This window comes from Phacochoerus africanus, chromosome 8, assembly GCF_016906955.1.
Source record: "Phacochoerus africanus isolate WHEZ1 chromosome 8, ROS_Pafr_v1, whole genome shotgun sequence".
Classification (NCBI taxonomy): domain Eukaryota; kingdom Metazoa; phylum Chordata; class Mammalia; order Artiodactyla; family Suidae; genus Phacochoerus; species Phacochoerus africanus.
Genome location: NC_062551.1, coordinates 153,404,027 through 153,548,205, shown reverse-complemented (window position 1 = coordinate 153,548,205; position 144,179 = coordinate 153,404,027). Strand labels below are relative to the sequence as shown.

Sequence of the window (144,179 nt, the reverse complement as noted above, 5' to 3'; positions counted from 1 at the left end):
CATAATTATAGAAGGTGGCAAATTAAGAGGACTTTTAGCCCTTCTGTTCATTTTAGAGATGAAAAAAGAGCACCGAAGAAGTGAAAAATCTTATCAAAGGTCACACAGCAAGGATATGGCAAGTCTAGGAAAGAAAAGAGGCTTTTCCATTTCAAGTGTAGCACTATTCCATAGCAAAGTATTTGCCCATATATAGCCAAAAATCTAGGCTAAGGAAAAATCTGAGGAAAGAGTATCTGAAAAAAATAAAAAGTGTTAATAACAGAAAATATTCAGGTAAAAAATTTATTACCAGTTTGTGTGGGTTGTAATACCTGGCATCACAACCTTTATGATTTTCTTTATCTAGGTTTCAGCAAAAGAAAAGAAATCAATTTTCCACTTAGATGTGGGCTCCACTGGGCTTTCTCACAGTCTCTGGCTGCCCTTGGGGTATATGCATGTGCTAGAGAGAAGACAAAAACAAATGAAGCAGATGCAGAAATCCTATCTCTACTTCATCGGAAAAGATAAATGCATTCAGGAATTTGTTTATTTAGAATACCAAATACCTACTTGCACTTGTGAAACGCCCCAGAGACCAAAACATTCAAGAACTAAATTTGCACAACATCGGGCTCCTTCTTCTTCCCCATCTATTCATGCGTTTATTCTTTCGACAATTATTTATTGAGTGCCAACTTGTGCCAGGCACCAGGATCACAGCAATGAACAAAACAGAACCCCTGCCCTCAATGAGTCTACATTTCAGGGCCTGTGTTGCCTTCCAACAAGGCACTTGCACTGCAGCCAGGCAGCCAGGGATCTCATCTCACTTCTGCCACCAACTGGCTATTGAATTTGGGCAAGTTGCTTGGCTTCAGTTTCTTACCCTATTAAATGGGGGCACAATTAGGCCCCTCCTCAGAGTGCTATTGTGAGGACCAAATGAGACATTCAACTGAAATGCTTATAGCAGTATGTAGCTTGGGGTAAGCCTCAATGAACGCCAGCTTCTAGTACATTCTTTTTTCCACCCCATATACCCTCAGACGTAGATGCTAAAGCAGCCAGCAGCCTCAGTGAGGGTGCAATCCACTCTCCTATTTTACCTTTTTTTTTTTTGCAAAGCCTGCAGCAAGCAGAAGGATCAAACCCACACCACAGCAGCAACCCCAGCCACAGCAATGTCAGTGCCGGATCCTTAACCCACCCAGTACATCACAAGAGAACTGTACACCCTCCTATTATACAGACAGGGAAATGATAGCTCAGAGGAGACAAGCAGTGTGTCTCAGGTCACGGAGCCTCAGCTTTACTCAGACCCAAGGCCACTAATACGTGGATGACTCCAAAGACCCTGGCCTGGCATAGCTAGTCACACAGTCCTGGCTTTAGGCTCTGAATCTAGCTCTTTGCAGTCTTCTTCTAAGAAATTTATTTGAACCTCCATTTTCCCATCTGGAGAATGGGTATGACATTGCTACTGATGATGACAGTATGAATAATAGTAATAATTCTTCCCTCACAGTTAGGAGGCTCTAATGAGACATTAGCTGTGATAATGGTAGAGGAACTGTGAAACTCTACACTGTCTACACTAACTACGGGTGGCTCTGAGCACTTAAAGTGTGGCTGGCATGACTGAGATACTGAATCTTTAATTTCAGTTGAATTAAATTTAAATATAAAAACTAATACTCCGTTCAGTTACTGAAAAACTTCCAAGTATTCACAATTTGGGTATATGAATCTACTTTTTCAACTATCCATCTAATGAAATCATAATATAGATCGAGTGCTGCTGATGCAAATTTAGCATCCAAACAGAAATGTAAAAGTGTAAAATACATAGAGGATTTCAAATACTTAGTATTTTTAAAATCATTTTATACTGGCTACATTTTGAAATCATAATCTTGGAGACATATTGAGTTAAAATGTATTTAATAACAGAATTTCATCTTTTTCTTTGTACTTTTTTGATGTGGCTACAGGACAGTTTTAATGTCCTATTTTGTCACTTGATAGGTCTATTGAAGAGCCCTAGTAAAGGGCCATACACACGAGGGGAGGTTATCCTCCTTCCTCTTCTTGCCTTCTGGCTGTTCTTAAGTGCTAAATGGGAAGATGGATCATTTAGGATCCTTTGGTCACAGCCGGTAAAAATAAGCTCTGGTATCTTAAGCAGGTAAGGAAGGATGAGAATACTCATGGGCCCTAAGAAAAAGCTGAAGCAGCAGGCCTGGGAAAAGATTCAGCACAGGAGTTCAGAAGCAGGATGCAAAAGTCGTCCCTGCCTCATGGATGCAGGTGTCTGTTTTCTATCTCTATGATAAAACACTAAAAATTCCAGGGAAAGAGGCTCTAATTGCCTAAGTATGACTCATTTGCTAGCCCCCTGGCTGGGGATGATAGGGGGAGGGGAAGTCACTTTGATTGACAGACCAACTAATATCGTATCTAGTGGAGAAGAGAATTCCCCAAAGGAGAATCAGGGTGCTAGAGGAAAGAAAATGATCCTGGGAGGCAAGAGCCACAGATGTTACTTAGCATAGTGGCCTGGGTACTGGGAAAATGCTTAAGAGCTGTAATGAGGAGTCAGTGAGCCTCTGCTCTGACACTGAGTCACTGTCTCTTTATACCTCTATTTCCTCAGCTAGAAAATGGGAGAAAGATATGTGTGTTGGATTCCCTCTTACTGTGAAACTGTCACAATCTCCTCAACTCTTATTCTTGTTCTTCTCTGGGCTGGACCCCACCTGGAGAAACTAGGTGGGCTCTGTACCCTTTTGGAAAAGGAAGAAGACTCAGTTCTGGCTACAGCCCATTCCCACCCCATCTCCCACTATGGCACTACAATTCTACCACTCTCTTATGTGTGCCTGCGGCCCTCTGCCACATGCTCTCTTACCCTCTCTCATAGCTTTGCTGAAAAAAAAAAAAAATCAAGGGCTGACATGTTTAGAGAAAAATTCTTTAGTCTAATTGATCAGGAATTGCTAATTCAGCAAAACTTAAGTCTCAGGAAGAGAACTTAATTCCTGGCATGACCTCTCTTGTTAAAAGGGAAAGAAAAAATGGTTTAGAGCTTTATAAAAAGCCATCCTACCAGGCTCAGTTATACTCCTTAGTCAAGAGCTTCCTCATTTGCTTGCGAAACTGCTGCTTTGAAAAAGAGACAGGCAGCAAGAAGATCCATGAGAACAGGCTTTATGTCTCAGTTATGCATGCATCCATTCACTCATTCATTTAGCACGTTCGAGGGACATGATTAAGACCAAGTGTTCACAGTCTCTAGCATCTACTACAGACCGACAAGTAAGCAAATAACACACAGCACTACAACAGAAGCAAGGGCAAATCGTTATAGGAGGAACCAACGAACTCGACCTGGAAAAGTTCTTTGAGGGAGAAGATCAGCCTAGGCAGAGGAGGGAAAAGCAAATGCAAAGCTGGGAGATGTTATTTGTTTGGAGAGTGGAAGTAAGTTTGCGAAGCATAAGTTGCATGAGGGGGTGATAAATTATGGGCTCCAAGTCACGATTCTCTTCTATGATTTCTCTGATTCTCTTCCACCTTTTGTCCTCAACCTCCCTACCTCTAGGGGTAGTCGGGAAAATGAAATGTAATTCTTTGTGAACATCTTTGGAAAACTGCGGTGTACTGTGGAGACAGGGGTTAGAGGGAGAGTTCCTAAGAGCACCCTAGTGGCCCTAGGTAAATGCCAAGAGTGTGTCAGCCTTGCGCTTCCTTTGGCAAAATGGCAGCCTACATTTGTCTTTGCTAGCTCTGCTTCCAGCCTTCTGCTTATGCAGATTCAGGGACCCCTGGATTTTGGCATCTCCTCCTTCCTTTCCATGAGTTCCTGGGGTTTGGAGTAAAATATTTCTAAGGGTAAATTCTGGTCTGAAACTATACCTGGTGTGAAGCTATAAGATTCTTCTAGCTTCTATTTCCTCATCTATAAAATAGAATGAATATTGTCTATCATAAGACTCATAAGGATTCAATGAAATATTTTATGAGAAAGTTCTTGGCAAATGCTCTCATAAAATATTATGGGAAATATTCAAGCATTTCTAAGATCATCATTTTTACCACCATTATTTCCCTCTTACTTCTTAGTAAGAATCACTCATGATAAATAAAGCCGCACTCATCTCAATGTGAAACATACTGTATTGGAATTGAGAAAACCTGAATTCCAGTCCCAGTTCTGTCCTTTTCCTTTCAGATCCCTTCCCTAGCCCTTTCTCTGCTCTTTTCTCTATGTAAGGAACTATAATTTCCAGGCTCCTATAACGTCTGGCTTTCCAGCAGGTGCAGCCATTGAGATGCTCTTGCAAAAGACTGGAGGCAGGAGAAGGGGAAAAGCCAAGGCATCTCCTCTCTTGCTCTGCCTCAAGTGCTCTGTCTTGCAGCTGTTGTATATCCAACATAGCTCCAGATCTTGCCACCTTCCAAGAGTTCTAAGTTTCCAAAGTCCTGAAGTTCTGGCTCCTCCCAGATGGTCCTGGCTTCTGGCTTCTGTTAACGCTGCCTTCTCTGAGGGCCTTTAGCCCTCAGGAAGGTAGCAGCTATCCGCTTTAGAGAGTCTCTCATTTGCCTCTCCATCCCAATTGGCTTCTAGTTTCTTCTATGTCTAGAATAGTTTTACTATCTGAACCCTAACTAATAACTCAGGTAAGCTATTTCATTAGTAAAAGGAAGCCAGTGAATGATCTTAATCTCTAAGACATTTTCCACTCTTAACATTCTATGAGTCTGTCCCAAGGAATTTCACAGTTGGCCACATCTACCTCTCCTGCTAAATTCTTTCTCTTTCTAGCCACAGCTATCTCGCTGGTTCCATGAATTTGCTCCAAATCAGATACTCAAAACTTGACTATGTAACATCAACCTTCTCCCAACCCAGCCCCGAATCATAAGTAAACAATTTTACTGTATCTTTCTCTTTGTTCTGCATACTCACCGATACTCAAAACTTGACCAATACTCAAAACTTGACTATGTAACATCACCGATACTCCACCGATACTCAAAACTTGACTATGTAACATCAACTTTCTCCCAATACTGTCCACCGGTACTCAAAACTTGACTATGTAACATCAACCTTCTCCCAACCCAGCCCCGAATCATAAGTAAACAATTTTACTGTATCTTTCTCTTTGTTCTGCATCAGCCCAGATGATCTTTCTCTCATCCTTTTAGAGGCAGACGGTAAGCACTTTGGCTAGGTGTGTTTGCAGAATCTTTTGAAGTCATCTATCCCAGAGCAAGGGTTCACAGAAAGTACTTGCTAAGAGTTTGGTAAATAAATATTTGGCACATCATAGGTCTGTTTGAACCTTTTTAGAGTGTCCTACCTTGAACTTTTTATGAATTATTTCCAGACAAACTGAGTTCAAATCCTGTTACTTTTTGACCTGGGACAACTCTAATATCTTTGAGATGCTGCCTACTCTGCATATTTGGGGAACTGGCACCTACCTCACAGGGTTATTATAAGGATAGATGGAGCTGGAGTTCCCGTCATGGTTCAGTGTTTAACAAATCCGACTAGGAACCATGAGGTTGCGGGTTCTATCCCTGGCCTTGCTCAGCAGGTTAAGGATCCGGCATTGCCATGAGCTGTGGTGTAGGTTACAGACGCGGCTCAGATCCCATATTGCTGTGGCTCTGGCATAGGCCGCTGGCTACAGCTCCGATTGGACCCCTAGCCTGGGAACCTCCATATGCCGTGGAAACAGCCCAAAGAAATAGCAAAAAGACAAAAAAAAAAGTGTAGATGAAGCTGAGGGATATTTTATTGCCCTCTCCTTGAACCCTGGCCTCCTTGAAGATTTGTACCTGGCCTCATCATCATTCCCTCTCCTGTTTTATGTCCAGATCTGGCTCCTCTCCCCTACTGTGACTTGGAATGATAAACCCACCACCCTATTATACCAAACACCTTCCTGGTTGTTCCCCACTTCATACCCCAGTTATATGATTTACCCTAATCCACCAAAGTAAAACCAGAAACCACTCTCTTTCAAGGGCTCCAAGCTAAGATGGCAAGATGTTAAAGCTTGTTTCCAGACCACACAGTCCCCAGGGCACACCTCACATAACCAGTCAGGCCAGTCATTCAGATTCCAAAGACAATGACATTTCCCTCCGCAATTTGCAAGCAAAGCAATAATGCTCTAATTATGTGTCTATTATCGTCATCATCATAATGCACCCACATGGATGGTGGCAGCAAGGCTGGGTTAGTGTATTCATTAGGAACATGCACGAGCAACATGACATTAATACCACTAATAATACCTAATTGAGCTTAATTACAATGTGATGCCTAATATATTGTGATGAATTTATTCTCAAAGTATTTACATATTTGGAGTTAAGTAATTAGCATTCTGCCCATAAATAACTCTTCAAAAGTCCACTCCATCTCTGGAGCAGAAGGGAGAATGAACACAACTGCCTGCTTGGAATGGCCCAGCAAAAAAAAAAAAAAAAAAAAAAACTCTTAATTTGTGTGGAAATAGATATGTCACGTCTTCCTCAAAGGCAAAGTGAAGGGGTCCCACTGGAAAGGCTTTTGAGGGAAGACGGCGGCGGCAGGAGAGATACTGGCTCCTCTCAACTTCAAAAGTCCAGCCGAGATTAAGAGCCTTCATGCTGGGGGCTTTGCTGTGCTTGTCAGACCACTCAGAGAGCTCTGTGATCTGTCCTGGGTGACAGACTTGAAGAGGGACATTCACCAACTGAGGAGGGTGACCCAGATGGAGAGGGAGCTCACAGAGGTACAGCTGAAAGTACCTAGCACGTTTAATTTGCAGACAAGAGTCACTGACATAGGAGAGCTGTCTTAAAGGGCTATTATGGGGCGGCAGGTGCAGACTCTGAAGTGGACAATAGCAGAGACTTTCAAGTCAAGGGGATGTGCTGGAATCCCAGGTTGGCCACTTATGATCCACCTGACCTTAGGCCAAATACACTGTGTCTCTCAGCCTCCATTTCCTGTTTGGATTGGATTAATGTTATCTTCCAAACAGGAGACGATGCCTGAGATCTGGAATCCCAGAATCCTCATCCTTCTTGCCTCATGAAACCAAGGTTTGACAACCCAGGCATGAGATGTAGACTCCATTGCATACCTATTCTCACCACTTAAAATCTGGTGAGGTGGGGCAAGTTATTGGATCCCTGTGGAGCTCAGATTTCTCACCTATAAAATGAAGATTAATACACACCTAACACAGGGTTCTCATGAGAACCGCATGAATAAAATAATTCATGTCAGGTGCTTGGAGCAATCAGCACATAGTACTTCATGTTAGCTAGTATTCTTAGTACCATGGCCGCCTCTTTTGTTCAAGGTTCAACCTCAGAGGAAAATAACCAGCCTAGCAAGTTGAGGCAGAAATGGAGCCTATTACAGGGATTAACTGTCCCAGGAGGATTATTGAGTGCTCAAGGTTGAACTTTCAGGAATAAATACCCGACGCCATGCTACAGGTCCCAAAAGACCTGCTACCTCTTCTACCATCTGGAAGCCACCCAGCAATAAATCCATCTTCATGGCCATAGAGGAAGCCACTGTGATCAGGAAACTGCCACGATGAGGAGGCTCTTATTACTGCTGCCAGCTGCAGAGACACATGGTATCTATTGCAATCTCTAACCACTGCACTGCCACAGACACCCTGCAACTCAGCATCCATGAAGCTGGTTGATAGACAGTGGAGCCTCTGCTACTGCTGCTGCAGAAAAAAGTCAAGACTCTACAATCACAGTTTCCAGCAGAAGTAGCAGAAGCAAGCCCTCCTTCACTTCTAAATCTCCCACATCTGGCCAAACTCCAAAGACGTTTAGAACCCCACTTGCAGGGGAGTCTGGGGCAGGAGTCTTGAAATTGACCTTCCAAAATACTGCAGTGCAGAAAAGCACACTAGGAGGAGGGTAGAATGAATGCTGCGTTCTAATTCACCTTACCTGTCATGCCTCCTCTGCGCTGTTCCAAGGTCAAGAGACCACCTGCTAGGAAAACATACTGTCTACTACTGGCCAGGACATTAGCCCCAGAGGCCCCCCCACCTCCCGCCAAAGCCTGAAAAATCTTCTTCAACTTAAGAACCTGACAGGAACTCAGACAAATAACAGCTTTCTGGGCCTTTTCCTTGATCATATCCCAATCATAGACCTCTAGATCTTGTCATTCTCACAGGAGGAGAAACCTTGCCAAGTCCAATCCCCAAAAAGAGAATATTTATAAAGCACAGAGCTGATCTCCTGAATGTCATGTCAATTTCCCCTTTTGTGATCCTGTTTGTGCTCCAAGCAAGGGGAAGAGCGAAGGGACGCTCCCAATTAGACGCCAAATTAGGCTTGTCCTATGGCCCCAGCCCCCTGCTGGTCACCCTCCATTTGTCAGTTACAACCTTTCTGATCCACTCTCTGCCTTTCTTCTACCAGGAGGCTGACCTGCAAGATGAACATCACCAGAGCTCCTTACCTTGACTCTTCCAGTTGAGCTTGTTCAGTGGGAGGTAGTGGCAGAAAACCAAAGGCAACAGGAGAGAGAGGGTGTTTCTTCCTTGCCTCCTCCAGCTCTCAGCATTGAAGTTCTGACAGTGTCTGTGTCCCTCTGAGGCTATGGCTCCTGCCAGGTGACCCTACTTCCTGGGGCTCTCTAACCCTTCTTCCCTTCCATCCTAAAGCCTCAGGGAAGTAATGACTTTCCATGGTTTCTAGTCCCTGCCTACATCAGCATCACCTGCTGGTTCATTTAGCCCCACCCCTAGTTCTATTCAATTCTATTATTAAATTCTCTTCAGTTAAATACTATTCTCTACAGGGTTTCTCACTAATACAGGCTGCAAGGAAAGGCCATTTAAGACAGGTTATTTCCCCTTTTCTCAAAACTTAATTTATATTCCTTCTACTCCTCCCACTAAAGTCTTGATTCCTTTCCAAAGGAGCTCCCTCATGTGCCTTGGCTGTATCAGAGGTCTTCTCTGCTAGCAGAAAAGTGAAAGGTCACGAGGATTTCTTAGGTTCCCTTAGCGTGTTCAGGCAACATGTGTTTAGAAGAATAAAGTGGGATGACATATAGGTCATCTCTGGGTGCAGAGAGCTGGCAGCTGGTCAGTGCCCAACAGTATGGTCAGGCCACCAAGCTGGCTGTTCTCTTGCTCTCTGTACCTCCCCTGCTCGAGCAGGCCCTGATTCACTCACATGACTATCTAATCCTCTTAATTACAGGACTAACTGATGAGCCCACTTGATGTCAATTCCCCCTAGAAGTAGTAGCCTCCTTCTCCCCCCAGGAGCAAGGACTGCTGCTATGTCCTGCCCGCCACAAAGCACCTCATCTGAAGAAAGGGCTGCTACTGCAGTAAGAGTTTATAAATGCCTGATTTAAGCCGTATTTCCCCTTTTAACCATTGTTATGTATGTAAAATGTACTAAAAGGATAGCATTTCTTTAATCTTGTTAGTGATAACCATAAAGGTACAAAAACTCTTCATTTAAAAAATGATTTTTAGGAGTTTATGGCTCAGTGGGTTAAGAATCCAACTAGTATCCATGAGGATGTGGGTTCAATCCCTGGCCTCACTCAGTGGGTTAAGGATCCAGCATTGCTGTGAGCTGCAGTGTAGGTCACAGATGTGGCTTTGATTCGACCACAAGCCTAGGAACTTCCATATGCCACAGGTGCAGCCCTAAAAATTAAAAAGAGAATCTGGGGTTAATAGATGCAAACTATTGCATTTGGAATGGATGAGCAATGAGATCCTGCTGTATAGCACTGGGAACTATTTCTAGTTACATGTGATGGAACATGATGGAGGACAATGTGAGAAAAAGATTGTATATATGTATGTGTGACTGGGTCACTTTGCTGTACAGTAGAAAATTGACAGAATACTGTAAACCAACTGTAATGGAAAAAATAAAGATAATTTAAAAAAGAAAAAGGAAAAAAAATTACATTTAAAGGGTTTTGTGGCCACAAGCTTCATGTCCTAACTGCCCTGAAAAAAAAAAAAAAAAAAGCAATGGTGGGGGCTGTCGCTCCAAGAACTTGTGCTTAAGATCCATCCAATAAACCATTGATGTCTCTATCGCCATCTCTGGGCTTTCTCTTCAGTCTCAAGGCTGGACCACTGCAAGGCTTGCAGGCCTCCAGGGTTTAGCCCAGCACCAGTGCATGATGGTTCCCTGCCCTCTTTCCTTCCCTCCTTTGTCCCTTAATCCAGAAGTCAAACAATGACAGGCAGGATGACATATGATTAAGTACTGAACTCCGTAAACAGATGATCTGAGTCCAAATCCAAGTCCCGGAGTCTGTGATGCTGGGCAAACAAGTCAATCATTCTGTGCCTCAATTTTCCCCCCTGAAATAATGGTGATGATAATAATACCTATCTTTTAAGATTGTTAATAAGGTTTAAAAGAATAGTTTCTATAAAGAATTCAGTACGTGCTTATCACATAGTAAGTAAGCTCAATACAGTCTTTTTTAATGTGAACATAGTGTATGGCAAGACAGAAAATATTTAGAAGGCACATTCTGGGGAAGGGGAGGGGACTCATCAGGCTTTGGTGCCCCGGGCACAATTTTGTCTTTAATAGAAAAGTAAGGGAGTTCCCATCGTGGCACAGTGGAAATGAATCCGACTAGGAACCATGAGGTTTCAGATTCGATCCCTGGCCTCGCTCAGTGGGTTAAGGATCCAGCATTGCCGTGGGCTATGGTGTAGATGGCAGACCCAGCTCGGATCCTGCGTTGTTGTGGCTGTGGCGTAGGTCAGCAGCTATAGCTCTGATTTGACCCCTAGACTGGGAACTTCCATATGTAGCAGGTACGGCCCTGAAAAGACAAAAAGACCAAAAAAAAAAAAAATGAAAAGAAAAGGAAGAAAGAGAAAGAAAGAAAAGTAGGATCTATTTAGTCCAGCAAATAACTGTAGAGCAATTCCTGAAAGGGGTTTTGAATCCAGAACTTTTGAAAGATGATCAAAGGATGAGAAATAGTAAATCTCCAGCCTGTAGAGAGAATTGTATACCTATGTATGTAAAGAGAAACGGTGGCACCTGCATCACTCTCCACACCCTCCTCAGTAAGAAAAAGGTCAAGAATGACCTAGACTTAAACCTCGCTCTGCCACTGGGGAGCCACTGACCCTGGGCAAGTTTCAGAACTACTCTGAACCCTCAGGTTTCCCATCATTAAAAATCATGACTCCTACAGTATTTTGCTCACAGACTGTTGTGAAGACCAAGCTAGAGAATAATGGTAAAGTCCATGAAGACTCTCTGGCCCATCACTGCCTGAACACCTCTCCCTGAACACCCCTCCCTGAGACTAGGCTTCGCTTATGGACTCACTCCAAGTATAGTCCTAAGTTAGAAGATCTGTTCCATCTCGACTGCCAACACACAGCAGAAGTCCATGACTTTGGGTTCTGTGTCTTCATTTCCTGATTTTGCTGTTGTCAGTCTCAGTGGAAGGGGTCAATCTGTCTCCCCTTTGAGGTCCATAGATTCTTCTTGACATCATGCAGAATCTATGCACAGTAGCCACCTGGCCCCTTCCTTGTGCATCATTATCAAACAAACACCCAGAAGCATTAATAAGCATTGCTACTAAACCATCATAGTCCAGCATCATGGAGGTTTCACCAGGCTTATGGCAGGAAGTTAAAAGGAGTTCCTGCAGTCCAACATGGAAGAGCCACCTATTATTGGGAATCGTTGTGCCTGCACCCTGCCTAGCTTCCTCCCATCCAGTGAGAGCCTCTAGAAAAATTGGAAAAAGAATACTTGAAGGCAACCATGCAATACTTGCCACTGAATTTATTCCCTAGATCACATTGCCTCTGTTTATTTTTTTACTTTTTTTAAAAAAATTGTTATAGTTGATTTACCATGTTCTGTCAGTTGCTGCCATACAACAAAGTGACCCAGTTATACATACATATATATATATATATATATATATATGTATATGTATATATACACACACACACACATTCTTTTTCTCACATTATCCTCCATCATGTTCCATCACAAGTGATCAGACTGTACAGCAGGATCTCATTGCTTATCCACTCCAAATGCAATAGTTTGCATCTACTAACCCCAAACTCTGTTTAAATAACACAGAAAAAAACCTAGAGTAGTTTCTATTTTGTAGCTGGATCCTGACTGTTATAGGGAGCAAGACAGAAGACAGGGAGGCCAGTTGGGAGCTGCGGCAAATGTCCTGAGATGAAAGGATGGCAGTTCTAAATTATGATAGTAGCAGTGGGGATGAAGGAGAGAGAAAGGGGATCAAGAAGGACTTTAGAAGGAGAACAATAGGACTTGGTGACCAGTCTAATAAATACAAGGGAGAAATGGGCATCCAGGATACGTCCTAAGCCACTTGGTTTGAGAAGGGCTGTAAAAATGAGGATGTCACTCAGTTGGGAGGTGTTTTTCGTCAGATATCTAGTAGATAATGAAGCATATGGCTCTGTAATGACCATTCGTCATTTCGTATCCAAAGCCCCCTTCTGATGAGAAGAGAAGTCCATTCTGGTTTCAGATATTGTTCTAAGTAATCGATCTGGATGGAAGCTGATATCTTTGAGATTCTGCTGACCTGAATCCATTCATTCAGGAAGAGGTAGGTCCTTGAATCAGAGTGAACCAGTCTGAATTCTTCACTAGGATTTTCCAGCCAGGGCAAGCAAAGAAGCATCTTTTCTCCCTTTTTATGGTGATTGTGAGCTAGAGATATGGGCAGCCAGAAAATCATGGAGAAGCCAGTCTGAGAAAATGGAGCCAACATGAGAGACAATGCATAACAAAGGGTGGTAACGACCATCACGTAGGTGGCTGAGGGAAGAACGAGGTAAGCCATGCGAAAAGTCTAGCTCTGGGCATGGCACCTGGTCATTGCTCAATTAGCTGTCTTGACTGAGGGTACCAACTGTTTGGGCAAAAAAGGTCCAACGGTTTCAACCAGAGAGGAGATGGAGTTTGAAGGATGGGTGGGATTCCAACTGGGAGGGCTGGATTTTAGGGACTCTGTTCCAGGACTGCTGGGGCCATGGGGAGTCAAGAGTAAGGGCCACTTGGCATGCCCTTGTCTATCTGTGAAGTCCTCTTCCCCAGAAGAAGGTTTGTAGAAGAAGCCTGCCTGCCACACAGGCAGCAGCCGTGACCTTGCTGGGCTCTGAGAGTGACAAGCACGGAGCCCGTAATTATTAACTTTGCCACTTGTTTCCGTAGTTTGTTCTGACAAGACAATGCAATAAGGAGGGAGGTAATCAAAAAGCAATTTTGTAACAGTAAGCTTAAAGTGACAAATCTTGCTTTTCCTAAATAAATCACCATTATTCCCATATGGCTCAGGAATGACAACTTGGGTTTCCTTAGTAAATGAGTACTTAGCTAAACCTGTAGCCCAGTGTGAGCGAGAACGAGCAGCATCTGGAGAGAAGAACTAGTTGCCAAGCCTTTCCCAGAGGGCCCCTCCCCCTTGCAGGTGAGTTCAGTGGCCATTAGCATCCGGCTTTCACATCCTCCATGTGCACTGTTCTCTGGGGATCCCTGAGGTCCATGACACATAGTAATTTGTCATTTTGCAGCATCATTAATTTGGTTTTTGAGAGCCATTTGCTTTGCGAGTGAATGGGTTTGAGAATCCCAGCATTCATATCTTGGCATGACTTTTGAGGTTTACAAGGTAATGCTCATGAATTGAATTCTAAAAATGTTGAAAAAAAATGGTTTCTCTGAATCGTACATCTAAAAAGGAAAGCCAAGAGCCAATGCTGGAGGGGAAGGAAAAGCAATGAGAATTAGGGAAGCAATGGCTCTTAGGAAGGAAAAGGTTTCTGGCAAAAATAGTATGTTCTGGATTGACATGTGCAAGTAGTATCTAGCTTTACAAGGGTTTCTGAATATATCCTTTGTGAGGGTTAAACATCTACATTGCTTTTTAAAAGCTAGCTCTTAGAGTTCCCGTCATGGCTCAGCAAAAACAAATCTGCTAGTATCTATGAGGACACAGGTTCAATACCTGGCCTCGCTCAGTGGGTTAAGGATCCGGCATTGTCGTGAGCCGTGGCGTAGGTCACAGACATGGCTTGGATCTGGCATTGCTGTGGCTGTGGTGTAGGCTGGCAGCTACAGCTCTGATTGGACCCCTAGCCTGGGAACCTCCATATGCAGCAGGTACGGCCCTAAAAAAAAAAAAAAAAAAAAAAAGAGAGAAAAATAAAACTCTCTTCTCCCTTCTTCCTTCTTGTTTTCTTCCCTTCTACGTGTACACATTTATTGAGCACCTACCACAGGTTAAGCCATGGGTTCCACACACAGAGGCTGCACAGCCCAGGTGTTTGAGACCTGACAGCCTGACTGGGGAGACAGGTAGACAGATGAACTACACCTCCACACTGGGAATTCGGAGTTGAGTGTGGCCATGCCGGCCTGTGGGCTCTCTGGAAGAGCCATGGAGGGGCTGCTATTTGAGCCAGCCCAGAAGGACAAGTGGCATTTGACCTAAGGTACTATGAGCCAGTGCTGTGAGGGGGGGATCTGAACTTGTGGGCTTTGAGCCTCCGGTCCTTTGAGACTCATGTCCTGAGTGGGTGAGTTTGGGACAGATGTGGAAAGGCCTACACTCCACACTCAAAACCCTGCCATGCCAGGACACCTCTTCCCTTCCCCCTGCAGACTGCCCCTACTTAACACTGATTCCCTGGGACTTCTTGCCTCAGGGTCTCTGTTGGAACAGCTCCCCCTCCATCCTCCCCCCCCCCCATTCCCTGCCTCATCAGCATCCTACAGCTCTTGATGTAAATTTCCCTTCCTTGGAAATGATAGAGAGACACACATAAACACTCCATCTAATGTTTCTGCTATTTTTCTTTATGGCCTTTAACAAAAACAACAAAAATGATTTAACTTACATTTTTAAATTTATTATAACTGCCTTTTCTCTTACACTCTGAGTTCCTAGAAATCAGAGGAAAAAAAAATTTTTTTTGATTCACGGCTGCACCCTCCATCCCTGACCAAGTGCCTCTTTGTGCATGGCTGATCCTCAACCAATGCTGGCTGGTTCAGCGAATGAGTGAGTGAATGAATGAGTGAGTTAAGATTCAGTTTAGAGGTCACCTCTTCCACCAGCCTTCCACGTGTTCAGTCTGGAACAGGTGTCCCTTTCCTCTGTGTGAATCCTTAATGCCTGTTCTTACCTGATCTAGCACTTACTGCAAACATAAAATCGCATTATTTGCTTGCTCTCTCTTCCCCAACCAAGAGCTCCCCTAAAGGCAGAGGCCATCAGTCTTGCCAGTCCAGTGACACTCTGCCCTCATAACAGGAGTGTTTTCCCAGGTGGTGTGAGGAGGGTGGACACGTTCTGTGAGCTCAAAATCACACCACCGTCTGCATCCTGTGGGAGGAGAGACTGGATGAAAATGGCTTCCTTTGGGGCTCCATGGCTAGGGTTCCTGCGCTGTGGTCCCAGCTCCCTTGCTGTTGATGACATAAGAAAAGCAGGGCTGGTCCCTTCTGCTGATTGTCAGCTCTGCCTCTGCATCCTGTCTGCCTCACAGACTCTCCTCTTTGCAAATGGAATTGTACCCAGAGGCCATTGCCTGTGCTCCTTCAAGCTGTGGATAATGAGGTTGTAGGCTGTGTGAGAAAGCAGTGTTTGAGCAGCCAAGAGAAGCACCCCCACACTCCCCACCCTCCCCCATCTTGTTCATTTGCTCCCCAGGCACCAGCCAGACTGGGGGGCTTCTCTCAGTGCAGGATTGCCCATTCGAGGTACATCACATAGATGATCTCAACCAACCTTAGGAGTTTAAAGGGTGGAGCTTAAGGCAGGTTGGCAGCGTGGGAAGGGGATGTGTGGATAGGTTGTGACTGTAAAGAGGGTGGCAGGGTACTCGCTGAGATGGTGACACAGGAGAAGGAATGTCAAGGAAGTGAGGGCGTTAACCACAGGAACACCTGTCGGAAGAACATTTCAGGCAGATGCAATGGTGCCAACACCCAAGGTGGGCACTTCCTAGAGTGTATGACCAGCGGGGAGGTCAGCGAGGTGGCAGCGGAGTAAATGCAGGCAAGAGTCATAGGCAGTGATGGCAGAGGAGAGGTTGAGGGAACAGATCATGCGAGACACTGAAGGATTCTGGCTTTGATTGAGTGAAGTGGTGTCCGCGGAGAGGTTCAGAGCAGAGGGAAGACACAATCTGAGCTGCATTTCCAAAGGATCGCGATTGCTGCTGGGTGGAGAACAGACTATAGGGGGACAACGAAAGGCAGAACGAACGTAAAAGGGCCATAGGATGATCTAAGCAAGGGCAGCATGGATGGTGGCTTGGACAGGGTGATGGCAGCAGAGAAAGGGACAAGTAGCAGCATTCTGCATATGGAAGGTAGTGCCGACAGGATTTCCTGAGGTACTGAAACTGGGGTAGGAAAGGAAGATTTAAAAAAAAAAATGGATGATCCCATGATTTTGCAAGAGAAAAAAAGAAAAAAATGAAGATGCTGTGCATTGAGACAGAGGAAGCAGTGAATGGAAGAGAGTGAAGAGGAGGGAAAATTAAGTTCCAATTTCACTTGTTCAATCTGGGAGGCTTATGAATCTGGGGTTTAGGATAGAGACCTGAGTGGAAGATACAAATTTGGGATTCATCCCCAATATAGGTGGCATTTAATGCCATATGAATATGGTGAGTGTAGGTGGAGAAAAGAAAGAAAGCCTAGCCTGGTACTATCTAGCATTAGGAGGTTGCATGGACATCCAAGAGAAATTAGACACACTGGGAAAATTGAACAAAGTGTATTTTCTGCATGTTCTACCTCACCCGCTCCTTTCTCAATCTTCTTGAAAAATAATCTAATTCCACAGTGCCCACTTTCTCCCCGTTTTGAAATCTAGCTTTGGCTCTAAATCTGTCTCTGAACCTTCTTTCTCCAAAGCATCAAAGACTTCCAGTGAAGGATCCTCAGTGTCATTCAACACTTCTATAAGCACTCCTACCTTTCCGAAACTCTCATCTCCCTAATAGAGGAAATAAAATGTGACCACAAGCCTTCATATCTTTGAGAGTCTAACGCTGTGGATTACATCACTTGGGACCCCTGGTTGGTTGACTTCAGATTGGGTCCATCAAAGGGGAGACTGGTGGGCAGAAGGAGAGGGAAGTCAGGGTTCATTTTTTTCTCTGCTTTCTCCCTGTTTTCTTTCCCCATAGCTGGCAATGGCTGCATCCACCTCCTTCAGGACTGCAGTCCTCACTGAGCAATGGCAGAACTTTTTCTTTTACTGGTTTTAGCTTTTTTGTCTCAGTTTCTATGACTGGATCATCCTTTCCCTGTGGCCTAAATGCTGGGATTCCATCGTCACCAATTTTCTTTTCTTTCCTCACACCACCAGCTGTTGATAACCTTGTTTTACCCCATGGCTTTAGCTACTACGCACCTTATACATTATTAAATACAACTATAGGAGTTCCCACAGTGGCTCAGCAGTAACGAATCTGACTAGTATCCATGAGGATGTGGGTTTGAGGAGAAGCTTTTGTCTTTTTGCCACTTCTTGGGCCGCTCCCACAGCATATGGAGGTTCCCAGGCTAGGGGTCTAATCGGAGCTGTAGCCACCGGCCTATGCCAGAGCCACAGCAACGTGGGATCCGAGCCACGTCTGCAACCTACACCACAGCTCACGGCAACGCTGGATCGTTAACCCACTGAGCAAGGGCAGGGACCGAACCCGCAACCTCATGGTTCCTAGTCGGATTCATTAACCACTGCGCCACAACGGGAACTCCGAGTACCTATATTTTTAACAAATATCTTGTTCCTACCATACAGTCAAGAGACTTCAGTTTAAGAAAAGATGGAGGTGTTCCCTTGTGGCATAGTGGGTTAAAGATCCAGTGTTGTCACTGTAGTGGCTTGGGTGGCTGCTGTGGCATGGGTCCAATCTCTGGCCCAGGAACTTCCTCATGCCATAGGTTCAGACAAAAAAAAAAAAAAAAGAAAGAAAGAAAAGAAAAGTGGAAAGGAAGGAAGGAAGGCAAGCAACCAGACCTGGCCTGAGGCTTTAATTCACAGTCCCATAGTAGAGATTCCTATCATATTGTACCTGCCAGCACCATCCTTAAAGTTCCTGTCTCTGACCACCCTGTAGAACATGGTGTCCCCTCAGCATGCCCTCTCTTCTGTACCCTGCTTTGTTTTTCTCCAGAACACATTTCATATGAGACATTTATAATTATTAATGTGCTTGAAGTTCCCTCCTGGCTCAGCAGATTCAGGATCTAGCATTGTCACTGCTGTGGTTCTGCTTTCAGCTGTGGCACAGGTTTGGTCCCTGGCCCAGAAACTTCTGCATGCTGCAGGTGCAGCCAAAAAATAAATCAATAACTAGAAAACTCTGCCTTATAAATTATACCTCACTCCAGAGATAGAACCTACCTCCAGTGATTCCTGTGAGATCAGGAACAGTCTGCAACACCTGAAATCGCACTTTCTTGGCTTCTTCCTATTCCCTATCTTGCTTCTCCTGTTTCCATAAAGGTTCCTCCCAAGGATACTTGGAGAAGAAATCACCTGCATCATATCTTTGGTTCAAAATCCACTTGAGGAGAACCTCCTATAGGAGGCTAGGTTCTCCTAGCCATTGTGGCTGAAGCAGAGAGAGGCAGGGCAGGGGCAGGGTTAAGAATTGGTGGGCCGGGGCTTCGACTTTTTTTTTTGGCTATAGAATCCTGGTCTATATCCCAAGAGCAGTGGGTTAACACTAGGGATTTCAAGCAGCAGAAATCCCTGGGTTTCTAACCATCTGTTACCAATCCCCAGGTTTCCCCACTCCCCCATTTGGTGCTGTAGGCTCCAAACTTCAGCATTTCTCAGATGGCCCTTTCACAACCTACTTGTCGGCTTTGGCCTCGTTCTTCCCTTTACTTGAAAAGCCCTCTCCTACCTCTCTACTCGGGTAACTTTATGTGTCCCTTGAGACTCATTTCAAGTATTGCCTCCTCCAGGAAGCCTTCCCTGACCTACATCAGTCACAATCACTGCCCCACCCAGCACTGGACTAGACGCTGCTTCTCTGCGTTTCCCCAGCATCCTCTTCTTACTTTCATCATTCACTCCCTTCAGCAAATGGGCCCTTGTTGGGGGAACTTGCTCAAACATTTCATTACAGATGGGGCAAGTGATCAAAAAAGTTTAGTGACCTCAACCCAAGATCCTGAGCTTCTTGAGAGCTCAAACTTCTCATCCTTTATTCCTTAATGTCTTATTCAGGGCCTAGTAAAAACTAACAATTGCCTACCTGCTTACGATGTGTCAGGCCACTGTCCCAAGCGTTTCACATGCTTTTTAAAAAATTTATGACGATCCTGTGAGGAAGGTACACGTTACACCTATTTTATAAATAAAACAAGTGAGGCTCGGAGAGACTAAATAATTCACCTAAGACCACAGAGCTAGTAAGAAAGATTCAGGTCGAGGCAACATCGACTCTAGAACTCAGCCTCTGAAACAACATTGAGGAGTTCCCACTGTGGCTCAGCAGGTTAAGAACCCAACATAGTGTCCATTAGGATGCAGGTTCTATCCCTGGCCTTGCTCAGTGGGTTCAGGATCCATGGCATAGAATCCGGGAAAATCTCCTGAAACAGGGGTTTGGAGTGGCAGGAACTTCAAAGATGGATTTGTTTTAGGATCTTGACATTATTCCTTATTAAGCTGCATGACTTTGGGGAAATTACTTAACCTATATGTGCTTGAATGATCTTACTTATATAATGGGGGTAATTGTGTGTACAGCACAGAATTGATGAGATAATTAATGAACTAAGTATTTACCAGCCACATAGCTATCCGTAGAATTTTCACCGAGAGTCAGGCACTGTTCTTTGTATTTGCAACCCACTTAATTCTAACAACACTTTGGTATAGAAACTATCATTCACACCATTTTATAGATGAGAAAGCTGAGGCATTGTCTTAGCTTGAATGCATAAACTTGATGCAGATCTTGAGACATAGATTTGATTGCCAATAATTTGTGGAGAGGTGCAATAAACATGAGAGCAGTGGGGAAAAGAAGGCAGCCATACCAGGTGCATTATTAAGCTTGCTCCGATAGTGGGTGAATAGAACTTAATCCTGCAGGGAACTCTGGAAAATGGTTCAAAGCAGATCTGGGACAAGAGGGAAGGGAGCTGGGGCATTTATACCCCCATATCTCTCAGTTGTTGGTCAAAGGCTGCCCCCAGGAAATTCTGGGCATGCGATGAATATTGAAAAACTGGCTTCTGGAGGCCCAAGGATAGTCCTCCAACAAAGGTGCAGATGCCGGCCATGGAAAGTTGGGCTGGAGTGAATGAGAATACAAGGGACATATGGAGGGATTGGCACCAAGAACTCACAATATCTGCTGTAGGTTCCAGAGGTTAAGTAACAGAATGGAGATTTGAACCCAGGCAACCTGGCTCTAGAGCCCATTTTGTTAACTCCACACTAAACTGCTGCTTCTAAATTGCTGGTCACATAAAGTGTGGCTCTTGTAGCTGTTGCCATTGCCATCATGATTATCGCTCTTTGGTCCCACATTTAGAGATTAACCCCAAGAGCAAATAGTCAAGTCATTCCTTCTACCATTGTTGTCTTGAAAAGACTGAGTTTGGAATGGGGGTTCCTTAGCTCAAGCCCCTAATTTATAAAAGGAGATGTCAGATTGGATGACATCTATGGAAGTTTCCTGTCTGAAAGTCTTTGCTCCTTTCATGTGGCTTCTTCAGCAAAGTTCAGGGTGCCCTCCTGGTAAGGCCAGGTCAGTAGGTGTCCCTGGCTTGACTATCTCCGCCCCTTCAGAAAGCAAGCTCCTGATTAACCAGGACTGATGGTAATTTATGTTCTTACAAAATCCTCCTCGTTGGGAACAAGCGAAAATTAAACTGCTCACTGGAGTTGGTAACAGATGGTTGGCTCCATCTCTTTTCTGATGGAGACCCCCCCAGAGAGAGTAATTGAGGGCATCCTGTCATAGGAAAGGGACTGAGGGGGTGAGGGGGGCTGAGGGATGGCTGGGAGTCGTCTCCTTGGCACATAAGTCATTCTGATGTCTCCCCATTTCTCAGTGAAGGAGAAAATCAAATACAACCCAGAAGGAACTAAAGCAGTTTGTAAATAGGGCACGCTGGGATGCCTCCAGCTTTTTTATTCCACTTTATTTATTTTGTTTTGCTGTGTGTGCGTGCACATGTGTGTGTACCCCCAAAGCCAAGTTGGAAGTTTCCCAAGCATCTGGCCCAGGAAAACCAACTTGGCCAGTCCCAGGGGAACCCCTGGCAGGATCTGGAGGCTGCCCGGGGCCCTGCTCCTTCCTGCCAGTACTGGTCTTCTGCCAAAAACTCCATAATGCTAGTTTGAACCAAGAGCTGACACAAGATTCCTTATTATTACTCAACTGAGGAAGAGGAAGGAGAGGGTGAAATGTACTGCAGCACATTGCTGACAGCATTCACACACACAACCTCACTGCACCTCCTAAAGCTTCTGTCTCCCTTCTCTAGGCATCACTTCAGGGTCCTTTGCCAAATGCCCATCCGAAGAGAAGGGTCCTTTTTTTGATGCCAAACCGCAAAGGAGCTTTTTTGAGAGGATGTCAAACAAGTACAATTTGGGGCATAAAAGACCGCAGTGCCATAAAGACCTAGTTCTAATCCTTCCTCTGCCACTGACAAGCTGTGTGTCCTTGGGCAAGTCACTTAGCCTCTCTGACCTCACTCTTTTAATCTGTAAGAAGATCTTATTTTGAGGATTACAGGAAATAGCATAAATAAAGCAGCCAGAAAAGGGCCCAGCACATTATACTTAATGCATATTTGTTCAAAGATTCACAGAATCTCAGTCTGAAAAGAAACAAATAAACAAACAAAAACCCCCTTGGAGTCATTCTCCTAGATTTACCAGTGGCTGGTTATGAACTCGCAAGGGAAAATTTAAATGCATCCAGGCCCTCTTTCTTCCTGTCCTCTCCAGGAGACAATGATGGCTCAGGTACCTATCCCCTGCTTCTCCTGGAACACACACATAAACCCTTCTCCCTTACCCCATGGGGCCAGTAGATAATTTAAGGACTTCTAAATCCATAACCTGGTTTGTCCTCAACAATGCCAAATGCCCACAAGTCCAGGAGCCTTCTTTTAATAATATTTCCCATATAGTTAATGCAGCACGAGTGTTAAAGTTTTGAACCCAGGAAAAAAAATCATCTATAATTCTATTGCCCTAATATAAAATCCTTATTCCATTGGCAAACAAACTTTTCCACCATTTCCAAGGCTTTTTTTCACCTAAAATTCAGTAAGCCCTGGACTGGATCCTCGACAAATAACATTAGTGGGAAAACTGATGAAATCTGAAAAAAAAAAAAAAAAAGTCTGGCGTTCCGTTAACAACAATGTATCGATACTTTTGACAAATATATTAGAGCAAAGCAGGATGTTAAAATGAGGAAAAGCTAGGAGATAGGTATGTGGGAGCTCCCTATACTGTCTTTGCAAGTGCTCTTTAAAGTTATTTAAAACAAAGAATTCATTTTTTAAAAGACAAGCTACAGAGTAGGAGATATCATGTGTAACATTGTGTAAATAAATGAACAAACGTGTTTGTTCTTCCTTAAAAACTCTTAAGTAACCAATACCTTTCATAGTTTAAACGTAGTAATCAGTTATAATTTTTGTTGCCAAAAAAAGTTCACCTCAAAATGTCTCATTCTATTTTCTTCTGACTCTGCTACTTTTTTTTTTTGAATCTTCAAGTTTTATTGAAGTTGACTTACATAGTTGACTTACAATGAGGTGTTAATTTCTGCCATACAACAATGTGATTCAGTTATACATATACACATATCCATTCTTTTTCAGATTCTCTTCCCATATAAGTTATCCCAGAATATTGAGGAGAGTTTTCTGTGCTATACGGTGGGTCTCCATGACCATCTATCTGTTCCATATACAGTGGTGTGCATATGCCACCTCTTTCTAGCTGTGAAACTTCATTTCACCTCTCCTGCCTCTATTGCTGCCTCCACACCTGTAAAATTGGGATTATAATAATTTCCAAACATTATAGTGAAGATTGAATGGGATTATGAAGTGCCTAGCCAATCCCAAGTACTGATTAGTGTTATTATCATTCCCCTATATTGGTTCTTTTTTTTTTTTCCATTTCTTGGGCCGCTCCCGTGGCATATGGAGGTTCCCAGGCTAGGCGTCGAATCAGAGCTGTAGCCGCCAGCCTATACCACAGCCACAGCAACGTGGGATCCGAGCCACATCTGCAACCTACACCACAGCTCACCGCAACGCTGGATCCTTAACCCACTGAGCAAGGCCAGGGATTGAACCCACAACCTCATAGTTCCTAGTCGGAATCGTTAACCACTGAGCCACAACGGAAACTCCACCTATATTGGTTCTTAATCCAACTCCAACACTAAAGTCCCATGTGACACTAATAAAATGATTAAATATCTCTGGACTTTTGTTTCTTATCTGTTACTCAAAACCATCTTCTATGACAGCATTAGCTCCATGGGTATATGTTGTCATGTTTCTCTAGAGATAGAGTAAAGCAGGAGAAATAAAAATAGCCAGAGTGCTTTATTATCTGCCAAACTGTCATAAGAGCCTTACATACATTACTTGTTTAATCCTCACATCAGCATATGAGGTAAGGAGTCCCTTTTAAAGATGAGGAAACTAAGGTTCAGAGACGATAAGTACCCATGGTGATTCCTGATTGAGTTGGGCTTGAACCAGCTGGTCTGGCTTCAGATCTGGTCCTCAGCCCTGCTGAGCAAGGAAGGGCAGCTGTGAGCTGTTGGTGCTTCAACTCTCACAGTACCTGGAGGTTAAGCATACCAGCCAGCAAGAGGGGTCTGGGAGAGGCACCCACCACGAGGGAGACAGAGAATTGCACGCTGATTCTTACATGTTTCTGCCCCGAAGCGATGCATATCACTGCCAATCATATGCCATCGGCCAAAACAAGTCTTTTGGTCAAATCTAACATCAAATGCTCTGGGCCCTGAAGGAAGAAAACTACAGTTACTGGTGAGTAGCACAAATGTCTCGTGAGTGCTATTAAAATAGAGGGGTTTTCTTAAAAGGATAGAAGCACTTGGTTTATATGGGAATGGAAGTTGATTTAATAATGATTATTACCATATTATTATAGAATGTATAATTATATCAAATAGCTTTTGTTGTTATAATTTTTGTTAGCAATTTAACAAATAATCCTCTTCCTCAGATTTTTACAAGCTCTGCCACTTACTAATTGTGTGACCATCTAACAGGACAACTGTTACCGGCTGCCTGGGACTGAAGGTTCCCAAAAAACACGGGACTTTTAGTGCTAAAATCAAAACAGTCTCAGGAAACCAGAACAGTTGGTCACCCTACTTTGACAAGTCTCTTAACCTCCCTCAGCCCATTTTCTACATTTTCAATGTGGAAGGTGGAAGATCATAAAAAAAAAAAAAAAAATCTTTTTAATGCTTTTTTTTTTTTTTTTTAGGGCCACACCTGAAGCATATGGAAGTTCCCAGGCTAGAGGTCAAATTGGAGCTACAGCTGCCAACCTACACCACAGCCACAACAATGAGGGATCTGAGAAGTGCCTAAGACCTACATCATAGCTCATAGCTCAATGCTGGATCCTTTAACCCACTGAGTGAGGCGAGGGATCGAACCTGCATCTTCATGGGTACTAGTGGAATTCATTTGTGCTACACTGCAACAGGAACTCCTAAAATCTACTTTTACATGGGGATTAAATATATGTGTAAACACAGCACAGTTCCTTGGGCATGGAAAATTCCTCACATTCTGAGGATATCATAAAACACCATCATTTCCACTTTATAGATGACAACCTTGAAACCCCAGCAGGTGATGAGACTCACCTGAGGTGCACAAGTCCACATATGTGCAAGTCTGTTCACTGGGCTGCAGAGATCTGACACTGTCCTGGGCATGGCCATGCCCAATGCAATTGTAATAAATACTTACATGCAATAAAAGTGTTTCCCTGCAACATTCAGATTTTTTTTTTTTTTTTGCCTCTCTGTGATTTATACTTCCTGCACCTAGCTTGCATGTGCTCCTGTTCTTATATCTGTGGAAAATGCCTCTTGCTGTTGGATTTAGAAACCTAGCTGCACCACTCGTGATACTTTCATAAAAACCTTTCCTGGAGGGATGGGGACTTCCCTTCAGGGAGTGATGAATTACAGTTCCCCTGAAGGAATAGTAATCTCTTGCACTTAAGATGCCCATTATACCTGGCAAAGGTCTTCCATAGCAATCACCCCACTTGCCAGTCCCAATAACTCGTGAAGAGGCAGAAGCCATCACCCTCTTTATTCTTCAGATAAGTAAAGTCAGGCCCATGCTGGTGAAGCAGCCCCAGACAGGTCTCCATTCTACCAGAGTTCTTTCTGCCATAGTTAATGCCACAGATGTCTCCTCAGAAGTCATGTTCTGCTAAGGTGACCAATCATCCTGGTTTGCCTGACCAATCATCGTGGTTTGCCAATTTTAGCTGTTAAAGTCACCTATCACAGGACACTCCTAGCACTGCACAAACCAGGATGGTTAGTCCATGGCTTTCCTGACTGCCTCCCAAACCACCTCCCTTCTCCTGTTACATACATTTATATGCATCCTATGCTTCTCTGTTGTAGCATTCATTACAGCTGTAATTAAGCAGTCCATGGTGGAATGTGTTATTTAACTTTGTCTTGTCCACTAGACTATAGCTGGAAGCAAGCAATAACCAAATCTGAATCCCTTTCTCCTAGCGCATTACATTATGCAGAGGAGTCTCTCAATAGATCTTCCTCAAATAAATAATTACATACATGAATGAATGAATGAATGAACTCAGTACATATTTGTTATAAGAGGATACCTTAGTAACCCACCTTTGCTCAGACTGGCATTCCCCAAAATGTCTTCCTTCCAGGAGTTGTTAATATTAGTTACAAAAAATTTGTTTCCTTGGTGAAATAGGTACCAGAACTCTAGGTTAAATGGAATCTATCAGATTTCTTTATTTTGCAGGGACTTTGGTGTTTACTGAGTCAAGTGTATGCTGTGTTTTCCAAACAGTTTAACTATGAGCTCTTTTATCAAAGAGCATTTGGGAAACTTAAGCTCTGAAAAAATATCTTTTGAGAAATATTGGAATAGATAATTAAACATCTATAACTAAACTAAACTTAATAGTTAAGCAAACATGTGTGCTTGCTGCCAACTCCATTTCCAGTCTCCCCTGAGGCTGCAGTCATTACTGCTATTGTTGGTACCCTCATTGTTGTTCCTTGTCAATGGACAAGAGAAAGAAGAAGATAAGCTTGGCCTCTTTCCCAACGAGCCCTGACTCTCCAATCTCCTTCACCTTCCAAAGCAAGCTAATGCTCCCTAAAAATAAATCACCATGATATGCTGGCTTGTTTCCCCAAAATACTCCTATGGGATGACAAGGCTATTCCAGCTGTTCTTCCTAAAGACCCCATATTCCCCTGCAATCATGGGCCCCATGACCACTCTTGGAAAGTGAAAGGCAGCTCTTTGGACATCTCATCAGATTGGAATTTGTGACCAAACTTCATTTCACTAGCTAAGAGCTGAGTGCTCAGTGGTGAGGTAGCTAGACGCCTATATGGCTTAGCAACCTCCCAGGTCATTATTCACATGTAATGAATGATCAGTCACCTAGAGTCTGTAGAAGAAGAGAAATCAAAGAATGGGTTTGCTTAGCTGTCATGAATGCTAAAAGAACTGTAGTGAGAGGAGGTGGGGAGGAATAAATAGCACCTGTTCCTGAGGGGATGAAATAATGCTGCATTTCAAAGTAAATTTAAAACTGTTTTGAAATATATCAGCCAATGATAGGGTACAAACTCATTTGTCGAGATGAAAAGTAAGGAGAGAGTTGATCAACTTCATTCTCAGAAAGGGCAGGAAAGTAGGAGGTAGACTTTCCTGCTATGCCAGCTCTATTCTACATACGTTCATGTGTTAATTCTTTCATTCAACAAAGATTCATTGAGGGTCGATTATATGTTGGGCACTAGGCAAGTTCCCATGGGAAATACAGTGGTCAGCCAACAAAACACCACTTCTGCCTTTACAGGGCCTACACATCAGTGAGGGAGAGCATAAATAATTGGGTAGTCGTACTGTGACAAGTGCAATAAAGGAAAAGATAGAAAGATACCTGGTGCTGGTGACTAATATATAAGAAGATACGAGCTAATATGAGCAATCAGAGGAGGCTTCCTTGAAGAGGTGACATTCCGGGCTGAGCTCCAAAAAGTGAGCCGAAAGTCCGTCGTTGAACTTTGTGAGATAAGCGTTACAATGCCACATACCAGGAAGTCTTTTTGGCTGTGAGAAGAAACAAATGCAACTAAAAATGCTGTAAGCCTAAGGAAATTTATGTTATAGAAGACTGGAAGAAGCAGAGTTCCTGGGTTGCTCAATTAAGTAGCTTGAAAATGTCATCCAGAATGAGGTTTGTCCATCTTTGCACCCTGCTGTCTTCCCCAGCAGGTCTTGTCCTTTGGTTTGCATCACTTAGCCTCATGCAATGGCTGTTACAGCTCTAAGCATCACATGAGGGACGGCATTCTGAGGCAGAAGGGTGAGGGTTTCCTCCCCTGAGGCTTTTTCCATTGAAGAAATCCTTTTCCAAAGCCCCCAGCAGACATCCTTCTCATGCCTCATTGACCAGAATTTCATCCCATGTCCTTTCCTAAACTTATCACTGGTGAAATGAAAGGAATTGCCAACACAATCCTCTTACATCAAGACTTTAACTCCCACTCCCCAGAAGTTTGTGGTTGCTTTGTATTTAAACAAAGACAGGATTTTATTAGTATGATAGAAGATAAGAATTTTGCTCACAATCAATTTTACTGTGATAAAACTGATATTATAGAGTCAAACAACTTGGCTTATATGACTTTATTTTTATATATGTATTTTTATTAGAGTTGATTTTCAGTGCTGTGACCATTTCTGCTATACAGCATAGTGACCCAATCATACATACACATACATTTTTTTCTCATACTCTCTTCTAACACGGTCTGTCCCAAGAGATAGGATATAGTTCCCTGTGCTTTACAGAAGGGCTTCATTGTTCATCCATTCTAAATGTAATAGTTTGCATTTACTAACCCCAAACTCCCAGTCAATCCCACTACCTCCCCCTCTCCCTTGACTACCACAAGTCTGTTCTCTATGTCTGTGAGTCTGTTTCTGTTTTGTAGATAGGTTCATTTGTGCCACATTTTAGATTTCACATATAAGTGATATCATATGGTATTTTTCTTTTTCTGACTTATTTCACTTAGTATGATAATCTCTAGTTGCATCCATATTGCTGCAAATGGCATTATTTTGTCCTTTAATGGCTGAGTAGATTCTACTGTGTATATGTATCACATCTTCTTAATCCATTCATCTGTTGATGGACATTTAGGTTGTTTCCATGTCTTGACTATTGTGAATAGTGCTGCTGTGAACATAGGGGTGCATGTATCTTTCCTTCGCATGACTTTAAATTGGAGCATGGATGAATCTGACTCTGATTTCATGAATTCTCCTCCATCCAAACATGCAATGAAGAATAGACTAGATCCAGGGAGGTTTCATGCTATTCCCCAGGGTATGGGGCTGCTCCTGCTATTGAGCCAGCAGGTGGAGGAGCCCCAGTTGTGGGTGGAGAAAAGATGCTGAGAGCAGAGAGGCCCAACACACTTTCAAGGGAGTAAGAAACTGCTGTAATGAGACCTCTCTTAGGGTTTCAGAAATGAAGCAAAAGTCAAAGCTATTAGAATTGAAGGTCTAGCTGCTGGGCTCAGTGACTGAGTAAAACCCTTTTGTGCTTCCACAATTTCAGCACTAGATTGCACAGCTGCCTCAGCTGTGAGGACAGGAGGACCAGAGGAGGACGGGTCAGAGCAGATCATAAGAATGGTTCAAAGGCGAGCCATCCACACTTGTCAAGTGGAAAAAGAAAAAGAACCCATCAAAAGAGACAGGAAAGAATGGTCAGGAAAATAGAAAAAGAATGGGAGTAGACTAGAAGGAAGAACAAGATTTTATAGGAAAAAAGATAGTCAAACCAAGATATGGCATAGCATATGAGTGGAATACATTTGGATGCATCTATACATGTGTGAATGAATACATGACTCAATGAATAAATGAGCAAATATAAGGAAAATGCCACATAGGATGCAGGTACTGTATATATCAGGGGATGAATAAGGGGGGCTCTGAGCTCCTGGGAGTTAGGATCCAGGAGAGAAAGGGGAAATGGAAGATAATTGAAGATGACTGAGAAATTTCAGAACTTGGCACCTCTTGAATCTGAACATCAGTAGGAGACAGGCTACCATCCCCCCACCCAAGCCCAAAACACATTATCTAAATGCAGCGGCAGAGGCAGGCTCTACTGCTTCCCTGCTCTTTACCAATGAGAGTATGCCCTCAGACAAACTGGGCAGGTTCCTTGGAGCAAAGCATATATTTTTTGCAAATATAGAATACCAAGCAGATAGAACCGCCAGGATGAGTAAAAATAAGAGGAGAGATCACCAAACACCAATTTTCTAAACTCAAGGATTATCTTGGAGGAGTCCCTATGTTTTACTCTAGGATTATTTTCAGTCACATCCATGTTCTGAAATCCTAGGAGTGTCAAGGTCAAAGGCCAGAGATATCACCTCTTCAAACATGCCCCCCTTGATTTTCCAACCCCTTGCTTTATACACATGCTGGCCTTTTAAAGTGAAGGGCCTGCTTATCTCAAATGTACCTGTCTCTAAGAGACAACTTCCTGAAGTCAGGCTGCCTTCTTATGGGTCCTTTCACCTAAGGCAGTTTATTGGGCTCCCACATTATCACAGCACTCATTCCACTATATATTTATCTGCTAATTAATTTCCTTTCTCTCTAGGCCAAGATTATTTTTATTTTTTTTTTCTTTTTAGGACTGTACCTGCAACATATGGAAGTTCCCAGGTTAGGGGTTGAATTGGAACTGCAGCTGCCAGCCTATACCTTAGCTCATTGCAACACCAGATCCTTAACACACTGAGCAAAGCCAGGGGTTGAACCAGCATCCTCCTGGATACTAATCAGGTTTTTAACTCATTGAACCACGATGGGAACTCTGAAGATTATTTTTAGACTGGAGCCATATCTATTTCATGTCTGTATTTGCAGTGACTAACATAGCACCTGATTAATAGTAAGTGCTCAAAGCAGGTATGTTGATTAAAATATACATAATTTTTTCTGAGCAAATAAGTAATAATAAATAAAAGAATTCACAAGTGAAGGATAAGGAAATGAGTGAATATTAGTGGGTGAGTGAAAGAATTAGTGAATAAAAAAGTGAATGAGTGTTTTCTGGTTCCAGTCAAGATGGAGTCAAGGCACTTTCCACTCTGTCTTACTCCCACTGAAAGCAACCAAAAACTCCAGAAAAAAAGCAGGAGATAGCTCTCTGAGGACTCTGAAAAACACGTGGTAGCAAAAGGAATAGAGATTCAACTGACATCAAACTAGTGGTGAGTTTCCTGTCGATTTTTTCTTCAGTATTTCCCAGCCTAAACTTGACAGCAGCCTGAAATCTAGACCACGCATTGGAAGAATGTGAATCTCCTTCTAATTCTGGTTTGAGAAGATACAAAGACTCCAATTTTCCACATAGCAAATAAGCAACATGGGGTCTCTTTTATTAGGCAATTACTGTCATTCAGAAGAGCCCTGCCCTCACAACCTAATCACTCATGACTTAATCACCTCCCAAAGTTCCTAGCAGTACTATCATATTCCTTAGGATTACATCACAATCATTAGGGTTTCGACAGATGGATTTTGCAGAAAGTCTGGGAGGACACAAATACTCAGACAACAGTAAATGCCTAAAATTTGCGGGGAGTTGTTTATTTCTTTTGTTTGTTTTTGGCTACACCCACAGCATGCTGAAGTTCCCAGGCCAGATATCAAACCCATGCCACAGCAGTGACCTGTGCCACTGCAGTGACAATGCCAGGTCCTTAACCCGCTGATCCACCAAGGGTTTTTTATTTATTCATTTATTTGTTAGGGCTGCAGGTGCAGCATATGGAAGTTCCCAGGCTAGGGGTCGAATCAGAGCTGCAGCTGCATACCTGTGCCACAGCTTGCAGCCACACTGGATCCTTAACCCACTGAGTGGGTCCAGGGATCAAACCCACACCCTCATGGATACTAGTTGGGTTTGTTTCTGCTGAGCCACAACAGGAACTCCCACCGCCAAGGATTATTTAAATGAATGACAAAACAAAGTGTTGATGAGGATGTGGATCAACTGGAACTTTCGTTCATTGCTAGTGGAAATGCAAAATGGTACAGCCACCCCACAAAATGGTCTGCACTTTCTCACAAAGATAAACCTATAATTATCACATGACCCAGCAGCCCCACTCCTAGGTATTTACTATGGAGAAATAAAAAATCTTCACACAAAGCCCTGTTCATAAATGTTATGGCAGCTCTATTCATAGTTACCCAAAATAGGAACCCATGGAGATCAGATAAACAAAGTATGGTACTCCCATTAAATACTATTTAGCAATCAATAACAACAAATAATAACAGGGATGAATGTCAAAGGCATTATGCTGAGTGAAAGAAGTTGGTCTCAAAAAAGCTTACATACTGTATAATCCCATTTAGATGACATTTTGGGAAAAGTAAAAGTACCGTGATGGGGAATAGTCAGTGGTTACCAGGGGTTAGAGGTGGGAGCAAGGTTTGACCACAAAGGAGCACAAAGGAATGTTTGAGATGATGAGCTGTTCTGTATTCTGGTTGTGATGGTGAGTATATAAACCTGTACATGTATTAAAACCCCTAGAGCTGGGCACCGAGAAAAAGGAAATCCGTTCGACTGTACGTAGATTTATAATAATAATGGCAATAATAATTGAATGTATGTATTCATATTCTCATGTCTTTGCTCATGCCGCCCCAACTCAGAAAGGATTTTCTTCCTTCCTCTCAGCCTATATGAATCTCTGGCCATCTCCACTAATTACCTGGAATCCCACCTCTCAGGATGCCTCGCTTTGTGCATCTCAGCAGTTCCTTATAGCCTGGGGGGTGCTGCCAAGATGTGGGAAAGACCTGGTGCAATAAGCCACTCTGGGGTCAGCTTCTCTGGTGTGCTGGTGGGAGTCCAGCCTCACCTCCCTCAGGGTGCCCTCCAGGGATGCTGCATGTCAGTGTGAAGCTACCCTGGGGCTTTGTTTCCATCAAGATTCTTGACTGCAAGAAATAGAAACCCACTCAAGCCAGCCTGGGGGAAAGGCATTAACCACAGGGCTTCTCAGAGGCCTTGGAGAACCTATGAGAGAGAATTAAACAGAGCCAGTCCCAGGAGACTGAGACCTGACATCTCTCCCACAGCCTGAGGCCCTCTGTTCCTCTCCACGGGTCTGCTCCTCCTCCAGACTCACCCTGCTTTTTTACAGTTGAGCACGAGCTTGCATGTGCCTCCCCCAGTTCTTCCAACTCCTGGTCGACACAAACTTCCAGGTCCAGGACCCATCACACACTGGCAACACTCTCTTATGTTTCCAATTCCAAACTCTGGGGACAGAAATCCACCGGCTCAGCCCAACTGTTTAACTTTGCCACACGATTCTGGACTTAGGTTATGTGTCCACCTCTGACCCAGTGAGCATGTGGGTAAAGGACATGACCAAATGCCCTGTGAGCTGCTCCTTCCAGGAGCTGTGACAAGGACAGGCACTACTCAAAGTGTTGCCATATACCATAATGGAAAAGAACATGAAAGAGAATGATATATATGTATAGCTGACTCACTTTGCTGTATAGCAAAAATTAATACAACGTTGCAATAAATTATACTTCAATAAAATAATTTTTTTAAAAAATTGTGCTGCTGTAGTAATATGTGTCAGGCTATAGACACACAACTCCCCCTCCAGCCCAACGTCAGAGCTATGTATGCGTCTAGCTATAGGGGCAGCTGCAGTTTGGGAGCAGCCAGCGGAGCCTCAGCATCAAGATGCATGGTCCAGCTGCCTGCCTGGTGACCAGAATTCCTTTCAGACAAGCCAGGGCATGAGGACACGGAGACAGCAAGGTCAGGAGGCCTGCTGGTGCAGAAGGCCTGGAGCAGTCGCTGACCTAGACTCAGAGTTCACCTTGAGCAGAGGCCACTCAGAATAGCTCTGTCGACAGATGAAGGGGCTGGACAGGGGAGGGTGTGGGAGGCGTGTCTGTGAAGGGCAGGCAGATGCCAGGGCTCTGGAGGACCAGGGGAGAGGCAAAGGGCGTCCTAGGGCCAACCTCCTGCAGTGTCAGCCTCCTCCTTCCTTGACCTCAGGACCTTCCCTCCACTCACCTCTTGATGGGGAGCCTACCTCCCTGTCACCTCTGTTCCAGACCTTTCTGAGATTGCTCCCCAGACACAATCCTCCAGACCCAGTTGGTGATAGTACAGTGCTTTCCTCCTTTCTGAGGAAAGGGAATATTTTGTCACACTCTCTTCCCACCTCTCGAGAGCTATGTATTCTGTAAAACTCCAATCCTTCTCCTTCCCTGCTGCCTCAAAAGCAGAGCTGAGCCAGCCTGCCCCTGGTGACCAGGCTGCACCTCAAGTGACCTGTAGTATCCTGAGTTGTGTTTGTCTTTTTTTTTTTTGTCTTTTTGCCTTTTCTAAGGCTGCTCCCGCAGCACATGGAGGTTCCCAGGCTAGGGGTCTAACCAGAGCTGCAGCCGCTGGCCTTCACCACAGCCACAGCAACGCCAGATCTGAGCCACATCTGCGACCTATACCACAGCTCACGGCAACGCCGGATCCTTAACCCACTGAGCAAGGCCAGCAACCTCATGGTTCCTACTCAGATTCGTTAACCACTGAGCCACGACGGGAACTCCCTGAGTTGTGTTTGTGTGCGTTCCTCTCCCTTTCTGCTTCCTGAGCCCCTCAGACATCATGCATCTGTTTCATGTGTTTCCCCATCACCTAGCACAATTCTGAGTAGCATCTGCATTTGGGTTCCTGCAGAAGGGATTCTGAGATGTAGATTTGAGGGCAAGTAATTCTTTGTGAGGGAATCCCAGGAGACATCTGCAGGGTTGGGGGATTAAGAGAGGAAAGGAAGGGGAATCTGCCAGTGGAAGGGTCCATTAAACCAGCCACCCCTGTGGACAACTGGAGCTTAATCCTGGGGGAAGCTTTAGAAGGGTAGCATTTACTCTCAGAGTTACTGCACCAGAGGGAGCAAGGAGCTGTCATTATACTCCAACGCTATCAGTCATAGAGCCAGGGCTGCTTCTAGGGGTCCTAATTCCTGGGATTACAGCCCACCACCAGGACAGGCAAGGCAGGCTTTGGCAGTCAGAGAAAGCCCCTGGCAGAGACAGGCAGGCGCTGCCCGGTGGAACATGGTACAACTGAAAAGGAAGTCTTGGGGGGGGGGGTGCTGTGGGTGAGACCTTACAGCTTCACAAACATCAACCGCATTATGGTCGATTAAGTTTGCTCAGAGCTCCTCAGGAATCAGCTTTTTTATCACCACACAGTGGTATCGAAAAGCAAGCAATGCTATTATACTTAATTCTTTTTTTTTAACTTTTTTTTAATTTTTTTTTTTTTTTTGTCTTTTTGCTATTTCTTTGGGCCGCTTCCCACGGCATATGGAGATTCCCAGGCTAGGGGTTGAATCGGAGCTGTAGCCGCCGGCCTACGCCAGAGCCACAGCAACACGGGATCCGAGCCGCGTCTGCAACCTACACCACAGCTCACGGCAACGCCGGATCATTAACCCACTGAGCAAGGGCAGGGACCGAACCCGCAACCTCATGGTTCCTAGTCGGATTCGTTAACCACTGCGCCACGACGGGAACTCCTATACTTAATTCTTCATATTTAATTATTGCCAAGAGATCATGGTATGGTTACTTGAGTGTTCTATTTCCTCCTGTCCTTCCGCTGTATACTTGAAACTGACACAACATTGTAAAACAACTATATTTCAATAAAAATTTTAAAAATAGGAATTTCTGTTGTGGCTCAACGGTAACAAACCCTACAAGTATCCATGAAGACGTGGGTTTGATCCCCGGCCCCGCTCAGTGGGTTAAGGATCCGGCATTGCTGTGTGCTGTGGTGTAGGTCTCAGATGCGGCTCAGATCTGTGTGGCTGTGGCTCTGGTATAGGCTGGAAGCTACAGCTCCGAATCAACCCCTAGCCTGGGAATTTCCATAGGCTGCGGATGTGGCCCTAAAAAGAAAAAAATGTTAAAAATTTAAAAAGATTTCTTTTAAAAAGCCACAAATATATCCTCTAATTTGATATATGTCACCCAGTAGGCAGTAGTACAGAAATTGTGCACCTATGGGTGGGAAACTATGGGTGAGCATCTGTGGGTGGGTGTCCCCTTCCTCCCCCTCTCTGTGCCCCCAGCATCCCTCCCATGCTGTGAGGTCAATCAATGCAGAGAAATGTCCCCAAAGGGAGGGCCCTTCTTCGATCAGAGGCACACAACAGACTCTGGAGTCAGAGAGTCTTGGGCAGGACAACGGCTCTGCCTCTACTCACTGCCTAATTTTGGTTAAACAACTTTCTGTGGCTTGCTTTTGTTGCCTATAAAATGGGTGTGTGTACCTCCTTACTCTGTAGAGATGAAATGACATAAGGTAGGGAAATCATTCAACATTGTGCTCAACACTTTCTCAGTTTTCTGTCCTTCCCCCAATATGAGTAATGCTGTAAGTGGGTCAAGTGAGGGAGAAGAACTGATTTCAAACAAAGATTGGGATCTTTGGAATCCCCAGTGAGCAGTAATGAGGATACAGAGCACAGAGAGGTTAAGAAGAATATCCAAGGTCACACAGCTAATAAATGGCTCAGCTGGGATTAGAGGCCAGATACTGTGGCTCCAGAGTCTATGCTTGTAATCAGGATGTTTTACTGATTCATCTGAGAATGAATACTGGAAGCAGAAAGATAATCTAATAGGCTACTGAAAGCATCCAGAAGTGCAATAATGATGGGTGGTCCAGAGCAGCGCAGGCACGGGTGGAATTGGAATGGAGGCATGGCTAGGGGAGCCACGGCGTTGGAGGAGGATGAGGTTTAGGAAAAGGGGAAGAAAGGGGGAATCAATGAGTATTTTTTTGGCACATGTAACTTGGGGCTGGAGAGCTAGGTTTAGGGAAAAAGGATGACACAAATGATCTTAAAATTATCCACTGAATCACCAAATACTCATTAAGCTTCTGCTAAATATGAGAACCCCCACCAAGCCTTAAGTATGATTTAGAAGAACTTGAGAAGTTTATTTTTAAAATCCCAGCACGTAGACCTCAACACAGGTAATAAGTATGTCTGGGGCTGATGCTGTGAGCATCCATATTTTTAAGAAGCATCCCAGGTGATTCTGTTATGCGGCCAGGACTGAGCCCACTGGAATTCGCCATCTCATTTAACGTTCACAGCATCCCTATGAGGTTCTACCATCATTGTCACAGAGAAGCTGAGAAGTAATAGCCAGGAAAGAGCAGAGCCAGGGTTCAAACTTTAGTTTACATCCACTGCAAAGTCTGCAAGTTTAGAGGCTGAAAGAGGTCTTCAGGATTGCCATGTGCGCTCTCATTTCACAGAGCAGAAAACGGAGGTCCAGGGAGGGGGAAGTGAATTGCCAGAAGTCACCCACACCAGCCATGTCAGAGTCCAGACTCCTACCTGGATCTCTGGACCCCCAGCCCAGAACTCACTCCTCCTCGCCAGGCTGAGTTCTGCTTAGATTCGAATATTGATGCAGAGAAGCAGCAGCCAGGAAAATCACCCGAGTGCTGGGGCAGAGTTCAGAGGATCCTCCGTCAATCTCGAGTCTGGGAAGGCAGACTCTGTATTACAGGGAAGCAGAGAGAAAGGGAGCCCCAGCCGGCCACCCTCACCCTGCCACCTCCCCGGGTCTACACAATAGCTCCTGCTCAGTGACAGCCCAACCCTTATTAAGTGGCCTGTGCCATCTCCTTGCCTGCCCCTGCTGAACTTACATGGCTCGTGTCGGAGGGATTAGGGGGAAAAGAAATCCCTCCACCCTGAGGCAGAACAATAACAACACGGTCGCTGACTGGGAAGGCCGACCGTTGTGTGGGCTTGAAAAATAACGAAGGTGACATTTAGGGGGCCGCGCTGGCCTTCCTGTCATGGAGCCTCATCATTAATTTAACCATCTCTGTTACAGACAAACTTCCTAGTCAGCCTTGGAGGGATGAGGAGGGGGCGTCTTGTCCTCTGTGGCCCATTAGAGATGCAGGGGGCTTCTCTCCCTCCTCCCTCAGTCACCTGAAGTCTCGTCTCTGTCCAATTCTTGGCTCAAATGACATTTCTTCAGGAGAGCATAATTGGCTGCTGTGGATGAGGTGAGAAAAGGCAAGAAGCACACCGTTGGGAGGGGTCCACTGAACATCAGGGCTCTGCCCGGCTGATAGATGCTATTCATCGAATGCCCACAATGGGCCACTCATTTTTGTATACATTTGTCTGTTGAAAAATTAATTGCAGGAGCCTCTTTGGTGCCAGGCTCTGTACTAAGTGCTTGATAATATCCTGGTGATGTACACAGAAACCTGGCGCTTCTGGTCCCGTCCTGTGCCATCCAAGACGGTGGCCACTGGCCACAGGTGGCTCTTTCAATTTAAGTGGATTTAAATTAAATGCAACCCAAAATTTGGTCCTCCTGTGTACTAGCCACCTTTCAGGCGCTTAGTAGCTACACACGGCTAGGGTCTACCAATACCGGGTAGACAGGAAACATTTCCATCTTCATAGAAAGTTCAGTTGGACAGCACAGGTCTAGTGGGACAAGCAGACACTTTCTGTATATTCTTTTATATATCCCTCACAGAATCTTTGCAGTAAGTGCACTTACCCCTGTTTTAGAGAAGAGGAACAGTGATCAGATGGTCAGCCGTGAAGACAGGGTTTGAACCCAGGCTTCGCCTACACCAAAACCTATAAGTAACCTATAAGGAAACAAGTTCCAAGCTACAGGTAGAATGGCAAAGTGGTTTACAGCATGTGGCTTGCAGTGTGACCTATTAAACTGTAAGTATCAATTTGGGCCAGGTTTTTTTTTAACTGTTCGGCGCCTCAATTTATTTACTAGATGGGGATAATCATAGGGTCACTTCACATTCTTGTAGAGATGAGTGGTAAGATAATGTACGTGTGTACATCCCTGGAAGGGGATAAACGCTCAGTATATGGCAGTTAACGTCGTTTTGGATGAGGAAGCTGGGCTATAAATAATAGAAGTAGCATTAACCACCATATACCGAGCATTTATCCCCTTCCAGGGATATATGGAGCTTGGGGTTAACAGATGCAGACTGCTGCCTTTGGAATGGATTAACAATGAGATCCTGCTGTGTAGCCCTGGGAACTATGTCTAGTCACTTATGATGGAGCATGATAATGTGAGAAAAAAGAATGTATACATGGTATAAATGTATACTGGGTCACTGTGCCATATATATATATATATATATATATATATATATATATATATATATACATATATATATATATCAATAGTGATTTAAAATAAGAAATAAAAAAGACTCTGAGAAATCATTTGTAGAGTTCCCATCGTGGCTCAGCAGAAACAAATCTGACTAATACCCATGAGGGCGCAGGTTCAATCCCTGGCCTCGCTCAGTGGGTTAAGGATTCAGAGTTGCCATGAGCTGTGGTGTAGGTGGCAGACACAGCCTGGATCTGTTATTGCTGTGGCTGTGGTGTAGGCTGCTGACTATAGCTCTGATTAAACCTCTAGCCTGGGAACCTCCATATGCCATGGGTGTGACCCTAATAAGACAAAAAAAGAGAGAGAGAGAGAAAAGAAAATCATTTGTTTTGGAAAACCTAAAGAAGGGAAAAAAATAAAACCAGGGAAGAACAAGGAAGATGAGCCTAGGATTTTGAGCAGTATATTATTTGTCTATTGCTGTGTAATGAATTACCCAAATGCTTAATGCCTTAAAACAATAAGCATTAATTATCTCATAGTTTCTGAGGGTTGTGAATCTAGAAGCAGTTTAGCTGCGTGGCTCTGGCTCAAGATCTCTTACCAGGATGCTGTCAAGTTATTTGGCTGGGGCTATAATATCTGAAGGTTTGACTGGAGAAGGAGAATCAATCTGAAAGAGGGTTTAGTCACATTTATGTCTCTAAATGAAGCAAGAGACCTGGCTATCTCTCTGGCTGCTATTTGGTCATCTCAAATCTTCACCACATGGGCCTCTACACAAGGCCCCCTGAAAAGCTGGCTTTTCCCAGAGCAATCAACTCAAGGTGGGGGGTGGGGTGCAAGTGAAAGAGAGGATCCATGGTCTTTTTACAATCTAATCTCATAATAACATAACACCACTTTTGCCGTATTCTATTCATTAGGCGCAAGTCACTGAATCCAGGCCACATTAGACTGAGAGAGGAGTTAATCTCCACATCTTCTAAGAAGGAGCAGCAAAGACTACCACTAGCATAAACTAGGCTGAGTGTCCAGGGTTCCCTTTGAACAGAGGGCAAGGATGGATCACAAGAGTCAAGGAGAAAAAGTCTAAGCTTATAAACACCAATTTACCATCCAGGAGCTTGAGTCAGATCTGGGAGAATAGCAAAGGCCTTATCAGATGAAGATATTGGCACCCGTGGAAATATATATGCATACATATATATACACACACACACACACACATATATATATATTCCATATGTTATGTATATATGCTATCAGTAATATACATGCATACGTTTGAGGCAGGGAAGGGAGGGCGTATCTTCTGTACTATAATGGGATATGAACTTACTGTATTCCTTTCTATTTCCTTTCTTCTAATGGGGGCATTGTGTTGGGGAGCGAGGCACCAGAAACCTTTCCAAAATTGCATTGTTTTATTTTTGGTCAGAGTATCTTCCCTTAGTCCATCTCCTTTCCTTCACTTGGCCTCAGGTTGAACAGCAGAAAAGGGGACAGAAGGAAAGAACATTTACTTGTTTATTTCCTACAAAGATCCTATCAGATAGGTGTCAAAGACAGATTAAAATACCTCATCCTCCCTCTTGTGTATGTGGATATCTGTAGTCCTGAGTCTCATTGTTCTCTGAGTGGTCTCCAAAAGGAAGTTGACCTCCCCATAATGCTTTAAAGAAGTTGTGGGGGGGGGGGACATATTAGCCCTCTACTTATATGTTTAAACTTAAATAAAATATTAATGTTTATTAAGATGTAATGTACAGATGGACCATGATGCCCTTACTTGGTCTAGTTGTCACCTGCACTCTGTGAGAGATCCGGAGGAAAGTGTTAAGTGTCTCACAGTGCAGAAAGGTTACCCACAGGGTCCTCATTCAATTTTTGGTTTTCAACATTTCAACAAGGTTTGCTATAGCTGACATGTGCATAGCTAAGTGGCTTTATAGATTATATTATCTGAAATACTAGAGTTGGGTGAAGACGGTGAATATCTTCTATACCAAAAAGAGGTTCACGAGTTATCCCAGAGCTGAGAACTTTAAAGAGTTGTCTAGAATAAAGGTGAGATGTGAATTCAAAAAAAAAAAAAGACAAAGGTTTGCAATTCATTAACATTTTCTATGATGAAACTGGCTGTGGTCAGTCCGTTACAGCTAAGACAATGCTTAAATTCAACCTTGCATATAAATTAAACTTTGGACCAAACTTTTAAATAAATATTTCAAAAACTGTTAAAGCAAGATGTTCAAAATTGTAATATTTTAGTGTGAGCAAGTATTTCTGTCTCATTAATAAATTGTTAAAATTATTTTTATCTTATACTTTAAAAAATCCCCATCTTAAAAATCTCCGTGTATGTCTTACATAAAATATTAGTACATATGCAACAATAAACTTTGTAAACAAGGAAATATGCATACATTGACACTGGATGCTCAAAATTTCCAATGCCGATAGAGGCTGATGATCAAAAAAGGATTGATCTAGAGCCCAGTTGTTTCTCTTAATGTGGCTGAGACTTGTGCTCATTCTCTTGAAACATTTCTAAGTCAGGAGATGGCAGAAAGGGTGAGAAAGAAGAGAGAAAAGATAGAGACACACAAGACATGGAAGTTTTTGAGAGGCAGAGCTTCTCAGGGACTGCCAAGGAGAAAGCAAGATTTGTTCTGAAGTTGATTTCATATTAGCACAGTAACCAGGGACAAAAATCACAATTGACCCCAGCTAAACTACTAAGGAGCTTAAAAGAGAAAGTCATCAAGGGATACAGAGGCAGGCAAGCATCAAGATGAACAATGGTAGTCCTATGGGTGCCCCAACAGAGCACCCATGAAGAAAATGAGCTTTCTCTGTGGCTGAGTTATTCCAAAGGGCTTCTGATTTTTCTCTGTTTTTATTTTCGATCTTGATGAGAAATGTGCTGATTTTCACCCTGTCTCAGGACAAATAGAACTTTGACATATAGTTCAGTTTCCATAACTGATTCATATACCCCTGCCAGCTGCATCGTATTTCTGACGATTACAAATACCCCCTTCCTCACTCTACAGTGTTGTGGGGCATGACCCCCCTGCTGTGCCCTGGATGCTACAGCTATGGGTGCTATTTTTTCCCATCTGACACTGCAGGGAATTGAACCTAGGCTCAGACAGGTATGTTACTGGTCCCAAAACACATCAGGGGTAAATGGCAGGCCCACGTCAATAAGAGGAAGACCCTTAATGAAACTCTCCCCCACATCTAGAGGATCTCCAGCCGGGATTTCCTCAATCCCAAGGCATTTCTGTCAGTAGCAATGTTTCAGAGGTTCAGGTTACCCCATAGATAATCTTAAAACTTCAAAAAGTCTCATAAAATAGCATATGACAGGTTATTGCTTAAAACATACAGGGCTTGTACTGGGTAAAATCTTTCAAGGGTGGAGTCTACACATGGAAATAATATATGTGGTTATTGGTGGTCAGAATAGGCATTAAATAAAACTCATTTCACAGCTCTTAAAAAAATAGAAGGGGGGAAGTTATTGCTTTAGATTTTTACCAAAAAGACAAATATTCTGTGTCAAGTCCCTTTAACTTCATATAGCATCTGGTGAACTCAGACTGGTTGTTAAGTAAGTGACCTCAGGCTGTTAATAAGACTTCCTTGTGTTCAGTTTCCTTAACTGTAAAACAGGTGTGAAGACAGACCTACCTCTAAGTGTTATTGTAGGGACTTTTTAAAAAATCAAAATATGTAAAAGGAACCTTCATACACTGCTGGTGGGAATGTATATTGGTGCAGCCACTATAGAGAAGAGTGTGGAGATTCCTTAAAAATCTAAAAATAGAGTTACCACATGATTTCTACAATCCTCCTTCTGGGTATATATCCAGAGAAAACTCTAATTCAAAAAAATACATGTACCCCAATATTTATTGCAACACCATTTACAATAGCCAAGACATGGAAGCAACTTTAATGTCTATCAACAGAGGAAAGGATAAAGAAGATGTGGTATATATATATATATATATATATATATATATATATATATATACACACACACACACACACACACACACACACACACACACACACACAATGGACTATTACTCAGCCATAAAAAAGAATGAAATAATACCATTTGCAGCAACATGGGTGGACCTAGAGATTGTCCTACTAAGTGAAGTAAGCTAGACAGAGAAAGGCATATGATATCATTTATAGGTGGAAGCTGAAAAGAAAATACACAAATGAAATCATTTGTAGAATAGAAATAGACCCACAGACATAGAAAACAAACTTATGGTCACCAAAGGGGAAAGGCGGGAGTAAATTAGGAGGCCGAGATTAACATATACACACTCCTATATATAAAATAGATACCCACCAAGGACCTACTGTCTAGCACAGGGAACTGTACTCAGTTACGTAATAACCTATAAGGGGAAAGAATCTGATTCACTGTGTTATAACCTGAAACTAACACATTGTAAGTCAACTATACTTCACTTTCAGAAAATCAAAACATGCAAAGTACTTAGAACAGTGCCTGACACATAGTAGAACATCAGTGACAGCTGTGGTGGTTTCACCTCAGTTTCCTCGTCAGTAAAAGGGGTGATTTCATATACTACCTACCCCCACAGGCTTATTATAAGGCTCAAACGAAATGGTACAAAAGTGCCTTACAAGCTACAGCGTGCTCTGAAGATGAGAGAGTGTGTTGTACTTTTCACTCTTCTGACTTACACATGAAACGAGTCAAAGAACAGCCCATTCCAGTCGGGAAATGAAAAGCTTTGTTCCTCTGGAATCAGAGTGTGTCCCCGTATAGATCAATGTTGGTGAAGTGAAAAGAGATATTTAATTACTTCAGCCTTAGCGCCTTCCCTCCTGGGAGCAGTGAGCTCCTGGTGGGAGGGGTGGCTGAGTGTGGAGGTGACAGGCCGTGGTGTGTGCACCTGGGGGACCGCAGACAAGCAGCCCCAGCTCTGTTCCCAGGGCCAGACAGCTTCACATGGGCAAAGCTGACCCCAAGGAGGTGAATCTGAGTCTTTGGAAAGGCCATGAGCTGTGCTGGCATCCTCCCAGGGGAAGAAACTGGGAGGAAAGGGCTGCCTTCCATGCCCTTGCGTGTGTCTGTCTGTCTGTCTGTCTGTCTGTCTCCATGGGAGGGCACATGGCACTAAGTTTGCACACCCTGCTATCCACATACTGAGGAGTGTGAGCACCACAGACTCGGCCTTACAAGGGAACACATTCTAGAGAGTCAGTGGTTACGTGTACCTGCACATCTGGGTAGGTATGCACACGAGCCCCGTGTCAGTCCCCATGGGCACAAACACAGGCCTGTGTCTCTGCTCTTAGCCCAGTGGACACAGATCTGTGTTGCCAGGTGGACCCATCTGTGTATGTTTCTGGCATCACAGGCATCTTGAGTCGGTACAGACGCTTGCCATGCATCTCGGTGGTGCTGGGCAGGCTATGGAGCTTCCACCCATAGGATATCTGTGGAGCTGCATCAGGGAGACTCTGGGCAAATGCCCTGAAGCTAGGAAAAGGCGGGAAGGTGTGGCTGGGAGAAACTGAGCTCATAGCCAGAGGGGTCAAGGAAGAACAGATCTAAATGAGGGAAAACGTATAGGCTGGGCTGCAGGGAGGAGAGAACAGAGAAGAACACAGGGCAGAAATGGGGAAGCAGGGCATCGGGTAGACAAACGCCCTGCCGCTGAGCAGGCACAGGCAGGAGAGGATCTTGTTTTTTAACCAGAGTTGTCTCCTTAAAGGGGCCATACCAGCTGCCCTGAGTGTGCACAGAGTATCAGTTTGAGGGCTGTGGTGCACACATGGGGTCTGTACTTACACAGGGCTTCTCTAGGAGTGGACATACGATGTGATTGCATCTCAAGAATCTTGGCTTTTACTCAGGTGCACTTAGATAGCGCCTACTGTATACATGAAGTATTTGGGAAGGACTAAAATGAAGTGGAAGCATGTCCCCTGAGCTTAAGGTTCTAAACAGAAGAATGAAACACACCATGCAGAGAAAAATGATAAGCAATGTAAAGAAAGTGGGTAGGGATTCTACTTTTCAGATTTGTGTTCAAGTCTGAACTCTGCCTTTTCCTAGCTCTGTGGTCTTGGGCAAGTGATTCAACCTCTGAGTTTCCTTTCCTTCATCGATAAGATGAGGTCATAATATAAATACGAGTAGGCTATTGTGAGGATTAAAGGAAGTAAGGAATTTGAAGTCGCCTAACAAAGTATAAAGTATAAAGCAAATGTGGCGGATGGGGGCTTGGTCAGGCAGGCTCCTTGGAAGAAGAGGAGGGACCTGGCCAGGTGATAGGCTGAGGAGAGGATGTGGGGGCTCCAGACCAAGATGAGTCAGCTCTTGTCTTCAAGACCTTAACAAGATCCAAACCCCTGCTCCCTTGAAGCCTTGAATGTCAGGGCAGCAAAGGACCTTAGAGGAACACTAATCCAACTTCTCATGTTACAGAGGCAGACACAGACTCAGAAGGGCTCAGGAAAGACTTTCCAGAAGTTTCTGGAAGGAGGAGCTAACACCATGTGAGGCACTGTGCCATGTTTTGGACATATTCTAAGCCCTACTGATTGGCAGATCTGCTCTTAGCTGACAGCACCTTTTTCAAATAAGAAAAGGACCTTCCTCTGGGTAGGGTGCCCAGCTTGGGGAGCTGGAGTGAAGGTGGGTTAGAACACCATGCCTCTTCTGGGCAAAATCATCACCTGTCAGTGCACAGCTCAGCATCCAGACACAGGCAAGGATGCAGCCCCTCTCCCCTCTCAAGCAGATGCCCTGCATGATGGTGCAGAGAGGCACTGTGTCTGAGCTTTGCTAGCATAGTGACCAGCCAGCAGGCCAGGCTCTGAAGGCACAGCAGGAGCTCTCAGTTTAGTGGAAGAAACAACAAGGACAAAATTACAACCAATCATTGTGGAAAGTTCCAGGGGAGAGAAAGACTGCAGGATCAGAGGAGGACCCCACACTGAGCCTTGGGGTCAGGAGGAGCTTTGCAGACAGATGGGCTGAGTGAGGCCAGGTCTATCTGACACAGCAGTGGTAGGACACAATGTTTTGACGTTTGGATGCAGCCCGTCAAACGATGCATTGAAATAGCCTCCGAATCAAAATGGCTCCATTAAAGTCATAATAGATAACATTTATTGAGCACTTGCCATGTGTTTAAATTCACTTAATCCTACAACAACCCTATGACATCACGTTGGTATCCACATTCTCAGATGAGAAAATGGGGGGTGGGGGGGTGGTGTAAGTAGCTTGACTAAAGTGCTTAGCTGGTGTATGTCCTGTCCTGGCTGGAAGGATGGCTCCACCTGTGCCCCCTTACCACCTCTGATCAGATGCTTTCCCCCATCAGCACTCAGGACCAGAGGCCAAGGGAGAAGCTGGACTCTGGGGATGAGCAGACCAAGGGCAGTGAAGTAGCTACTAGAATGTGCTTCTCAGGTGTCCAACCTCAGGGTGCATAACTGACCAGAGGTCCCACCAACTGCTCTCTGAAGCCTGGAACTGCCTGTGCACCACGCTGGTCCCTGGCTGCTCCCAGCCGGTGGCAGAGCCCAGCAGGGCAATTTGGACTCAAGGACCCCTGGGCAGCCCTGCCAAACTTGGGATTGTCCAGGGCATTTCCACCCCACCCTCCTGCCTTCCTTCTGTCCTTCTCTCAGGGCCACATCAGCTCCACACGCTACACGCCACCTTCTCCTGGCTTCCCCCTCATTTTCTCTCTTGTTCCAGACTTCCTGCATGTTCAGTCCTGTCTCAATTTCTTCTTTCTGCTTCCTCCGAGGGCCTGGACTAACAAAGACTGAATAAGTGTGAGGAGAAGCAATGCAGGTGTTCAGCCGAAGTCCCTGGAGACTTAGAATCTGAACCTGGAAGGCAGAGGCAAGGGGGGATCTCCAAGTGGTTGTCACTTGAAGCCCTGTCACTTTCACTTCCTCAGGACTTGGAAAGGCTCTTTCTTTCAGTTTTTGAAATTGAATTATAATCCATTTACAATACTGTGTTAATTTTAGGAATATAGCACAGAGATTCAGTTTTATCTATCTGTCTGTCTGTCTGTCTATCTATGTCTGTCTATCTATCTATCTATATATATATATATATATATTTATCTTCTTTTTCAGAATCTTTTCCCCTATAGGTTATTACAAAATATTGAGTAGAGTTCCCTGTGCTATACAGTAGGTCCTTGTTGATTATCCATTTTATATATAATAGTGCGCATATGTTAGTCCCAAATCCTAAAGTATACCTCCCTCCACCCAAGGCTTGCTCTTTCTTTTTCTTTCTTTCTTTCTTTCCTTCCTTCCTTCTTTGCTTTCTTGCTTGTCTTTTTAGGGCCACACTCATAGCATATGGAGGTTCCCAGGCTAGGAGTCCAATTGGAGCTGTACCACCAACCCACACCACAGCCACAGCAATGCTAGATCCTTAACCCACTGAGCAAGGTCAGGTATTGAACCTGCATCCTCATGGATACTAGTCAGATTTGTTTCCACTGAGCCACGACGGGGACTCCAAGGCTCTTCTTTCTTGAAGGAACAATCTCCCTCCCCTGCCACACACCCTCCTCTCTTCCCTTCACCTGCTCTACCTGGGTCTCATCTGGAGGTCATTACCTCCAGGAAGACTTGACACCTTGACCCTGGGTGATGTGCCACTTTTTGCGCTGCCTCTGCCCCCTGACCTTCACCTATCATGGAACTCATGCCACTACACAGACACCTGTTCATGCCTCTGTGCCCCCTGCTAGACAGTGGGCCTGAGTCTATGCTGTCTGTCTTGATTCTGGTGCCTGTATCATTGGACTGGTGAATAAATGCCTGAACACATTAATAGAGGGATGAGTAGACTCACAGCAGAAAAACACATCACTTGCTTTGTGTAAAACAAGACACAGCACCTGGAGACAGAGCCCCACAGGGGACCACTGGAACTGGAAAGAATTTTGGGTGAACCTGGCTCTGCTAGTTAGCAGATGGGTGGCTCTGGCACTTCTCAACTTTGCTGAGCCTCAGTTTTCTGATCTTTAAAAACAGGTTTCAATGCCCAACACTCCCAGCTGTAAAGACTGAAAATAAAAGACGTGAAGCATTTAACACAGTGGCTGGCACAGTAGTAGGAACTCAAGCCTCAGACCCTCTGACCTGAACCCCAGGCCCCCACTGCACACCCATCACCCACATGCAGACAAGGGCAGAAGCTCTGCCTTCCCAGATTTTGAAATATTATTAGAACATTCTCTACCATCTGCTCTATCTGCCTTCTCTCTTCCCAGTCCCTGGTTTTCTCACCTCCTGATGACTAAAAACATAATGAATACGTATTGCTCCCCCACTATGGTTATAACCACTGGGGATTTAGAAATAAGGAGGTGAGAATCTTCTTTCTTAGATCTCATGGTCCATTGAGGGCCAGGAAAAGAAAGGGACTAGAAAAGAGCAGAAAAAGTAAGAAATGGCTACTCAGTGCAGGAAAAGCCACAAGAGACTAAGACCCAACTGCTGGTATGTGACATCATAGATCCAAGATTTTCCAAAGCAAAACCAATTTCAAATTGTTTTAATATATTTTGAAAAGAGGCAATTTGTTGGGTATGATTTAATATGTAGTAATTTTTTATCATGGAATACTTTAGGCAAATAAAAACTCAAGCGCAATGAGCAATGATGTAAAAACCACCCAACTTAAAACAGAAAAGCTGACTGGGTTCTGCTTTCTTTCTCTCCCTTCTTTCTCACTCCTGAAGTTGGTGCTTATCACTCCCTAGTGTGTTTTTATGTTTTTATTATACATGTACACATCTACAAATGATGTATTTCTTTGTTGTGTGTGTTTTAAAACTTTATACAAATGTTACATCCAGAATGTATCCCTCTGTATCCCTTTTTATTTTGTTTTTGCACAATATTGCATTTTTAAGATGTATCTGTGTTGATGCCTTTATCTCTAATTCATTCATTTTCACTGCACTATAGTGGTCCATTGCATGACAATGTTACAGTGTTGATTCGTTTTCCGAGTGATAGACATTTGGGTGGGGGACACAGAAACACTGTGTCTACTAGAGTCTTCCAAGAAGCAGACACCAAGATGGGATTAGATGTGAAGGAGATGCACTGGAGAAATGCAGGTGAATGATGTGCAGGTGCAGGTGGGGTCTTCCGACCATGATGCTGGTTGGACACAGAGGAGAGAAGAGTGAGAAGGAAGGAGAGGACTTCTAACTAGTGAAGTTCGAAGAAAGTTCCAGCTAGGCTAACAGGGGGTCCCCAAGCAAAGACTGTCCACTAGATTTGCCTCCTGTGAGGTGGGAATGGTCAAGCCCAGCGCTAACACCCCTGCCCTGTCTGGTCACCTGTTGGGAGCCATCCAGGTGAAATGTGACAGTGAGTCTGAAGGTGTGGCAGCTGGAGCATTAGTCAGCCCCGCTCCCCACAGCAGGTTCTTTTGAAGGAGGGGGTACTGGGTCGGGGGCTGAGTGGGTCCACACCCTCCATGGCTGCCACATTGTGCATGAACAGGGAGGAGGTATATCCCTACTCATTATTCATTCATTCATTCATTCTCTATCTTATGAAAAAAAAAAAGAGGAAGATGTTTGAGAAAGTCATTGCAGAACTGTGCCACGAGAGCTGGGTCCTGGAGGACTGTCTCAGACATCATTCATTGCTGGGGCCAGCAGTCTCAGGAAGACACTTCCATTTTTGTCTGGGTGACTGCATGGAGCTCTGCTGCCAGGGATCTATTGCAGAGGTCCCGAGAGGCTCCAGGATAAGATTTTGGACTCATACAGACCTACATCTCATTCTCATCATTGCCACATGGTCATTTGTATAAGCATTTCTCTGCAGTAGGTCTCAAAAATAACCTAGGATAACCCACTGATCTCATGGAGTTATTATGGAGATTAAAAGAGATTATGTAAATGGTGTCTGGTGCACATTGTAGGTGCTTTAAAAAAAAACAAAAACCATTCGTTCCTTCCCATGTCCCTCTAGGCCATGGTTAGGAGTATAGAAACTTATTCTTGGATGCAACAATTTTTCTCAAACAGAAATGTTAAAAAACTTAGAGCCCTTGTTCTGCTGACTCCAGTCACCTGCCGCAATTGGGGTGAATTGGAATGATCTCCCCTGACCCTTCTTATTCACACCCATCACTCTTTCTAAAGCAGCATTTGTGATTAATCTCACTCAAGGGCTAAATCAGTCCCCAGCGCTTCCAGGGAACTTGATAAAGAAGCTCTCTGATTTATAGCAAACACCATTATTGAGCGGTGGCAGAGAGAGGCCATTGGGGGATTTGTCTTGCTGGAAACTCTGTCTGTTGGAGCCATTTCTTCTATTTTCCAGGATAAGAGCTCAATTTATTTCAAAATAGATAAATGGGGTCCTTTTTTATTCCCTTGGTGGGGTGTGAAGGAGAGAAGAATTGGACAGTTTTAAAAATAATAATAATAACAATAAAGAATAATACTTAACACTTTAAATTTGGGGAGTTCTTTCCAGCTGGCACAGATATCAGGGCCAGGCACATAGTAGGTCCTCAATAAATATTTGTGGAGATGCACAATCACTTCATTTAATCCTTGCAGTGGCCCTGTGAAGTACATCGAGTTCATTTGTCCCATTTGACAAAGGGGGAAGCTGAGGTTCACAGGTAAGAAATGGCAGAGCTAGAACCCTGATAGACCTGACCTGACCTTGACCAGTCACCACACCATTGCCCTTGGTGGTCCAGGAGCAGAGCCACCACACCTATTCCTTGAGCACAGAAGCCTGAGATGTTGTCTCAGAGTGAAAACCTGGTTAGCCAAGGCTGCAGCATCTTTTAACTTAGTCTTTGAATCCACTTAGTTCCACTCCAGAACACATTCAAAGAACATCTGCCTCTCACACACTGTCCCTCCTCCTCATCTCTGCCTGCCCAGAGCCAGATTCTCCTCTCCAACAAACCCTATGGATGATAGTCTTTTTTTAAATAAATTTAATTTTATTGGAGTATAACCAGTTGATTTACAATTAGTTTTAGTGTTAGTTTCAGGTGTACAGCAAAGTGAATCAGTCATATATATAAATATACCCATTCCTTTTCCCCATATAGGTTATTACAAACTATTGAGTAGATTTTCCTGGGCTATACAGTAGGTTCTCATTAATCATCTATTTTATACAGTAGTGTGTATATGTTATTCTCACCCTCCCAGTTCTTCCTTCTCATCAACGGTTTCACCTATGGTAACCATAAGATTAGTTTTGAAATCTATGAGTTGTTTTCTGTTTTTAAAAAATTCTTTTGTTATCACTTTTTAATAGATTCCACATGTAAGTGATATTCGTTTTCTCTGTCTGGCTTACTTACTCAGTAATGAAGCAACTGACAAGGGATTAATCTCTAAAATGTACAAACGTCTTATGAAGCTTTATATCAAAAAACAATAAACCCAATCCAAAAATGAGCAGAAGATCTAAACAGACATTTCTCTAAAGAAGACAAAAATATATGAAACGATACTCAATGTTACTGATGGTTGGAGATGTAGTCTTGTCTCCGCTTGAGCATTTCCAGGAACCAAGAGTTCCCCCTCCCAGCAGAGCTCTCCCCTGTTGAGAGCTCTTCTGATTTGATAGGGTCAGCATAGTACCCTTGGAATGTAATTCCCCTGGACATTACAGACGTGCCCCTAGGCAGAAGAGCAGCAGTGAAAACCTCAGGTCTAGGCAGACCTGGCTTGAAGTGTGGCCTTTCCACTTACTAGCTGGAAAGTTAACTAATTTGCAAAATGGAACCAATAATATTTTATCAGTAGGAATTCTTTCGGGTGCAGGTAAGAGAATATTCAATTAACAGGGACATAAACAGTCTGGATGTCTAATTATCTCACCTCACTGCCAGAGGCAGTGCCAGTATTGTCTCAACAATACAGTGATGGTGGGATTCTGGTTGGTATCTTCACGATTCTCTTGGCCTTCCCTTATGTTCATACAAGGTCATAAAATCAACAAGCATTCCATCTTAACACCATACTTGCAAAACAGGGATAGAAGACATAGGTTTAAAAAAATAAAATAAGCAAACCACCAATAACAAAGAGTCAGTCTTTTCTATGGCCTCTCTCCTATCAGGAAGAAAAATATTTGCCATCCCAGGAAAATATTAGACTTTTCTCTATTTCTCATGGACCAGATCTGGTCACATCCAGACCAATCACTGGCTTAGGGGGTAGCATTGCCATATCAGCTTAGAGGATCCTGATTTATTCCATTAAGCCGGGCACACTGCCACCTAAGCAAAATGAAGCTTTGCTGTAAAGGAAGAGGAAGAATAACTGTAGGCTGGACAGCAACGATATTATACTTGGGAGTAAAATAGGATGATATATGCAAAGTGTTTAGTAGAGTTTCTGACATGTTTTACTTCTTAAGTGTTAACTATTTCTATTGCCCACTGTTACTATAAACAATAATAAAAGTATTCAGGTTTTCTCTGACCATCTCTTCTTCCACCTAGAACTTCCTTTCACCCTTATTTATGCCCTATCTTGATGACAATGTCCTTGACAGAAAGGATAAAGGCATCATAGGTAGGGCTTCCCTGTCACATAATTCTACCGGGTGTTGTTCATATAGTACTCCAGGTGGATGGCACCCTCTGGAGGTGTGCAATGTATAACTTGTGTGACTATAAGCCTCAGTCCCATTCTGAGTGAAATAGTTCTTTCTATGTCATCCATCTTCACCATAACATCTTCTCCCAGAAGTGGGCCCCTCCTGTTCTTGGTATTTGGGGCCCTAACAAAACTTTGGTTGTAATTTTTTGTTTTGTTTTTATCATTATTACTTTTCGTAAGTCTCACCTAGAAATTTAGCCTAGGGAGTTCCCATTGTGGTTCGGCGGAAACAAATCCAACTACTGTCCACGAGGATGCAGGTTGTATCCCTGGCCTTGCTCAGTGGGTTAAGGATCTGGCATTGCCGTGAGCTGTGGTATAGGTAGCAGATGCAGCTCAGATCCTGTATTGTTGAGGCTGTGGTATAGGCCAGTGGCTACAGCTTGATTTGACCCACTAGCCTGGGAACCTTCATATGCCGTGAGTATGGACCTAAAAAGACAAATAAATAATAAAATAAAATAAAATAAGAAATTTAATCTAGATCAACATCTTATCAACATCTTGAGTAAAAACAGGGTGAGGCAGTTCTCTTTAAGGGAGAGAGTCAGTGCCTAGTTGTGGTCATTGAACTTGACCACGGGATTCTATCTGCCCTTCACATTGTCAGTGGGGCTGGGGCTAAGAACAGCTCTCCAGCTCTGCTGCAACATTTGAAATAGTTCAATGGGAGAGACCTCCCCAGCAAAGAGCAGAGAAATCAGGGCAGGAACTGCCCGAAAGCTACTTAATGCTATCTTGAGAAGAAAACAGAGGCCCTCGTTGAACAATCCTTCTTGTAATTGTCTCTTGATAGTCTCTGCCTTTACAAAAGAATCTCTTAAATCACTTGAGGCCTGGCACAAGTGTCAGATTTTGACCCCAAACTTTTCTTTGCAAATCTTCATTGGAAGTAAGAGGACTATAAGCCATTAGTTTGAAAGGAGAAGAGAAAGAGCAAGTTGTGATCCGTTACCATGTGCCAGGCACCTACATGCATAAACCTACTTCCTTTTCATAGCTGCTCTGTGAAGCCGGTTTTACCAATTACTGGTAGGGGTGAAGAGAAAAGTGGAAAGTGAAGGAATTTGTCTAAGATCTATCTTATTCAATATACATATCACAATGTATTTTTGTGCATTATAAACCATCCCACCCAAACGAACCTATCTACGGAAAAGAAAAAAAACTCATGGACACAGAGAACAGACTTATGGTTGCTGACGGGGAGAGGGAGGCAGTGGGATGGACTGGGGCTTTGGGGTTAGTAGGTGTTAACTACTACATATGGAGTGGATAAGCAATGAGAACCTGCTGTGTAGCCCAAGGACCTATACCCAATCACTTTGGATGGAACCTAATGAAAGATAATATGAGAAAAAGAATATATACATGCTGTAGAAATTGACAGAACATTATAAATTAACTCTAACAAAAAATGTAAAAAACCAAAACAAAAAACAACCAACCAGCCAGTCAACCTACCCACAACTAATGCCTCTAGATGGTATTAAATGTGGGGCCCACAAGCTTGGAAGAGGGGGTAGTCCAAACTGTGAGGTCTGAGTCAAGTCACTCAAGCTCTCCAGGCTCTGATTTCTGCATTCATATATAAAGCACTACGATCATTCCACCCCCTGTAATGATTGCAGGAATCAAACCATCTCCTGCATGTTAAGAGCTTCCGGGGCCTGGCTTGTGAGAGGTGATTCATTATCCATTCACTAACGAATGGTGGCTCTTATAATCGCACTGGTTACTGGTCTTCTTGTCACTGACTGGACCTTGATAAGCTCTAGTGACCATATTTCCAGAACAATCCAAGCTGAATGCCCCTGCAATGTTAGAGTGCTTCTGAGCAGGCTTCCCCAGCACTGGTTTGTCTCCCCAGCCTGTGCATTTCTGTGTTCTGGATGGGGCCGCTGAGTGTTGCTCTGCAGTCTGCTCTGGCTGCTGAGCAGACTTCTGCTCCCAGATGGACTGTCACGTATGCATAAAACCCACTTTACGCCTGGACTGTGACATCCAAGTCAAAACCCCCACTGCACAGGCAGCTATTAGGGTCACTCCAGATCCAGAGCCTGTGAATCACAGATAATAGATTCAAACTCCAAGGCTGCTCTGGGGGACTGATTATGGGATCTGAACAAGGAATGATTAGCTATTGTTCTCGGGCATGTTTATGGCAACTGTGGGCATCAGAGGATCACTTAGAAGAGGTGTCATTATGAAGAGACGATAAGCAAGCAACTTGTGCCTAACATTACAGTTTACAAAGCCTGTTTACATCTGAGAGTTGACTCGTTCGTTCCTTTCTTTAAAAATGATTTTTATTTTTTCCATTGTAGTTGATTTACAGTGTTCTATCAATTTCTACTGTATGGCAAAATGACCCAGTCATACATATATATGTCTATATATATATACATATATATATATATATACATATTCTTTTTCTTACATTATCCTCCATCATGCTCCATCACAAGTGACTAGATATAGTTCCCTATGCTATACAGCAGGATCTCATTGCTTATCCACTCCAAATGCAACAGTTTGCATCTGTTAACCCCAGACTCCCAGTCCATCTCACTCCCTCCACCTCCGCAACCACAAGTCTGTTCTCCAAGTCCATGAGTTTCTTTTCTTTGGAAAGTTTCGTTTGTGCCATATATTAGATTCCAAATGTAAGTGATAACGTGGTATTTGTCTTTCTCTTTCTGACTTACTTCACTTAGTATGAGAGTCTCTAGTTCCATCCATGTTGCTGCAAATGGCATTATTTTGTTGTTTTTTATGGCAGAGTAGTATTCCATTGTGTATACATACCACCTCTTCTTCATCCAATCATTTGTTGATGGACAATTAGGTTGTTTCCATGTCTTGTCTTGACTATTGTGAATAGTGCTGCAATGAACATGCAGGTGCATGTGTCTTTTTTAAGGAAAGTATTGTCTGGATATATGCCCAAGAGTGGGATTTCTGGGTCATATGGTAGTTCTATATTTAGTTTTGTGATGTTACCTCCATACTGTTTTCCATCGTGGTTGTACCAATTTACATTCCCACCAGCAGTGTAGGAGGGTTCCCTCTTCTCCACACCCTCTCCAGCATTTGTTATTTGTGGACTTGTTAAATGATGGCCATTCTGACTGGTGTGAGGTGGTATCTCACAGCAGTTTTGATTTACATTTCTCTAATAATTAGTGATGTTGAGCATTTTTTCATGTGCTTGTTGGCCATCTGTATATCTTCTTTGGAGAAATGTCTATTCAGGTCTTTTGCCCATTTTTCAATTGGGTTGTTGGGTTGTTTTTATTTTTTTTATTTTTTATTTTTTATTTTTTTGCTGTTGAGCTGTATAAGTTGTTTGTTCTTTAAAACAACCCCAAGAGGTAAGGATTATAGAGCTATGTGCTGTGTAACCATAGGCCAGTTACCACCTCTCTGAACTTCAGTTTTATCATCTGTTAAGCGGGGTTGTCATGGGAATTCAACAACAACGGCAATAACAATAATGATAATGATGACATTTGATAGCTAACTTCCCAATGTGGGTCCCCACCAAAGCCAGCCCTAAGATTGGCACCAGGGTAGAGTAGATAGGCCCTAGGTGTTTATTTGGCAATGCTCTCAGGACGTTCACATAAGGAAGTGGACAAAGAGAGCAGGGAAGGGAGAGAGCCAATAGAGTACGCATTGATGAGTGGGTTAGAGCTGTGGACAGCTGGGGCTCAGTCCCACAGGGATCCTCTCACTAATGAAGAGTCACAACCCAGAATCATCCAAGAGGATGAGATACTTATTCACTGACTCCGAGTCCCCACCAGTTGTAGGCTACCCTGGGGAGTACCCCAACCCCTGCTTGTGGCTGAGCAAAACCCTGCAGTGCCAGAGAAATCCCCCAGGATAGAAGGAGGCAGGAGGTGGGGAGAGCAGTGGGAACTCGTCTCTGCTGCTGCAGGCCAGCTCAGGGGGCTGAGGGCTTGTGGGTGTGGCCGCACCAGTGACCCGCCACTCACTCCTGACACTTACTCCCTCTATGCCGGTAAATGGCCCAGTACTGGACACACATCTGGTCCTCACATCAACCCCCCAGAAGCATCAACTGTTGCTGTCCCCATTTTCCGGAGGAGGCAAATTGAGCCTCACAGAGTAAAGTAACTCACTCCAGAATGAGCCAGCCTCAGATCCAGGTCTGTCTGGCTGCAGAGGCTAAGCTGTTAAGGGCAAACTTTAGAGCAAACAAACCTAAGAAGAAAATAAGCCTGTTTCACAGAAGATGGAGACTCCCACTGTGAGGAATTTGCCAGACAACATTAAAGGTAATACTAGTATATATGAAATAAACAAGGACCTACTGTGTGGCATAGGAAAATATACTCAATATCTTGGAATAACCTATAAAGGAAAAGAATATACACTTTTCTGTATACTTGAAACTAACACAACACTGTAAATTAACTATAATTTTTAAAAAGGTAATTCTAGCTACTATTCTTTATACTGACTTAGGAAACACATATTGAGCAGCACTTTGGCTCCAGGATGGAAGCCAGAAGGCTGTGACAGAATCCCTGCCCTGGAGGAGGCCCTGAGCAGAGGGTGGCTTGACATGCAATGTGGCAAGGGCAGTGGCAAGGCTCCTTCCAGCCTCACAATGTACAGTCAGGATGCACTGAGGCCCAGAGAGGCAGAGTGACCTGATCCATTACAAAGCTGCTGAGGAAGGAAGGATCTGAACCCACATCCTTAGCCCCTGAATCCTCAGTGTTTCCTAAACTCATTCCCTTGAGAGGAGTAGTTGGCTCATTGCGATCAGCTCAGATCAAAGCTGGTGACCCCTATGACCTTGGGTAGCCATAGGGTCCAAGAGGTCTATCATTTTTCATGGAGAAAAGTCCTATGAAGAAACATAAAGCAGAGCACAGGGAAAGACAGTGGTTAGAGGGTGCAAAACTGGTGGGATTTGTCTATACCCTGCCAAGGAGTGTTTGTGGTAGACCGAAGGCTTAGATAAGCCCGGGACTGGGAGGAGGTGATGGAGAAATACCCCTGGGTGCATGGGTGCTACTTTCCCTTCACTACATCATAGAAAAAACCTCACCCCAAAGCTGTTCCAAGCATCCAAATGACTCCTATTACTTGCTTGTTTGGACTCATCTATATATCCCTTCATTCACTTATTCTTTCTTTCAATACTTAGACTTGAATTCTCTGAGCTCTATGTGCCAGTTTGTGTTCCCAAGGGCTGCTGGGCATTTGTCGTGAACATCTTGCAGTCATTAGCTGGTTGGCTTATGGCAAGAGATGAGTGTTGAGAGGCAAGATCAGGGGACGTTTCAGGGATTACGGAGCTGGAGAAAAGCCCTGGGTGCTAGAACAAAGTTAGGGCCCCAAATACATGTTTCCCATGATGCCCTGACAACGGCTTTCATTTTTTGCATGTGAGGGAAAGGATGTGAAAGGCAGTAAAATCATGTGAGTCTCACAAACCCAGTTAAATCCCTGGACTCCCTGTGTGAGCTTGACCACGATACTCAGTCCTGGGAACCTCCGTATCCTTATCTGTAAGAGGGAGAATACCCCATGCTTCGAGAGCTTGGCCAAGATTAAAAGGAGAAGAAGGTAGGAACATCTTGTCCTTAGTGGGGCAAACATAGCTCCCATTCTCCCGCTCCATCATCTGGGGAATGGGCTGCTCCTTCTAGGAAAGGTTGACCTTACATCTCTAGATTTAGTCATCAGAACGTAGAAGTTGATGGAAATCAGGGACACTGTCTAGACCAGAGCTATAATAGGATTAACAGGATAACTAGGTTAAACACACACACATACACACTCATAAATCAGACTAAAACAAAATACGCTGCAAATAATTTTCCCTTTTTATCACGCTTGGGTAAGAAAAGACCACCAACAATTCTGAGTTGTATCCCATCAACAGATCATTCTTTTGGAAATGACTTCTTCTAAATAATAATCTTATTACCCAGACTAAGACAATGCTAAAATATGAAAATCAGCCCGGGTGCAGCATTTTGGATGTTGTACAAAGCAGATCTTCATTACTGTATTTAAAACCCACAATACACCTGGGAAGTAGGCAGAGCAAATGTTACCATCCCATTTTCCCAAATAAAAAGTAAAACTACTCATGTTGCCCTTGATTTTTCTCAAGGTATTCCCACATCAGAGGAGAAGAGTTTTGGGAAAAATTAAATTCTACTTGTTTCTCTGCAAAAATAACACTTAAAATATATTTCCTTAAATATAGAACAGCAGAAGATTTGAGCTGGCCATCCATCATCTCTAACCTACAAAAATACGGGCATAATTTGATATATTGGTCAAAATTAACACACGTTAATTTTTCTTTTATATTCTGGTGAGAGAAAAGCAAAGCTGCTTATAAACCCGTGCTGCCCAGGAAGAGGTCCCAGGCCCCTTGTGGCCTCTGAAGATGACACTGAAACCTGCCAGTGATGCTTAATATTTCAAAGAACCTAACTAAAAATTTTATATTTTCTCATATAATTAGGCCACTCAGGCTAATTAAAATCACAAATCTTTCTTTTGGCTGGAATTTGGTAACACTAGAGATCACATGATGACTGGTGGTGGTCCTGATTGGTCTTTGATGATGTCATGAAAATTCTGAGACCTGGAAGCAGGACCGCAATGTGACTTGTGCTGCATGCCCAACTCCTAAACAGCAGGAGACCCTGGTCATGCATCTAGACCTCCAACCCTTCAGGGCAGACACAACTCGGTGGTGTAATGGTCCACACCCACAGAGCCAGGTGGTATAAAGGAGTTCTTAGTGATTAAAAGGCTGGGAGCTGCTGACCTGCCTTTGAGGGCTATTGGTTTTCTGATGGAAATTAGGGGGTGTGGTGTAAAGGGGGAGTAAACTGATAGGGTTTCCTTTCCACAATGAAATGAGGGGTATTTCCTACCATAGATTAAGGAACTCTCTAGATCTCAAAAAAACAAAAAGACAATTATCAGTAATTTTATCTTTAATGTATATGAATATACCTGAAGTAGATGTTTTTACCACCTGCCACAGCATATTAAAATGAGTGCTTTTAAGTGAGGGAAGAGAGGTTATTGGCCCTGCTGTTTACAAGTGAAGGGGGATGGGAAAGGAATCCTTTTCATTCCTGCTTCCTTTATGAGACTAGCCAACTGAATCCGCAAACAGATGAGGAGCACAGACTCTGGGTCAGAAAATGAGGGTTGGAGTCTCAGTTCTGCCTTTACTTGCTGAGCAGTTCTGGGTGCACAGTTGGTTAATACCTTTGAGCTTGGGTTTCCAGATAAAAAGATACAAGTACTAACTCTCTCTCCCAAGAATGTGGTATTACACGATCTCTACACACGTGGAGTACACGATTACAAATCAAGGAATCCTTTTCTTCCAACACCAGTTCAGCCATTACTTGAAGTGCCTGCTTGGATAACTTCCTGATTCCCCCAATGTGAGCATTCTCCCCTACGAGTAAACACCACTTGTCCTTCCAATCTCATAGCTTGGTTCTGAGGACATGAGAAAGTTCAAGTCAAAAAACAAATAAAAAAAGATCTTGTAAATGGTAAAGCAAATAATATCAATGCAAACTCACTTTGATATTAATGTAAAATTTATGCAACATTGTTTTTGTTCACATGAAATACCATTTCAGACCAATCTTTAAAGAATGGTCTTGTTTCTTTGCCTGCTCAAAGAGGATAAAGTAACAGGTTTTCAATGCTTAACAAAGCCTGCGGTTGCATGTCCCCCACCACAGCGTAGTGCTCTATTTGGGTGCTGTCGTCTGTATGCATCCTCAGCCAGTCAGGATAATCCCATCCCCTGCCACAGTGACTGCTTCTGAGATGCTCTGAGCCCTAGAAGCAGGACCACAGTGTGACTGTTTGTGTTGAAGGCTTTGTTTCGAGAGTTTCAAGATGAGTCACTCTTCCCACCTGAATGTGACCCTGATACCATCTGGGGAAGAGTGAAGCCAGAACTGAGAAAAATCACAGAGAAAAAGAGCCATTGCTCTAATGATATCGTGACCCTCTGGACTACACTGTGTCCAAAGCTGTGTGGGCTTTTCTGTTAGGTAAGGCAATAAATTTTCTTGACTGAGTTTGAGTTGGTTTTTCTGTTCTTGCAAGTAAAATAATCTTAAGAAATACACCATGTAACCTTCAGTCAGTTTCATTAACCCCCTAAACGTCAGTTTCTTGATCTATAATGGGGAATAATATAATATCTATCATATATAGGGTTGCAGTGAGATTCAACAGTGCTTGAAAAATGCTTAGCACAGTGCTTAGTACGAAGTAAGAACTCAATAAATTGTAGCTATTTTTATTATGTCTGGAGCTCTACACATTGTGCTGAATGCTTTCAGGACATGATTTCCCTTAATCATCATGTTAACCTACGAGGTAAGAATGTATTATTCCCATTTTACAAATGAAGAAATGAGGGTTAGAAAGTCTAAGTGACTCGCCCAGGGACCCATGGCTATCAAAAGGCAGAAATTTCACCATGTGCTATTATTTCTCCTTTTTTTTTCTTTTGATCCTTTGACCAGATGATGTTGAGTGTATCTAATCAGTAAAATGCTAATATGCCAAAAATTGATTAGGTATTAGGGACACAGCACTAAACATACTTACTTTCTTTGAGCTTAGTTTTAGAGGATATAGTCTTACAACTATCTGGATCATAAAAACGATTAGACTGAATCTGTGCCTTGAATTTATCAGTAGCACGCTCCTTACAGCTAAGCTAACCAACCAACATCATCTAAATTCCACGAGCACGTAAAAAAGCACTAAAACGAAGTTACACTACTAAACTCGGAATATACACAAGTCATTTCCATATACAGCTTACAGCATATATACCCATATTGCATACCAATTGCTATGTAATTTCCCCTAAAACCCTGAGCTGAAATGTGACACTTCTTTCATATTTATTGATTCCATGGGTTTAAAAATCATCTTTTCCCTCTGCACAATAAAGGAATCATCTCTAGGCTTTCTCTTCACTGACACCAGGTCCACTTTCATATGTTTTCTAGGAAGTCCAAACAATACAATTAGATGTGAAAAGGGAATGGAAGAAAAAGATAGACCAGGGTCTCCACAACATAAGTTTCTTAGGACATCTACAGGGAAATCTAATGGTGTGTTTTACTGTTTACCTCTAGGTGACATTCTCCACAAGACTTTACATGTACAGAGTGCCTGTGACAGAACTCTCATCACGAGGGGAGGAAAGAATGACTGCATGGTGAACAATTAATCTGAATCTCTGTCTTACACGTGTGGTCTTGTGTGCAGATCAAGAAATTCCTTTCCAGCAATGTCTATCAAGCCCTGGAAAAGAGAAAGAGGTTCTGAACTTGTCTTCCTAACAGCAAGGTAAATATTTTATCTAAGAAAATGTAGTCGTGTCAGGATACATCCCCAGTGAAAGTCACAGGCTTTCGCAGGCACGGCAAGAGGTTCCACTCCCATCCTGCCTCACCCCAGGCTTTTCATGTAAAGTCTGATGAAAGGGTCTGAGAGGAGTACCTGGAAGATTGTCCTACGGATAATATACATGATCCTTGATTTTATACTAAGGAAATTTTTACCTGTCTCAAAGTCATGAGGAACATGAGGAAGCTAACTAGCCACTGAGAATAGAGCTTGTTCCTTTTCTTTTGCTAGATTAGCTTTTAGCTATCTTAGCGTGTATAAGTGGACAGATTTGTAGTCAGATAGACACGGCTGTGAACTTTCTGGGTAAGAGATACTGGATATATCATATAACCTTCCCAAGCCTGTTTTTCATTTTAAAATGAAAATATAGGCATACCTCATTTTATTGTGCTTCACTTTATCACACTTCGCAGATACCCTGTTTTTACAAAGTGTAGGTTTGTGGCAACCCTCCACTGAGCAAGCCTATTGGTACCATTTTCCCAATAACATTATTTCTTAGATAATGCTATAGACTACAATACAGTATAAACATCACTTTTATATATGCAATGGGAAGCAAAAAAGTTCATGACTTGCTTTATTGTGATATTTACTTTACTGTGACAGTCTGGAACCAAATCTACACTATCTCTGAGGTCTGCCTAAATAAAACCTACTTCATAAGGTTGTTGAATTAAATGAGAGCAGCTCATAGAAGAAACTCAACAAGAGGTGGGTTCTTAACCCTTTAATTCTCTAAGAAACTATTTATTTGATATAACGTGTTTCAAGAAAAATGTTCCTCTAGGAATATAATCTCAACATTACTAGAATTCACCAGTTTGGGAGTACAAATAATATATAAATAATAATACATTTTTAAAACCTATTTCCGCATTCAGATAATACAGTAATTTCTGGGTCTCACCAGCGACGTATCTTGTACTTCTCTCATCTTCATCCAGCCCTTTGCCAGTGTCTGATGCTTAGGAAGATCAGCTTGGGGGCCCTGCCCACCTCTCCTGGTGATAGCTCAGAGAGAACAAACAGGGGGTCTGCCTTCCCTGAGAACCCCAGAGATCCCCAAACTGTAATATCTTCAAGGAGCCAAGATGACTCGACTTCCTCTGAAGACTTCAGTGCACCAGGAGTACACGCCCCTTGTTTCTCACTTTGCCGCTTGGACCACTAGCAGGCACTATCTGTGCCTCCCTACGGATGAAGCTTCTTCAACTTTATCTTAATCCCTCAAAGGCCATTAAGTGAGGACCAGGAAAGTCTGCAGCCCAAGGTCCTCCTTCTTTTTCACATAATCCCACCCTTATGCAAGCCAGTTTCTGCATATTTCAGACTGTCAGTTTCCCAGTTCACCACAGCCATCCAGACTCTGAAACCCAGTTTAGGCTCAGCTGGAACTCTCTCGACAACAACAATTACTGCACATTCTGATTTTTCATCCACGAGAAGTCTGCCTTTCAAATCAAAGGTATAAGACAGCATAAAATGTGTAATATAAATTTATTCTCTGACATTTTCCTCACTGAAGATATTTTAAAACAGATTAAAATGTTATCAATATTTCATGAAAAATACATAGTATAAGAATTTAGATAATACTTATAATATACATGATTTGACCCTGAGTATCTTTTTTATTTCAAACATCATTTTAAAAATAACATAAAAATGATAAGGATTGCCGCATTCTTCATATATCCTGTACCTCATAAATTTTAATTCATTTGGCAGTTCATTTCTCAACTATACATGTTAATGGTATTTGCTTCTGGTTTTGAATGGGAAGAGTATCCATTTTCTGTTTAACAGTGATATTCAGGTCTTCTTTCTCTGCTTCTTCAAGAAAATGCTTCATGCTGAGCTTGAATAGTAATCGAGGGTCTGGCCCAGAAAGTGGTGGGCAATTACAGATCTCTCTAATTTTGAGAGCCTACAAGGAAAGAATACAATACAAATTATACACAAATAAATAAATTTATCAAGATTATTCCAGTAATTCCTAGCATGCTCTATGCAAAATAATTAAATATAAAAAAATATTCTGTATTTCTGGAAAAAAAGGTATCTTATTAAAACACCTGAAAGAGAGCCATATATAAATTCATAGTAAATAGTAACATTTTCATGATTTGTTCATATAATGAGAAATTTGCAAAAACAACTATATTTGCAAGGACTGTCCACTGTCCTGCTGGGGATAAACAAGCCTTCTTGGAGGTTGAAGAATCAGACTTTTTTCAAGAAAAAGAAAACAAAAGTAAATACATATGAACATACAGAAAGAAGACACATAATTGGAACAGTCCAGGGTGGAACTGATGCTAATAACCTAGAAAAGTAAGCAAATGGAAATCATGACAATTTGCAACTCCAGGAAAAATAACATGCTGCAGGGAAAAGAAATGTAATCACAGTATACTATATGGCTCAGCTGTGACTAATGTTTACAGTTTTTAACCAAAATCACAACTTAACTCTATTGGGAAGGAGGAGAGCTGGGTATGCGTGTGTGCAAGCAGAGGCTGTGACATTGGTTAAAGGACCGTTTAGTTCTCATTCTCTATGGGGGACAATAAATAGACAATACCTAAACCCGAAAAGTTAGGAAATAGCAATATAAGGACATTATCTAAATTTTAAAGGGAAAAAAGTCTTAACACCTAAGGTTTTTTTTTTTTTAAAAAAGATATTTAGGAGAAAAAGTTTTTTACTACTTCTAAATTTAAGTGAAACAGGGAAGGGGGCAGTCGGCATTTGGGTGAGTAGTAAAATTCTAGAAATACAAGGTCTCCTTGATAGGGAGAGGAGAAGACTTCAGGACAAGAACTCGAGAAGTCCCATGGGCACTAGGAGAAAGTTCCAAGCAGCAGCAGTGAGTGCAAGGGCCTGAGATGGGAGTGTGACTGGGTGTTTTAGAAGCCAGCACAGCCGCAGCAGAGCAGGGAAGGAGGCAGGAGCAGACTGTGGGATCTCACAACTCATAATATAGATTCTAAGTTTTACTCTGAGTGGGCTATTCCTAATATTTGTGGGGTCCATGGCAAGAATGCAAATGGAAGCTCAGAAACCATATGTTTAAACATCTAAAATGACTACATGGAAAACATTCTATTCTACTTTGAGGAACAGACATTTGAAATGACCCCAACTGCCAGGAACGGAACTCAAATTCCTGGATTTTGGAATGTGTGAGGTTGCAGGGGGTCTACCCCAGCTGCCACCACTGGCCTGCTGCTCCTCCCTTTTCCTCCCATCCCTGCTTACCTGGCACTGTGACGGGTCCTGTTTGCATGTATCCAAGGGGAGAGGTCCACGCGGGCCCTGGAAGCAGCCTCAAAAGTGCTTGGGTGAGGATTCCATTATTCCAAATATTAGCGTGCCATGTGGTGAAGGCGCAGGTTCTTAAGTGGGTATAGTTCCTTGGGTCCCACAGGAGAGAGGGGGGTATGCAACCAGAGGCAAGCCAGAAGAGTGTATTTCATATTCAATGGTTGAGGCCAGGGCAAGAGCTTGGCTCTAGGAGAACTCTGACTCTGAGTGAGGCTAAGGAGTTACCATAATAAACTAGAGAGGAAAAAGCATTAAAGTGAAATTCTTTGGTGATGGTGACAGGGGCCTTGTCTTATTTTTCTTTTTATCTCGAAATAGATGTAATGTGTATCTTACATCTACGGAGTGTTCAGTAAATATCTGTTAAAGTAAACTGAACTGAAAATACAAGAAAATGTTGCCCAACTATATAGCACTGAAGTAGCAGAAAGTCAGACCCTCAGCCAAATGGTGACCCACCGTCCAAACCAGGATAGCTCTGAGAGTGAAAGGAAATGCTATGAAAGGAAGATTTACACTGAGACATCAGGCAGAAACTGAGACGGTCCTGGCAAAACTGGGACACATGGCCTACTCTTGGTTAACTCCTTTACACCCTTGTTGAGGTTCCTTCCCCCCATGAGAAGCCAGTCTGTCACGGCCGCTATATCACAGGCTCAAGGCCTGCACTGCTATCAGTGTGGAGTTCAGCAGGTAACAGCTGGCACAGCAGTTTAGCAAGGAGAGGTGCAAAGCAGCAAGCACAAGAAGACGAGAAGGCCCTCACCTACAGTCTATGTTCCGTAAAGCTCTATTTCCCTTAAGTTATTTTCTTCAGAATTTTTACACTCAACACATACTTAGGCCACACTAGAAGATGCTGGGTACACACTGATCAGAACAAAGAGTCATGATCCCTGCCCTCACAGAATTTACTTTGCATTTCTCTATTACTGGGCATCTGAATTGTTTCCATAGTTTTGTTTTGCTATATTTGGCTTATATCAACCATCACGCTAGGAAAACTTTTGTTTAAAAAAAGATTTTTTTTTTTAACCTCTATTTACTTGAAGGACAACCCCACCCCCACCCCCCACCCCAACAGACTGATCTGATCAAAGAGTAAGAAAGAAAGAATGATTTTTATTACATAGGACCAGACTGTTTTCACCAGAAAGGCTCTATCAACTTATAAATTCATCAGCATAAGGCACACCTGACATCTGAGTTATTCGTAATCAGTATAGTGTAAGATTTCATGATTGTTATCTAGATAACCACATAATTTTTAATCTTAGGATCCTCAGAAATCATCTGTTAAATTTTACAGAGAAGGAAATTGAGCCCTAAACAGGTTAAGTGACTGGCAGGAAACAAGAAACTGCTCAGTGCTTGTTTATTTACTTGTACTTGCCCAAACTAAGAAGCAACCAGGATGTCATTTAGTAGGTGAATGGATAAATAAACTGTGTGACAAGCTGACAATGGAATATTACTCGGTGCTAAGAAGAAGCAGTCATCATGCCATAAAAAGACATGGAGGAACCTTAAATGCATGTTCCTGAGTGGAGGAAGCCCATCTGAAAAGACTATATGGTTTATGATTCCACTTACAATATCTAGCGTTAGTATGGAGATACTAAAAAGGTCCACGGTTGTCAGACGTTAGGGGGAAAAGAGGGATGAACATGCAGAGCAGAGTATTCACAGGACAATGAAAATACTCTCTGTGGTACTATAATGATAAGCACATGTCATTGTGCATTTATCAAAACTCAGAATGTTCAACACTAAGAGTGAACTGTAAAGTAAGCTATGGACTTTGGGTCACAACGATGGGACAGTGTAGGTTCATCTGCTCTAACAAATGTAACCTTTGTGCTAGACTGTGATAGCAGGGGAGGCTGTGTCAAATGCAAGCCAGAGGTATACGGAAAATCTCTGCACCTTCCACTTAAGGTATGAATGCTGTGGTACCTTCCATTTGCTATGAATCCAAAATTGCTCTTAAAAGTCAGAGTTTGCTTTTTAAAAAGCTGGCATGGAAGTAAAAAGTCCTTCTAGGAAAAAAGAGATTAGAACCCATTTTTGTTGTTGTTGTTGTTGTTAATATTTTTGCATTACATGTGTTTGTCCTAATTTTTTTGGCACCAGAAAAATGTTTCCTGAGTAAATCTTTTCTGGATAAAACATACTTTGGAGATGTCTGAGCTACATTCCTTAATTTCTAAAAAAACTAAACTTCATAAAGGCTTTCTACTACTATTTCTTCATGTGTGATTTTTTTTCCTCCTCTACCTATCAAGCAGAATTCTGTTATATATCTATTCCCAACAAATCTTCACCCATTTTGCATAGTAAGATTTTATCACATGTTGGTAAAATATTCTTTGTTCACCTTCCCTTTCACATTTATTTTATATTTCATGGTGTCAACATCTTTTATTTTTATAAATTCAAATCTACCTTGCCTTCTTCCCTTTAAAAGTAAGAAACATCTTCTCACTGTACAGCTAGAATACGCCTTTCCATTTCCTTTACTTTTTCTTTGTTTAACTTCATGCACTGCACATAATAGGTACTTAATAAATGCATGCTGAATTTTAAACAAACATTATAGAGCACAAGCTATGAATAAATCATTATGATAAATGTCACAGGAAAAACACTTGTAAGAGTTTACAATCTACAAGAAAGCAGGAACATACTCTAATAGCAAGAATATACAGTTCTAAGAGTCCCATGGAAGATCTGGGTTAAATACAGAATTAGCCAGCCTAAAGATTCCAGCTGGGAGTGGAAGGAATTAACGTTTACTGTTCACTTTCTATGTGCCCTGCACTGTGCAGGTATTTTACATGTTATCTAAATTGGTTATGCTTTGAGCCACTTTTGAAATCTTGAGCTCAGTGTAGAACACTTATCATTCAAGTGTCTTATAAGGGAGAGAGGGTAGGAGGTAGGACCTCACCCACACAAATATACAAGTACATACTTAAAACATCCAGGAGGTACTGCTATCCCGGAACACTGAATGTTAGATTAGGTAGTTCCCTCAAAGTTAGGTAGGTGGGTCGAATTAAAACCCCAAACTTCTTAGACTACTGCTATTTTTTTCACTACTTTCTATAAGCATCCTTTCCCCATTATGAATTATTAATTTGTTTTATGCTAAACTTCTATGAGAGAATATAACTGTTACTCAATTGCACTGCCCAATTTTTCTATTTTTAATCCAGTATTCTATTACTTATCTTTCCTATTATTACCCATCACACAATAACTTAACAAATATTCGCTAAGCATTTCGGAAACAATCCTGTGCACTATGGATACAGCAGAGAAGAAGGGCCTGACATTCTAAAGGAGGGGACAGAATAGACAAGTACACAAGGGAACTTAAGTGCAAGAAGATATTACCCAGTAAGTTGTGCTAGACAATGACTGCATGCAAGAGAAGACATTTGAGACTGAAGGATCAGGAAAAGCCTCCCCAAGGAGGGGACATTTGTGTAAAGAGCTGAGGGAAGAATGTTCCAGGTAGAGAAATCAGCCAACAGCAGAGTTGTAAGGAGAAAATAAGCTCCACGTAAAATAGCTGGAATCATGGAAAACCTGAGGAGAGCAACATGTGAAAAAAGCTGGAGAAGCAGGCAGGGAGTGGTCAAATTACATGATTTTAAGATTGAATAAGGAGTTTGGATTTTTATTCAAAGCTAAATGAGAAGTCATTGAAAGATTTTAACCATGGAAATGACATTAAAAAGAGCATTCTAACTACTGTATTGAAAATATGGAGTTCCCATCATGGCTCAGTGGTTAACGAACCCGACTGTATCCATGAGGACGCAGGTTCGATTCTTGGCCTCCATCAGTGGGTTAAGGATCTGGCATTGCCATGAGCTGTGGTGTGGGTGGCAGAGGCAGCTCAGATCCCACGCTGCTGTGGCTCTGGCGTAGGCGGGCAGCTACAGTTCTGATTCGACCGCTAGCCTGGGACCCTCCATATGCCACAGGTGTGGTCCTGAAAAGACAAAATATGGATTAAAAAAAAAAAAAAAAAAAGGTTGTTAGGGATTGAGTTGAAACATTGAACAAGAAAATTAAAATAGGAGATCTGACTCCAGTGAACCTAGGGGAGAGATGATGGTGGCTTTGACTAGGGCAGCAGCAGTGTTAACAGAGATCGCTGCCTGGTGGAAGAGGTCAACAAAATTTTCTAGTCAGAGGGGAAAGGAAGAGAGGAATTAAAGGTGAGTCCTAAATGTCTTCCTCTGTGTTTACAGCTTTTATTATGCTACCCGTGCATCTAAGGATAACTGACGTGCTCACAGTAATTAATTACTATTAAGCAGTACTGTCTTGTTTGCTGGTAATGACACCGGTCCATAAACCCTTTTAAAGGTGTTGTTCTTTTCAAATTGTCAAAACAAAATCATTTTTGCTTAGAAAATGATTAACATTTTGCTCACCGAATAATCAACAATGTTCCTTTCTATAGTCTGATGTTAGAATTAATTATTCACTGAACTTTGAATTATTCACTAACTCTTTGAACTTTTGAAAAAATTCTCCAGAGTTAATCTCCATTGGGACTAGTTGTCCTTTTCTTTGCCAATTTGTTATGACTCTTTGGGTTTCTAATATGCTTTTTATTTATTTAATTACACCTTACCTCCTTCCTTAAAAATTAATCTGAGGAGGTTCAGTCTTGTTATAATTTCTACTTCCCGCTGCATCCACTTTGGCAATTCTCACACACCCACACTTACACATGCACACACTTTAATTATTTCTGATTTCGACCTGGCCCAGTAATTAATATCTAACATTCTCCTAAATAGTTTGGTTTTCCTGTGTGTTAATTATTGTAGCTTCTCTCCTGATCATATTTATATTTTATTGTCTAATGATTTTCACATTGACTAAATTTCCCAAAGAACTAACTATCATTTTGCTTATTTTTGGTTTTTATTAATGGAATTTTCCCTGTCCAAGGCACATTACTTCTTTTCTCTTTTTCTATATTACTCATGCAGAGATACTTCTTTTCTCTTTTCCTATATTACTCATGCAGAGATTTAAATGGATAAAACTTTCTTTATATATAGGTTTGACAGCAACCCATGAAAATATAACTACATCACTATTCTGACTATTTATGGATTTCTCTCTTGCCTTATACATACACATTTGTAATTTTCATATGGTCAAACATCTTTTAATTTTTACTGTGTTCTGACAATTTGAACCGTAAATTGTTTATATTACATACACAAGTTTTTGTCCAAGAAAGTTATTTGACCAATATTGTTATAAAAGATTTATGCACATTTGAAAAGAAAATACACATCTAATTCCAAGCATTTAATGTCAGTTAAATCTTACTTTTTGTACATTCAACTCAATTCTTTGTTAGTTCCTTAAGTGATCTGTGATTTTCTAAGAATAGCAGGGTGTGAGCTATAATCACAATCCTACGTAAACTAAACTATATATTTTGCATAATTCTTGCATGCCAGTGAATTTTGGAAAGAAGCACTAGTAGTGCACTTTACTGACATTTTTTTACATGTTTTGTTTATTAAGGGATCTTCTGTTTTAAAGAAAAGTTGGTTTGGCTAGATACCATAGCAAAGTGTATTAGTTCAATTGTTTTTTGTTTGTTTTGTTTCTTTCTCACTTAAACTCTTACACTTCTCCGAAGTCTGAAAAGTCAGATCCAAAGTCATTCTTATTCTTAAGCATTTGAAATTTTTTTCTTTATGCTTTGGCATCCTGTAAGAGCCTTCCTTTGTAATAAAGATTAAACACTTGATAACTTTAGGAATGTTCACATCTGGCCTTTCACGCATGATGCTCTGAGATTCTTCTAGAAACCTATCTTGAGAAATCAAAAAATGTGATATAGTAACCATACTCAAGGAAACGAAGACATGAATGAATGAACTGATCCTTACCACTGTTACATGGCAGCCTGGATTTCCTCTTGCCTTCAATATTCTTCCATTTTTTCAGACATTACTTTTTAGCTTTGAATGTTTTAATTTGGTTGTGTTATGTTCCTCTATCTTCAAGCATCAATAAGTCTTCGCTCTGGGGCATCAATTTTGCTCTTTACAGCCTCTAGTGGCAGTTTTACAGCTTTCCTGCCGTATTCACGAGTTTAGCAATATTCTGAAATGGATGTATCTTACACTTGAGAAGTGGTTCTTTCATCTTCTGCCACTCTCCATGTAGGGAAATCAGCCTTCCCATGGCAGCTTCAGGTGGTGTCACCTCTGAAGTTCTCCTCATCACTCAGGCCATCCCTCCAAAGCAGTACAAATTTAAAAACCTGAGACTTAAGATTTGGCTTTGTTTTTTAGATTTTTTTACCCCTTGAAGCTTATCTTACTGGGGAAAATGGACAGTTCAGGGTACTTATTCTCGTTGTTATTACTGTTGGATTTAGTTTAGATGAGGGTCCTTGTGGTGTTTATAGTTAAGGATACTCAGAAACTACATAGTCTTTTAAAGACAATTACCTATGATCACCTCTCCTTTCTTTTCAACTCTTATGCACTCATCATCATTTAGATTTTTATAAAATCCCTCTTACATACATCTTAAATCTATTCTTGAATAGAAGAAAGATGTGGCTGCAACATCTTTTACCCCATTAGAGTTGACTTGGCTGGTCTGAGTTTCTTCTTCACTGCTCATAGACTCCTCCTGAAGACACACATTCAGCTTAGCCTTTGAGACAGAGGAGGATGATATTTCCTCAATCAAAAACATTCCTCAGGTTGCTGAAGAACTCCCTCTTTCGCAGAGAGCCAAATCACTATCCCACAACCACTTGTTGGCCATAAGGGGGAAAACCACGTTTCCAAAGCAAGTAACCAGTTAGGTCATCACCTTCCAAACTCCTGATCAAATGCGGCATCACTAAATGTGGAGCAGCCAGATTAAAAAAATCCTAATGTGAAGCAATATGAAGCAAAGTTGTACCACCTATAAAATATTCTTGCTAAAATTTAACTTCCATTTATAGGTATACAGGGAAAGAAGTTAGTCAATATCACAAAGAAGCAACCAGATAAGTCTAGAATGTGGGACTAGATTTATTCAACAGGTCAATGGCATGTTTAAAAACAAGCAAAACAAAGGGGAGGGGTACTATTCTAAAGTCAGAAACTGAAGGGATATAGCAACCAAATGCAATGTATGAGTCTTAACAGACTGTGATTTGAAAAAAACCAATCGTAGAACTATATTGTAAGACAGAGAAATCTGAATATGCACAGGATATTTAATTTTATTAAGGAATTACTTAATTTTCCTAGCTATGATAATGATATGATTATGGAAGAAAATGATACTACTTTCTAAAATGCAATAGTAATTAGGAAGGAAAGCCCTCATGTCTAGAATTTGCATTAAAATACCTCTGGGGAAAGAAATAAGAGAAAGGTCAGATGAAGCAAGTGTATAAAAAAGCTGATACTTCTGAATTGAGTAAGTAAAAATGGGGGCTCATTAAATTATTAAAATTATTCTCTATCTTTACATTTGTTTTTATAATTTTGTAATCAAAAGTAGGAGTTCCCTTGTGGCACAGCAGGTTAAGGATCTGACATTGTCACTGCAGCGGCTTGGGTCGCTATTGCAGTTCAGGTTCTTTCCCTGGCCTGGAAACTTCCACATGCCACAGGTTAAGGCCCAAACAGAAAACAAAACAAGCAAAAGAAAATTTTTGTAATCAAAAATAAAACTAAAAAAAGTTCTTAAAAAAAAAAAAACCTTTCTCCTCTAACATTTTGGCATTTCTGTAACTTCATTCTTGATTTTACATCTATTTCTTTAGTTCTAAAATGCTCACGAGAAGCTTAAATATTTCTCCTGAAAAATGAAACCAGTCCCTTTATACACTCTCAATTTCCAAATGTCTCCCGTAATTTCTGAAGGCAGACATGTACTTTTCAAAAGATCTAGAATATTAGTATCAAATCAATAACCTCAATGCAAAAAACTCACCAGAAATAAATTTAACAGAAACTAATGAGACTAGTAGGTTACCACTTAAGGAGAGAGAAAACAGAAGAATACCTATATAGCTACTTAAAAATAACAAAACAAGAATTTATGTTTATGTGTTAGTCTGACAGGATGATTTGATTGGTATCTACTTGGAAGGCAATAATAAACAAAAACAAAGAAAACTGTGAAAAAGAATTTGAAACGGGCATAAAATATAATGTGGTGTCCCGTCAAGTGCATCTTTGGATCATCTGCATTTCAAGGCCTTAGAGCTATTTTATCACTCTGTATGTTACAGAAAACTTGAAGCAATGCAAATGAAACTTGTCCACAGAAAAAGAAACGAACTATGTCTGGTGGAATGCAACCAATTATTACCTTCTGTCAGTTTTGCTCATATTTGTATATTTTACACCATCTGAGATAGTTGTAAGCTATTACTGGCTCCCTCATTAATAATAACCAAATTAAATTTCAGATAGAGTTCATTTTATATTTGTATAGGTCATGATTTTACCTTAAAAATACTTTTTTCCCCCTCTAACTCATTTCTTTTCTAAAACTGCAATGGGGAGTGTAATTTTTTTTTATTTATTTATTTATTTTTACAGCTGCACCTGCAGCATATGGAAATATGGAAGTTCCCAAGGTTGAATTGGAGCTGCAGCTGAGGCCTATGCCACAGCCACAACAATATCAGATCCAAACTGCACCCGCGACCTATGCAGCCTGTGGCAACACCAGATCCCTAATCCACTGAGTAAAGCCAGGGATCGAACCCACATCCTCACAGAGACAACGTCAGGTCCTTACCCTGCAGAGCCACAACAGGAAATCTGAGTCTGACTAATTTTTGAGGTGGTCTAAGGTAAGTATAAGTAACTGATAATTTTAAGTAAATAAACATAAAAAATTAAAAATTAAAGCCATCTTGACACAGAAAAAATTATCCCCTGAAATGATAAAATAAGAAAATGTTTTCAAATAAAATTTTATAATCAACCATTCCTAACATATGAGAATCGTGTATTAAGAAATGGCTGTATTTATTCCCAGTGACAACTGAAGTAATTATAAAACTGCTGATATGTATCAGAATTCTTCTAGGTACCACATTATCAAGTAAAATAGCAATTCTTATTCATAAGAAATAAACTATAATAATTAAATTTTAAAAAGAAAACAAAAATAATGCCAAAGAAGCCTGTGATTAGATGAAAAGCTTCCTTTGAAAATAGAACCCAAGACACTTCAAGGGAAAAAAGTCACCTCCATTTTTTAAACATGTTTTTCTAAAAATATCATTACTTTTCTCCCCTTTCCCTCAAAAGTGATTTTTTTTCCAACAACCCATTTATTTCAGCCTCAAGTAGATACACATCATATGCACCATAATATTTTTTTAAGATTTTAGACAATGTTACTGTCAGGCTTCCTGGCTTTATAGGATTCAGAGGCCAATTCAATTACGGTAGCTGCTATGATATTTGCCTTTTCCTCAACACTCCTCATGACAGACAAAATGAAATTCTGCAAGGTGAACAGTGAATGTTTGTGTGCATTGGCAACGACGACATTTCACGTCATGTTAAACACTCTCATATTTTCTACTCATGAGATGTATAATATTAATGATTTATGCATTTACTTTGTCCAATTATAAATGCTTAAGAATGATTTACACATGAGTGAAAACCTCCAGCCTCCTCAAAGTTCAAAGAATTTGAAATAAAATGAAATTAAAAGGAACACATTTATAGTCTGCCATGGAGTGATTCTCATATCTAAAAATTAAATGCAGTAAATTTGAAACTCAAGAATTAAAAAACAGTTTACAAATAAAGCTGATATTAAAAATTCTAAGAACATCAAAAAATAAATCCTATTAAAAATCACAATTACAATGACATAACAGCAGATAACTAGTTAAGTCCAAATTAAATTTTTTTTCTACATATTCCATTATCCTCCATCCCCTTCCCTTTTGCCAAGGAAAGGATGGCACAGAGTTGGTGAGAGAAAAAATAATAAAAAAAATTCAGCATAAATGCTTTCAGTTGTAAAATAAATCTTTCAAGTAAATTTCGACCCTGGGTTATCATACAATTTCTCTTATTCAGATCTATTCGTATTGTGTAACAATACTTACAGAAAGAAAATTCAATGAGGTATCTCTTTCAAGGACAATGTATGGTACATATAATTTGAAATCTGAAATTACCACTATAATCTCAAAACTGTCATACTATTAAACATCAACAGGTTGACATAACATCTGTTCTTCAATTTATCACCCAAGTTGTTATGGTAACCAAGTATGTGGGCTATGTGTTTCCTAAATTTAACTGATTTTTTCAAGTAAATAAAATTATAACGTATCATATTATTAACTACAAATAATAGTATTATTATAACCCTATATTTATCCTTTTTAAATGCTAGTGGATCACAGGATTATATTTGGGCATTTATACACACTTTATCTCAGAATTCACATTTAGAAAAGCATATACTTTTTTCTAATTTGGGGGTGTTTTCTTGATTTAGAAGCAAAACAAAACAAAAAGGAACCAATCTATTTTCAAAACAATACACTATACTAAAACACTCCAAAATTACATGATTGCACTGCCTTGTAGGAGCCGTGGATCACATTCTTTTCAAACATAATTCAGACCCCGTTCTCTTCTAGTTCTCTGCTTAAAACCCTCCACTGGTGTTCCCTATCTAAGCAAAAGCCAAAATCCTTTCTTTCTGCAGGGCAACAAACCCACCCCCTCCATTTACTGCATCCAGATACACCGGTTTCCTGCTGGTCCTTGACTACACCAGGCTCACTCCTGCCTCAGGGACTTGGACTCACTCCGCCCTCTGCCTGGAAGGCTCTTCCTCGTAGACAGCCATGTGACTCACTCTCTCACTCATTTCAAGTCTTATTCAAATACCATCCTCTCAGTGAAACGTTCTTGGACCAACCCCATTTCAAACAGCTATTCCAGCGCATGACCACCCCTGCTCACACACTACCTATCAGCTATGGAATGAACTGTGACCTCCCCGAATTCATATGCTAAGCTCTAATTTCCAGTGTGATAGTACTTAAAGATGGGGCTTTGGGGAGGTAATTATGTTTAGACGAGGTCATGAGGATGGGGCCCTCATGATGTCATAGTGTCCTTAACAGAAGAGGAAGAGACACTAGTGCAATCACTCTCTACCACATGGGACACAGCAAGAAGGCAGCTGTCTGCAGCCATGAAGAGACACCCCAGAAACTGAATCAGCCAGGACCTTATTATTGGACTTCCAGCCCTCAGAACTGAGAAAAGGGAATTTCTGTTGCTTAAGACAGAACCTTGATCTTGTACTTCTAGCCTTCAAACCTATGAAGAAATGAGTTGCTGTTGTTTAAGCTTACCCAGTTAATGGTATTATGTTATGGCAGCCCAAGCTAACACACAATACCTCTTCCTTTATTTTCCTCCCTCTCATTACTAACATACAATATATTGGTGATTTATTCTGTACGCTTCTAATTTATTTTACTCATTGTCTGTTATCCTTTACTGCAGAAGACGTGGGCAGACTTTTTTGTCTCTTTTGTTCACAGCACCTACAATATCTACAATCTGGCACATAAGAGGTAATAAATATTTGTTGAATGCATAAAGTATACATTTAAAACATCTTAAATGTTGATATGCTACAGTAAGAAATAATATACTTCTGTGATAATATTCAAGGAATCAAATATATATCTTTAATATATAAAAGATTAAAAAATGTGTCTTCAATAAGTTAAATTTTAAAAAATCAAAATTAGTAAGATTCATATTCTCATAGAACCAAAGAATCTTATTTTCCTGATTTTCTTGGTCTTTTCTCCTCCTACAAACCTGATCTGCTTCAATAACTGTCCTCCTCCTACCAATTAAATGTGGAGTCCACCTAATGATCCTGTTAGCTGTCCGGGGTCATTTTCTCTGCTTACTTTCTAGGGGAGCTCACCTAATCCTCCTCCTGAAATGATCACCTTTTTTGGGTGACTCTGAAATCCTCTTCTCTGAGTAGACACCTCTGTGTTCTGGTGCTATGTTCCCACCTACCTTTGAGATGGACATCGCCTCATGCACACTGTCAGAATATCAAACGACAGGAGCTTTAAGTAGAATACAACATTGTCCTCACTAAAGTGCGAAAAAACCTTAAATAAAATCTAACCCCCAAAACCTAGTCTTTAGTAGTACAGACTCACATAACTCTATATATCGCCTGAGGAATTGCTTCTTTCATTACAGAAATTAGACCTATGATAGTAGGGAATTCCAATCTCTGAATTATGACTATGTATTCTAATTAACAATATACTCCTGCACTAACTATCAGTTTCACTTCAACCCACTGAATTATTCCCAATATTGTAGTAGAGTTTTATTACTTTCAAATTGAATTTAATCACTTGGGGGGAAAATACAAGAAATTATATGAGGCTTCAAATTAAGTTTCTGAACTAGGATAGTTTATTTTTAGAAGAAAAATATCTCTCTTTTTTGTCATTGGTTTCCAAATAACATATCTGTTTCTCCAACCATTTTCCTTCATACGCACTAATCAACTCATTAATATTAATACTATCATTATTATTAGTCTTTTCTAGGGCCACACCCACAGCGTATGGAAGTTACCAGGCTAGGGGTTGAATCAGAGCTGCAGTTGCTGGCCTATACCACAGCCATAGCAATGCAGGATCCGAGCCACGTCTGTGACCTACACTGCAGCTCACAGGAACACAACGCTGCATCCTTAACACACTGAGCAAGGCCAGGGATTGAACCTGCGTCCTCATGGATACTACTCAGGTTCATTTCCGCCGAGCCACAACGGGATCTCCATTATTATTTTAAAGACTTCTCTAAAGCATATTTATTACTTCTCTCAAGATCCTCAGTTATCTGATGATGAAACAAAAACTCAGAATTTAGGACAGGCTTCAGATAAAAGTTGGGTAGAATTCATTATCCAGTTTAAGCAAATCATATATATTTGGAATTTCACTGGAAACAATTACAAAGAAAGGAAATGCCAAGAGAAATCCATGTGGCTACTGTGGCTTTGGAGAAAGGTGAAGGCTCCCTGGGTGGTATGCAGTCCCTGGGCTTAGGAGCACTAAGAAAATACTGACCGGAGTCAGCGCTCTTCAACACAAGTCAAGTACTAACCAAACACATACTGTCCCAGTCTTGTGCTGCCTTTTAGGATAAATAATTACTGCAGGCTATATCAAGTAAATTTCACTGCTGTTTCTTTCTGACATGTTTTTTCTTCAAATTAAGAGTATAAATGGAATATACTTATGATAGTCTCAAGAACCCCTGTCTGGCTGTCCCCACTACTCATAAAAGGCACAAAACATGCCCAAATTATCAACAAATCCTATCATCATTCCTTTCAGAACATATTCAAAATCTAACCAGTTCTCTCCTTCTGCTCTGCCTCCAGAATCTCTTATCTCAGGATTATTGCAAGACGCTTAAATAGTCTCCCTGAGTCCATTTCTGCTCCGCTACAGTCTACTCTCCACACAGGAGCCCCAGTGATCACTGCAAGATGCGTGAGTCAGATCAAGTCCCTCTTCTGCTCAAAACCCTCTCTCAGCTTCCCAAATCACTTGAAATAAAAGTCAAGTCTTTATGATTGTACAAAAGACCCTTCATGGTTCAACTCCCGCTCCATCTCAACCATGCTCCCCTCTCTTACTCCATTCAGTCTCAAAGTCCTCCTTGCTATTCTTTGAACACACTGAGCATACTCTCACTTCAAGTCCAGGGCATCTGTTGCTTCCTCAGCCTAAAAGACTCTTCTCCCAGATATCCACAAGACTTGCTCCCTGGCTTCATTCCAGATCCTGTTCAGTGTGGCCTTCCTTGACAAATCAACACAGACTAGCACAGCTGGCCAGCCCTCCCTACTGACTTTAGCCTGCTTTGTTTTCCCCCAACGTGGTTATCACTGCTTGACAGACTATATGTATGTTTGGTTTTGTTGTTTATTTGGCCATACCTGCATCATGCCTAAGTTCCAGGGCCAGGAATTGAACTCACCACAGCAGTGACCCAAGCTGCTGCAGTGACAAAGCTGGATCCTTAATACATGAGGCCACCAGGGAACTCCTGTATGGATCTTTGTTTTTGTTTATTATTTGCATTACCTAACTAGAATATTAGCTCCAAGAAAACAGAGACTGCTTTGTTCTTTGCTCACTCCCTAGCAACAGAATGCAGAATAGTAGATTAACAAATGAATATTAATAAGTTTTGACCATTTAAATGAATAAATGAATCTTACCCCAAACAAGAAGCAGGCTATTCCTCCCTCAAAATGTATACCTCAATATTTCTTATGTTTCATATGATAAATCATATTTCCTGTTATACTAAAAATCATTTTGTACTTATCTTAGTATCCTGAAAGTATCAAGACCATGTATTACTTCTTTTATATCTCCATATTTAACATCATTCCTTTCTTATAATACGTACTCAATGTTTATTAACCTGAATTTGAAGCCATATGTAAAGATACTTTTATAATATACTTTTATCTATTGTGTTATCCTTTAGCAAATAGCCCAAAACAAATTCTTAAATTGCTAAAGAATATCCTGCTTTTATAATCAACCAGAAAACTTATTGCAAGTAATATAGAAGAAAGCATGTACCCTGGCTTATAAATGTGGGACATTCATTTTGTACCTGTATGGAAACCACAGAAAACACTGTGAATTATGTTAAATCAAAGTATTTTTAGAAGATAGTGAATACTACTTGGGAGAAAGCTGCTTCAGCTTGATCCACTAACGAATTCTACAGAAAAAAAAAAAAAAAAAAAAAAGAGCCACACAGTACATGCTTTATTTTATCTTTTTAAAGAAATAACCAGAAAGCAAAGTAATCTGAAGGAGATTTTTTTTCTCCGAAGAAAGCAAATTCCAGAATCCCTACTAGAATTAATATCCAGTTGACCCCCAATTTTTGCACCATTCATTAACAGCATTAATGGGTATTTTTAGTGATATCACAAAAAAAAAAATATGATCAGTCTGTTGAAAAATATGCCTTGAGTTTTAGACTTTCACCAAATCATTTAAAATTTTAAAATATTACACTAGACACACCAATCTATTCCTCAAGACTTGTGGACTAGCAGGATTTACTTTTCAGTCAAATCCTTTGAAAACTGAGAGCAGTCAAAATAGTTGACAGGGTAGTGCTCTTGTTCTAAGCACAAGCAACAGTGTTCAAACTAAATGACAGTAAAAATAATGTCTTGCCTTATATAGCGTTAGCTCACCTGGGGTATGAGTGTATCCAAGTACTCAGCTCGATTGCCATGAGAAGGGTGTGTAGATAACCACTCTGGCAACTTGGCATGACCATAGAGGCTATCTGCAAATTCCATCTGCTGCCAAAACACTGAACTGGCTCTGACGTCCACGCAAGCCTAAAAGCACAAAGTACGCCTATTTATGAAAACATTATTTTAAATTTTCCTTTATGTCACTACATGTTTTTAAAATACTTTTTTACCATTTTAATACAAATGGAACATGCTCATGGCTTTTATTTTTAAAAAATTTTTAAAATATGGTATTATAAAACCCAAAAGAACCCTCCTTCCCTCCTCACCCTATACAGCATTCACAATAATCCCACTCCCAAAGATAACCCACTGTTTTCAAAATGATGGATATTAAGAACATGTATCAAGAGCAAAACTCTTCCATGCAAATTAAAACTTTTTGTTTTCATTAAAAGATTTTAAAATTTAATCTGTTATTAAACTATACTAAAGAGGAGTTCCCGTCGTGGCACAGTGGTTAATGAATCTGACTAGGAACCATGAGGTTGCGGGTTCGGTCCCTGCCCTTGCTCAGTGGGTTAAGGATCCGGCGTTGCCGTGAGCTGTGGTGTAGGTTGCAGACGCAGCTCGGATCCTGTGTTGCTGTGGCTCTGGCGTAGGCCGGTGGCTACAGCTCCGATTCAACCCCTAGCCTGGGAACCTCCATATGCCGCAGGAGCGGCCCAAGAAACAGCAGCAGCAACAACAACAACAACAACAACAACAACAAAAGACAAAAAAAAAAAAAACTATACTAAAGAAATTTTAGTCTTAATCCATACCACTAGAATAATTAGAAGACTTCAAATAAATATAAAGACAGTTATATTTTCAATGTGCACATCAATTTATCTACTTTTCCTTAATCAGTTTACTGAAGAACATATTTACGTCAGTTAAAATACCTTACAAAAGCATTAGTGTCTTTTTTAAAAAGGGGGTGTATAGTCTCTGTATATACATATGTACAATTTCATCATATACATACACTTATTTATGCAAAGAATATGTCTGGAAAGCTATTTAAGAAACAGTTTTCTGTTTCTTTTTGTTTCTTTTTTTTTTTTTTTTGCTTTTTTTAGGGCTGCACTGGCAGCACATGGAGGTTCCCAGGCTAGGGGTCCAACTGGAGCCACAGCTGCCGGCCTACACCACAGCCACAGCAACACTAGATCCAAGCCAAGTCTGCAACCTACACCACAGCTCATTCTGGATCCTTAACCCACTGAGCAAGGCCAGGGATCGAACCTGCAACCTCATGGTTCCTAGTCAGATTTGTTTCTGCTACACCATGATGGGAACTCCAAGAAACCATTAATAGTAGCTGCCTTAAGAGTATAACTGGGATGTTTAATGGTGGACTTTCACTTCTGAACTACATTTAAGCATGTTATTTTTATAGTAAACTATTTTCTAAGTCCTACATAAGGCGATTTAGTAAGTATTACTAAATGCCTGTTCAATTTTTTCACATTTCTTAACTTTTTCTATGAAATATGACTGGGAGAAAAGTGAATTTCCCAAATATTTTTACTCTTGATTAAAACAATTAAGGAAAAAAATTACACTGCATTGACTGAAACATGCTGTCAAAAGTCTTAATATGCTGTCGGCCTTAAAACAGTGCAACGACAACAGCTAAAAACGCAAATAAAGAACATCATATGCTACTCTAGGTAGTCAAGATCCACGCCACATCATTTTTCACAAACATTAGTATCATTTTCAAATACTGGAAAATGAAAAGAAAAATAATTTGAAATTCAAGTAAATTTAACTCAATGTTTAAAGCAATACAATTCTTTTTTATTGTGGTAAAATACACATAACAAATTTTACCATCTAACCATTTTTAAGTGTGTGTTTCAGTGGTACTGAACACACTCACATTGTGGTGCCATAACCATCACCTATACCTATAGCTCTTTTCATCTAGTAAAACTAAAACTCTATAACCATTAAACGATAATTATTCTTCCCTCACCACAGCTCCTGGCAACCACCATTACAATTTCTATCTTTACAACTTTGACTACCTCTAAGGACCTCAAATAAATGGAATCACATGGTTATTTGTCCTTTTGTGACTGACTTATCTTACTCTGCATAATATCCTCAAGGTTCATCCATGTTACAGCATATTACAGAATTTCCTTCTTTTTAGGGCTGTATATAACACATTTTTCTTATCCATCCATCAGTCAATGGACATTTGGGTTGCTTCTACATTAGCTATTGTGAATAATGTTGCTTGAATATGAGTGTACAAATATCTTTTCAAAACCTAGGCTTCAATTCTCTGGGGGATATATCCATGAGTGGAAATGCTGGATCATAGGTAATTTTATTTTTTAATTTTTTGAAAAACCACCATACAATTTACACAGTGGCCATGCCATTTTACATTTCCATCAGCGATGTACAAGAGTTCTGATTTTTTTATTGTTGCTATTGGTTTGTTGTTTGGGGTTTTTTGGTAGGTTTTTTTTTTGTTTGTTTGTTTTTGTTTTTGTTTTGTGGCTACAGTGTGCAACCACTTGATGTAGGACCTCAGTTCCCAGACTAGGGAATTAACCCAGGCCACAGTGATGAAAGCACCAAATCCTAAGCACCAGACCACCAGGGAACTCACAAGAGTTCTTCACATTTCCTTCACATCTTTGCCAGCACTTATTATTTCATGCTATTTTGATACTAGTAATCCTAATGAGTGTGAGGCTGGTATCTCACTGTAGTTTTGATTTTCATTTCCCTAATGATTAGCAATGTTAACCTCTTTTCATGTGCTTATCATTGGCCATTCACATTTCTTCTCTGGAGAAATGTTTATTCAAGTCTTTTGTCCACTTTTGAGTCAGGTTTTGTTGTTGTTGTTCAGTTTTAGAAGTTCCCTATATAATGAGATTATTTCCTTATCAGATATATGATTTGCAAATATTTCCTCCCATTCTGTGAGTAAACTCTTTGGATGGTGTCTTTTTTGTTTGTTTCTTAGTTAACACTTTATTGTGCTTATTGGTAAACAGATCAATAGACAGTCTCTTTTTACTGTTTTGTGAGCTTTTTGAGGGCAGGAACGACGTCTGATTCACCCACCGTAGCCTCTCAGAGTGTTCTGCTGAGTGGACCACAGAGTCTGGGATTGCAGTCAGTCTGACATCAATGTCCTGCTCATTACAAAAGAAAACTGGGCATCTCTAAGCCAGGAGACCACATGTACCACTGGAGAGATGAACAACAGAGACACAAGGAGTCCTCAGGGAACGGAGTGGAAGTCTCTGAGGCACCACATCCTCAGAATTGCATGTGGCACCAAAGTCACCCTCAGCCTCAGTGTCTGCCAACAGGATGGAGATGTGGATGGTGTCTTTTGAGGCAATTTTTTTTTTATTTTCATGAAGTCCAATTTGTCTAATTTTTCTTCTGTCAACTATACCTTTGGATCATATCTAAGAAACCATTACCAAAACCAATGTTGTAAAGCTCTGTCCTAAGTGTTTTCCTAAGAGTCTTATTGTTTTAGGTCTTTTATACCTAGGTCCTTAAATTTTAAGTTAACTTTTATATACAGTGTTATGTAAAGTTCCAACTTCATTCTTTTGTATGTGGATATCCTGTTTTTCCCAGCACTATTTCCTCGAAACACTGTCCTTTACCCATTTTCCACACTTGACAAAAAAACCGTTTGACCATATGCGTGAGGGTTTACTGTGGGCTTATCTATTCCATTGATCTTTGTCTTTTATGTCAATACTACACTTTTTGATTACTGCAAATCTGTAGTAAGTTTTGAAATCAGGAAGTGTGAGTCCTCTAGTTTTATTCTTTTTCAAGATTATTTTGTCTATTCAGGTCCCTTAAGATTGCATATGGATTTTTGAATGGGTTTTACTATTTCTGCAGAAAAAAAAAAAAGTCATTGGAATTTTGATAGTGATTACATTGAATCTGTAGATTGGTTTGGGTGCTGGCAGTTTATCAACATTAAGTTTTCCAATCCACGAACATAATATGTTCTTCCACTCGTTTTTGTATTCTTTAAATTGTTCCAGAAATTTTTTTGCAGTTTTCATTGTACAAGTCTTTTTCCTCCCCGGTTAATTTCCAAGTCTTTTATTCTTGTTGATGCTATTGTAAATGGAGTTATTTTGGTAATTTCCTTTTCAAATTGTTCACTGTTCATGTATAGAAATACAGCTGATTTTTGTGTGATTTCATATCCTGCTACTTTGTTAAATTTAAAATCGGTTTATTAGTTTAAACACCTTTTTTTGGCAGGGTCTTCAAGGGTTTTCTCCATATATGATCATTTCATCTGCAAAGAGAGATAATTCTACTCCTTCCTTTCCAATTTGGATGCCTTTTTCATGCTGTGGCTAGAATCTTCCAGTACTATGCTGAATAGAAGTGAAAGTGGGCATCCTTGCCTCGTTCCTGATCCTAAAGGAAAAGTTTTCAGCCTTTGCTGCTGTGGGTTTTTCATATGTGGTTTTTATTGTGGTGAAGTAATTTCTTTCTACCCTTATTTTGCTGAGTGTTCCTTATCATGAAAGGGTATTGAATTTTGTCAAATGCTTATCCTGTGTCAATTAAGATAATCAAATGGCTTTTCCCCTTCATTTTGTTGACATAAAAATTGATTAAAGTAATATGCTATATGTTGAACCATTCTTGCATTCCAGGGATAAATGCTACTTAGTTATGGTGTATAATCCTTTCAAAATGCTGCTGAATTCTATTTGCCAGTTTTCTGTTGAGAATTTTCACATCAATGTTCATAGGGGATATCAGTCATAGCTTTCTTTTCTTATACGGTATCTCTGTCTAGCTTTGGTATTAAAGTTGCACTGTATTCACAGAATGAGTTAGGAAGTGTTCCTGCTTCTTTAAATTTGTGGGAAGTTAGAAAAGGATTCTTTAAATCATTCACCAGTGACGCTGTCAGATCCAGGACTTTTCTCTGCTGGATGATATTTGATTACTGATTCAATCTAATTACTAATTATAGGTTTATCCAGGTTTTCTATTTCTTCATGATTTAGTCTTGGTAGGTTTTGCGTTTCTAGAAATTTGTCCGTTTCATCTAGGTTATCCAATTGTTTGGTATACAATTGTGTAGCACTCTCTTACAATCCTTTTTATTTCTGTATAATCAGTAGTAAGGGTCCCCACCTTCACTTCTGAGTTTAGTAATTTGAGTTGATTAGTCCAGCTAGCTCAAGGTCTGTTAATTTTATCTTTTCAAAGAACAAGTTTTTGGTTTTACTAATTTTTCCCTACTTAATAGAGAGTCTAAGCGATACGCTACTAAAGAACCAATGGATCATTGAATAAATAAAAAAAAAAAAAAAAAACAAGAGACAAATGAAAATGAAAACACAGCAATCCAAAACCTATCGGACACAGGAAAAGCTGTGGGAAGTTTATGGCAATAAAAGCTTATCTCAGGAAACAAGAAAAATCTCAAACTTAATCCTACACCTAAAGGAATTAGAGAAAGAACAACAAAACCCAAAGTCAGTAAAAACAAAGGAATCATAAAGATAGAGCAGAAATACGAGTTCCCGTCGTGGCACAGTGGTTAACAAATCCGACTAGGAACCATGAGGTTGCAGGTTCGATCCCTACCCTTTCTCAGTGGGTTAACGATCCGGTGTTGCCGTGAGCTGTGGTGTAGATTGCAGATGCGGCTCGGATCCTGCGTTGCTGTGGCTCTGGCGTAGGCCGGCGGCTACAGCTCCAATTAGACCCCTAGCCTGGGAACCTCCATATGCTGTGGGAGCGGCCCAAAAAATGACAAAAAGCCAAAAAAAAAAAAAGAGCAGAAATAAATGAAATAGAAACTAAAAAAAAAAAAGTAGAAAAGATCAATGAAACTAAAACTTTGTTCTTTGAAGAGATAAACGAAATTGATAAACCTTTAGTCAGACCCATTAAGAAAAAAAAAAGGGAGAGGGCCCAAATCAATAAAATCATAAATGAAAAAAAGAGAAGTTAAACTGACACCACAGAAATCAAAAGTATCACAAGAGACTATTAGGAAGATATATCAATATAATAGACAAACTCTTAGAAAGTTGCAATCTCTGAGGACTGAACCAAGAAGAAATAGAAAATATAAGCAGACCAATTACCAGTAACTAAACTGAATAATTTAAAAACTCCCAACAAACAAAAGTCTAGGACCAGATGGCTTCACAGGGGAATTCTACCAAACATAAAATTGACCTTCTAGTTAACACCTATCCTTCTGAAACTATCCCGAAAAACTGCAGAGGAAAGAACAAACTTTTGATATCATTCTATGAAGCCCGCCCCACCCCGACACCAAAACCAAAGATATCACTCAAAAAAGAAAATTACAGTCCAATATCACTGAACATAAATGCAAAAATCCTCAACAAATACTAGCAAACCAAATCCAATGAAATGTTAAAAAAAAATCATAAGCCATAATCAAGTGGGATTTATCCCAGGGATGAAAGGATATTTTTTTCTTTTTAATGTCCGCATCTGCGGCATAGGGGAGTTCCCAGACTGGGGGCTGAATCAGAGTTGCAGCTATGGCCTATGACACAGCCACAGTAACACCATATCTGAGCCACATCTGCAACCTACACCACAGCTTGTGGAATTCCCAGATCCTTAACCCACTGAACAAGCAAGGCCAGGGATAGAACCCCACAACGATGGGTCCTTAACCCACTGAGCCACAATGGGTACTCTAATCTTTTTTCTTTCTGTCACTCAGTCCTCAATAATTTCTCAGGAGCACACTGAACATTCTCCAGGATAGAACTCATGTTAGGTGACAAAACAACTATCTTGTCCAGCCACAATGAAATGCAACTTGAAATCAACAGCCTAAAGGAAAACTAAATATTCATAAATGTGTGCAAATGAAATAACACATTCCTTAGTACCAATGGGTAAAAGAGGGAATCAAAGGAAAAATATAAAATACCTTGAGCAAGATACTACAAAACAAAAAAATACAAAACAAAAATACTACATACTAAAACCTACAGCAAAAAGAGTATTAAGAGAGAAATTTATAGCAATAAACATTTACATTAAAAGAGATTTCAAGTAAGTAACCTAAATGTACCCCTTAAGGAGGTATAAAAAGGCCAAACTATGCCCAAAGTTCAGAGAAGTTAGAATAATGACTATAAGAGAAACAAACAAAATAGAGGATAGAAAAGCTTTAGGAAGAAAATCAAAGAACTAAGAGATGATTTTTTAAGATAAGCAAGATTGAAAAACCATTACCTAGACTAAGAAAAAAAAACAGTCAAATAAAATCACACATTGAAAAGGAGACATTACAATTGAAGCTATAGAAATAAAAAGGATCCTAGGAGACCACTATGAATAGTTATATGGCAACAAATTGGATAAATCAGAAGAAATGGATAAATCCTAGAAATTTTCAACCTACAGAAACTAAGTCATAAAGAAACAGAATATCTGAACAGATCCAAAACTACTAAGGAGATTAAATCAGTAATAAAAAAAAAAATCTTTCAACAAAGAAAATTCTAGACCAGGAGGTTTCATTAGTTAATTCTGTCAAACATTTAAAGAAGAATTAATGTGAATTCTTCTCAAATTCATCCAAAAAAAAATGATCAGGAGGTAACACTTCCAAATTCATTTCACAAGGTCAGCATTACCCTGATACCAAAGCCAGACAAAAACACTAAGAAAACTATAGACCAATATTCCTGACGAACATAGATGCAAAATCCCTCAACAAAATATAAGCAAGCCAAATTCAATAGCACATTAAATAAACAGCATATCATGACCACGTGGGCTCTATCCCTGGGATGCAAGGATAGTTCAACATACAAAGACCAATTAGTGTGATACACTTCACTAACAGAATGAGGGATAAAACTAACATGATCATTTCAGATAGAGCAAAAAAAATTTTTTTAATTCAACACACTTTAATGTAAAAAAACCAAACAAAACAACAAACTAGGAACAGAAGGAATTACTTTACCATAATAAAAGCTATACATGGAAAAAAAAAAAAAAAAAGAACAACAGTGAACACCATATTTAACAATGAAAAACTGAAAGCTTTTCCTCTAAGAACAAGACAGAGATGGAGTGCCCTTCATGGCTCAGTGGTTAAGAAACCTGACTAGGATCCATGAGGATGCAGGTTCATTCCCTGGCCTCATTCAGCGGGCTAAAGAGCCGGCCTTGCCATGAGCTGTGGTGTAGGTCGCAGACACAGCTCAGATCTGGTGTTGCTGTGATTGTGGTGTAGGCCTGCAGCTATGGCTCCAATTCAACCCCTAGCCTGGGAACTTCCACTATGCCGCAGGTGTGGCCCTAAAAAGCAAAAATAAAAAAGAACAAGACAAAGATGCTCACTCTTGACATTTCTATCCAACACAGTACTGGAAGTCCTAGCAAGTGCAATTATGGGCAGAAGGAGAAAAAAGGTCATACAAATCAGAAAGGAAGTAAAATTATCTCTGCAGATGACATAGTCTTATGTGTGGAAAACCCTAAATAGGAGTTCCCACTGTGGCTCGGCAAGTTAAGGACTCAGCATTGTCTCTGTGTGAATGTGGGTTTGATCCCTGGCATTGTTCAATGGGTTAAGGATCCAGCTGTGCCAGATTCAGCTTGGATCTGGTGGTGCCATGGCTATAGTGTATGCCTCAGCCAAACCTCCATATGTCACAAGTGCAGCTGTGGAAAAAAAAGAAAAAAGAAAACTCTAAATATGCTACAAAAGAAAACTGCCAGAATGAATTCACAAATGTTTCAGGATACAAAAGTAAACATACAAAAATCAGTTGTGTTTCTAAACACTAAAAACAAACTATCCAAAAAGGAAATTAAGAAAATAATTCTACTTATGATAGCATCAAAAATAATAAAATACTTAGGAATAAACTTCCAAGATTTGTATAATAAAAAGTACAAAATGCTGATAAAAGAAATTAAAGGAAATATAAATAAATGGAAAGACAGCCCATGTTCACGGACTGGAAGAATTAATACTGTTAAAATCCCCACTGTACCCAAAAGAATCTACAGAATATAATCACTATCAAAATCCCAAAGGCATTTTTAACAGAAATAGAAAAAAAATCTTAAAATTCATACACAACAGTCCCCAAATAACCAAACGAATCTTGAGAAAGAAAAACAAAGGTAGACTCATGAAACTTCCTAATTTCAAAATATAATACAAAACTACAGTAATTAAAACATAATGTTATTGGCATAAAGACAGACATATAGAACAACTGATCAGAATAGACGGCACAGATACAAATTCAAGCAAACACAGGCAAATGATATTCAACAAGGGTGCCATGAATATATAACGGGCTAAGGATAGTCACTTCAACGAATGGTGTTAGCAAAACTAGACATCCACATGCAAGAATGAAACTGAACCTTACTTTTATACCACAGACAAAAATCAACTCAAAATAAAAAACTTAAACATAAAACTTAAAACCATGAAAGTCCTACAAGAAAACATATGGGGAAAGTTTAATGACATTGGTCTTGGCCACAATTTCTTGGATCTGACATCAAAAGAACAGGCATCAAAGACAAAAAGAGACTTGTGGGACTACATCAAACTAAAAGACTTCCACATAGTAAAGGAAATACTTGACAGAGTAAAAGACAACCTACAGAATAGGAAAAATATCTGCAATCCCTATATTTGATAAGAGGTTAATATTCAAAAAATATAAGAAAATCCTACAACTTAACAGCAAAAATCAAACAGCCGATTAAAAATGGGCAAAAGACTGAATAAACATTTTTCTAAGACAATATAAAAATGGCCAACAGGTATATTAAAAAATGGCCAACAGCATTAATCATAGGATAATGCAAATCAAAACCACAAGAAGATGTCACCTCACATGTGTCAGGATACCTATTAATCTATTATCAAAAAAAAAAAAAAAAGTAACTGTTGGCAAGACAAGGATGTGGGAAAACTGGATCTCTAAAACTCCGTCAATGGAAATGTAAAACAGAAGAGCCACTGTAGAAAATACATGGAGGTTCCTCAAAGATTAAAAATACAACTATTACATATGGATATTTACCTTAAAGAATCTGAATCAGGAGCTTGAAGAGATATTATCACTGCTATGTTCCTGGCAACATTATTTACAACCATCAAGAAGTGGAGATAATGTGTGTTCATTAATTAAAAATGGATAATGAGGAGTTCCCGTCGTGGCGCAGTGGTTAACGAATCCGACTAGGAACCATGAGGTTGTAGGTTCGAGCCCTGCCCTTGCTCAGTGGGTTAACGATTCGGCGTTGCTGTGAGCTGTGGTGTAGGTTGCAGACGTGGCTCGGATCTCACGTTGCTGTGGCTCTGGCGTAGGCCAGTGGCTACAGCTTCCGATTCGACCCCTAGCCTGGGAACCTCCATATGCCGCGGGTGCAGCCCAAAGAAATAGCAAAAAAACAAAAAAAAAACAAAAAAAAACAAAAATGGATAATGAAATGTGGCATATGCACAAAATGGAATATTACTTAGTCTTTAAAAAGAAAGAAATACTGCCATACAAAACAACGTGGATAAACCTTGAGGACGTTCGTCATAAGTGTAATAAGCCAGTCACAGAACGACAAATACTTTACAATTTCACTTATATGGATGAAGTATTTAAAAGAGTCAAACTCATAGAGCAGAAGGCAGATGGTGCTTGCCAGGAGCTGAGGGTAGGGAGAAAGGGAAAATTGCTACTCAATAGGCATAAATTTTCAATTACACAAGGTAAATAAATTCTGAAGATCTGCTGTAAACATCATGCCTATGGTTAACAGTACTGCATTATACAAGTAAAAGTTTGTTAGGAGGGCAGATATCATGTTTAATGTTCCTACCGACAATAAGAAAAAGAAGTGATACCAAAATTTTAAAAATAAATATTTAGGCTATCACAAGCATAACTCACTTGCCTCAATAAAAATTACGACAAAGTAAGGAATTTGTGTTTATCAAGTGTCTGGAAGTACATCAAGAGGGAAGGATGGTCACCTTCTAGACATTTCCTCTTTTAAATAGATCTAGTAATGGCCTCAGCTGTCCAAGGGAAACATAAGAAAATACGTTTTTTTGAAATACTTGGGTCCTGGAATACTGTTTGAGATATTATGTTGAGGTAATGGGAAGACCATGGGTTTTAAAACCAGGGAGACTGGGTTCAACATATCAGTTATTTATTGTATTTAATTAATAATCACTTACATGACATTATGTACCAAGTATTAACTCATTCATACATCACAACAACCTCATGAGGTATATACTATTATTATGCTCATTTTACAGATCAGGTGAAGAAACCAAGGCCCACAGGTCAAGAAATTTGCTTAAGGTAATAGAGCCAGTAAGCAACAGAGCTACAATTTACACCAAAGGGGACCAATTCCAGAGTCTGTAATCCTGGGCCAATAATTTAGTCTCCAGGAGTCTCAAATTTAAATGTAAATGAAATTAAAGCAGTGGATCACTGGGCTTAAATGTGAGAACTCTTACACGGTAGCCAGCCCATAATCTAGAACATGGTAGACATGATTTTTACTCTTCCTTTCTCCTGGTGAGCAACCAGAGGCCTATGAGTATTGCAGGAGCCTCAGTCTGGTCGTAAGTGATGATGTCATGAATTTACAACTAAATAAGGATCTAGTTTATTCAGCCTATAATATCAATATGCAGGAATCTGCATTGAGACATATTAATTGATGAAGAATTTGCTACTATTCAATTGGAAACTAAGCTGTATATGATATTCGTAAGCGTACAGCAGTATAAGAGCTGTTCTTGTAATTTGAACTTTTCCCAACGTCAAAACAATGTTAGAGAAAAATATGGAATGAGGTCTATACCTAGTAGACCCTACCTGTAGCCAAAATTATCATTAGAAGTACAAAGATGAAAAGTGTCTCTGAATTTTGCTATTTCCATTCACCTAGACTATCCAACCAAACTCCCACCAGCCATCACCTTATCCAAGAAGTAAATTCTGACACTAGCAGCTCCAAATTTTTCTTTGGCATGGTATTAACACCCTACACTTGTTCCAGTCATTCTGGCATTCTCTCCTGTATTCCACAAAGATGTGTGGTAGATAAAAATAGGTAATACTACAAAGGACTGTGGCAGAGGGTAACTGGACACCTACAGGTAGAAGAACACACTGAGGCTATTTTCAAATGAGATTTTACAATTTTTTAGTTCTGTGAAAAATGTCATTGGTCATTTATAGGCTTGCACTGAATCCGTAGATTGTCTTAGGCAGTAGAGTTATTTCGACAATATTGACTCTTCCAATCCAAGAACATGGTATATCTATCCATCTGTTTGTGTTTTATTTGATTTCCTTCATCAGTGTCTTACAGTTTTCAGAGTATAGGTCTTTTGCCTCCTTAAGTATTTTACTCTCTTTTATGTGATGTAAATGGAATTGTTTCCTTAATTTCTTTTTCTGATCTTTCATTCTTAGTGTGTAGGAATGCAGAGATTTCTATGTACTAATTTCATATCCTGCAACATTACTGAATTCATTCATGAGCTCTAAGAGTTTTCTGGTAACATCTTTAGGATTTTCTGTGTATTGTATCATGTCATCTGAAAACAGTAACAATTTTATTTCTTGTCCCTTTAGATTCCTTTTATGTCTTCTTTTTTTCTCTGACTGCCATAGCTAGGATTTCCAAAACCGTGTTGAATAAAATGGTGAGAGTGTCTTGTCCTTGTTTTGTTCCTGATCTTAGCAGAAATGCTTCCAGCTTTTCACCACTGAGAATGATGTTAGCTGTGGATTTGTCATATAAGGGCCTTATGTGGAGGTAGGTTCTCTCTATGCCCACTTTCTGGAGAGTTTTTTTTTTTTATCATAAATGGATGTTGAATTTTGTAAAAAGTTTCTTCTGCATCTATTGAGATTATCATATAGCTTTTATTCTCTAGTTTGTTAATGTAGTGTATAATTGATGTATCATTATATTCAATTGGCTGATATTTTGTTGAGGATTTTTGCATCTATGATCATCAGTGCTACTGGCCTATAATTTTCTTTTTTTGTGGTGTCTTTGTCTGGTATTAGAGTGATGGTGGCTTCATATAATGAGCTTGAGAGTCTATGGAAACACAAAATACCCTGAACAGCAATCTTGAGGGAAAAAAAAGAAAAAAAAAAGAACTGAAGGAATCAGCCTCCTGACTTCACTACAAAGCTACAATCATCAAAGCAGTATGATACCAACATAAAAACAGAAATACAGATCAGTGGAACAGCATAAAAAGGCCAAAAATAAATCTACACACCTATGGTCAATTAATCTACAACAAAGGAGACAAGAATACACAATGCAGAAAAGACAGTTTCTTCAAAAAGTGGTGCTGAAAAAACTGGGCAGCTACATGTAAAAGAATGATATTGAACACTCTCTAACACCATACACAAAAATAAACTCAAAATGAATTAAAGACCTAAACATAAGACTGGATAATATAAAACTCTTAGAGGAAAACATAGGCAAAAAACATGACACAAATTGTAGCAATATATTTTCTGACCTACCTCCTAGAGTAATGAAAATAAAAACAAAAATAAACCAGTGGGACTTAATTAAACCTAAAAGCGCTTTCACAGCAAAGGAAACTATAAACAAAACAAAAAGACACCCCGTAGACTGGTAGAAAATATTTGCAAATGAAGTGATCAACAAGGGATTACTGTCAAAATATAAAAATAGCTCATATAGCTTTATACTAAAAAAAAAAAAATTAAAAAAATTGTCAGAAGATCTAAACAAACATTTCTCCAAAGAAGACAGATGGCCAAAAAGCACATGAAATGATGCTCAATATCACTAATTATTAGAGAAATACAAATCAAAACTGTAATGAGATATCACCTCACACCAGGCGGAATGTCCATCATCACAAAATCTACATATAATAAATGCTGGAGAGGTGTGGAGAAAAGGGAACCCTCCCACAGTGTTGGTGGGAATGTAAGATGGAGAACAGTATGAAGGTTCCTTAAAAAACTTAATATAGAACTACCACATGATCTAGCAATCCCACTCTTGGGCCTCTATCTAGAGAACACCAAAATTCAAAAAGATGCATGCACCCCAATGTCCACTGAATCACTGTTTACAATAGCCAAAGCATGGAAGCAACTTAAATGTCCATCAATAGACAAATGGATAAAGAAGAAATGGTACATATATACAATGGAATATTACTCAGCCACAAAAAAGAATGAAATAATGCCATTTGCAGCAACATGGATGGACATAGAAATTATCATACTAAGTTAAATAAGTCAGACAGAGAAAGACAAATACCATATGAGATAACTAATATGTGGAATGTAATTTAAAAACTATATAAAAGAACTTACAAAACAGAAACAGACTCAAAGATTTAGAAACCAAACTTATAGCTACCAAAGGGGTAACATTAGGAGGGAGGGATAAATTAAGAGGCTGGGATTAATATTTTCACACTACTATATATAAAATAGGTAAGTTAATAAGGACCTACTTTATAGAACAGGGAAATCTACTCAATATTCTATAATAACTTATAAAAGACTCTGAAAAGGAATAGATATATGTGTATGTATAACTGATTCATTTTGCTATACACCTGAAACTAACACAACATTGTAAATCAACTCCAATAAAAATTTTACATGTATATTTATACATGTATGATAGGTCGCTATGCTGTACAGAAGAAACATGACACAATACTGTACATCAACTAGACTCTAATAAAAAGTTAATTTAAAAACCTCAAAATAAAATGAGATTTAAACAAACTAAAGCAGATATAAAAATGGTCCTCTTAGGGGCGATACTGCAGAAGGTCAAACTTGTTTCTACCAGATTAAAGTATTATAGAAAGTTTTACTTTAGAAATGAATGTAAAAATCATCATCCTGGGAGTGAAAAATCTTACTATCTGGGAGCCCTTTGACAAGTTACTTGTTTTCTCTATCCCTCAGTTCCATCAGTAAAATGAGGATAATAACATACCTATACTTCACAGGTTTGCTATAAAGATGAAAAGAGTTAGCATGTTTTAAACACTCAGAACATGTGCAGCACACGATGAATCATTAACTATTACTGTTGTTGTCAAAACCATCCTCAGTGTCATTAGCACCACTGTTATCGCTGTCATCACCATCAACCAGGAAACTGGTCTACCTCAGTCTCTCACCTTTACAGGCTCATTTTCCCAATTCCACTGGTGGCATCACTTCTTAAAGCTCACTTTACCCTCTAACACACTTCTTGTCTAAACAACAATTTTTCAGGCAATAATTAAAAACTGCTCTTTTCCAACTAAATGTGATAGTTTCTTGGGATGATTTCAGTTAAACCATTCTCACTATGTGCCCATCCCTCTAACTGAAAAAGGATAAAACTTTGACGTATCAAAACTATTTTATTTTATGTACCCTGAAAAGCGGAGAAATGAGGCATCTTCCACTATTTTATAATTCACTTCATATTTTAAAGTTTTCTGCATTTCTGATTGTCAGCATGTCAGTTCATCAACATAATTTTAATAAATTGTCATTTATATATATTTCTCTCTCCTAAAGTTTTATCATAAGACTTAATAGTAGTGCTAAAATTATAGAAACTAAAAAAGATTAAATGAATACAGAGAAGCATTCTCATTTCTCTAGGTAAAACATTCAGGTTCAAATGAGATATAATTCATTATGCAAGTTTACTTCATAACACACCTATTAAATGAGATGTTCTCATTTATTTTTTAAATGATTTTTATTTTTTCCATTAGAGTTGGTTTACAGTATTGTCATTTTAATGATTTTTATTTTTTCCATTATAGTTGGAGATGTTCTCATTTATTACTTTTTCTTTCTTAAATGAATCACTAAAAAAGAACCTAAGATATTAGCCCAAATAGGACATAAAGATAGTTTACTGTGACAAAGGCTTAGATTACTAACCTGGAAAATTCTGAGACTTGAATTCTAGCCTTGGTTCTTGCTACTAACTAGGTGTATGTTATCCAACAAATCACTGGACCTCGTTGGACCCTGACTTCCTAATCTGTAAAATGAGAAAGTGTATTAGGTTATCTCTAATTTTCCTCTCTTCTCCAAAAGCCTGTGATTCTATATTATTTTACAGAGAGTTTAGAATTTTGAATTTTCTCTCATTTCTGCAATGAAAAGTAGATTTCACTTATTACCTGCTTCCCTCACTAGATGGTGCTATCCGCATAGTTATTCAGGCTACTTGGAGAAACCAGCCAGCTCTCTCTCTCAAGAGGGGTACTTAGAAGTACTTGGGATGGACAATTCCTCCCTCTGGAAGGTGCTCCAGGCACTATAGGATATTTAACATCCCCGCGCTGCCCACCACGCCCACTAAACACCAGTAATCCCCACCTCCCCAGTCGCTGTGACAATCAAAACCAATCCTATACAGTGTCCTACTAAGGAGCCGTTCCCCAGCTCAGGATCACTAAAAGAAAATTAAGTTCTTTTTCATATTTAAGAAAGAGATACTCAAAAATAAAAATGTATCATTTAGTTGTTTGTGAAATTAAATAAACAAAGGTAGTTTCTGGAAATGACTGTCAGGTCAATTATCTTTTACAGTGACAAATGAATACACACACCACAGTATCAAATACCTCCCGGGACATCTTTTGTCAGCTGTAACTGGACAGCTAGTTGTTTCTCTGTGCTTAGGACATCTCAGTCCTACTAGTTTTCATACTATAGCTGTCATTCTTCTGATTACCCATACAATGATACACATCTCATAAATGAAAAATTAAAACTCTAAGCATGTAAATATACAAAATAAACTCACTCACAGCCAACAGTAGAATGGACACAGCAAGGGCTCTAGCGAAGGCAAACTGCCTATTTTGAAACAAGCCTCATGAACTTGATTTTAATGAATTTTCCATATTCCGTTTAGCCCTTGGCCTTAAAAGCTCATAAATCCAATGGTACAGCACATGACCAATAGATCCATCTCTCAGGAATAGTTCTTATTAGCCAAGTTCACAAGACTGACATAAAATCAGAATGCCAGCTTACTGAGTTACAGCAGGAACTCTAAGTGCCCAAACTACAGGGGCACAGGGCATTTGTGTCCTCAGGTCAGCATGTTCTCTCCCTCATAGGCATGGGACAAAGGAAGTCAGGCTGTAATCAGAAGGCAGTCTAGGAAGGACAGAATTAGGAATAAGAGAACTTACGTTATGTGGTATGAACACTGAATGACAAGAAGTCAGAGGAGTCTGATGCATCAATGTCCAAAAAGAAGACATAAGCCACAAACAAGTATCAAGTTCAGGATACTGAAATTAACCTTTGAAGTAGGTACTATCATTATTCCTATTTTCCAGAATAGAAAATAGACTTGGAGAAGTTAAGGGATTTACCTACAAGTCACGTCGAGGAGATAAGGTTCAAACAACAGATCTGACCCTGGAGTCCAAGATCTCAACCACTGTGCGAGACAAGGTATGAAATCCTCAAAATTGCTAATGAGAAGTCTCTGCCTACCTTTCAGTTTTACTTCCCAGCACTGGTGCTCCTGAACTCTACCTACATTTTAGCTATACAGAATTTTCAACTACTGGACTAGACCATCACTTCTCTTGCCTTTGAACATGCCCTTCACCATGGTGAAAACATTCCACTCGACATCTTCACCAGGCTGTGTAAGTACTCTGTATCCCTGCATTCTAGTAAATGGTATACACAAACTAAATATATGTTGATCTAATAAATTAAAACCAACACAAGTCAGAGAAGAGCTGTGTACATCAGTTTAAGAGAGTGACACCTGGGCCTCAAATATCTGTCTTCTAATTGCTTCTGTTAACAAATACGAAAAAGAAATATGAGAGTTACCATCATGGCTCAGTGGTAATGAACCCAACTAGTATCCATGAGGACAAGCACTTGATCCCTGGCCTCACCCAGTGTGTGAAGTATCCAGTGTTGCTGTGAGCTGTGGTGTATGTCACAGATGTGGTTCAGATCCTGTGTTGCTGTGGCTTTGGTGTAGACTGGCAGCTGTAGCTCTGATTTGACCCCTAGCCTGGGAACTTACATATGCCACAGGGGCAGCACCACCACCTCCCAAAAAAGGACAAAGAAATATGTCAATCAGACATAGGGGATTAGTGAAGAACCTGAAGCATCTGGTAGCAAATGCTGGCCAATGTCTATCCAAGTCTTAACTTGAGGAAGTGAGCATCCTAGCTCACTGGACCTGACTCTTATTTGTGGCAGGGTGGAGAATGGGATGCAGGTGAGTATGGAGTCAATGGAAGCTATAATGCAGTTGGTGCAGAAGTCCATGTGAAAGATTCTGTCAGTGAAAATGGAAACATAATGAGGTATATTTTAGAGAAAACTACTAGGACTTGGTGAAAGATTACACATAAATGATAAAGAAAAGGGAAGTACTAAGGAGGACTCCAGACTTTTTCCAAAAGCAACTGAATAGAAGTTGGCATAATTTTGGGAAAAGGAAGACTAAAGAGAAATAGGTGTGAGGAGAAATTAAGGATTTAACATTGAATAAATCAGGTTTGAGATACTTGTGAAACAGAAAGAGGAAATTACAAGCAGATATTTGAAAATAAATGATTGAAAGATTCATATTTTGGGGGACTTTCACTGTATTAACACTCTGGGAGATAGATCCCTATTATTGTTCACGTCACACTGATGAGGAAAACCGAAGTACAGAAAGGATAAACGGCTTGCCCGAAATCACAGAGCTAGTACTCTCTCTGGCAAAGCAGACTCTCAAACTTAGACAATTTGGTTCCAGAGCTCACTCACTATCAATATACTATATTGCTTCTCTGGCAGCTGACTAACAACCTCATGCTATGGGGACTCCAGAAAAGTTCAGCATCTGGTACCCAGGAAAGAAGGGCTGAGGTGTAAGACTCAAATAGAGAGCTGAGTAAAATTTTCCACAATGTATGGGAAAACTCACAACCTCCCTCTCCCCTCTCAACCCTTAGACAATTTACAAGAGTCTCCTGCAAAGACACGTGAATAGCTGCAGAGAAAAGATATATTCATATATGTGTATATATATTCCATGTGGAGGTTCTCAAAGAAAGAGCTAGCTCGGTGCCCTACAATCTTACAGTGAAGTCCACCATCCCAACCTATGTATACACCACTTCTGGAAAGTTTCTTAAGGCCTTCTTATAAAATGTGGATGGAAAATCATGAATCACAAATTTGGGGATTTATACTTCTATCCATGAGAGTAACGAGTAGTATATCTGTCTTCCCAACACGAATAACTATAAAACAAAACAGAATCTAAAAGGCATTTTCAGGTACTGGACAACAGGCAGGACAAGTCTCTGACCCCTTAAAGAAGAGAAACACATGCGTGATCTCTGGATTTTCCCAAGTTCTCTGCCTGAGGGCAGTTTCCTGACCACAACACAGGGAGTCAGAACCCAAGCAGAGCATGGTGAGCTTGAGCTAAGGTGTTAGAAGACAGGAGTCTAAGCCTCCAGGGATGGCTGGAATTTATGGGGCAAGATATAAGAAAGAAGCTGGTCCCAAAAATTGGAGTAGAGTTTACTTAAATATTTTTTACACTGGATTTCATCAAAATTAAAAATCTTTGCTCTGCCAAAAAAAAAAAAAAAAAAAATCCCTGTTAAGAAAAAGACAAGCCACTGATAAAGAAAAGCTATTCTGAAATCATATATCCAATAAATGACTTTATATAAAGAACGCTCTAAAGTCAAAAGAAAACAAACTACATCTTTTCTAACAAGAAATCAATAATGTCTAAACCTAATGAGTTAAGAAATTACAAAATAAACTTATTGTATAGAAATATAGAGATAAATAGCTGAAAGAAGTTAAGGTGATTTTCACTCTGGGATATAAGGCAGGGGACAGAGAGGGCTCTTATTTCCCACATAGAGTTTGTAACACTAAATGACTTTCTATGCTATAATGAAATGTGCGACTACACACACAAATAAGTATGTACACATTTTTTTTAAAGGGGAGTACAGCTCATAGTAGCAAATGCTACTAAGAGAAAGAACAAGACAGAGGTGGCAAAGTAACATGGGATATGACACCATACAGGTAGACAAGCTGACCCTGAGAAATGTTAATTGTGGTAGAGGGATAGCAAACTGGAGCATGATTCTGAAATCAAACACGCAAGTGTGAATCTTGGCTTTACCATCTGTATCTGAGAATGAGAAAGAAACTTAACCTATCCGGGCTTCAGTTCCTTTTTACACAGAGGTAAAAATAACAACTGCTTCATGGAGTAACTATACAGAGTGAGACAGACAATGCACATAAAATACTAAGCACAGTATTGGAATATAATTAGTATTATATGGCAGATAATAGGGGCATTATCTAAAAAGGTGATACAGAATAAATGGTAGTATAAATATAATATCTGAGGTTTTCAGACTGTTTTTCCCTTTAGCAGAAAAGAAATACCTGTATTCAGAGATGGCATTTTTATATTCTAGTGCTCCATAACAAAGATATTACCTGTATCACTATGAATTCATGACTTAACATCTGTGGCAAAATCATTTTCTCCTTTGAACTAAATAAACCCTAATATCACAACTGGCAAAAGGTCACCTAGTTCACAACACAACATTTAGTGTACTTTTGAAAACAAAATCATTATTTATCCAGATAGGCTCTTCAAAATAAATATGGCCTGTATATTATAAATAATAAAAGGAATATCAATATTTCTGTAATAACTTATCTAATTTCATTCCTCTTTTTTAATAAAACAGAAAATTTAACTTACCAAATCACCCCAAAAAACAAAACTGTAATTTGATTACTCAAAGCAGTAATTGCAAATCTGCCTGGATATCAGAATCACTGGGCAGCTCCTAAACATATTCAGATTTCAACCTTCATCATCTAGCTACTGATTCAGAATTTCCAAGGGGGGAACCTAGAATATGTATTTTTAAATTCTACCCAGCAAAGCATAATAAAAAACAATCTGCAAAAGAAGAAATAAAACAGCCAGTGAAAATGAAACATTATGCTCAACTTTACTATTAAGCAGGAAAAATTCAAGTTTTAAAAGCAATGAGATTCTATTTTTTTGTTGGTCAAATTAACAAAAATTAAAGAGACTGAAAATGGTGCTGATATGGGTACTGAAAAAAAGGCATTCTGATTTATCACTATTAAGATTTGCTGTTAACAGTTTGGAATAATTGAGAGTACCTTTTAAAATTGAAATTAAAATGCCAGCAATCCCACCCTATAGCTATGAAAGTTTAAGGACCATAAGGATATGTGTATAAGGTTGCCAATTTCAGAACTATTAGCAATAAAAACAAGCCAAAAAAAAAAAAAAAACCTGGAAATAACCCAAAAGCTCATTAAGAAGTACATAATTGAATGAGTTGTCCATATTATAGAATATTAGGTAGTTATTAAAAAGACTAAATTAGGGACTTCTAACAGGGCTGGAATCAGTAGCTTATTACAGTAGACCAGTGATCCTGTCAAAAATGATTAGCAAATCTGGATAAAGCATAAATAATATTTGTTCAAAGGTACTGGAGAGTTACCAAGTCAGTCAAGACTAGAAAAGCCAAAATCCCAAAAAGAAGGAAAGCTCACTGAGGTGAATCTGATTATCCGTTTTGCTCTTTCTTCCAGCAAATCTACTAAATTTTAAGCAGTTAAGAGCAAGAGTCTGAGAATACAAACACAAATAGCAAGAAATCCAAGCAGAAGGAGGTGACTAAGTAGAGCTTTTGACTATTTATAAGGGCTAGAGAGCCAAACCTTAGAAGTTAAGCTTGACAAGGCAGTCACATCATAAAGAGACAACACTTGATGCCAGTTCACTAAAGTATCTATTGATTCTTAAGCTTCACTGTGCACCTTTTTTTTTTTTCTTTTTGGCTACGCCCACAGCATGGGAAAATTCCCCGGCGTGGGATGGAACTGAGGCCACATCATCGACCTGAGCCACAGCAGTGACAATGCCAGGTCCTTAATTCACCAAACCACTCAAGAACTCCAAGAGGGCACTATTTTAAACAAAAAGTAGATGAAAAACTGAGTAAAGATTTCTACAATCTTATGGCACCAGGAAAATAAAAACTGAAGCTCAGAAACCATGACACAGAAGCAATTTATATAATCCAAGCCTTCATTAGGATTATCTAGATAGTAATACCTTATGAACAAAGATGAAGTAGGGGTAAACTGAAACTTAGAAGGACTCAGCTCTGGCTCTGACTGACTGACATGATCTATTCTGTTCCAGCTGTCCTCTAGACTACAAGGAGAATCCCCTATGATGGAAGAAATTACCACTCAGAGTCAACAGTACTGTTTATTCAAAATGTCCAGCATTCAATCAAAAATATGCAAGCATTAATTTCCAAAATATACAAACAACTTATACAACTCAATGTCGAAAAAACAAGCAGAAGACCTAAACAGATGTTTCTCCCAAGAAGATATGCAGACAACAAGCACATAAAAAAGATGCTCAATATCACTAATCATTAGAGAAATGCGAATCAAAACTATAGTGAGGTACTACCTTACACCAGTCACAATGGCCAATATAAAAAACAAATCTATAAATAATAAATGCTGAAGATGGTATGGAAAAAAGAAAACCCTCATACATTGTTGGTGAGACTATAATTTGGTGCAGCCACTATGGAGAATGGTATAGACAGTCCTTAAAAAAACTGAAAACAGAGTTACCAAATACTCCTGCAATCTGACTCCTGGGCATATATCCAAATAAAACTAATTCAAAAAGACACATGCACACAGCACTATTTTCAATAGCCAAGACATGGAAGCAATCTAAATGTCCATAAACAGATAAATGGATAAAGAAGATGTGGTACATACATACAATGGAATACTACACAGTCATAAAAAAGAATGAAATAATGCCATTTGCAACAACATAGATGGTCCTAGAGACTATCATACCAAGTGAAGTTGACAGAGGAAGATAAACATCATATGATAATATTTATATGTGGAACCTTAAAAAATGATACAAATGAACTTGTTTACAAAACAGACATAGACTCAGAGACATAGGAAATGATCGTTAGCAAGGGGAAAGTGGAAAGAGGGATAAATTAAGGATTTGGGATTAAGAGATGCATATTACTATATATAAAATAAACAAAAAGTCCTACTGTATAGTATAGGGAACTATATTCAATATCTTATAATAACCTATAATGGGAAAGAATCTGAAAAAGAATATGTGTGTGTGTGCACATGTATGTGTGTGTATATATTCAATAAATATACTTCAATAAAAAAGATCTAATATAAAGTTCTAACTAAAAAATAAGCAAGCAGACCAAGAATAAGACCAAAAGCAAAAACACAACAAAAATAGACTCAGATAATAAAAACAACCAACATGAATGTTTTAAAAAACATTGTGATTAACTCGTTCAGGAAAAGATAAAGAAAATTATGAAAAAATGGAGAATTTCACAAATAATTGAACTTTATAAAGAAGAATGAGGAGTTCCCCTTGTGGCTTAGCAGTAATAAACCCAACCAGTATTCATGAGGAGGTGGGTTCAACACCTGGCCTTGCTCAGTGGGTTAAGGATCCAGCATTGCCATAAGCTGTGGTGTAGGTTGCAGACACAGCTCAGATCTGGCATTGCTGCGGCTGTGGCATAGCTGACAGCTGAGGCTTTATTTGGCCTCTAGCCTGGGAACTTCCATGTGCCATGGGTGCAGCCCTAAAAAGACAAAAAAAAAAAAAAGAAAGAAAATAAAATTCTAGAAAAATAAGTGAAATTAAAAACTCAAAAGTAAGTTTAATGGCAGAATGGACACAGCTCAAAATTAGGTCAGTATACCACAGACAGAAGTGGAAAACATAAATGGTGGGTAGTGAAGAGACAAGGATGGAAAATTAAAAAAAAAAAAAAAAAAGGGAACACAAGATACGCATAAAAACATAACATACATGTAAATTCCAAAGCCACAGTGGAAAAGAGAAAATTGTTGCAAAAGCAATGTTAAAGAAATAATGCCTGAGAATTTCACAAACTAATGAAATATTATTAGCTACAGTAAATACAATAAATACAAAGAAAAGCATACTTAGACACATAGTCAAACTATAGAAAAGCAAAGATAAGTAGAAAATTTTAGTTGTCATGGAGAAAAGACTCACTGCCTTCAAAAGAACAACAAAAAGACTGACAGTTGAAACTTTAACAGGAACAAAAAGAGAACATCAGAATGTCATTAATACGCTGAAAAAAAAAACTAACAATTTAAAATTTTACACTCTTCAAAAATATTATTTCAGGAAAGCTTAAATTTTGAATAATAGAAGAAAAAGAAAGTAATCATGTGAACCCTCTAGCATGTGACAATTACAAATCTACCTATTTAAAGATAATAGAAAGTGTACAAAAACAGAAGCTAGCAGAAAATTTAATCCTCCAAAACTTCAACATAAGAGGTAAGACAAGAATTCTTGCTTTCTGGCCTGAAGGTGTTGCCCAGCTTCCACTGACAAAGCTGCAGAAAATGCTACTAGAAAACAACAGCCTTACCAAACAAAGTGCCAGAGATCATAGTTCACGGATACTAGAGCAGTGAGAAATCTAAAAGAGGAATTCCAGTGAGAATGAGAGCACTATAAAAGGAATGAAAAACTATATAAATACCATCCAAATCCCTGACTGGCATCTAAACTACACTTAAGGTAGGAGATACAAGGAGAGTGGTTGTAGAAAAGCAAGCAAAGACCAGCCAGTAGCACAAATGGAAATTAAGAAATCCTCAGGAGCAAGGAAGTAACACGGAAGGTTATTTCACCATCTTAGTTTAAATCCATGACTGCCAAATACACTACTGCAAAGTTCATATATTTCAACAGAAATTACTCAATATTAACCTAAAGTAGGTTTGATTAGGTTAAAGATGCATATTTTAATTATAAGAGGATCCATTAAAAACAATGCAAAGAGTTATATAGCTAAAAAGCCAGTAAGTGGAATACTTAAGAAAAATGTGATGAACTCAAAAGAAAGCAGAAAAGGAGGAACAGAGAAATCAAAAAATAGATAAGGCAAATTTAAAAAAAAAAGCAAGTGACAAAAAAAAAAAAATGGGGTTCCCATCATGGCACAGCAGAAACGAATCTGACCAGGAACCATGAAGTTGTGGGTTCGATCCTTGGCCTCGCTCAGTGGGTTAAGGATCCAGCATTGCCATCAGATGTGGTGTAGGTCACAGACGAGGCTCAGATCTGGCGTGGCTGTGGCACAGGTCAGCAACTATAGCTCTGATTAGACCCCTAGACTGGGAACTTCCATATGCTGCAGTTATGACCCTAAAAAGACAAAAGACAAATAAAATAAAATAAAAGCAAATGGCAGACCTAAATACAACAGTATCAGTGACATTAAATATAAATGGACTATACACTTCAAAATAAGGGCAGAGTCTGTCAAACAATAAAAAGCAAGAATCTAGTTTATGCCATCTGTGAAAGATGCATTTTAAATACAAAAACTCAGTTTGAAAGCAAATGAGTAGAAAAATGATACTCAAAGTGAACAGTAACATGAGAGCTAGAATATCTATATTAATGTCAAATAAAAGAATGTCAAACAAAATCAATGCCAAAGAAAAAAATTTCAGTATTGCTAGAGATAAACAGGAATACCTCATAACAACCAATCGAGTCAATAAGAGGATAAAAGAAATCCACATATGTATGCACCTAATAGCTTCAAAATTCATGAGGCTGAAACAAACAGAACTTGAAGTTAAAACAGAAAAATACACAATCTTTAATATAGTTAGAGAGTTCAAAATTCCTTTCTCAGAAACAAGCAGACAAAAAATCAGGATACAAAAGATTTGATTGACACTACACACTACCTTAACTTAATTGAAATTTATAAAATATACACTCAAAAACTGAATATGCATTTTTTTCAAGTGATGGAACATTCACCAAAATAGATCAAATGATCTATTTTGTACCATAAAATGTACCATAAAACAAGTCCTAACAGATCTGAAAAAATTAAAATCTCACAGAGTATTTCTCTGACCACAAAAGAATTAATTAGAAGTAAACAGACAAACTCCAAATACCTGGATATTAAATGATTCACTTCTGAACAACACATGGGTGAAAGAAGAAATCACAAAGGAAATTTTAGAAAATATTCTGACTAAACTGAAAATAAAAACACAACATATCAAAATTTGTGTCCAGTTAAAATAATGCAGAGTGGGAAACTGAGAGCTTTAAATTATTATTCTAAAGAAGAAAGTCTAAAGCCAATTATCCAAGCTCCTACCTTAGAAAACTAGAAAAAAGAGTAAATTAAACACAAAGTGGAGAAAGTTTAAACTCACCCTTCAAAACACTATTAAAAACTAATTAAGCAAATTATAAAATGAGAGAAAATATGTGCACAAATGTTTGACAGGATTTGTATCCAGCAAATGTATAATGAACTCTTAAAACGTAAGAGTAAGACAACTCAATTTTAGGGGAGTTTCTGTTGTGGCACAGTGGAAACAAATCCGACTAGGAACCACGAGATTGCAGGTTTGATCCCTGGCCTCTCTCAGTGGGTTAAGGATCCGGTGTTGCCGTGAACTGTGGTATAGGTCGAAGATGTGGCTCGGATCTGGCATTGCTGTGGCTCTGGTGTAGGCCGGCAGCTGTATCTCCCATTAGACCCCTAGCCTGGAAACCTCCATATGCTGCAGGTGCGGCCCTAAAAAGCAAAAAAAGAAAACAACTCAATTTTAAAATGAGTTAAGTATCTAAAAAGACAATTAACAAAAGAAGATGCATAAATGACCAGTACACACATGAAAATATGCTCCACAGCATCAGTCATTAAGAAATGCAAATTTAAAATGTAAACAGACTGAAAACATTCCCAAAAGGGCAAAGGCAAAGAACAAAATGAAACAATACCATGTGCTAATTATAAGAAATTCATAAGAACACAAAAAATCTGAAAATAAAATAATGGAATAAGATATGCTAAGCAAGCACTAACCAAAAGAAAGCTGTCATAACAATGCTAATAAAGGAAAAAATGAACTTAAGGCAAGAAGCATTACTAAAGACAAAGAGGGATTACATACTGATCAAAGGATCAAGCCACCAGTAAGATCCAACAATCCTAGATATGTATGCTAAAAATAGCATTAAAATATACAAAACAAAAATTAATGGGGTTCCCTGGTGGCTCAGTGGGTTAAGGATCTGGCATTGTCACAGCTGTGGCTTGGGTCACTGCTATGGCATGTGTTTAATCCCTGGCCCAGGAACTTCTGCATGACTCAGGCGTGGCCAAAAAATTAAAAAGTAATAAAACTAAAAGCAAAACCAGAAAAATCCAGAACCAAAATAAGAGACACCTTTCTTTATTACTAGAAAAAAAAAAAGCAGAGAAAAAAATTCATCAAGGATATAGATGATCTGAAACAACAGAATTTGCTTGACAGAACTGACATATGAAGAACAGTGCACCCACAACGGCAGAATCCACCTTCAGGTGCATGCCATTTTAACAAATGTGGTAACAAGCTGAGCCATAAAGCAAAACCCAACAAATTTGAAAGGATTCACAATTCAATATATTCTCCTATCAGAGTGTAATTACACTAGAAATCAAAAACAAAAGGTAACTATAAAATCATCAAATGTTCAGAACCTAAGGAATATACTTCTAAATAACCCATAGGTCGTAGAAGAAAGTACAATGAAAAGAATATATTTTAAACTGAAGAAAACAATAACATATCAATGCTTGCAATATGACAAGATACTCTGAAAAGAAAATGTCATTTTATGAGGTCAGCATAATGTTGATATCAAAACCTGGTAAGACATTATAAGAAAATTCCAAGTCAGTACCTCCTGTGAACATAGAAACATTCCAAACTAAGCATTAGTAGACCAATGCTAGCAATAAATTAAAAAGTTAATAACAGGGGAGTTCCCGTCGTGGCGCAGTGGTTAACGAATCCGACTAGGAACCATGAGGTTGCGCGTTCGGTCCCTGCCCTCGCTCACGATCCGGCGTTGCCGTGAGCTGTGGTGTAGGTTGCAGACGCGGCTCGGATCCCGCGTTGCTGTGGCTCTGGCGTAGGCCGGTGGCTACAGCTCCGATTCGACCCCTAGACTGGGAACCTCCATATGCCGCGGGAGCGGCCCAAAGAAATAGCAAAAATACCAAAAAAAAAAAAAAAGGTAAAACTATACAATCATCAATAAATGCAGAAAAGCCATGTGATAAAATTTAATACTGACTCATAATTTAAAAAAATATCCTAAGCATATTAGAATAGAAGGAAAACTCTTATAGGACAAAAGTCAGATTTTTATTTATTTATTTATTGGTCTTTTTGCTATTTCTTTGGGCCGCTTCCGCGGCATATGGAGGTTCCCAGGCTAGGGGTCTAATCGGAGCTGTAGCCGCTGGCCTACGCCAGAGCCACAGCAACGCGGGATCCAAGCCGCATCTGCAACCTACACACAGCCCACGGCAACACCAGATCGTTAACCCACTGAGCAAGGGCAGGGACCGAACCCGCAACCTCATGGTTCCTAGTCGGATTCGTTAACCACTGCGCCACAACGGGAACTCCACAAAAGTCAGATTTTTAAAAAGCTTATAACATACATCAGAATTAGTGATGAAATAATGAATGCTTTTCCACTAAGATCAGAAAAAAACAAAGCTGCCCACCGTTCACATTGTACTGAAGTTTCTGGCCATTACCGTAATGTTAAAAAAAAAAAAAAAAGAAAGAAAGAAAAAAGAAAGTACATGGAATGGAAAAGAAGCAATAAAGCTGTAGTTTTTTACAGACAACATAATCGTGTATGTAAAACCTAAAACAATCTACACAAAATTAAGTGAATTTAATAAGGTTGCTGGTTATAAAGTCAATTATCAAATTTATTTCTACAGAAGCAAGTTTATTTTTTCAATAATACTGTTTATAATAAAAATGTCAAAACTTAACAATAAATCTAACAAAAGGTCTAAGTCCTTTACAAAGAAAAAATTTCAAAACATCACTGAAAGAAATTAAAGAACATCTATATGAATTGACAAATATACCATCCATGGATTGGAAGACTCAATACTGTTGACAGTAGTCAAACTGATCTATATTTGATACATACAATTCCAATCAAAGTATCAGGCATGTTTTTGTACAGATGTGTAATCTGACAAACTGATTCTGAAATCTACGTGAAAAAGCAAAGGACCAAGAATAATAACCCAGTTAATATTGCAGAACATCGGAGGACAGAAATCAAGACATCAAGATATCAGACATTAAGATTCATTAGCTACAATGACAATGTGGTACTGGCTCGAAGATAACTAACAGGCCAATGGAATACAACAGGGGGTCCAGAAACAGACCTACATACAGCTTCCCACATTGATGAAAAGAGACACTGAAGTATAGCAGAGAAAAGATAACTCTTCAATAAACAGTTCTGAGTCTATTAGATACCCACATGGGAAAAAAATTATCTTGACCTCTTCTTTATATTTTATTTGACAAAACAATAAAACTTCTTGGAAATAAAACAGGAAACAGCCTACTGAAATATGCAAAAGTTTCTTAATCAGAACACAGAATGCACTTAAGTAGAGGGAAAATTTCAGACTGTAGTACATTAAAATCAGGAAATTCTTGATAGAGTCAATCAACAGCCCATTTTTTAGGAACCTCTTAATCTATGCAGTCTGATAATTCACTTAATTCTACTTACATAACATTCAAAGAATAATGCTTTTGTAAGCGAATATCTTGATTTATAAAATTAAATCCATAAAAATTCATAAGAAACTCAGATAATAGTAATTTTCCAATAGTTAGGACTTTTAATAACTACTGAAAACTCAATAAAGAATCAAATACAATTTGAATTTAATATTAAAGTAGCATTGTTTTCAGTCATTTTTAAAATGCAGTTTTACTTCCAATGTAAATCCTACTAATAACATGCAATTATCACAGGTGATTAAAAATAGCAGGCAGGCATGAAGTGACCTGTTAAGCAGACAAGAACAAAGCCAACTTAAACCACAGTAAAGGCCTAGAGCTTCCCATGATGGCTAGCAAAAATAAGCCATCTGTTGCAACAAAAATAATCTGAAAGATACAGTAATAAGACTGCACTTCTGCCGTTTATTTAAACGGTAAAAATTCAGTTTGACTCAGCCAGAATTATAGCTACAACAGGATGAACCTTTCTTCAACTGGGGAAAGACTGCTACACATCATCTTACTTATGCAAAAAGCCTCCTTAGTTCAGCAAAACAAAGGAGAGGAGTAAAATAAAGATAGCAATAGCTTCCAGAAGGCACAGACTTAAAAAGGTATTAATGAATAATCATATACAGTCCAACTCTCATTCTCGTTCATGCCAAATCTTAAGACAACACCTATTTATCTTTTACTATGTGAAGGACACTGTGTATTCTCAACTACTAAACATTTTACCTTTGCAGCAAGCTCTAGTCCAATTTTGTCAGCTTCAGCCTCCAGCGTTCTACTATATGGTCTATCAAATATAAACTAAGAAGAAATAAGAAAGAAAAGTTCCATTAAGACTATTTCATAACAAAAGGAGCAACATCATGAGATTTTAAAAATTTATCACACGGAGTATCTAGGACATAGTTTTTATGCTCTCCATGATTAACAGTTAAAGAACACCAGAGTATAAAAGAAAGTGCAGCCTTTATTTCCTCCATTAGAGATTAATATTTTAAAAACATAAAAAGAATAGGAAAAAACTACACCTACAAACTTCTGGAGAGTCCACAGTATCATACAGAGTATTTCTATTTTTCCAATTATACTCTCCACTTGCTAGGTAGAGGATTCCCTAAGAAAGCTTATTGACACAGGCTTTTAATATGGCCAAGGAACATTCTGATCTTGCAGTTTGGAAAGAAAATTGAAAAAATATAGCTATATAATAGCCACTGACACTACTAAAGGATTTATTTCAGTTAGAGAAATAACCATATAGCAGAATGTTCTTATTTTGATATATTATCTTAATTTCTTAATTTCCTCTGTTTTCTAATTATTGATTAGTTAGGAAAATGGACTTTTCTTCCAACTTCAATAAAAAAATACAAATAGATATAACTTTAATTGTCCTAATTACTTGTATTTATGTGAACGCTTTCCAGTTAAATTCTAATTTTCAGTAAGTACTAAAACTTTGTAGACGATAGATCAATAGACAGGATTTTTGAGAAAAGGACTATTAACTGGAGAAGCAATTATTCAGAGGTAGCTAGCTACACGTCAGCAATGGCTAGAAATAATATAATCGACTTAATCCACCATACATGGCCATTAGATATGACCTACTTCCTTCTAGATCATGTCTGTTTCAAGTTGTTGAACTCTATTAAACAGTGTGTTTGCTCTCCATGAACAGTCTGCAGGTGTCCCAATACATCTACTGGTAGTATAACTGATTAAAAACATTGGCTTTAAAAACAGAAAAACTTATGTTCAAGCCCAAATGCCAACATTTATTAACTATGAGCTCTGGGCTAATTTTTTAACCCCGCTAAGCCCAGTAGCATCATATGTAAAATGGAGCATTAAGAGTACCAAACCCCTAGAGTTGCAGAGAGGATAAAATGAGCAAACAATAATAATAACTCCTATTTATTGAGTCCTTACTTTGTAGCAGGTACTGTACTAAATGCTTTGTCAGTGGTTCTCAACTGGATGTGATTTTGTCCCTCAGGGACATTTGGAAATGTCTGAAGATATTTTTGATTGTCACAACCGATGTTGAGGAAAAGAGAGGAGAGCTACTGGGGGGTAGAGGCCAGATGTACACAGGCATCTAGATATTTAGAGGCTACTAAACATTCTGCAACGCAGAGGACAACTCTCTATAACAAAGAATCATCAGTCCAAAATATCAATCATGCTTATATTGAGAAATCGTGCTTTAAATGCATCATTAAACCCATACCCATGTTTTGAGTTAGCCACTATTATTATCCAAATTTACAAATAAAGAAACTGAGACCTCTAATAAGTAATCTGCTAAAATTCTACAGAATTTAGGTCTAAGAGAGTTTAAATTCAAATGCAGATCCATCTGATCGGAGCTGGTATTCTTAACCCCTGTACAAAATTAATATATAGTGTTTATCCTAGTACCAAACATATAGTAAGTACTCAATAAATGTTAGCTACTATGGTTATTACTAACAGCTCTAAAAACCCTACCTGGTAGTGCTCTATTAGGGCTGTTACATTACACCAAAACAGTTAAGGGAGGGCCCCTACTTCTTCCCTTCTCCGACCAAAAAAAAAAAAATTTCAGCACTTCCCCCTCAATAACTTTACTACCAGCATCCCCCTCTGCTCTCCAGTCACAAAAAGAGAAATATTTCCTTGTCACCAATATTGGGAGGGGCCTTGATTTGGTGGGGGAGGGTTCAAACAGAAGTAATCCTTACTTCATTTTCAGTTTTTTTTTTTTTTTTTGCTTTTTTAGGGCCACACCCGCGTCATATGGAATTTCCCAGGTTAGGGGTCGAATCAAATTGAATCAGAACTACAGCTGCCGGCCTACACCACAGCCAGAGCAACGCGGGATCTGAGCTGCTTCTGCCACCTGTACCACAGCTCATGGCAGTGCCGGATCCTTAACCCACTGAGCGAGGCCAGGGATCCAACCCGAATCCTCATGGATCTTAGTCAGATTCGTTAATCGCTGAGCCACAAAGGGAGGTCCTCAGTTCAACTATTAAAGAATTGTACCAATGTAGCAGGATTATCACGTATGTCAAGGGAGAAACAGCTTTAAGTTATCTTCCTTATAATCTAATCTTCTGATTACATTACCAAAAAAAAAAAAAAGCAATCTATTGATAAATGGGAAAAAAAACTACACTACCTTCTTTGACTTCCCAGCATATTAATGATAAAAATAAAATTTAAATATGAGATTCTATATAACCTAAGCAGTAACCATTCCTTCTTTTTCCCTTTAAGAACTCTTATTTCACTATAAATGAAACCAAATGATATGGCAACACTGAATAAAAGACTTATTCAATTTCAAAAGCAATTTGTCTAAAAGAATTTTACATGTTAGATTTAAACAGCACCCAGATGGCACTCTTGATGGGTGCTCCACAAATCACAGAATAAACAAATAACAGATTGTTCCTAAATAACCAAACCTCCTAGGACAAGAGGAAATATTTGATGAAAGATGTAAAATAAAATAATTAATCTTAGTTAACAAAGCAATTATCAAGACTGCAAGAACGACTTTCGGTGGTGTACTGTTCTGAACAAAATGTGGAGGATTCGGCATATTTTATCAGATGACTACTCATTATATCTAAGTACTAAAGAAAAGTTAACACCGAATAAGACTGTCCCTTCAGGAGTTCCTGTTGTGGCTCAGTGGGTTAAGAACCAAATGTAGTCTCCATGAGGATGCGGGTTTGATTCCTGGCCTTGCTCAGTGGGTTAAGGATCCCGTGTTGCTCCAAGCTGCCTCACAGATGCGGCTTGGATCCAGTGCTGCTGTGGCTGTGGTTCAGGCAGCAGCTGCAGCTCTGATCTGACCCCTAGCCTAGGAACTTGTACGTGCCAGGTGCAGCCACTAAAAAGACTGTCCTTTCAATATTTTTCAGGCAATATTACTTTAACGGGGAGTGAGGAAGTGAGGTAGGCAAGCAGCTTCTGCCAACCCTGTGCCCATTAAAGTTTACAGGTTTTAAGAGTTCTCCACCAAAATGCAAATATTTGGGGGGAAGAAGAGTCATCCAGTGAGTACACCACCGTTACTGAGAAACAAAAGCGTACAGTTTGAAGATAAAGCAACAGAAGGAAAGAAAGGTTTTGTGACTGGGTTTTCTCTCTGTAAGAACAATAACTATGAAAAACAACAAAACAATTATAGTAGCCACAAGCTGCTAAGTCCTTCTAATTCATCTAGCTCCATCATTTGAGAAATCCAATATTTTCTAATTTGAAAGCTCACACCCCCTAGAAATAAGAAAACCTAAGACACTAAAAATTAGTACCGATATTTTGCAATAAGATTCATGACAAGATGTGAAAACACCTCAGGTATTTTTTGCTTTATAGTAATATTAAAATATCCTCACCACAGGCCACTGAACATTCAAGTTATTGTCTCAGACTTACCTCTTGCAATTTAGACTGTATCCACTGGCCCAAAAGGGCCAAACTATCCCGAGGACAAATGGCCCAAATCATTGTGAGAAAAATCAGACCTAGGAAATCCAGTAAATGAACCAAGCTAGCCTTTTCTGCCTGAGAAAAATCAAAACAATGAAAATTACACTTAATAAATTTAGACAGTACATGCTTACATTTTCTAGTTCATCGTGTGTAATAACATGAAATAATTAGATGTGTTTAACTGAACTTCACCAAGTAAAACTGCAAGTTCTTTTTCTTCTGTGTGCTTTATCCCCTCCCAGTCTGCTTCTTCCATCTCTTACAAATTTACGTTCATTCCATTCATTCATTCATTCAACTAACATACACTTGAGCCATTACCATCATTCAGACACAGCGATAGGTTCATTAACCTGCAGTTTCTTATATTAAGAAGCACAATAACCTTGCAAAATAGGTACAATTGTTCCCTATTTTTTAGATAAACTAAGATGAAGCAAAGTTAAAAGAGGTGCCCAAATTCATACAGCTATTAGCAAAAGAACAAAGGAAATCAAATCCAGGAAGCTACAGTTTCTAATAGTCATTAAATCTTTCTAAAAAATCAAATACACATGTTTACTATGCTTATACTTTTGGGCAAAGACCAAATACTGCCCAACATATGAAGCAATTAAAACAAGGAACAATTCAGAAAAATACCAGAAATTTATTTTAAATAAATGTCTTTTGGACTTCATGATCTAATCTATGAGGATTTATGCAAGTGTACAATTTTATCAGCCTAGGACTAGGAAATTTAGTTATATGATTTTCTTGTAATTACTTACAGCAGGTAGTCAAAAAAAAGGTTTCACTTAAAATTGTTTTGAGTAATAATATCTTAATACAAGTTTAATGCACTGGATTATTCACTGCTTACAACCAAAGCTGATTAATAAATGTTATTGTAATACTGATACTGAAAATACAGGAATCATTACTTGAATGTATGAAACATGGCTGACAATTGAAAATGATCATCCAGAACACTTCTTAATATAATCCACCCTTGCAAAGTGTTCTTCACTTCATTGTAAGAACTATGATTCATGAAAAACAATTACGGAATTATTTTAGCACTAAAGAGTAGAACTCCAAATGACGGAAGTCATTACAGAAGAGAAAGTTCTTATAATGAATTAATAAACAATATAATTGCTATTACATAAGCCTAAGAGACCCCAAAATTTTTTAAATCTATATTCATGTAATAAATAATGAAAATAACAACAAAAGGCTAGACCTAAGCAAAATGGAGACTCCCAAAAGAGAAAACAGTGTTAACAATGTCTAAGACCTCTAACAAAGAAATATTAACAACTATTTCCTATTTTTAAGGCTGTGATTTGCTTTTCATGTCTCATCTAATTATTGTTCTTGCAATGAGATGATAACATTAGGCCAAATAAGGCACTGATCTAGATGTCAGAAAAATTAATGTACAGACATTACATTTAAAAGGTGAAATGAACACCTTTTAAATACTACAAGTGGCTAAAATTGATTGATTTTGCAGTTATGAAGCCATTTCTAGAAAAACATAATGTATTTCTACTGCTCAGATTTATTCTTCTATGTATCTGCTTAAGGAAAACATTTCAAAAATTTTTCCTGTAACTTAGAAGAAATAAAGTAGGCAATTACTATTCATGCTCCAGAATAGCACAACTCTGGCCCACTTCATCTTAGTAATACTCTAAGGTAGAGAGAATCTGAGATGACTTTTAGAGGGATTAATAACATTTTCATTTCCACTTGAAGCTAATATTACTTGCAGTTCTGATACAGTATTTCACAATCCTTTCACTATTTACCTTTGTGTTTTCAGTTAGAAAATATACCTTTCTCTAATCATGTGGACAAATGAGCCAGGCATATTTTTAATGAATAAAAATAAAACTATGACTAAACAAATATACTATTTTTCCAGATTCGTACCAATCAAACAGATGCGTATTCACAAGAGCATAAATCAGCCTGAACCCATGATCTACCAGAAGAGTACTGCCAACAACCAGGTAGCTGTGGTAAAGGAGGCAGCACTGGACTTACAGACAGAAGACCTTGGTTAAAGTCCCAATTCTGCCAGCTTGGGACATTAGTCATGTTACTTAGGGTCCTGTTAAACAGAGAACTCTCGTATATAACACAGGAATATTAAATACCTAACCCACGAGGATGGTAATCAAATTACGAATGAGAAGTATGTATTAAAAAGCTCAGTAAACTGTAAAATGGCAAGGTATTATTATTATTATTACTCTGCATTAATTATATGGCATATTATTCTAGACATTTTCCAAGATACTCTAAGCTATCCTCTGAGGATGAATAAAAAAGCAAGAAAACTGATCTACCACTTAAATAGTAACATCACTTTCTTACAGTTAATGTTCTGACTAGATTACAAGTACGTTAATAATTATGAAATGTTTAAAATCTAATTTGAAATAATTAGAGGTTGAGAATAATTACTTTTTAGCAAAAGAGACAGGTGATAAAAACAGTATTTAAGAGAAACACTAATTATTCAGTATCAAATACTAAAGACCATAAAAATTCTCAAAATTAGCCAATGATACTTTTTCATGTAACAGAATAAATCAACTGCTAAAAACCAAAATTCTATCATTAAAAAAACCTGAAAAAATTTAGTTCTCTCAACGATTTAACTTGCTAAATAACTTCAAAGCAGTATTCTAACTGAACATTTATTTGAGGTACTTACAGCATGCCCGAGTACTGCATGTGCTATTTCATGGCCCATAAGGAAGGAAAGCTGATGAATATCAGTCACACTATTTAAAAGCCCAGTGAAGAGAAACACTTGTCCATTCTGCATCATGAAGAAAATAATATTAACAATTAGAACGCCATAAAAGGCAAGGACTTTAAATGTAACAATTAAAAATTAGACTGGGGAACATTGACTTACTGGAAGCACAAAGGCATTTATATCTGGGGAATCAACCACATGAATAACCCAATTGATCTCAGAGATCCCTGGAATATCTTTATTGCATTCAATTAAATGATGAACCACTTCTTTAACAGTCAGGTATCGGGCGTCTTTCTCAGTTAGCATGTCATTTTTAAATTCTTCCATCCACTGAAAGATTAAAAAGAAAAGTAGTCTTTAAGAGAGTGTTAGCTCTACAAAATGTTTCTTTTGCTTTAAGGAGAGTTATATGGCTACTTATTGTTGAACATTTTAATTTTTAATTATGTAAAAACCTGCATATATTAAATAACTCAATTTTTTTCAAATTTGAATTATTCATGCAAAAGCGATCTGGTTTCTTGCAAATGGAATAAATTCTAATAACTAGGATTTTTCATATGCATTGGTTGAAATAAAAATGTCATTCTTCTTTTCTGGTAGCCCATAAACAAATGAAATGCTTAAATATGATTTCTACTTTCCTATTTAAGAAAACAAAAAAACATTGACTAGAGAAATGAAGATTTCATGTAAGAAACTAAAATACAAAAGAAAATTACTTTCATAACATGCTAACATAAAAATGTTAAACATCTACCAAAAAAGGACACTTCATTAATTTTAAAGTGTTTATTCACATGGATTGAAAGGAAATTACTGAAATTTTAGAACTAATGGGCATAACATTTTCTCTATACCATGCCAATTAAAACTAACCACCACATGAAGACACTTTTTCTGAAGCTATATTCATGACAGACTCTTTCAAGTATACTTAGAAAATTAAAGATATTCTGAAAATATCAAATTTCCATAAAATGTATAATTTCTTTCACATATGAATCAGGACATTTGTCACCTTCTTCCTTGAGATGCATTAAAGATAGATGATCTTGTGGAATATGAATTTAAAAATCTTTATCTTGATTAGCATTTTTAAAAGCACAAGTCACCAACGTAAAGTGTCTAAAACAAAACCACTGAAGTACTTATAACAAACAATATATGTAACTATAGTACTTTATAATAATCCTATAAGGACATGTGTTTGAATTTTCATATCAAGCAGGTTACATTTGTAGTTTAAAAAACAAGAAAAAAGAATACATACATCTACATGCATATAATTTTTTTAAGTTTCTTAGTGATATAAATGGTAGAGGCTGCACTAATTTAATAGCAGGCCTTTCTAAATCTTAACACCTTCCTCAAACTTGCTTCCAACTAGACTAGTCTAAGAAACATCTCAAATCTCTGTATAAACTCTGTATGTAAGAGTTTGGTTTTATCTTTATTAAACTTTTTAGTGAAAAACCATTGTTGTTTTTGTTTTCATGGTAATTAACTCTCCGCTGACAAACTCAGAAGCCTAATTAAAGTAAAAATATATAAAGACTGATATAAAGACCTAACCAGGACAAAGCTGTCAAGTGAGGCTACATAAGACTTCAATTCAACAAACATTCATTGAACATACACAGACAGACCTTAGAGATGTTTTGAGTTTAGTTCCAGACCACCACAATAAAGTGAGGATCTCAATAAAGTAAAGCCACATGAATTTTTTTGGTTTCCCAGTGCATATAAAAGGTATATTTATACTATACTGCAGTCTACTGTGTTCAATAGCACTGTCTAAAAAAAAAGTGTACATATTTAAAGAATCCTAGCTAAAAAATGCTAACATCATCTAAGCCTTGAGTGAGTCATAATCTCTTTTGCAAGAGTAAAAGATCACAGATAATAGATCACTGTAACAAATGTAAAAATAATGAAAAGTTTGAACTATTTATTGCAAGAATTATCAAAATGTGACAAAGAGATATGAATTGCAGTAAGCATATGCTGCGGGAAAAATGGTGTCAACAGACTTGCTCAATGGAGGATTGCCACAAACCTCCAATTTTTAAAAATGCAGTATCTGCAAAGTGTAATAAAGCGAAGCATAATATAATGAGGTTTGTCTATATCGTATATGTGCTAAGCACAAGAGATAGAAAGGTGATTTGTCCTCTAGGAACTCACTACTGGTAAAAAAATGTTTTGAGTTTATACTTTCTAAGGAGTTATAGCTTTTGAATTCCAACTTTACTTTGCATTCAAAAAATATAATCAATTGCCAAAAGTGAAGTCTGAGGGGGAAAAAAACCATCTTATTCTACTTTATTTTCAAGGTACAAAAATTCAAATTATAGATACGTGTATTCAAAAAAAATATATGCTAAGCATTACTTTGTACAGTGTGCCAGTAATTAAGATAAAATGAGAAACAGACAGGGTCTCCGACCCCATGAAGCTAGTGTCGCAAGGAGACAGATCAGGAAGTAAATAATTATGCAAATAATTATGTCAGCCTAATGGTGTTTTAAAAGAAAAGTACAATATGCAAACAGAAAATAAAAGAGACCTAAGCCCAATATGGCCAAGCACTGAGCACAACTACAAGTGACTTATTCATAATTCAGTCTATGACAGATACCCCCTAGAGTCGGATGTAGCCACCCAGCCTAACCCAGTCAGGATAATCAAGGCAGGCTTTCCTGAGAAAGCGATATTCAAAGTGACATGCGTTTAGCAGGAGTTAGCTGGGTGAACGAGAGGAAAGGCATTGGAGGCAGTAGGAATACTAAGTATGCAAGGTCTGAGGCCTTTTGGAAAAAAATGCTAATTTCCTATGAGAGATTAAAATTAAAAAGTAGTTTATCTCTCCATAATTGAGAAACTTTCCTGCTTTGAGTATGACATCAAGCAATCTAATTAAAAACAATTCTTACTACTTACTGCTTCATATTCCAGTTCTGATAAAAGTCTGAAATGTTCTTTCCCCAATAATAGTAGTTTGCTCCTTCCTGTGACTGGACTCACTTCCAGGTGAGTAAAATAAAACACTACAAAGAGCAATCCAAAACTACTCAAACCAAGGAATAGCTTCCATTTATTCTTCCTCACACTTTCTTTAAATAGTTCCTTCTTGTTAGGAGGAAGTGCCCGCCACCATTTCCTTATGCCCCTAGAGCAAAAAGAAAAATTCAAAGTTCTGATAATAGAATCAGTACATATCGCCGAAACTTAAAGCACACACCAACAGTGTTTCTGCTCAAATACCTAAATTGTTATATTCCTTTGTATAGATGGTTTTTTCAGTTTATAAAATTCTTAGCTAAATGATGGAAAATTAATCAATTATACACAGCTATAGCTACAAATGCTAATGCTCATTGGAATTTTGTTATTTTAAAGGTAACTGCTAAATGAGAAGCTATTTGACTGCAACTACCACTAGTTAACATTTATTGACTGCTTACCCCATTCAGAGTACTCTTTTAATTGCTATACGTCATCTCATTTACTCTTCCTAATAACCCCGTTACAGAAGGTAAAATTAACATTGAGAAGTTACACAACTTGCCCAAGGTCACAGAGGTCATGAGGAAAACCAAGCAAGGAAGGCAATGTGCTGTAGGGATAAACTGCCTGAATAAACATCTGAGGGGATTATGGCAGAATAAATCTGTACCTTTCACCAGCACTTCCCCGCTGCTCATCAGACATCTGGCACAGTCTGCTAGTACTTCAGCAAGGTACAAGGGAAACTATCTCAGCCATCATTTTAGAAATAAATATTGCTCAGTAGAGAAACTCCACGAACCCCTCAAGAACATGGCAAAGGAGAGGTAATAAGAGCATAAGCACTGGAGATAAGGAAATGAGAGATTTTCTAGATAACATCTGAGGGGGTCCAATTCTGCCAGGCAGCAATATAAATATACTCTCTGCTGCTTATCAGGGTCAGAGACATTTTGACAACCAGCAGCGTTTTCAACACTGGGACAAAAACTTTTCCCCGTGAGTTCATCTATGAAATTACAACAAAAATTTAAAACATATATATCACTCTCTTGACAAAATTTATTTCATAAAATAACTTCAAGTCATTTGTTAAGTAACACATCTCATATGCCTTTAAAGTGTTTCAACCTAAAAAGACTAAACTATGAAGTATGCTTCTTTCCAATTTAAAAGTTTATGATATTCTTTGTTTAAAATGTATGAAAACAGGAGTTCCTGTCGTGGCTTAGCAGAAACAAATCTGACTAGAATCCATGAGGACACAGGTTCAATCTCTGGCCTCACTCAGTGGGTTAAGGATCCGGTGTTGCTATGAGCTGCGGTGTGGGTCGCAGATGCAGCTCATTATAACTATTCGGCTATAACTCTGAATCAACCCCTAGCCTGGGAATTTCTATATGACACAGGTGCAGCCATTAAAAAAAAGACAAAAAATAAAATGTATGAAAACATATCCTAAAAGAAAAGTCTAATTGTGGTTTACAATTAAGAACAACAACAGAAAGTTAAAAATAAGTAATTTACAAGAATAAAAAAAGCTAATGGCCCAAGAATTTGGGCTGAGGTGTGACAAAGATTTTCTCCTCCACCAAACTCTACTCAAGACTCCCCTGACCTCTTTTTCAAGTAAGCCTTGACTTCTGGACTCCTGGGTTCATAACCTGCATGGTTCAATTTTAGCAAGAATTCTGCTAGGTCAATTCAGCCAGCATCTCCCATCCTCTATATCTGATCACTCTTGACAGCTAATCTGTTCCTTATCATTCATTATCCCCAAGGTGGTCTGATCACCTTCTGCCTTCAGCGAGAACCCTGGTAGGTCAGTTTAGGTAGAATCTCCCTTGCTCCTGATTTTTCCTCTCTGTAATCTTCCCTCCACCAAGCCTCACCCTGCCTGCTAGCCCATGCTGTATTCAGAACTGACTTTGATTCTTTACTGAGGTCTCTCTTGACCTACTGCAAAAGTTCTGAATAAAATCTGTTTTTACTGCTGTTTTTCACTGTTTTACTAGTTTAACTAGTTCACCCTTCTTTGACAGTTACTTAAATTCCAGTTAAATTTGCTGCATATTTTCTCAGTGCCAGTGCCTAATCATAAAGAACAATGAGGTTCTTGATTTTTCAGAAAAAGAAAATTGGGTTGGTTAGTATGGAAGTAAGAAGGCACTTCATAGTTATCAAACATAAGAAAGCTTCATAAGGAAACAACGCTTAACTTTACCTTTCTTAAATGTTCACAGAGCAAAAAAGAGAAAACAGGCTTAATTATGAAAGGGAGGTTTAAATAAAATATGAAGTATTATTTAGTTGCAAAAACATTATTATAAAGGCTCACCAAGGGAAAATAAAGATTTGCTAGAAACAGAATAGAAAAATAAATACTAATTAAGAGTTACCTTGGCTAGGAATGAGCCCTTTCTTAAATAAACAAAGTTTTTTGGTTTCATGACCCACTGCCTCAAATTCCATGAACTAAAGTTTCTAAGTACTTTCTTATATATGAGCTATAAGAAACATTTCTGATTCTTGTAATCATAAATAAGATATTTTCAATAGTGTCTACACAAGATATATGAGAATAGGAGTTCCCGTCGTGGTGCAGTGGTTAACGAATCCGACTAGGAACCATGAGGTGGCGGGTTCGGTCCCTGCCCTTGCTCAGTGGGTTAAGGATCCGGCGTTGCTGTGAGCTGTGGTGGAGGTTGCAGACGCGGCTCGGATCCCGCGTTGCTGTGGCTCTGGCGTAGGAAAGTGGCTAAGCTCCGATTCAACCCCTAGCCTGGGAACCTCCATATGCCGTGGGAGTGGCCCAAGAAATAGCAAAAAGACAAAAATAAATAAATAAATAAATAAATAATGCTAGGGAGAAGCTTTTGGAAAAAAAAAGATATATGAGAATAATTTTTTAAAAATCACATTTCTGTACTATATGCGGTAAATGATTTCAAGATTATTAAACCATACATAACAAAACTAGGTAGAACTAATGGTTTAGAAACTTAATTCTGAGCTAATTACGGGAGAAAAATCTAGTAAGTTTTCTTTAAAAGTGTACTTTTACTGATATTTTTAAATATAAGTTTATTTTTCACAAAGCATTTTACCTGCCCACAATGATTGCAAGTAGTTTCTGCACTGGTTTAAGAATCATTAACAAGAGAGGAACTGGAGCAGCGTGAAACCGCGGAGAAGTGTGGAAACTCCTTACGTCTCTTGTGGGTAAACAGTTTAGAAGGCGAGATACTGAAGGAGTAGGAACTACTGGAACACCTTTCATCCTTAGCTGTCTTGAAAAAGAGTCATTCCATGCAGGTCGTTTGCGGGTAATCATCCAAATTCCCTTACTTTTGGTGTCCAAAAGGCATCCTGCTCTTCTGTTAATAAAAGTCCGATAGAAATCAAAGTTTTCAGGCAGAAAAGCCAATCGATCACCCTGATTAATTCTCAGGCCTTGAGATTTATTCACTATATGGTTAATTTTCACTTGATGACAGTCCCGTAGGGTTACAGCTAGTGTGTTACATTTTTTCCAGTTGGTCAGTAAATTAAATTGGAAGAAAACACAGTTTCTAGCAGCAGACTGCAGTCCACAGAGGAAGCTCATCTTTGTTACACTTGATTATCTGCAACACAAAATATAAACTATAAATATCTAAGCAAAACACTTTATTTACCAAACTGGGAAAAAACACCTACAAAAACGCTGTTCTTCCTTTAGCACATCTCTAAATTACCTTGGGTTTCCACTTACTACCCTTGTAGCAACGCCTCTTAGCAATAAAAACCAAAGAAGTTTTACTTTACTTTTTTTTACTCAATAACATGTACTTTGAAAACTTGGATTTTTTTTTTTCTTCTTTCCAGCTTTCGTTTTTAGTTAGGGGAGTCTATTTTTATTTTAACAGCTAAATTATCTGGGGAATAAGAAATGGATTAAACAGAAACAGCATTAAGTTTCAATAATTGGCAGTAATGGGGGAAAGAGTATTTAAGGGAATAGTAAAATCTAAGAAAATGTATTTTTTTTAAATAAAAACTTTGTTCCTTCCCAATATAATACTGGCACTTCTGATTTGGGGCAGGATGGAGTAAGAGGGACCATGCTTAGTCACACGACAAAAACAACTGAAAAACAGAATATGAAGACCTAAACAGACATTTTCCCAAAGATACACAGATGGCCGACAGACACATGAAAAGATGCTCAACATAGTTAATTATTAGAGAAAAGGAAATCAAAACCATAATAAGGTACCACCCCACCATCCCACAGTGGTCTGGATGGCTATCATCGACAAGTCTACAAATAGGAAGTTCCCTCTATGGCATATATATACACACATTAAAAAAACTGAATCACTTTGCTATACATGAAACTAACAGAGTATTTTTAATCAACCATACTTCAATTTAAAAATAAAACAGCAAGTGCAACAATGGCTTTGACATTCTGGACCTTAGGCAATGAAGAACAGTCATCCCTGAGAGGTGGGAAACAGGTAGGGTGAGCACTACGGCTGCCCCCAGCTTGCTACTACCTGGAGAGAGCTTCCAGGCCACTATGCCAAAAAGAGAAAACTAGCACAGCCCAGGTTCCCCTAAATCAAAGAGATGAAGCTGAGAATTCAAGTAGACCACAGTGGCAAGAGCTCAGAGCAGAGGACAGGTGGAAGGAGAGTTGCACAGAGAAACAACTCCAGAGATGTGCAGAAAACCCACCTCTGGTATTGAGCTAAATCCTGATCAGGGCAAACGTGTCTAAGATTACTCCTGAAGCTGAGAAAGACCACCTTTGATGCAGGTCAGGAACAATATGCAGGGCTCACACAGTGCAGCGTAGAGCGCCTGCTTCCACCCTTCAAAGGGAAAACCTTTTAATTCACAGGGCACTGGGTAGAGTACTCAGAGGGTTCTGCCTCAACATTAGGGAAAAATGAGTCCTAGATTAAAAGCTGCTCTAATCCTACCTAACAAAGATTAAAAGCAACACTCAGAAAGATCAAATTGTTTCTAAGTAACTTAAGCACATTCTAGAAAAAAAGCTCAAGAACATGTATAAGAATATAAAAATATCTACCACATAACAAAGTACAATTTATAACTTAAAATTTCCAGGCATGCAAGAAGCAGGATAGTGATCCATGCTTATGAGAAACATCCATCATTATAAACTAACTCCTAAATAATACAAGTGTGATCCATGATTATGAGAAACATCAATCATTACAAAATAACTCCTAAATAACAAAGGAGACAGTATTAGCAGACAAGGTATAGTGAATAGTTGAATAGTTATTATATTGCATATTTTTAAGAAGTTAAAGGAAAGTCTGAGCATGTTATATAGTGACATGGAATATATTTTTTCAAAAGGGCTTCACTAAACTTCTATATAAGAAAACTACAATGTCTTAGATGAAAATTACACTGGATGAGACTAGCACTAGTACCAGATTAGACATTGCAGAAATAAAGACTTTGAACTTGAGAAATCAATAAATACCATCCAATACGAAATGCACAGAGAAAACAGCCTTTAAAAAATGCATAGAGCAAAAAAAAAAAAAAAAATGCATAGAACAGAGCTCCCCTGTAGTGTAGTGAGTTAATGATCTGGCTTGTCCCTGAGAAGGCACAGGTTTGATCCCCAGCCCAGCGCAGTGGGTTAAGGATCCTGTGTTACTGCAGGTGTAGCACAGGTTACAGTTCCAGCTAGGATTCCATCCCTGACCCAGAAGTTCCATATGGCACGGGTGCAGTCGAAAAAGAAAAAAAAATGCAGACTATTAATGACATGTGGGATAATTCAAGTGACCTAATATATATGCAATTGGATCCTAAAAGAAAAAAAAAAAAAACAACTTGAAAAAATAATGACCAAAATTTTTCCAAATCTGATAAAACCTGTAAAACCCACAAATTTAAGAAGTTTAACAAATCATATCCTCAGGAAACACAAAGGAAACCACTCCAAGGTATATCAAATTTCTCAAAAATCAATGAAAGAGAAAATCTTAAACCTGACACCTTAGATTAAATGGATACATTCCTTGAAAGATACAAATTATCAGAGCTTACTCAAGTAGACATAAACTGAATAGCACTATACTCAATCTTTGAAAGTGAATCTGTAGTTAAAAACCTTCCCACAAGGAAGGCTTCAGAACCAAAAGACTTCACTGGGGAATTCTACCAAACATTTAAAGAAGAATTATTAATAACTCTACACAAACCCTTCTGGGAGATTAAAAAGGAATAGTTTGCAATTCATTTCATAAGACCAGCATTACCTCGAAGCCAAAGACAGATTCAAAAAAAAAAAAAAAAAAAAAAAAACTACAAGAAGACTATAGAGTAGTATCTCTCATGAACATCAATACAAAAAAAAATCTTAATAATATTTTAGGAAATCTAATTCAATATATTAAAAAGACAACACATCATGACATAGTTAGGTTTGTCCCAGGAATGCAAAGTTGAATCAAAATTCATAAACTAATCAATGTAACTCACCCTGAAAGTGAATTACCTCAAAAAAGAGAACACAACATGATCACCACAAAAGACACAAAAAAATTTTTGATAAAATCCAACATCCATCCCCGATTTAAAAACTCTCAGTAAACTAGTACGTCTACAGAAAACTGTAGCCAGCAGCATATTTATTGATGAAATGCTATACTTTCCTCCTGAGATCAGGACCAAGAAAAGGATGTCTGCTCCCACTACTTCTATTCAACATTTTACTGGAGATTATAGTCGGTGCAATAGAATTAAATAAATGCATACATGACTAAAGAAATAAATGGCATTCAGACAAGAAATAAAGAAGTAAAAGGGTCTTTACTCCTAGGTAACATGATTGTATATTGATAAAATCCAAAAAAATCTACAAAAAAAAAAACAACCCTTAGAATGAGTTTAATGTGGCAGAATACAAGAGCAATACACAAAAACAATTTGATTTCTGTATTAGCTAATGAGAGAAGTGAGACCCATACATAGGAAAAAAAAAATGTACAGGAAAAACACTACTCTCCCTCCCAAAAACATACTCCATGATTCCAGCTCTATAATATAAACTACAGAAAATGCAAACTAATTTATAGTTATGGAGAAATCAGAGGATAGAGAGGTAAATATAAGGGATTACAAAGTTTGAGGGACAAGTAAAATATTCACTACTGTGACTGTGGAGTTGTTTTCACAGATATACACCTACGACAAAACATATGTACAGTTTAAGTGTGTCCAATTTATTGTATATCAACTATACATTATGCTATTTTTAAGATTATACTAAAATGAGACAACTTAACATAATTTCTGAACTTAGGTTAGATCCTAGTGTGAAAGAAAAAAATTAGCTTTAGAAGACAACTGGGACTAGTGTAATAATTTGAATATGAATTTGCCTTTAGGTTATAGGTTATCACTTATTTTATTAAATGATATGATGTGGTTATGTACATGAATATCTTACACATGAAATACCTGCTAAACTCTTCATGATGAATAAAACTTTCAAATTTTATAGTAAAAGTATATACACATAGTACATAAATACAGTAAAATGTTAATCTTTGTACCTACGTGGTGGTTCTATATGTGCTCATTAAACATTTTTTCAGTTTTCTGAGTATTTCAAAAGCTTCATAATAAAGGGGGCAAATACATAAACCTAACGCAACCTCGACTAATACAATATTACCTGGAAAGATGCTTCAGAACATCAGTTTTCACAAATAGTATTATTTATACATCAAACTATTTGAAAATTACTCAATTTTTAATATACTTTATAATTCTGCCCTTGCATTTTTAATGTATAATGTGAATAAAGGATGTGCTAAGTAAACATTAACTCTTAGTTAACCCTTTTAAAATTACTGCCAAGTTTAAATCAGTAGAGTCCAAGCTGATATATAACAGTTGACTTTATTGACAAGATACTTTCTAGTTTTCTTTTCCTTTCTTGAACACAGCTGAAAAGTGATAAAATATTTTAAGCCTGGAAATCATTTTAAAATTAGTATTTGAGGAGTTCCCGTCGTGGTGCAGTGGTTAACGAATCCGACTAGGAACCATGAGGTGGCGGGTTCGGTCCCTGCCCTTGCTCAGTGGGTTAAGGATCCGGCGTTGCTGTGAGCTGTGGTGTAGGTTGCGGACGTGGCTCTGGCGTAGGCCGGTGGCTACAGCTCCGATTAGACCCCTAGCCTGGGAACCTCCATATGCCACAGAAGCGACCCAAAGAAATAGCAAAAAAAAAAAGACAAAAAAAAAATTAGTACTTGAGCAGCCAGTAAGACTTTTTCATTGGCTGGGTGGCATGTGAATTACAGAAGCAGCATAAAATTCAATCCTTAACTGCAAGCTGAGTGGGGAAAAAAAAAGCACTTTAGTAAGACTATTAGGGGATACTAAAATACAGTTTCTCATTAACTGATAAGTACTATGAAATTTAAAAAATTAAAGGTTATCCATGAATAGCAGAATAGTTCAGAAAGGCAATTACTATTTTTTTTATGGCATTTGGGCAAATGTAGAAAAAAAAAATTTGTTTTTTTTAAGAGCCACACCCGTGGCTATGGAAGTTGCCAGGCTAGGGGTCCAATTAGAGCTGTAGCTGCCGGCCTACACCACAGCTCACAGCAACACAGGATCCTTAACCCACTGGGTGAGACCAGGGATCAAACCCTCATCCTCATGGAACCCTAGTCGGGTTCATTACCACTGAGCCACGATGGGCCCTCCAGAAGAAAAACTGTTTAAAGATTTATTTCAAATAGGAAAGTGTACTTAAGGCAAATATAGAATGTCTTCTACTAGAAGTCAAAACTGTACAAATGACACAAATACACTCTTTCACTGAAGTAAACAAGCTTTGGACACTTATCCAACCACACTCCCTTTTCATAAGTGCACTCCACAGCCTCAATTTAGAGGATAGGCCTAGACTGCAATGTTTACGCCTACTGACACACAGACTCCATTCAGTTTTTGATCTCTGAATTACATTATTCACTCATTCACTAAATATCCCACCAGTGCCTATACTACACACCATACCACAGAAAACAAGAGACTAAAATCTCCGCCCCATTTGCAAAAATAGCAATACTAAATTATGCTAGCATACATATACAAATATAGGTAAATCTAAAGGAATATTCACCAAACCATTCGCAGTGGTTATTTTGGGTGGCAGGATGACAGCTTTAAGGGATTTAGTATTTCCATCTTATATATTTCTGTGCTGTTTAAATTTTTACAGGATGTGTTCTTACTTTTGTAAGCCCCAAACCAATAAAGGCAACTATATTTGTAATTTCCATTGGTTTCCATAAGATTCAATAAATGCCTGCATAACCAGGCCCCTCAAAATAATAACACCTCCCACCCCTCCTTCACCCATTTCTAAGCTCCAGACTCACTGATTTACTTACACCTCTCAGAGAAGGAAAGCTCTCATCTCTGTCTGTGCACAACTATTTACGCTGCTTACCTCCGCTCATATGACAAGCAAACTCCTGCTCATCCCTCATGGCTTACGTATTATTTTTAAAAAGTATTATACTGACACAGAAGGTAGAAGCAGAAGCCCCAAACACTGTATGTATTACGTATGTAAGTAAAAATCTGTTCATTTATACCATCAACAAGTGTCAGTGAGAACAGAAATAGTGCCTGTTATTTTGTAATCCCTGCTTTATCCTTAAGAAAGGGTAAAGAATGGGAGAAGAAATCTATTTATACATCTTCAAAGAGCCAATCACTCAACTACACAGAGCAAGAGAGAACCAGGCCTGACACATCCTCTTCAAAGAACTGGAGATCAACAAACATAGCTGGCAGACTTCTAGGATGACTAAATTAATAATGTGAGAAAATTAAACAATTTGGATTGTTAGCCTTTAAGAACATTTCAGATCCCTAATTCTTTAAGTACCATCTCAGAGTGAGCAAGTACGGCACTCACTGGCACTCACAGCTGAAGCCTGGAAGACAGTTTTAACAACTCTGCTGAAAATGACTATTTTTTCTCTGGTTTCTATGGAAACAGCTGTCAGATTGGCAAAAATGGGACATGTGCTTTTAAATAATCATTCAAGCAAAGTACACACATGACGGAAGGCTTAAAAATAATAATAATAATAAATTGGAAGGCAACAGACTTGGTTCTTAAGCTTCCAAATGTCAGACGGCACCCAGACACCATGGCTGAGGATGAGGGATATGACCTTATAGAGAGGAGTACATAGCACTGGTTGGAGTCACCACAGCTGATCAACCCATGAATTCCCAATGAAGTATTTTCATCTCCCTGGATTAAAATTTCTCATTGACGACTGCATGGCACAACACAACTGTTGCTCCACTTTACCCAGGCAAGTGACAACATTTAAAGCGCATAAAAAAAGTTTTTTGTAGACAAGTTCATGAAAGAATTATTTAAATTTCCTGCAACTGTTTAGACAGGGAATTTTCTATCTTTCCTTGTAGGGTTTAAGCAGGAAAACTTTTCTCTACTTTTAAGAGGGAGGAGGTAAAAGAGAGAGACTAAGTCTCATGATGCCTTAAGGGGTTGGAAGCGGTTTTCCCTGGGTGAAGGTGTCACTGTCAGGCGCAAGATACTGCGTTAATACAAAACACAACTTTCAAAAGGGGCCGCTAATAAGGAATGGCTGGGAGGAGACGGAGGTAGTCTTGCTGAAAATGCAGCCACCTGCCAACTTGCAACCCTGGAGCAGCCTGGGGTCCGGCACTTCACCCCAAGAGGGGAACCCGGCGGGAGCATGAGGCTTTACTCCTACCGGCTCTTTCACACTCGCCCTTCCCTCCACTCCCACCCCGGCACCCCGCGTCCCTCCCGCACCCCAGGCCTCGCCACCCCAACCCCGCATTCCGGGTCCCGGCTCCTCACCCCAGCGCCCCCTTCACGGATCTCCGCACCCCAGCTCCCGTACTCGGCCCCCTCCCCTGGGCCCGGCCAAACTCGTAAAGACGAGGCAAAGGCGTCCCCACCAGGACAGACCGTAGCAGGCACCAAAGCAAGGACTCCACCGACCCGGCCTAGGCGCAGGCGCACACCCCTCCGAAGAAGCCCCGCCCCTTCACTTCCTGCCCTGGGATCGGACCTGAGCCCTTCTTGCTCCGCCCACACAGGGCAGTCAATACCCCCGCCCAGAGTCGTCGTCTCCGCGGGCTCGGGATCAGGCCTGAACTGTGGCGCTCTAGTGCCTCCGCGTGGTCGGCGGGGGGACATGGCCCTGGGCTGGATTGCTGGCCTAGAAACATCTTGACTTACTCGTGTCTTGGAAGCTGACCTGGTCCTGGAAAGGGTGATCCAGGCAACGCTGTGTCCGCTGTAGGTTCCAAGGCAGTGCTGGCCAAAAGGAAGGGCTGCCAAAAGCTAAGGTGTATTGGTTCTGAAGTTGCACTAATAGTTGTCATCTTTGGAGCCAGAGAACTCTCTACTTTCACGAGACATGTTTTAAGGAACACTAAGGAACATTAAGGAACCTGAAGCATCCGGAAGTCAGTTGAAAGTAGCCGGCCCCAAAACGATGTGTGTAGTGCTCTTCATCGCAGCAAAAAAAAAAAAAGAGAGAGAGAGAGAAAGCACGAAGCGCATACTAAGTGCTAGGGATACAGCAGAGAATACTAAGACAGAGAACTTACTTTCATGAAGCTTGTAATCACGTGAGGAAAGAAACAAGTACATAAATAGGATATCAGAGAGCGGTATGATCCTGTAATTCCAAAATTAGTTTGTTATATTTATATTCTGTGCACCATGCAGAACATCTTGAAGAATGTAAACACTATGGACAATTTTAGGTATCACTTTAAGAGGGTTTTTAAGCAATTTTTCTCTCTTATCCTGCTTGTCTCTATTTTGTAATGTGCCTTTTGTTCTGGGGGAACTATCCTGGTCGATCCCTGACTACAGGTTCCCTAAAAACTGAAGTGACATTTCCCTGAATCTTCATGGGTTTTTCTCCCACCCTCTGAAGAGCACGTCTTACCAAGATTTCCAATGTATTAGGCACCTCTTGCTCATCCTGCCTGTTAGCATGATGCCATCAGTGTAACAGGTGTGCTGTTCTGGGGGCTGCTCAGTCCTTTTGGGCTGTGCTAGGGTGGATCACAGAGGTGACACAATGCATTGATCATGGCTGCTACATGGTTAGGTCTGCCACAGTCAATAAGCCATTCTCCTGGTTTCTGAAGGGGCCAGTTGGGCAAACTAAATAGAAATATGATGGGACAACCTTTTAAAGAACCTAAAGAGGTTTTCATGGTAGCATTAACTCCACCATCACCTCTGCATTGCCTTGGGCGAAATATCGATTTTGACTTATTGACCTGGTAGGGAAAGGACAGTTTCAGAGGCTTTCGTTGGTGTTCCCCATATGAGAACTCAAGGCCAAGGACCTAATGTGGAGCTTGCTCCAGCTGCCCAGTATATACTCTCAATTACGCACTCCTCAGAGTCTGGGGGAACGACCCCTGGAAGGAAATACCTTCGCAACCCCCTGTGGATCAAGCCCCCTAGGCTGCCCCTTTGACCTTATCAGCTGTTCTAGTAATTATAGCTTCCAGGTGCTTAAAACCACCACCTGGCTTCTATTACTTCAGGCTGCTATCCTCTGGCCCATTATCATCAAGCCCAGCTCTGTGCTTCCTTCTCTTAGCCCCCCTCTGAACTTCTTAGTGATGCTGGTATGCCTCTCACCAGTGCATTCCTTGTGTTGTCTTTGTAGATGATCTGTCCTTTGGGCTTCTCATGGAACATAACCTTCATTCTGGTCTCCTGGCTCCACAAAATATGTCATTCCAGCAAGCCCACTTCCCTTGGGCTTTCCTTTCCTTCTAGGGTCTGCCAGTGCAATGCAGAGGCCTTCCTCTCTGGAGATTTCCCTAGAATGAAGACAGCTGCCTCGTTCAGGAAATACATCTTCTCCCCAGGGATAGCACGCATGCAATGACCAGTTAATCCGGGGGTGCAAAGGCCTGATCTTTGTGTGTCCGTTGAGGACAACCCTGCAGGGCCATCCCAGCTCCAGAGCTCTCCATCGGGTGGTGAAGAAGCTCCACTTCACCCTCTGCCCAGTCCTCTTTCCCTTCCTCCCTTATTGTTGGCCCTGCGGACACCCCTGCCCACCCCCAGGTGGCAAAGTCCTCTCTCAGAGTCTGTTTCCAGGGAACCCAACTTAAGGCCACTCAGTTTTCTCTGGAAGTGGCACTTGCTTTGATACAGGAAGACTTTCATTCTTGCCTCCTGGAGAAGTGCCAGAAACTGAATACTGAGTTAAAGGAGAGTAACTCACAAGAATTATGAGGCATGACTTGTTTTAGAACTAAGTGTAGACAGAAGTTCAACAGACAATAGTACGTATGCTCTGCTGATCTAGATTTGGGTTGAGAGCCAGGTGAGATGGGCACACAATTTGACTAAGGTCACATATTTGAGAGGCTGCAAGGAATGGGCGGTACCTTGACTAAAGTGGTCTTTGCTTTTTCTTGAATAAGTGTGAGTGATGACTACTCCAGATGCTGGGTCTGGCTGGCTCTGCATCTGAAATCCCCCCAGTGTAGACAACTGCCACATCTCCATTTGCCTATTCCACTCCAACAAAAATTAGCTCAGTATTTGCTTCTACCATGTTTGACTTCTTTACCTTCTTCTCCTGCCATCCCAGCCCTTCTTTCCACAAACATGAACAGATGTGTCATTTCATTTTTTTTAATTTTTGAATTTTCATTTTTTAGCTTGTTAGGGCTGCCCTTGAGCCATATGGAAGTTCCCAGGTTAGAGTTCGAATTGGAGCTACACCTGCCAGCCTACACCACAGCCAGAGCAACACGGGATCAGAACCTCGTCTTCGGCCTACATCACAGCTCACGATGACACCAGATCCCCCACCCACTGAGCGAGGCCAGGGTTCAAACCCACATAGACATCCTCAGGGATACTAGTCAGATACGTTTCTGCTGCACCACTAGGAGAGTTTTTTGTTTTTTTTTTTTTTTTCCGGCCTGAAGAGAGTGGTCACACCGAATTCCAGGGTGCTATTTTTATAAATTTCCACCCGGATTGTCATTGAGCCAGCTAGCTTTCTGACTGGTCTCCCTGCCTCTGTCTCATTCCCCTTATAGAAACAGAAGCTACCTTTACCACTTCATGAAGCTGGGCGCTGAGAGGATTCCAGCTGAAGAGGATTCCAAGAAGAAGCCTTAGACGCATCCCTGCTCACTCTCTGGAGATAAGAGCTCCAGTGGAGTACTTTTTAAAGAGTCAGGTAAACTGTCACTTCTTTATTAAGCAAGTAAAATGTTAATAGCACAGAAAATTTTAAAAAAAAAAGGTACCATTGACCTCATTACCCAAAGATAATCACTGTTATTTTGATATGTTAACCCTCTTGAAATGCAAAATAAAGTTACTTTAAATATTTAAAGATTTGATAGATAAAACATTTCTTAAAGTTGTTTTAATGTGCATTCCTTGGATTCCTAACAGTGTAAACACTTTTTCATGCTTATATACTCTTTTATTTCTTTAGCAAATTGTCTGTTCATACCTCAACCATTTTTCTTTCTTTCTTTATTTTTTTAGGGCCACACCCACGGCATATGGAGGTTTCCAGGCTAGGGGTTGAATTGGAGCTATAGCAAGTGGCCTACACCACAGCCACAGCAACTCAGGATCTGAGCCACATCTGCCACCTACACTACACCTCACAGCAACTCTGGATCCTTAACCCACTGAGCAAGGCCAGGGATCAAACCCAAAACCTCATGGTTACTAGTCGGATTTGTCTCCACTGTGCCACAATGGGAACTCCCCCATTTTTCTATAAAACATTTATTTTTATCATATTGACTTGTAAAAATATTTTATGTATTTAAGAATTGCCTCGTCATCCATGTAGCAATCTTTTCCCCAGCTTGACATTTGTCTTTCAATTTTGTTTGCGTATATACATAATTTTAAAACTTTTGACATAGATGAAATTTTGATATAGACAGAAAAGATCTTACATCTTTTCATTGGGGTTTTTCCCTTTGAGGTCATGTTTACAGTCTGTCTCAATTCCAAGATCATATATTTACCAATATTTTCCTCTAGCATTTAATGACTTTGTTCTTTCTTAAGTGTTTAGTCTATTAGGGATTTATTTTCGTATAAAGTAGGACAGGAAAATATAACCTAAAATATTTTCTGAGTAGGCCAGTGGAGCTTTTACAAAAAAACAAGTGTATATGCTCTTGCCATGACAAGGACCACTGAGACAAACTGCTGTCCCCAAAATTTATTGAATAGCCAATCCTTTCCTGACTCAGTTGAAATGTGTTTTGTTTTGTACTAAATTATCCCACTAAGTACCCATATCTGTTTCCAGACTTTCTCTTTCGTTCCTTTGTCTGTTCTGGCAATAGTATATGATTCCAATTATGTATTATAACTTTAAAATATAGCTTTTATTTTCAAGTATTTTCTGGCTCTTCTTATACATTTGACCTTTTTTTTTTTTTTTTTGGCTGGCTGCCCCTGCAGCATATGGAAGTTCCTGAGCCAGGGATTGAATATGAGCTGCAGCTGCAAGCTACACCACAGCTGCAGCAATAACAGATCATTACCCCACTGTGCCACAGCAGGAACTCCACGTTTGACCTTTAAGATGAACTTTAGAACATTTTTCAAGTCCTCCCCACCAAAAGTGCATTGAGATTTTGATTTTGTTATTGCTGTTGTTTCTAAACTTAGATTTATTTTGAGGAAATGTATGTGTTTGCAGTGTTGACTCTCAATCTAGGAAACTGACATGTGTCTCCATTTATCCAGGTCTTTCTTTTATGTCGCTTTATAAAGCTTTACAGTTTTCTTGGGTCAAAGCAGCATATTTTTTAAAGGAGCTATAAACTTTGACTTGTCATCTTAAAATTACAGAATCTCAGAAATGGAAGGGACTTAAAAATCATCTTATCACCCCACTCGATCTGTTGCTGAGTTTGCCTCTCAGCCAAAGATATGGAATTTACATTTTGGAGGATTGTTTTTTTTTTTTTTGACATGATAACATCCTATTATATGTATTCTCTGTGACTTCCAGTTTATCACTGTCTTGGAGAAATTTCTGTATCGAATGCAATGATCAACTTAATTCATTTCAATCACGACATGGTGTTCTGTGGAAATGATATTGCATCATTTATTATTCCCCTGATGTGGACATTTAAACTATTTTGTTTTGCTCTTAGGAATAACTCAGCTTACAACCTCGTGCCCTAACTAAAACCAAAGTCCCCCTAAATTCTTGGACACACACTTCAAAATCACCACCAGGTGGCACAATGCCTATTCAAGAAAGGATTTTCTTTGGCTTTCCACCCTCCTTCAGTTCTGTTCGAACAAATATTTTTTGAATGTGTGTTGTATAATAAGCAGTGGAATGTGCAAACCCTATTTTCAACACAATAAACAAGTTCATTACTTCAAAAAATAGTTATGGAGTGAACGCTATGTACCAGGCACTGTGTAGGTCTGAGGGTTCCAGGGAAAATGAACAATCCCTAGCTATTTTTCTGAATTCCAACAACCCCCTAAGTAAAAGAGGGGCCATTACAACATGGTAACCATTTATATCTCAGCACTGGATAATTCTTTTTTTTTTTTTTTTGGCTTTTCACTATTTCTTTGGGCCGCTCCGGCGGCATATGGAGGTGCCCAGGCTAGGGGTCGAATCGGAGCTGGAGCCACTGGCCTATTCCAGAGCCACAGCAACGCGGGATCGAGCCGCGTCTGCGACCTACACCACAGCTCACAGCAACGCCGGATTGTTAACCCACTGAGCAAAGGCAGGGACCGAACCGGCAACCTCATGGTTCCTAGTCGGATTCGTTAACCACTGCGCCACGACGGGAACTCCCAGCACTGGATAATTCTTGACCCATTGGATCAATAGACCAGGCATCAGATTCCCAAATAATTAGGATAATTCTTTCAATTTGTTGTGAGATGCCCATGTTTACATTCCCATGCTCTTGCACATCCTGTTCTTTCTGTGTAAAATGTTGTCTGATTTGGGATTCCCTCAGAAGGATACCCTGATACAAGGAATCAAATTCAAGTAATTTATTTACAAGATGATCCCAGGAAGCATCAGCTGAGAGGCAGAAAATTGAGACGGGGAAGGGAAGGAAGCCAATAAATGATGCATTAACTAGTTATTAATGGGGTCAAATGGAGTGGAGTCCCTCTGATGAGTGTGGGGAGACTGTGTAACACAGAGAGTTTTCTCAACTGGAGGATGAAGTTGCTTGGCTATGTATCTACCAGCTCCAGCCAGTCATTGGTTGAGGGCTGTCCTGGGAGATATGAGCTTGCTGGCAGTTCCGGCCTCTTGCATATGCTCCTGGGGGTCCAGAAGCCTCAAGCAAAGGAGGTCATTCAGATCCTAGTTGTTGCAAGTAGAACCAGCATGTGCAGAAATATGGGCCAGGCACCAACATCCAGGGAGATGTGAGTGGGTACCACTGGCACCTGCTAAAAATGCCTTTTCTACTATCTCCTGGCTAATTTATTCTTCAAAACACATAGCAGAAATCACCTACTGTGGCAAAGCCTGCTTGCATCTGCAGCAGGCCCGGTGAGTTGCCCAGCTTTTCTGTCTATCAGGAGCATGTTGTGCTTATGTCGTTCCTGCTAAGAGATTGTAAATAGTGGCTCTGAGACCCAGGTTGGCTCCTGACTCCAAATCCCAGGATGAAACACTGATATGCTCCCATACAAATGAGCCCTGTGGCCTGTAGATGTATGACTTCAATCTGTGTTTCTGTCTTCATATCACCATCTTCTCTCTCTCTCTCTCTCTCTCTCTCTCTCTGTCTCTCTCTCTCTCTCTCTCTATATATATATATATATATATTTTTTTTTTTTTTTTTTTTGCTTTTTAGGGCCACACCCTCCACACATGGAGGTTCCCAGGCTAGGGGTTGAATTGGAGCTACAGCTGCCAGCCACAGCCACAGCAATGCAGGATCCCAGCTGCATCTATGACCTACACCACAGATCACGGCAATGCCGGATCCTTAACCCACCGAGCAAGGCCAAGGATTGAACCTGCAACCTCGTGGTTCCTAGTTGGATTCGTTTCTGCTGTGCCACGATGCAAACTCCTCTGTATTTCTGTGCCCCCTCTTCTTACAAGGACACCAGCCATTGGATTTAGGGCCCACCCTAAGTCAAGATGCTCTCTCAAGATCCTTAGCTTAGTTAACATCTACAAAAACTATTTCCAATGTAAGTTTAAGGAGAAGGAGTTTCTGTGGTGATGCAGCAGAAACAAACCCAACTAATATCTGTGAGGATATGAATACAATCCCTGGCTTCCCTCAGTGGGTCAAGGACCTGGTGTTGCCCTGAGCTGTGGTGTAGGTCGCAGACATAGCTCGGATCCTGCATATCTATGGCTGCGGTGTAGGCTGGCAGCTGCAGCTCTAATTCAACCCTAACCTGGGAAATTCCATATGCTGTGAGTGCGGTTCCAAAAAGCAAAAATAAATCCTCAATTCTCTAAAAAAAAAAAAAAATGAAGGAATGAAGGAGAAAAAACCTTTGTGTGGCTCTTAAACTGGAATAATCTGAGACAGGAGATGCTGGAAGCCCTCTTGCCCCAGATGAGGAGGAAGTTGGCCTAGAAAATGAAGCTAAGCCATAAGCAGAATAAGGATAAAAAGAAACAGAAACCTGACATTATTTGAGCCCTTGGATCCAGCCATGCCTGAAGCTAACACCTTTTCTTCACTTTCCAGCAACATGAGTCAACAGATTTTTTTCTGCTGGACTAGTTTGTGTTGAGCCGCTAACACTTGCAGCTGAAATAGTTCTTACTGATACAATCAAGTATTGCATGTTTGCTTTCTTCCTTGAATGAACCTGAAAAATTCCTATTTATCCTCAAGTCTCAGTTCAAACATAACTTTCTCAAGTAGGTAGAACTTCCCTAAACTGATCCTCACCTCTACCCCAGATTATGTCAGTTCTACCTGATGGATGTTCTCAGAACCTGACATTTCCTTCCCATAACTCTTATCCTACATGATCATAAATTGCCCATTTAACTTATTCCCCTATTCCAGCACCACCACTGTGCTGAAATGTAAGACCTTTGAAGACAGAAAAATTTGCTGTCTTCTGGTTTCTAGCATTCTTATGCAAAGAAGCAGGTAGCTAGTGTATATGCATTCACAACTTTGAATCTTCATTTGTTTTGAAAAAGTGTGGTAAAAGAGACTATGACCAAGTTTAAGTCATGGCTGCTGTGTGTGTGTGTGTGTGTCTATTAGACAATTGTAATATGTCCTGATTCATTTTTAGTATAAAAGCTAGTAATTGCTTCCACTTAGAAATTTCTTAATAAAATTATAATAATAATTTTTGAAAAGTCCCAGGCTGATCAAAGGGAATAATTTGAAGAAGATAATTATACTCAGGGAGAATGAAGATTATTGCTTTAATAGTACTTAGCGGTCTTATTAGACCAAAGAAAGGAAGAACTTAGTTTGCCAGTTCTTCAATCATTTTCTGAACATCGGGATTCAAATCTAAATAATGCATCACCTTGAACTGTCCTTCTTTTAAATAACTTTTGTTTTTTCCCTGATTATTGAAACAAATTATATAATCTCATACAAAATTTGAAAAATATGTAAAAGTATAGTTGGAGAAAATAGAAAGCCCCAGCATCCCCATTGATGAAACATTGTGTTTTATTTCTGTGTGTATCTGTAACTAGATGTCAGTTCAGGCACTGGCTTTTGTCCCCAGAGGCATTCCTGCTTTACCTTCTTAGAGTCCCTTCTCAGAGATTCTTCATTCCACCTCTCATGGGTACCCCATTTTTATCCCACAGAAACAAAGACATGGCTTTTCTTTTATTTCCACACTTGCGTAGCTGATTTATCCTGAAAATTTGGCGTAAAGACAGCAGGAAATCTCTATCAGTTTCATATTTATTATTCATTCACTAACTCATTCATTCATTCATTCCATAGGCAAAAACTTTAAAAGAAAGGTGATGGGGAGTTCCTGTTGTGGCGCAGCAGAAACAAATCTGACTAGTATCCATGAGGATGTGGGTTTGATCCCTGGCCTTGCTCAGTGAATCAGGAATCCCGCATTGCTGTGAGCTGTGGTGTATGTTGCAGATTCAGCTCGGATTCTGTGTTGCAGTAGCTGTGACACAGGCTGGCAGCTGTAGCTCCAATTCGACCCCTAGCCTGGGAACTTCCATATGTTGCAGATGTGGCCCTAAAAAGACAAAAAAGAAAAAGAAAAAAAAAGAAATGTGATGGCCAGCAGGCACATGGAAAAATGTTCAACATCACTAACTGTTAGAGAACAAATCAAAACTACTATAAGGTACCACCTCACACCAGTCAGAATGGCCATCATTAACAAGTCAACAAATAACAAATGCTAGAAAGGATGTGGAAAAAAGGGAACCCTCCTACACTGTTGGTAGGCAGGTAAATTGGTACAACCACACACAGAAAACTAAATATAGAACTACCATATGACCCAGCCATCCCACTCTTGAGCATAGATCCAGACAAAACTTTCATTCAAAAAGATACATTGCAGCACTATTCACAGTAGCCAAGACATTGAAACAACCCAAATGTCCATCAATAGAAGGATAGATTAAGATGTACACATACACAATGGAATACTACTCAGCCACAAAATGGACAAAATTATGCCATTTGCAGCAACATGGATGGAACTAGAGATTCTCATTCAAAGTAAAGTAAGTCGGAAAGAGAAAGACAGATACCATATGATATCACTTATATGTGGAATTTAAAATATGACACAAATGACCACAAAACAGAAACAGATCGTGGACATGGAGAGCAGGTTTGTGTTTGCCAGGAGGTGAGGAGAGAGAAAGGGATGGACGGGGAGTTTGGGGTTGGTAGATGCAAACTATTACATTTAGAACAGACAAGTAATGGGATTCTACTGTATAGTGCAGGGAACTGTGTATAGTCTCATGGGTTAGAAAATGATGAAAGACAATACATAAAAAAAGAATGTACATAGATATATATATATATGTATGGCTGGGTCACTTCACTGTACAGCAGAAATTGAACATTGTAAATCGAGTATACTTTAGTAAAAAATTTTTGAAAAAATAAGTGTAACATTAGAATTTCCTTTTTGTAACCAAATCATGTACTTAGAGGTCTAGATGGAATTGAATAATATCTCCCACAAATTCATGTTCATCTGGAACCTGTAAATGTGACCCTATTTGGAAATGTAATCAAGTTAAAATGAGGTCATCCTAAGTTAAAAATTTTCCTAATCCAATAACTAGTGTCTTATAAGAAAAGAGAAATTTGGACATAGACACACACAGAGGAGAGACAGTTAGATGAATGAAGGAGGCAGATTGGAATTATGCTGCCACAGGCCAAGTAACCCCAAGGATTGCCTGCAACCACCAGAAAGCTGGAGGATGCAGGAAAGGATGCTTTCCTAAAGAGATTATGGTTCTGCTGACACCTTGATTTTGGACTCTAGCCTCTGAAACTGTGAGAAATTATTTCCTGTTGTTTTAAGCCTCTACATTTGTTGTGCGTAGTTATGGTGGCCCAGGAAACCAATACAGGGTTCAACCCCCACTGAATGACCTTCCCTCCCTGCCTCCTCACTGTCCCCACACCACCCTCACCACCAGCTTCCACCCAACTCCAAAAACTTTCCTCCTACTTCTTTATGCAGAGCAATTTAGGTTCCTTCTCTCGTCCCCCAAGCAAAGGGCCTCCCTTTGTATATGCACAGCCTTATCCTTTGCTTTGCCCAAGGGAAGGTGGCCGTGACCCTGGAGAGGTTCCCCTTCTCCTGCCCTAGCAGACTATTCAAAGAAAACCAAATGGGGTAATGATTGATTTTTGCACTGATAAAAATGATACCACTGCACTTGAAGATTAGTGCAAAACAAAAACAGTGATGAGCAATTTGCATTTAAAACAATAAATTTTGCATTTAGATTAACAAATTTATTCCCATTTTTCTTTTCTAAAATAGAGTGGGGTCATTATGTCATTTCAGTACTCTCTCTGCCCCCTTCACTTAACAGTATATTGGGAACATTTTCCACATTAAAAAGTCTTAAAAATTATACCATTATTTATACAGATCCACAATCCCTTATCCACAAATTCAGAATGCTCTGAAAACTGAAAACTGTTTTGAAAGTTTCATGCCAACTCATTTGATGGCAAAACTGACCTGAAGTGGCCTATGTCTATTTATGATCTATTTACACCAATTAGTGTGCCTATTAATAAGCTTCATGGCAGAAATCTTGATTGTTAGTGACATTGCTCCAAACCTTATTGGGAGTGCTAAATAATATATGCACCGAATTATTTTTCTATTATTCAAAAATTCTCTGAGGTTCTCACTGTGTCTCAGTCGGTTAAGAACTAGTATCTCTGAGGATGCAGGTTAGATCCCTGGCCTGGCCCAGTGGGTAAAGGATGTAGCAATGCTGCAAGCTGCGGTGTGGATCACAGATGTGGCTTGGATCTGGCTGCTGTGGCTCTAGTGTAGGCTAGCAGGTAATGTTTCGATTTGATCCGAGAACGTCCGTATGCCACAGGTGCGGCCCTAAAAAGGGAAAAAAATTCAAAAATGTTGAGTTCTGAAATACACTGGGTTTCAGGGAGTTGTGGATGGGTATAACTCTTCCACGGTGGTTAGATATTTAGATTGCTCTCAGCGCTTTGCTATTATAAAATTGCTGCAGGCAACGTGTTTTCTATGTGAACACTGGTTTAAGTCACTGTTCATTTCCTTAAAAATCAATTCCTTGACATGGAATTAGGAAGTCAAAGAAAATAAACATTTCTAAGGTATTGTCAACTTGTTTTCCAGAAAAGCATGCCAATTAACACCTCCCTCACCAGCAGTAATCCCAGTTTCATTAATTTTATAGAGGAAAAATTTTTATCTCATTTTAGTAATACATTGGGTGATGTTAGATATACATATTTATTTATTTATCTTTTTAGGGCACCTGCGGCATATGGAGCTTCCTGGGCTAGGGGTCAAATTAGAACTGCAGCTGCCGGCCTGCACCACAGCCACAGCAATGCAGGATCCAAGCCCTGTCTGCGACCTATACCATAGCTCACTGCAACACAGGATCCTTAACCCACTGAGTGAAGCCAGGGATCCAGCCCACATCCTCATGGATATTAATCGGTTTTGTTAACTGCTGAGCCACAATGGGAACTCTTATATATACATTTTTAATGTCAAGTTTTTTCTTTTTTTTTAGTTTATTTTTTTGGTCACACCTGTGGCATACAGAAGTTCCTGGGCCAGGGATCAAACCTGCACCA

At 39.7% G+C, this 144,179-nt stretch overlaps 1 protein-coding gene across 3 annotated transcripts; it reads right to left on the bottom strand.

The window, feature by feature from the left end:
* Window positions 1-62,587: 62,587 nt before the first annotated feature.
* On the bottom strand, window positions 62,588-131,840 carry OMA1 (OMA1 zinc metallopeptidase). 3 transcript variants are annotated; one of them, XM_047788896.1, is made up of 9 exons: window positions 131,785-131,840; window positions 123,854-124,372; window positions 120,681-120,909; window positions 117,894-118,067; window positions 117,687-117,794; window positions 114,920-115,048; window positions 111,212-111,286; window positions 80,535-80,684; window positions 62,588-63,783 (listed from the first exon to the last, which is right to left on the bottom strand). In XM_047788896.1, exons 2-9 carry the CDS (start codon window positions 124,351-124,353, stop codon window positions 63,586-63,588), a joined length of 1,563 nt encoding a protein of 520 aa, XP_047644852.1. In that variant the 5' UTR covers window positions 124,354-124,372; window positions 131,785-131,840; the 3' UTR covers window positions 62,588-63,585. The 3 variants fall into 3 exon arrangements, with proteins under 3 accessions (XP_047644852.1, XP_047644853.1, XP_047644851.1); XM_047788897.1 differs by having other exon boundaries at window positions 131,775-131,837; XM_047788895.1 differs by having other exon boundaries at window positions 131,674-131,834.
* Between the last annotated feature and the right edge of the window lie 12,339 nt (window positions 131,841-144,179).

Excerpts from the sequence above, each read along its gene's own strand:
- OMA1 (XM_047788896.1), bottom strand. The coding sequence starts at position 124,353 with ATGAGCTTCCTCTGTGGACTGCAGTCTGCTGCTAGAAACTGTGTTTTC. Across the intron at positions 117,795-117,893 it reads TAAATGCCTTTGTGCTTCCA|AATGGACAAGTGTTTCTCTT; the intron begins GTAAGTCAATGT and ends TTCATGATGCAG. Across the intron at positions 63,784-80,534 it reads TGGATACACTCATACCCCAG|GCTCTCAAAATTAGAGAGAT; the intron begins GTGAGCTAACGC and ends CTTTCCTTGTAG.